A 122,006-nucleotide genomic window follows, 5' to 3' on the forward strand; every position below is an offset into this window, starting at 1 on the left:
TATATCAACCCTAGTAAGAGACAAAACACTCTGTCCCTCGGATAGGACATATTAGATGGAGGTCCCGTGTGTGAGAGAGTCACAACTTAAAAGATCCCGCTTCATTTATTCATCGCAAAGAGCAGGTCCCGCATCTAACATCCAACTGGACTCCACAGGAGACCAGCTATTGTGGCTGTATATGGGCTATTCAGTCATATACTCAGATGGAAAACAAACAAACAAACAAACTCCCAATATACAGATCCAAATATTGTCATCATTGGCTGTATGGAAGAAACTCGAAACGCCTTCCTTTGATCACGTGACATCTGATAGCCCAATGAAGCGACAGTGTGACCCGAGCAGGTCAAACCTACGCTCCTGCGAAATGTTTGTAAACTCTGGTTGCCACGGATACAAGAGGGCCTTGTTTCTCGAGAGGATCAGAGGAGAGGGAGAGAGGGAGCGAGTGGGAGAGAGAGAAAAGGAGATGAGATGCCAAACTGGCGACGCAGAAGGAGTAGTGGACGTGGGAATTCACGACGAACAAAACTGGGTGGGTTCAGAGCTTTGCGGTGATATAGAACAACCCAGTGGATCCAATTTCATCTCCACCTATTTCACCAAATCAATCCCGAGGGCAGGTAATCCCTCCCTCCCCCCCCCCCCCCCAATGCCTCAGATACTTACTGTTATACTTGGGGAAGGGGAGGGGAGAGAGGGTGGGTTATACGAATGTATAGTTGTTACGGGATATGATATTTGTATAGTTATCATTTTACGATGATTACTTCAAAACAACATTCCCGTCAAATGTTACCTCTCCGAGATGAAATGCCAAGTGGGGTCATTCACATTAACAGTGCAATGTGGAGGCACTGTCAAAATATCAAAACTCTTGATAAGGTAGACCAAATGCTTGTGTTTTGTGGTTCGCATGATGCGTTTGTATCATGTGTGCGTGTGTGAGGGGAGATGTAATGTTTTGCAGTAGGATAGTTGTAAAAAGTAGAAATTGTAAAAGAAAGGTTGCGAGGGAAAATTGTTTGGGTCATGGGTGTGGTAGTTGTATATATAAATAGGCCTACTTCCATTTTTATGTTGATTAATTTTGCTGTTCTATTTTCATTTAATTTGTTTCAATCAAAAATTGAAATGTGTGTTTTCAGTCATTACCTTTTTCTTTTTTAATTTCCACGCGCGGAAATACTACATGCTTAAGAAACTTTTGTTTTACGAAGTAACATAATACCAAATCGATTGTTCTTTTTTTTCCCACTCGAATGGAAGTGAATAAATACTACAAAAAAGTGTGTGTGTGTGTGTGGGGGGGGGGGGGTTATGATCCTTATACTAACAATTAAAGATTATATCACGTCCCGTAACTGTCCTCTCCGAATGGAACCCAATTGTCGATCTAGAATTCCGAGGATGCATGGACTTCAGTTAATTGTTGTTGTTGGTTTTTTTTTTTCAGTACGGTACCAAACATTGATATCCCAAATTTTTCTTCGAATACAATTTCCGAACAGAAATCGGAGTCGAATGATAATTATTTTTGTGTGGATCCGTGAATTCCTGTCACGATACCAGAGGCGCGATATTGAAACAAGGTATAAAAATAAATGAGCGATGATTCGTATTAGATCGTTTGATTTGGTCATGTCCACCATTACGCGAGCATGAGCTCAAACAATGTTGTCTAAGAGACAACGAACAAAAGAAGCAAGAGTTAACAGCAAGTCTTGAACCAATTTTCCGTACTACCATCAGGGAGATGCAGGAGATCCATCTCCTATCTCCCTGCTGCTCCAATGTGAAAGATTGGGTAGATTTAATTGCTATCCAAACTTAACGGAATAATGAACTAAGTTTTTTTTTTTTTTTTAATAATAATAGACATTTTTAGGTACATGATATTTTTTACTTCTCGAGCTTCCACTGCTGTTTAATGGTTTGAACCAACACTATTGTTGTCCAGACTATTCCAAATCTGAGTGACTATAGAATAATGACCCGCTTCCTGTGGTCAACGATCGATGCTGGAGTATAAATAATGAGATGATATAAAGAAAGGCAGATTCTACGGTCAAGAAAGCAAACGACCCTCTTTATCGATTTTTTTTTCTTAGTCACGTGGAGTTCATTCTTCATTGTCAAGCAGTGAGAGGGATGGTCCACGTCTTGACGCCCATTGTTCGTAGCGTCCATTTCATAGGTCAACGCCTTTGAACCTTATACACAATGTAGCCAGACAAAATAAGACGACTGAATGAAAAACGGACAGACCGAATCAAACACCCTATAGGGGAGTATACTGAACTTCCGAGAGGGAAACTCTCCCTCCGTCTTGACGTATGGATTTATTTGTTTATCTATCTATTCAAGCTACATGAAAGTTACACAATTATTTATTCAAACAGATGACGAAACACACTGCTTGCACATTCGTAAATTTGAATTCCTTTAGCATTCATCAGGGCAGTGCTGGTGCTATTTGAATGTAGTTTCATATTCATTTTTTATTTGAACGCGCTAATTACACATTTATGTTATAAAATCATGGAATGACTACATATGATAATACTGAATGAATTAGTTATCCTTTTTAATGTGATCTCAGTAATCATTCAAATTCGCCTGAAATCGCATGATCGCATCGTTAAATCGGATGCAATTTTGGCGAATTTGAGCGGGAAATCTTATAACAACAATGATACTTAGCGGGTCCATAAAAAGTTACTTTTTATTCGCTGATCACCTATGTTCAGTTGGATCAGACTGTTGTATGACGGTTTTTCTCCTCCCTCACACAATAATCCTCCAATATTGTATCATATCCCTCGAACTGCACATTGACTTTAACCCCGTAACATTCTCTCACGGTTTCTGGAGTTGATTAACTCCCCCAGTGTCAGCCATACCTATTGGAATCGCATTGGTGATAGAGGGAGATTTAATAATTGGAAAAGAGATGATTAATATGGGATATTACCTCGACTGTTTCGCTAAGCCAGATGTGCCAATCTGCCATGAGTGCATGCCATGACGATTTATGTTTTTTTTTTTTTTTATTGTTTCAGCCGCTTAATGACGTCCCCGAAAGAAGCAATATGCCTTTATTGCTAACAATGTCTGATGCCTCCCATAAACCATCCACCCTCAGCAGAGAAAGGCCGGTATGATGGTTACCACTTGCTATGTTAGAAAGTTAAAGGAGACCTCCGGATGATTTCCAGATTTTTACACCTGAACAACTAGAAATTAGTTATACTGAGGAAAGAGTTTCAGAATTTATGATGATTGGGATGAAGAATAAGAATATTTTCAAAGTTTTGAACAAATTGCAATGAACAAGGATGATGACATGGCAGGATCACCATAAGGATGCATGAGTTGGGGCTCAAGGAAGCAGAACAAATGAAGAAGGCATGCATAGACTATACACAGGTGATCTCGCAAGCAAGCGGTATTGTAATGGATAACACTGCTACATTTCTGAAATATGTGAACCTCCTATGTCATCATCCTTGTTCAGTGTAATTTCTTTAAGGCTTTTCAAACTATTGTTTCTCTGCTCAAGAACCACAATAAATTCCACAATTCTATACATGGAGTTGTCGATTTATGTACTACATTATGTGAAATTATGAAAATCGGCTGGAATGTCCCTTTAAGTCCCAATACTTTCAGACCACTTTTGTTATGTTTTTTTTTTCTGTCGATATAAGAAGCGATATTTGTTAGTTTTGCTTTACATTACACAATGCTTAACAAAATAAACGTTGAAACAGATAAATGTTAATTTAATCCCATGATAATTCTCATCATCCTCGTTATTTTTGGTATTGCCACTGTTATCATCGTAATATACAAATCGATTCTGTGAAGATTCTCATCTGCCTTGTGGTCTAGAAAGTTTTGGTGAAAATCAGGAAAGAGGATTTGGGTTATCAGTCTGGATATGGTTTAGGTATGGGTTTTAAACATGTGTGTGATGGGCCTAATTTTGGAAAGTACTCGTACCCGAAAATGCTGCTTTCCTACTTTTTCATTTGACCCGGTTATAAAAGAAAAATGCTCTCATGCATAAACAAAATAATGTAGCAACAATTACAGATCTGGCGGTAATGTATAGTTATATTTGTATGGATATATTAATCATGTAGAATCTCTCTCATGATTTTCATTTCCATGATTTTCACATGTGAAAGGCTTCTCTCTTCTAGAGAACTGTATAAAGTGTCTGTAGTTTGTATATTGTTCGCATCTCAAATATATCTAGCTGGTTTACCAGGTAGATAAGATAGATATATAGATAAGAAAAGATATATGTAACAATAAATCATTGAATGCAAAGTTCATAATTTCTTGAGGACATAATAATGTCCCCCGTGACATCAAATTTACACTGGGGCTCTTAAGGGGATGGAAATCTGGGAAATGTTAGTTTGTTTAATGTGTGAAGGTATTTGATGAAATACGAAACAAAAAATTAAGGGGATCTGACTGCAGTGGTTGCCCATCAACTGGGATGCGTGCGCAATTGCAATTCACTTGAACTTTGTGCTCAAGCAAAATCAACCATCATATAGATTTCTACTCTGGTCAATGATCAATGACCTTGCATACCATTTCTGACTTGGCAAACAACCTGCTCATATACAGTATACAGTACCACGAATATATTTCATCTACCATTAAATATATAATTATTTTTATTGCCCTGATACATTTGAAGCTGTTCCTGTTAGTTCATGTCACGATAAGATCACACTCCAGGTTTACTTCTTCATGCTGTAAGATGTTTTACAACACAGTCTATGCTCGATACAGATGTATGGCTCCCATTATATCATTTCGTATAAAGATCCCTATAGGGAACAGTGAATGTACAGGGATACCAAGTTAATTCTGATCAGAGGTTGTTTGCTTTCTGTTTTATGGTCTTCTACAGCATGTCCCTAAAAAAAAATACAACAATTTAATGCTCTCGTCTGTGAATAATGGGCAGAATTTGGACGGAAGAGACTCCGGACATCCTCAACAAAATTCTGTATTTCTCTTTGACCACTGAAGCAAATCGAATGGGGTTTTTTGTAAGATGTGGGCAATGAGTTACATTTTCATACCCTGAATTTGTATTTAGATTGATGCAATATTTTTAAAGATATCATTGCGGAGGGCCCCATTGTAATTTTTTTTGGGACATACTGTACAGGGTCAAGTATACTGCAGTAGACAAATATGACATGCCTTTTAATCATAAACAGCCATTTTTAGGTGCTTTTAAAATATTGTTACCGAAAATGCTTTTTAAAGGGATTAAACAACACTCCATGTTTATTTGGACTTTCATGGAAAGAGTAGGCATACAACAACAAAAAAAAAAGAAGGAAATACAACGTACGACGAGATTGTCTAATTGCAAAACGATACAAAAGGAAATGATTGAAGTATGGAGTTTTACCTGTATGTTTGCTTCATTTTTTTTTGTGTGTGTAAGAAGATAGGTCAGTTACAATCATAATCATTTCAGGTTGTTCGTAAATCAGATGAGATGATAATGTCATCTCACCAATATGCTTATTGATTCTACATTTTTTTTTCAACTGTCAGTGATTTGCCCTTAATAACTCCCCATTTGAAAGTCATCATTGCTAAATAATTACAAATTCTAATATCACTTGATAGAAAGAAAACAATTCTTTCCTTTAAAATCAATTTCAAAAAGGAAGTTTAGGGTAGCTCTGTGTAGAGGAAACCATTGGAAGACTGGTGCAGCGATAACATCAACTCATCTGCTTTGAGTCATATGACTGTGACTGTGTTTGCTTAGTTTAAAGGGGAATCCAGTCCAAATATAAGTTAGTCTGATAAGACAGGGTAAAATATTACGAGTTCAACAGTACAAATTTGATTGAAATCGGATGAAAAATAAGGAAGTTTTGACATTTTGAAGTTTCGCTATTTTGAGGGGAAACAGTTCTTGAACAGTCAATATGAATAGGCAAATGGCAAAGTGAGCATGTCATTCCCTCACAACTTATCATATATTTTGTACATATTTTTTTTTTTCATTCAAACGCAATTATGGCCGAGACTCAAATCCTCGTATATCTAACTGATCACTATTCTGAAGTTATTCAACTAGGAATAATGTCATGTTTCAGACTTCAATGACACAAACATTGAATTTTCGTCATTTTCTTGTACATGATCAATGGAAAATTGTGAGATTATGACATGGTTAGCTCACTCATTTGCATATTCATATCCACTGTACAAGAACTGTTTTGCAGAAATTAGCAAAACTTCAAAATGTCATAACTTCCTTATTTTCCATCCAATTTCAGTCAAATTTTGACCGCTGAACTCGTCGACCGAAATGTTAAAGGGAAAGTAAACCCAAAGAGCAATGTGGATTGAGTGAAAGCAGTAATATTAGTAGAACACATCAGTGAAAATTTGAGGAAAATCGGGCAATCGATGCAAAAGTTATGAATTTTTAAAGTTTTGGTGTTGCAACTGCTGGGTAAGGAGACTACTAGAGGTTATGACGTATGAGTGGACCTCAATATAAAGAAAATAAAAAGGGAATTCAACGAAAATTCATTTTTCATGAAAATTACACATTCCATCAACTTGATACTGACATATGTTAGGGGTAGCACTTATTCCCCCCGCTTTCTGAAAGCGGTTAGTCAAGAACTCTTTCATTTTGCTAGAAAAGTGAATTTTTGTGGAATTCCTTTTATATTTTCTTTATATTGTGGTCCTCTCATACGTCATAACCTCTAGTAGTCTCCTCATCCAGCGGTTCCAACACCAAAACTTTAAAAATTCATAACTTTTGCATCGATTGTCCGATTTTCCTCAAACTTTCACTGATGTGTTCTACTAATGTTACTGCTTTTATTCAATCCTCATTGCTCTTTGGGTTTGTGTTCCCTTTAACATTACGTCGTAGAGGAAATGACTGATTTCGTAACGAAATAGGCTATGCGACACTTGGCGCCTCATACAAAACTATGGTCTTTGTCCGTGGTTTAAACCATGGTTTCAATAGTACCACCTTTGTGAATTCGGGCCATACTGTTAATCATGTTGAAATGGTCTCAATATGATTACCGATATGAAGGTCGACTTTTGACATGGCCCGGCATGCAGTGTTCTCCTATGACGATGACTGAACAAGGCGGAGAAGCCAAAAGTGAACAATAGTTTGAAAGTTCACTGAAGACTCTGCACACTAAAAGCTACAAACACAAGTAAGGATAATACGATGGTGTATGTAGTATATTACCTGTTTAGTTATCACAGTACTTATGCAGGGCTCGACAATAACGGAAGCCCGGTGGCCCGGGGCCACCAAAAATGCAGGTCGGGCCACCAAAATTTCAGAAATGAAGAATTTTGTGGCCTGATCGGGGCCACTAAAAAAAGGTCGGATGTTTGCCTTTGGGCCACCAAAAATAAAAGTTAGTGTGGAGCCCTGACTTATGTTTCAATATTTTGTGCAAACTAAAATTCCAGTGCATTCTGAAGTGTCTCCATACTCTCCAATGTGTCTTGCACATGAAAAGGTGTATGAAGAATGTAACATACCTATTGCATGCACACACACATACATGCATACATACATATATATACTAACATATAGGCATATATGAATATTCATATATATAATAATGTATATTCATTTTATATTTATATGTATATCATGTATGCAACTCTCATATATGAATGAGTGATTCATACATGTTAGAGGTATGTTCTGTCACATTAAAGGACAAGTTCACCTTCATATACATGTGGATTGAGATAATGCAGCAATACAAGTGGAACACATCAGTGAAAGTTTGAGGAAAATTGGATAATCCGTTCAAAAGTTATGATTTTTTAAAGTTTCTGTGCAGTCACTGCTGGATGAGAAGACTACTGCAGTTGATGATGTCACATGCGTACAATGATATAAGGAAAATATAAAGAGAATTCCACAAAATTTCATTTTTTGAAAAAAGTACACATTCCCTCAACTGGTAACTGATATATGTTAACAGTAATATTACTCCCCCTGCCTTCATTTCATTCATTTCATTCATTTATTTATGCACGGCACATACTTCAGTCCGAAGACTGTTCTTCCGCATTTCTTCTGATTTGACCTTCTGAAAGAGGCAAGTCATGTGCTCTTCTATTATGCGAGAAGAGTGAAAATATGTTGAATTTTCTTCATAGTTTCTTTATATGGTTGTACTCATATGACATCACAAACTGTAGTAGTCTTCACGTCCCGCGATCATGGAACTGAAACTTTCAAAATTCATAACTTTTTAACGGATTGTCCAATTTTCCTCAAACTTTCACCTATTAGTAGAGCGGTTAAGCCCTCAAAATCATGAGAATTGTGCAAAATTTGACTAAAGTATGAAACTTTCACCAGTGTTAGTACATACCATAAGATTCATTTTAAGATCGGGAGGTAAGTCTGATTTGACCTCTGATGACCTCCAGAGGTCAATGAACTTTAAATATCAGAATATTGATGTTTGGAGGCATTTGTGAATGATAGGCTTAGATCTTGGTTATGCTGCACTAAATATGCATTTGTACTACAAATCTTCTGATTCCACAGGGCATTGACAGATTTCTACCTTTGACCTCTGATGACATTTAGAGGTCAATGACCTCAAAATACCATAATATTGATCTGTGATGTTATTAGTTAATGATAAACATGGTTAAGATGTGCAAAACAAGCATATCTGTTTTCCAATGAAACTGTCTTCATATTCCAAAGAGCAAAGACAGGTTTCTAACTCTGACCTCTGGTGACCTTTTAGAGGTCAATGACCTCAAAATGTCATAATATTGATCTGTAGTGTCATTAGTTAATGATAAACATGGTTAAGATGTACAAAACAAGCATACCTGTTTTACAAGAAATTGTCTTCATTATTCCAAAGAGCACAGATAGGGCTCTACCTTTGACCTCAGGTGACCTCTAGAGGATGTACAAAACAAACACAATTGTAGCCCAGATGGCTACTAGCACATGTTTATGATAAAGAATAGAATAGAATAGAATAGAATAGAATAGAATAGAATAGAATAGAATAGAATAGAATAGAATAGAATAGAATAGAATAGGATAGAGAGTAAAAGAAAACAGAACACTGCAGTCGTTTTCCTAGACACCCTGTGAGGTCAATATGTGACCGTGCACCTCAAAACGAACATAAAGTCGCACACACTGATTTTGCGTGAGGACTGAAAATAAGTGAAATGGGTCATCCTAGCCGAACTTGACTTTTTCATATTTTCTGAAAGAGCGGGTCTTCTTTTACATTATGCTAAAATTTGGTATCATTAAACGGGCAGGAAAGTGTGTGTTTTTTTTTTTTTGCAGTTTATCTCGAACATTTTTGGTAGAACAGTGTGATTACGTGTGTCTTTAGAATCCCTTTTTCATTTCTGAAAAACCTTGTCCACACTCTTCACTTTCAACTCTAATGACTTTTGAAAGGATAGTGCTACTGCTTTGAAAGTTAACATAATTCATGGACAGAATGTGTTTATGAGGAATGCTTAATTTCACTTTAATCTGATAATCCCTTCATTGTTGTTACTCTGGTGGTTTACTTCCTGTTTTTTGTCCCATTCATCGCACAGCCAGCACGGTTTGGTTAAGATTAAGCGCTTGAATAGACACTGTACTTCAGAGCCTCTTTTCTCAATTCACACTTTTCCTGAGTTTGTGCTTTCTTTCCAATATTTAGATAGGTTAGGAGAGTCCATTTGATTTGGGTTATACATCATTTTAAAGCTTAAAATCTGCTCTTTCAGAATGTGGTCTTAACTAAGAATTCATGTTTGGCGACTTTTTGTTTGTTTTGAGGTGCAGGGTCACATATATGCTCAGTCTTTTCCCCTTCTTGGAGTTTATGAAACCGTTTATCTTCCTTCCAGCTATTTCCTTTCTTTTTTTTTTTCTTTTTTTTTTGTGGTCAAAACCACCGCTTCCAAGAAAAGTCTATGGTCATAGGAATTTATAAGTTTGATGTTGGCTACCTTCCCCGCTAGTGGTCAGCACTCTCCATCCCCAAAGCCCCGCGCCAAATTACGGAGAATGACGTGATGACGTGTTTTTGCCCTCTGATCCCCAAACATAAATGACACTCTGAGCTTGAAGGTGGCCCTCCTGTCAGAATTTATCCCTCTATTTTAGCATTTATTGTTTAGTGGAGTGGGTCAAACAGGAACCCCAAAGACAAATTCAGGGATAATGACCCAGAACAACGATGACGCTGGTTGCCATAAGGACACTAATATTCATTTGGTTTATCATTTTGATATCCAAGAAACAATAAAGTCTTTAGCAGTGGTTACTGAGAACAAGTGAATGAAGAAACTAAAAGACAGTGGGCGAGTTAATCAGAAAATGAGATGAATCATAGAAAATTGAGTTTTCACAGAAACGAATAGGAGTAGCAAATTGAACATTTGACCAGTAAGGAATTAATTTCTAGTGAACGCCACACCCCAATATAAGATTGAGCCAATGAAATGCTTTAGGGAAAGGAAGTTTGTTAGTAAATTAGTTATAAAAAAAAAAAAAAAAAACATGTCTCAGCCGAGATATCAGTTAGAGTGGCAAGCACAGTGGGAGCTAAGGCTGCAGAGTTTTGAGGATTTTGAGAGAATTTTGAGGAACTTTGAGAATAGTTGGAAATCACTCTGTCAAGTAAATTATATATGAACCAAATGGCTTCTTTTGAACATGTATTGTGTTGAAAAGTTCTTGGTAATTCTTTTCCAGGAAAAATGTGTACATGAAAATTTCAATGTTAAAAGCATGTGATGGTAAATGTAAACAGTATGTGCGAATGCTTCTATGTTTCCTGCTAAACTTGTTTGTTAGTGGGGAAAAGAAAAGAAAAGAGAAGAGAAGTCTCGCTCTACTACGTCTTCATACCACAACGCCTACGGATATCTTTGTTTCACATTGTTAGTGGAGAAAAGAAAAGAAAAGAGAAGTCTCGCTTCATGAGAGATGTTCAGATCCCGCTCGACACCACAACGCCTACGGATGTCTAGGAAGAAGGTGGGTTTGAATGTCTTATAGGGCCGATAGAGCACCAACAGTAAGTGCAGATTAATTGGCATGCTATCTTTTGAAGAGAAACAATACTTTGTTTCACACAAGATGAAAAAGCAGAAAGACAACTGATAATCATCCGCTCATGTAAAATCAAGCAGAAGTTTTTCAAAACATTTCAAGAGGCATCTTGGTGAGTTACAGTCTGTTAAACATGCCAATATACTGTGAAAAACAAAATGAAGGCCACCTTCAATAGGCCATCTGCAATACATCTGCAATACATGGTTTAAACCATGGACAAAAACCATGGAGCGCCAAGTGTCGCATGAAATATTTCGTTACGAAATCAGTCATTTCGTCGATGAAATGATTATTTTGTAACGAAATGACATTTTGTAACTAAATGAACATTTCGTCCACGAAATGATAATTTCGTTAACGAAACGGTCATTTTGCCGACGAAATGACCAATTTCGTAACGAAATATTCCGTGCGACACTCGGCGCTCCATGGTTTAAACCATGGTTTCATTTGTACCACCTTCGTGAATTCGGGCCAAACTGTTTAGATATTGCCATTGAAAGACTCTGATGATCGCATACAGTGGCTGTGCACCTATAAGAACGCTGGTCTGACCTCAGGATGTCTATCCAGTTTAGTCGTGGAGGAGATCTGTGTGCCGATCGCGTGCTTCACTTAAGATGCAGATGCTGCACATAATTTCACGCAAGCTAGTCTGCATAACTAACCCAAACATAAATATTATATTTGAGGTCACTGCCATCACTGAAGACACGTAAGCTTCCATTTCTGAAGTAATTGACTGCTCACATTCCTGAGACCTGGGCCCCGTTGCAAGAAAGTTGCAATCAATTGCAAATAATTGCTAATTTTGAAACAACCATTCTGATTGGCTCAGGGTCTGCCCTATTAAGAAGACATGCATGAAACAATGATTTTGATTGGCCAGTGACAATCAGTTGCAAGTTGCGTTTAAACGCAAAGTTTCTAGCAACGGGGCCCTGTTACTATGAACCAATGCTTTGTGGAATATGCATACATACTTTGATTATAACGTCAAGGCATGATTTGTACATGATTAAACATTTAGGATTAAACCAATGAAGCCAAACATCAATATTTGCAATCCTTCACAAATTTTTAGTGATATTCTAAAAGTCTGACCTCACATTGTCCTTAGAGGTCAAAGTTGGATATACACAGGGTAATGACCAATGTTCTGTGGAATGAGAAGACACTTCTTGTACAATGTAGTATAAATGCTAATAGCATAATGCATGATTGCACTCCAGGTATACAGTTAACCATTGAATGTACATCAAATATCGATATTTTGATATTTTGAAGTCATTGACTTGTCACAGTCCTCAGAGGTCAAAGGCAGAGACATGTAAATAATTTCCCTTGATCTGAGGAATAGGAAAACGATTCAGTTGTAACACAAATGAATTCTTAGGACATCGTTATGTTTATCATCAACCAATTGCACCAAATATCAAAATTCTGATAATTTGAGGTCAATAATTGACCTCTGGAGGTCATTAGAGGTCAAAGGTAGAAACCTGTCAAGGATCTATGGAACATGAAGACAATTCCACTGTAACAAAAATGAGTTTTTAGTACATCATTACCATGTTTAACATTAATCAATGATGCAAAATATCAATTTTTATCAAATTTTGAGGTCATTGACCTTTGGAGGTCATCAGAGGTCAGAGGTAGAAACCTGTCAGGGTTCTATGGAACATGAAGACAATTCCACTGTAACAAAAATGAGTTTTTAGTACATCATTACCATATTTAACATTAATCAATGACGCAAAATATCAATTTTTATCAAATTTTGAGGTCATTGACCTTTGGAGGTCATCAGAGGTCAATTCAGACTTACCTCCCGATCTTAAAATGAATCTTATAACATGTACTAACACTGGTGAAAGTTTCATGCTTTAGTCAAATTTTGCACAATTTTTCGGCTTATCTGCTCTACTATATGTGTTATACTAATATTGCTGCATTCTCTCAATCGTCATGTTTATGAAGGTGGACTTGTCCTTTAATGAAGCAGAAGAATATGCTTGTTTGCAATCAATTCATCATCACAATAAGTATAAACCATAATAAATTTTGATGGTATGTAAATGTCCAAAAAAGTCCCTCCCTTGAGACCAGCATTAGAGCAACATTAGAAATTTGTTTGCTCACTGCAACATATTCTAAATTCAGTGCTTTGTTCTGCTGTTCTGGCAAGTATTTTGCATTCACTGTGTCCATAGTTTAAAAGTGGCATATCACATTTTCATTTCATAACATCAAGCATGCTGCAACTGAATAAATCACATTCAATCACTCAATGACAGGTTTGGTGTTTGAGTTGATAACTTTTTATTGGCTCATATATATTCATCTTATGTACAGTGATGTTTCTTATCACGACATTATTTCATAATCATCATGTTCTACACTATATATTTGTTTCTCTTACATGAGAAGAATCAGTATTTTCTTGATAAAACAATCATTAACATCTAGCAGAGGTGCATCAATTTCTTATCATTTGCTTGTTGATAAATCCACATACAAAACAATTTCTGCTTCTACTATAAATGTCATTAAAAAAAAGTTAAATGTTTCACACAGAAATGCAAAACATTTACAAGATGTCTACGCTCTCTGTAATTGACATGAAGATTGCTTCCATGTCCTATGTCCTAAGAAGAGAGCTGTGCCACCAAATTGGTGTGAGTATGAGAACAGGCTTGCTTAGGGAGTCCCTTCTTTCTGTCAATGTAATGGGAACATCAATTTGCAAATCCAATAAACAGATATCCAGCAGTGTTCTGATGTGGTCATATACACAGATTTATTCCTCATTTTTGTCACATATCAACAGTGGTATCCCATTTCCTCCCTTGCCCTGTTGCCATGGCCACTGAGAGTTTCCAATTTCTGCTTCACTTACCATAGAATTGGAATCTCATTTGGTCAGTGCAGAGTGTGCATAGAACAACAAAATAGAAGGAGAAACTGGTGGAGAATACTTTCATCACATAATGGGAAGAATGCTGGGTAAAATGTCACATAATATTTTTTCAGACAACACTAGGAGGAGGTCTTTTTTTTTTTGGTAGCAGTATAATTCTACCTTTGTGTGGATGAGAGAACATTGAAGCTTAAAGGGGAAAGGGGTGGAAAAAGGAGCAGTTATTGAGATCAAGGATTGCAACCCCCCCCCAAAAAAAAAAAAAAAAAAAGAAGAATTGGCACAATTTCTGTTACTGCAGTTTAGTAGGATATCTTGAAATCAGTGATTGGAGTAAAACGTGGCCTGAGCTTCCAATCCAGGCAGAATCTTCATCAGCGGCAAAATGACAAACACAGAAAACAGACATACACCTTCATTAAACAGTCAGTAATTGATACTTTTGGTGGAATGCCTCATGCTCTGTTCCACACACACACACATGAAAAGGCAAATATAAAAACTCAAATTCATGAAATTCTTCCGTCGAGATGTTTTCATTGCAACTGATTGACAAATTTCTAATATTGCTTATTTAGGTCGAAGTAGGGGAATTGGTCAATCAGTTGAAATGTAAAAACTATCAACGACAATAACATTTTGAAAAAAAAAATCCAGCCAATATTCAAGACATGTAACATTTCATCACATGAAACCTTCATATAATTCAAGCCGCATATTTAACTAAATGGAACCGAATGTATTGCCAAAATGCCCACAATTTATTCAAGATTCCTTGAAAGAGGTATCTATTAATATTCCAAATCATTACTTCATATCCACATCATGTTTAACTGGTAGTCTTGATATTCTTTGTGCCTACTTCATTACCAATAACCGTCAGTATCAATTCAGTGCATTGTTATTATTGTTTGTTTCAACCTTCATATATTTTCATATCATTACAAAATAGTCTGCATACACAGACCCCATCATCAAATAGCATCATATTCTCAGTCTATCCTTGCAAACTTGGGTTGAGTTTTATTATGTCAACCAGAAATTTGGGACTATCAATTACGGCATGATTTGGATGGAAAGCTACTGTATAAAGTCTAATATTTTGCAGTGTAGAAATGTCCGTAAACTTTGAGCTCTACTGTGCTAGCACAAAGATAACTAAGTACTATGTGAATACCTTTTTTTTTCACTGAGTTACTGTAATGTATTTAGAAATACATGAACTCTCATCAGTGAGTTTAAACAATCCGAGTTCACTGAAATTGGCCTCGTGCAAAAGTTTTCACTTGTATGTAAGAGTGTCATGATGACACACAGAAGTCAAAACATGAGACATCCCCCTATGAAATAATACACCATCATGCTAAGCAGTTGTTGTAGGAACAAAAATAACATAAATCACACTAAATTTCCCTCATCTTCTACACTCTGGAAATCAACTAGCACCAGTTAGTAATTAAGGCAAATGATAAAGAAAATATTTGGATGCAGTGTGTTTAAGTTGAAGCTGGTTATACCATGCTGAATGTAGCTCCATGGTTATACTCTACTGGCTTCATCTACACACTTTTTAATTTCCTGACCACAATATATCAGCTGACAAACTTACATCTCACCAGTACAAGTCTAGAAAAAAAAAAGAGAAACAAACACAGAAAGAAAATTAATGTTATTGTGAGAAGTATATTGGCAAATCAATGTCATGCTACAATTGGGAGCTGGTTTTCTATTCATTCCTATGCATCTTCCTCATCAAATAAGATGTGCCTTGAGAAGGCAGGTGTTGATGCATGGCAACTATCCAGCGGACTCTGACGACAACGACGACGGCAGAACTCCTAAACTCGCAAAGCGGCACAGAACTTGTAAAACGCCAGCCACTCTAATTGCACGATGTAATGAGGGCCCCGGCACAACGCTCAAATTTCAATGAGTATGTGACGTGATTTCTCATGGGACAAAGTTCACATAGCCGCTGGGTTGGACCAGTCGTATTTGAACGCTGATGCTCATCACACCATGGGGGGAGGGGGGGGGGGGGCTGAGGGAAACAGTGATTAATGGGCCTTGCACAGCTCCGAGGAATGTCATAAGATGAGAAACATTGTGCATGGGCATGTTCTCTTCCCCATCAGAAGGGGGGGGGGGGGGAATAAAGGAGATGCTCATTATGTCTAATTGTGAGTGGTTCATACATGAGATTATAAGTCATTGATATAACCCTCAAATAATGCCACATTCTATCAAAACGAAACATGGATTTCTTTCATATGACTCCTACAAAAAATGACAATGTGTCAAATTTTCTGACCTTCTGCCAGCTATTGCACCTCACCTGAAATGCTATCAGTGATTTCATCAAAATATCTTTGGAAGCGCTTGCATTGTGCCGCTGTGTTTCTGTGAAAACTTGTTTTGTTGGTGTAAAAGCAAACAAACAAACAAACAAAGTGTTACCCTTAACATTCCATCATCATATTGAAACTCACAAGTTTTTCAAAATTAACATAGTCTATTCCCAATGCTCTTCCTTTACAGTGATGCACTAATCATTTATTAAACTATGTTTACTGCACAATGCAGCTGGAATGAAGATTGTTTTTTTTTTGAACCCTCCACCCCCAAAAATATAGATAAACAAACAACACATCACCACCGAGAGGACCCATAACAAACAGAGGAAACTTCAGGGGACTTTGATTTGCCAAAAGAGTCCCTGGGTGCCGCTCATTCAATCACGTCCATTTAATCGGTGGCTGGTGAATCGGAGCATGCCGCTAAAGAATGGGGTTGGCAATGTTTATCATGACTGATACTACTTTGTCGTATAAAGAGGTATGTCTCTGTTGCTGCAAAAACCTATCAGTCTTCATATCTTTCCAGAGTGGTGTGTCAAAGATTATGTACATATTACTATACCATACGAAATTGAATAAAGAGACTATTTTCTTGTTATTTATCTGAAATGTCTTCCTTGAACCCCCCCCCCACACTCTTTTCTGACATGCCCACATACTACAGTGTCTACACGGATATAAGACACACTTGTATTTCACATTCATGTAGTGTGAAATATAAACACAACAACAACAGTGCCTTGTTTTAAAACAACTTGAAAATAAGGGCCGAGAATTTGAGACAAGCTTCATTTTCTGTTTAATACATATTGATGAAAATGTACTTTAAAAACAGAAGAAGAAAAAGCAAAAAACCCAACATACCGGTTATCTGTACATGTATTATTAGGCATGCCTGATAACTGTGTGTTTTGGTGCCACTCCCCCTTTTGTGTACATGAATTGTCATTGCATTTAAAGTTTCATTGTAATGACTTGGTATTGAAGAAAAAAAAAATGTTACTTTGAAAATGAATTTGATCATTACTAAGGGAAAAAAAAAATTATTATGGGAGAAAAGATATAGAGAACAGTCTTTGCTTCAGACGTCTCCATCACTACCTTTGTGAGATGAGAAATAACGAATGACATAGTAATGTACTGCTACATATCCCAATATGGCTCCCTATGGGAAAAAATGGGAGTCCTGCATAAAGATGACAAATAATGATGGTGACAACGTAATGGTCTGCAGATGACAAGACATATAGCAAAAATGTGCAGTAATGTAAAACCCAAAAAATGTTCGCATGCATTTCAATTTTGCAAGAGTCAAGATTCGCGAACTTAAAATGCATGCGAAAGTTCTTGTCTACACTTTAAGCATCGAATGCCAGGGGCAATTTGCAAAAATGTCATGCCGTGAAAAAGGCTGTCGGCTCCACTTCGAGAAAATGTAATGCCACAAAAAAATCTTGCTTTACAGTATATAGATACTACAAACTTACTCATCTCTATGTTTAAATTGCTTGCAGGTGTGTGAAGATGTGTCAGTCTCTGTGTTAGTATGTCTGTTTTCACATTTACAGTGACAGTGGGCTTCTTATACATGTACATGACCATATATACAAATCATGTTGATATGAAGGCGATACCATTTAACTAACCAATTGATGCAGTGTTTGGCAAAATTGACTGTGCAAAGTAAAAAAGGGTGGGGTTGGGCATTCTATACTTCCAATGCCCTCTAGAAAACAACTGGCCCCTTTACACACACTGAAAAAGCGTGAGTCGAGTCGTGTTTAAAATCATGATTTTTGGTGCTCTGGTTCACACATAGACAGACAAGAAAAAAAAAATCGCGATCCAACTTGCATCAGTTCCTGAATAATTATCTTGACTCAAATCACAACAGTTCAAGTGAGGGCAAACTGTGAGTATGGGAGTCCCTTGAGTTGACCTGACTTTGCCTTAATACAGATCAGTGCTTTGAACTGACTGTCCCAGCGTGTCCTAGAGCCTTGCATTACGGGATATAAAACATTTGCATGATTTTAATTGCACACCGTTCATACACAATTCACAGTGCAAATAACTGCAAACCCCAGCATGGCTATTTTGGAAACATCACATTGGTGGTGCGCAGATTGCAATTTGAATCTCACTAACAGTCGTGATTATTATGTCCACACATTAATGAAAAAAAAAATTGCAAAGTGCGATGCAAATAATCGCAACTATTGGTGGCTGTGTGAATGGACCTAATGTGACAAAGATCTGAAAATTCACATGGGCATGCAAATCTCCTTTCAGCCCACACATTGCTATATGAGGGAACACTAAGACAATGATAAAGGAGACAATATACACACAGGTAAACTATACAACCCCTGGGATTGTAATCAGGAGAATGATTGTAGTGGCAAGTCTCTTCATTGTGCAACAAGCAAGGTATACTGGAGTGGCTGATATTAACAGAAAGTAGTGTACCATGTCCAACACTTCTTGCTTCACACAGCAGTTGAGTATCATGGAAATATTTGCCTCTGCATACATGAAGTATGAAAACATGTTAAAGAGAGCTACGGACACATTTGGCATGATATGTCATCACTGGATCTCACTTTCACTCCAAGGCAAGAAGTTTAAAAAACAATTTTTTGAGGCTAAAAACAACGACAAAACCTAGTTTGCATACCTACTTGTTATGTGATTCACATGGGCAGAAATATAGCAGTGCATTTTTTCCTTAATCGTCATTGTGATAAGAAGGAAAGTAATACAAAGGTCGAGTTTATAAAAAGAAGTCTGAATGCCAGTGTTGTCATGTAATGTCATGTCGGCTCTACGGGGCAGACGTCAGGATCTTTACAGCAGTAGTAGTGGACGATGACCTCATTGGGATACCGGGCGAAGGCGCTGTTGCCGATACGCCTCTTGCAGACTGCACAGTTCTTCTCGTCGTTGATGACGCAACGTTTGCTCTGGTAGTGGATGTGTTGCTCACGGACCTGGATAAAGATGAGGGCGAGAGGAGCAAAACATGGTTTATTTTCAAACAACACAGTGAATTCTTGTTTTCGTTTTCCATACCGAAAATCATCTTGAAAGTGCTACTGTCACTATGAAATTTGGGAAGGAAATACAATGATGCCAAGTTTACGATGAAAGTAGTTGAATCATTGCAAAGAAAACAACACCTTTTATATGTTTGGAGACATGCACAGCTTCTCTTTTTCCCGTTCTCCTCATCTGAATAAAACAAATGGGAGGGAATTGAACGGATGAACCGAAATGTATGAATCACCTTACAAGTCTGTGTAGTCCCACCTTTGCACAAGAGTGAGTACTTTGTATTTAACAGCTAGCCCAACTGGAGGCAGTATGAACGTTTTACAGGGAAAATCACAACATTGCATAATCATCATAAAAAAAAATCCACACAAAAGCAAACAGCATACTTCTCGAAATCTTTAGAGTTGTGAAACTCTATGTATGTCTAAGTATACTTGGTGACCCAAAGTCCGGTGAGAAAAAAAGAATGGTGGATATACTGTATATGCCATATATTTCGTGAGTCTAAATTTTTGCGAATCGGGAATTCCCGACGATTTCGCGAGTGGTTAAATTAGTGATCATGGAGTCCTTTACTGAACGGAGAAGCGTACGTGAGTATGTCACATTCACATCGGGATCAGAGTCAATATTTTCGCATGTCTTTAATTTCGCGAATAGCACCTGACTCGCAAAATTCGCGAAAATAAAAACCTCGCGAAATATTCAGCGTATACAGTAGCTGTCAGTCACATAACCAAGGCCTGTTTAGACTGCTTTATCTCCACTCAACTACACATACCGGTACTTTCTGCCTGTTTTGGATGGCTGTAAGCATAGCAGTTCAGAAGATGTGCTATTCTCACTCCTCTATTTATCAACTGCCCTTTTTCCCCTGTCTCTCAGTCCTCTCACTCTGCCTTTTCACATCTCTTCCACTCCTTCACACATGAAAGGGTCAGACAAATCGTTGCGACCCCAATGTTTGCGAAGCGTCCGGTCCCCAAGAAGGAGACAACTTCAGTCTGGTGTGCAGGTCATCCAGCTGCCTCCGTAGATCTATTCAGCTGCATGGTCTTACTTAGCAAGAGCCTAAGGGGAATCCACAGACCTAACGAAAGGCTATTTTGTGCTCCCTTGATTAAAGAATTACATTAGCACGCATTTCTTTTCTGTTGTGGGCAGAATATTTCCACCGTCATTCTATGTTCTCATTCATAGGGTGTCATGCATACTTATGTAATAACAGTATAGTTATTGGATAGATGATGCTGTCAAATTTCTTTTGCTGCATTCAGTCTTACACTTACATTCTAAGTACCCCCTACTTTAATTGTTGTATGTTGATTTATTTACTTTTTTTAAAGTAAAATGTCAAGGAAGTGATTAAAATGGGACAACAGGCAATGTCAAAATTTACAGCCTTGAAAAAGGAAAAAAAATACTTACTGTAAAAGTGGAAATTTTCGCGGTGTTGAAATTTTCGCGCATTTCGCGCAACCAGAAACTTGCGCGAAAATAAAAACATGCGAATATTTTTGCTTGCCCTACGTTCCTGTGCGTGATGTCTTGATTCCGCGGAATTAAAAACACGCGAAACTCTTCTAACCCGGCCTAGCGCGAAAAATTAGTCGCGCGAAAATATCCACTTTTACAGTAAGTGTAGCTGTCTGAGTGTTATCAAAAAGTCATGGAGTATGAAAATACAGTATATTAGCAGTTACTTCTGAGGAATATTGTTTTATTTATTTATTTTTTTTTTTACTCCATTGGCTAGCCACTACTGGATAAGCAGTTTTCAGCAGCTTTTTTTTTGTTGCTACATTTATTTTTCTTTTTTTCATATAACTACCTGGAAAATTCTGATCCTTACTATGTAATAGGTTTGGGAATACCGTTTCTGATTCAGGAGGAGTGATAAAACCACATTATTTGCTTTTTAAACCACTGACACAATTACAAAGGCTATTATCTCACCAAGCTTGATGTAGTATTTAGACCTTGTTTGCACTTGTATTTACTTGCCAGCCAAAATGCTGTTAGACACACACCAAGGACATCAATGTGTTTCTTGACCATCTACTAGGAATGTCATATGCTTATTATTATGCCACAAGATGATTTTGAAAGAACACTCATTTGTTCACACAAAGTGAAGATATCCTGAAAATACTGTGCAACTTGTATTCTTACCATCTCATTACCACACCATAATACGACACACACATACAACTTGAATGACTTGAATGAAAATTGAGATGTACATGACCAAAAAACCAAAAACCAAAACAAACACACCAAACACAAAACTCATGATGAGTATTTAGTCATTGTCACTGCTTGAAGGCCATTAACCTTCAGAAAGTCCCAATAACATAGTAGCTTGTTATGTCTGTGGACAGATGTTGCCCGATCATTGTTTCAAACAGTCCTTATTGTCATTAACATGACATAATACCACTCCTTCCCCTACCCTCAGAAAAACGATTGCAAAACCACCAGAAGTGCTTAAAGGGGAAGGCTAGTAACTGATCAGTGGGAATCAGTGGAAATGCTGGGAGATGATTGTTCCAATCCTTATGGGATTCATTCAAGAGTTCATTGTATATCTATTGTTGTGTGAAAATGATTTGCTTCAAAATGGTCTCATATTCAAGTAATGTGCAGTTTAATACTTCCAGGTTAGCGTCCCTGGTCAGTGACGGAGCATTAATCTGCACATTACTTGAATATGAGACCGTTCTGAAGCAAATCATTTTCACACAACAATAGATATACAATGAACTCTTGAATGAATCCAATAAGGATTGGAACAATCATCTCCCAGCATTTCCACTGATTCCCACTGATCAGTTACTAGCCTTCCCCTTTAAAGCAACTTATAACTTTTTTTTTTTAACAAAAAGTCCTATCTGTCATGTGGTAAGAGCTTTTTGTTTGGTCAATACTTCTATTTGCAGGCTCAATGCATTTGATGATGAGAATATATAGACAATACTGTTAACACTGCTTTTGCTGATTTTGACACACTACCGGTAAGCAGGCTTTAACATGGCATCACATTAGAAATGACAGCTGCCTTAGTATCCTACCTTAGTTGGAGTTTGTTTTCTTCCTTACCTAGATACATTTTTATAGCACAGCTGCTATATGCATTATTTTTATAATCTTCCACACTGAAATAGGAGACTCTTGTCTGTTTGATTTCTCTTAAGATTATTTAGAGAGAAATAAGAGAAGGGGAAAAAAGATCTTGCATTTGTAGGTCTACTTTGATAGTTTGACGATGAGAATACTGGTGATTTATCTGACTCTGCACCTATCTTCCAAGCTATCCACTGACGAGTCTCTTTATCCATCAATCTATTCACCTATATGATGTAATTGGCTTTGACCACTGTGTCAATTAGTGTCAGCAGTATCCCTGATGATATGCTTTTGTTCATGTTACAAATGATAGTGGGGCAAAACACTCAAGATGTACTGAGAATAAATTGACTGTAGCAAACCAAAGGTGACTAAACAGCGGAGAATATTCTTCTAATTGTTTCTCACATAACGGTCAACCTTTCTTTCTCTCTCCCTCTCTCTCTCTTTCTTCATGGTCAGCCAAGCTGTAAGTCAGTGGTCAAGTACTCAATGGAATGTTACAAAGAGGATTGACATCAGATTAGCTGGGATGGAATAGGATTAGTTGACAATGAGCTGTCATCCAAAGAGCTCTGAGTTTTCTCCACCCTGGGAGGGAAATCTGCCAGGAGGGACGTCGTCGTCCAACCTGAAAAACCTCCCTCAATGCTGCTCTTTATCGTTGATCTGTCTATTTCTTCCTGAAGTCTTGGACCCGTTGGGCTATAATTGTGCTCAGGCTTAGCGCTGCACGTGTTGGATGGGGCGCACCTTTCTATTGTCATCATTGTTACAGTAGTAAACTTCTGAGACTCTCTCACGAACATCGCTCTATCAATACATAGGCCCTTATATTCAGAAATTATCGTTTGCCTCACTGTATTGAATCATTTTCCACACTTGAAAAGATGCATATGATTGCTCTCCCAGCTGCCGAGCTCTATTTATCTCAAATGAAGATAAATGGGAAAATATCAAGCATCGAGTCAAAGAAAAGCATGAAAGTGTGTACACACTACAGGAATGGACACAAGTAAAGTGAAGACAGTGTAGACAAAGGGATAAGGGTAAAGTTAGATGACACTTAATGTTCACATTCACTGCAGCAAAACACCCACTACATCCAGAGGATGACTGCCCAGAAGTGGCTTCTAGGGCACTTCAACTGCATCCCCCTGTATGGATGCCCCATTTTCTGGCGATGAGAGATTCCGTATAAATCTGAACAACATGTATGTTTATTGAATCCAGGTTATATGAAGTACTATCTCAGACCTTTGGTGAACATAACAAACATAAACGCAAACAGCCACTAGAATAAATGACTACCTGATGGACAGATCTCTCTGTAAATTGTACACTTTAAAATAGTTCTAGGCGTACTCCTTGCTTCTTATGAAGCCATAAGATTCTGCTAACTAAATTAAATTCATCCAAGACAGTACATACACTTTCATGTATCATGTTTTTTTCTTTGCATCTTGCACTACCCCCTCTGCCTTCCTAGGCAAAAAGGAGCCAAATTTGTTAGATATTGGTTTGGACAATCCTCAAATCCAGCTTAAAAACAGGAAATGATCCTTTAAAATGAAATTTCTTCTCTCAGCCTAACTCTATTTGAGGTGTAAACTAGCCACAGAATCAATGCCATCTGTCATCTACAGTATGGTAACTCGGAATACAAGAGCCTGCATCTTGTGCTTCTGTACTGCCCTTCAGAGACTAAAATGTTAGTCGCCGCTGCAAGTTCACATCACCTTTAGATTGCAGTATTTAAGTATCTATTACTTCCTTCCCTGCAGGGTTTAAAACATGTCCAAATTAAGAATTTTTCTTTTTTCCTGCAATGTTAATCTTTAACAAAGAACCCCCCCCCCAAAAAAAAAAAAAAAAAAATCTGAGACTGATATTACAGGACTGAAGTATCATTCATCATAAAGCAGAGTAAATTATGTTCATCTTAGACTGATTTCATAAATCATAATTCCATTTCGAATGTGACCACATGACCATGAATGTGTTATTCTTGGCCTAATTCCAGCTTTAACAACAGCAACAACAAAATGCACATGATGAAAGCATGCTGAGCAAAGTGAATTGTTTAGATAGGGCTTTGCCGGCCTGAAAAGTATACAAGATATTTTACAAAAGTATAATCAATGCAATACTGCCCGACAAATTCTTGACTAAACTGACCCATATAATAATCATTGATGAAAGTGATTGATCTTGTGAAGTACACATGTTGGCACATCAGGAGGTACAAACGACCAAAATGGAACAAATTGCCTTAAAAAATCCAACCACCTGTATTACACTGTTGGTGGGTAAAATCACCAAAAATCCTGCTCAAATTTCATCACAATATGCAGACTAGTGAGTCAGAGACGGTGATGTTACATGCCGCTCATCTGCAAACATCCACTGGCGGAGCTGCTTTCCAAGTCTGTGTCCGCCCTTGACGCAAATTGTCTAGACAATATCTGGGAGATGGGAGCTTTACTTTGGCCTCCCTTGAAATGACGAGGCAACTAATGAAGAGAAGAGCAGAAGTGATAGAGAGAACGAGAGAAAGAGAGAGAGAGGGATAGAAAGAGTAAGGATGGCATGCAGGAAGGGAGAACAAGGAAAGGAGATTATGAATATAAATGATACAATAAATGAGAGTAAATAATAAAAGGATTGACAAACTGATAGAGCCAGTAAGAGAGATAGATAGATAGATAGATAGATAGACAGATAAATGGAGGAAGAGAAATAGAGAGAAATATATCACACACAATAGTGTAGACAGAATAAGGAAGATATAGAAAGGGGGTAGCGTAGGGAAGAAACAGGTGCTGAATAAAAATGAAAGAGTAACTGATGAAAAGAAGGATGAGAATGACAAGAACAATCTAATACACAAAGGCAAGAGAAGGTGAATGAGATAGTGAGAGAGGAAGATTAAGAAAAGGAGAGAGGGGGGAGAGAAGATACGAAGATGGGGTGCCGAAAATGAATGATTCATTGTAGCTCTTCAAGGCATGACTCATGAGTTAATGCAGCCCTGTTTCTGGGCTACTGCCGCTGCTTGGGGTGGCCAATTCTTCAACACTGTGGAGGAGGCAACGGCATTCATTAGCATTTCTATAAGGCCCTGAGTGATCCCTATTAGAACTTCTTTCCTGAAATGAACTGTAGCTCACAAACAGATCAAGTGTGTAAGTGCTGAGGGATTAATACATAAATAACCAACACAGAAATGAAAAAAAAAAATGAAAATGTTATACCATATCTTATTTAATGAGCAGTCTTCTAAAAGTCACTTGCATGTGCTTTTCTTCTGTTTTTCTTGACACATTACAATATTCTCACTCTAAATTGTCTGCATGCATAACATCTTAAATGTATTCATATCTCATCCTTACGGTACAACTATTCCCCCCCCCCCAAAAAAAAAAAAAAAAAAATCTCATCTACTGCCTCATCACAGAGGTGTCAGGTGATATGCATTCTCTTAACCTGATTTATTTTAAATGTTCCATGAAAAAAAAAAAAAGTTGTCTATCACCACAGTGAGCCTTTTAAAGTAAAGGCAGAAAGCCTAAAAAGCCACAAAACTTTACACCTGAGATTTTCATTCACAATAGTCACTTCAATTTGTAACATTGAATACATACAAGCATGCTATATTTGTATGTCAATGCCATGGACGTTATGTCTAAAGTGATGACAAAAAAAATACATATTGGCAAAAGATTACACATGATATTCATAATCAAACAATGTGACATACAGTAATAATTGATTTGTTGGCCCTCCAAAATGAGGTATACTCAGTGACATACTTACAAAATGTAAAATTGTAATGATTAAAACCATGCATGATTTCTTGGTACATTATCATCATGTACACATTGCAAATGCCATAACAAAGGGAGTCGTGATGTGCACAACAACAACTAGTACTTCACAAATTTGATGGAAATATTGCTCATGTTGTTCAGACCAGGGGCTGTGTTGGCAAAGAAAACAACAACACCAAACAAAATAAAAATGAACAAATACATCATCCCAGGTGTTGGGAATTCCAGGGCTGAAATATGTTGAGGCAGAATGATTACATTTTCCAACAATGGCCAAGATTCTCCATGGTATGCAGAGTGTTCTGAGGAGACTTTCAACAACAATGGCTGGGTTCGATCAATCAAAGCAGTAACACATTATTACAACAAAGGAAGAATTCAGAGCAGACCGACAATTTCAATGTCATTCCCTGCAATCAATCTGCAAGAGTCTCTATTTCTATATCTCTCTCCAACAATCAAGTTGTATGTACCAGGATGATGGAGAACATAGAACTGAAATGTGTTCAAACATTACCTGGAAATATTTTTATTTCAAAAGTAACAATGCAAGATCTCCTTTTTTTTTTTGTACACTATAAATAGGAATGGTTTCAGGCTTTGTGACTTCTAAGAAAATAACAGAAGTTAGAAAGACTGCTGAATGAGGATTTTGAAAGGACTGGAAATAGTATACAAATATACTTTGCCTTGAGAGTTTCTGGTTAAAACTATGGGCAGAGGCGACTCCGAATTATTAATATTCACTAAGGGGCGCAGATCCAAAGTGAATAGTTCTTTTGGAGGCACCGAGGCCTATGGTTTTAATCAGAAACTCGAAATTAAGCAGAGTGTACTTGTTTCATATTTTGGATAAAAAATGTAAATGAAAGAAGGGGAAAATGTGAGGCGAGAAGTTGCATAGTGGATGGAATGTTGTGGAGGGATCCTACACTGACCGTATGAAGCAGTGTACAATGTCAGAACTGCTTTGTGATGTCACAATTTTCTTGTTAGAAATTGTTACATTTCACAGAGTGACGGTACAAAGCAGCATGTGATGTCAGAATTGCTTTGTGAGGTCACACCTGCTTTGTGACATCATTTCACAAATAGTATACTATTTGGAAAATAACAATGAAAGTGATGTCATTTTGAAAATAGTATGCCCATGGAGTGTCCAGCATGTCAACATTCTGACATAGCTGAAAATACCTATAATCACACGAAGTTCTTTCAACCAATCACTATAGAAGATACATTTTTGATTCAAGATATAATAACTGCTATTCATTGATGTCACTTTGAAGCTCTATGACGGACACTGCAAGCATGTATGCTGATTTTTTTTTTTTTTTTTTGTCTTTCTTGGTACATTAGAATTCACATCAGAAAAAAATCTTGAAAACAACAAGTTGACTGCTTCAAAAGAAGCTTCTTACTTACAGGGGGAAAAAATCAATGTGGAAAACAGCAATTGGTAGGCCCCTAATGATAGCAATGAAAGCTCAAATGCAGTGTGATTATACCTATTAGTCCTAAACTGCATGTTAGTGAGGAGAATAAATCTGCCAGTTACGAGACAGAAATAATTGCATAATCAAAACCAATACTCTACAGCTGTTATCTGCATTAAAATGTCTGCGTAATATTTCTGCTCAGTGCAGCATTTTTTCTTTTTCTCCTGAAATAACAGCTGCTGTAGTGAACATGGAGGAGAATATAAGCAGTATTCATTTATACAGAAGTATCTGGAAGAATCCCCTCCTCCTTTTTACAGGAGTGTAGAAATGTCCTTGTGAGACAGCCAATCTGGATACCATGCATACATCATCTTGTAACATTCCATATAAATTTATGCAAAATTTCCTCTCATTTCTTTCTCTTTATGCAACTGTTTGTTACTGTAAAACACGATATATTCGCGGCATGAAAATTTCACGAATTGGAGCCGACGGCCTTTCTCGCAGCATGAAATTTTCGCCAACTGCCACTGGCATCCAATGCATATTGTGTAGGCAAGAACTTTTGCATGCATTTTAATTTTGCGAATGTTGGCACTTGCGAAATTAGTGAAATTAAAACGCATGCGAACATTCCTCGTTTTAAAAAAAAAAAAATTAATTGTGCCTGTGACAAAAAGGAAAATGTCAATGCTTGGTCATTCCTTTGTCCCGTGATTATGTTTAACAATAACAGTAGTGCACTGGTGAAACACAGGATGCGACTTTGACCACAGATCCCCTTCCCACCAAATTCCCCGCAGTCTGGACAGATATCTACGACTAATCCTCCCTGGAAATTCCCTGAGCTCAGTAGCGAGACCTCCGAAGTACAAGCCTCTTGTTTGAACGGAAGCGCAAACTGCTGATCATGAGTCGAAAAGAGCTGCTAGGGCACGACTCGTGGAGAGACAAAAAAAGTGTTCCTCCATCATGATAATGGGAAATGTACATCAATGCTAACAAAAAGCAGACAAGGCACGTCTCACTGTCAACACAGAGTTCATCGTTAGATTCTGTGGATAGGAGTCTTATCATAATGGTCTTGCCACCAGGAAATAATGACAATGAACAATTGCAACCTTGCGTCACATGAAAGAATACTGATCTTTTCTACTCAACTGTTATCATGTGTTCATGGGAGACATTATAAAAAGGTCTGGATGCACAGGTTTTGTAGCAAAATCATTTCAGGTACCAAGATATTACTGATCAGATTATTGCAACAACATTTATAACAATTCAGGTTTTGCAAGAAAATGAAATGATTTCATCAGTTCCAAAATGCCTACATTGCACATTTGTGTCTGTGTTAATCAGAAGTGATTTCTAGCAAGTTTGAGTTATTTCGTTCAAATTTGGGAATCTTCTTGATTAGGGTGTATTGCTGCCTCTCCCTAGATAAATGCCTGTTAAACCCCCCCCCCCCCAAAAAAAAAAAAAAAACAACAACAACAACAACCTTCACCTGGGTATTCATGTCAAACAGGCATTTATCAGCTGCAAGGGTTACAGTTGAGAAATGCTTTATAGAGGCTGCAAAACTTTTTGCCTTCCAAAAGCACGCAGAGTATACATGTGCCCGCAACCATGTGTTCGCTCATGTATCGATTCCATAGAAGATTTCACATTTATTTTATTGCAATACCTCAGCTAGCTTTCACATGTTTCATCTGCATTTCAGATGTCGAAGTGTGATTCATAGTATTTCATTTCATTTTCATTTCATTTTCATGTATATTATGCAAAAATTCTTTCAACAAGCAATTTTCCTAGCTCCTGTGTGAAAGGGCATTATCACAGCACATCTGATTGTTTCTCACAAACTGGTGTACGGAAAACAGCATGCCTTGCATTATTTCAAGAAAAAGCATATTACAGCAAGTGGTAATCTTACCATTTGCTACAATGTCGTTCCTGTTGTGAGGACAAGTGGGATTTGTGAAGCCTTGACACAAGAATACACACATGATGTATCAATTAAAAGTAAATGCCAGGTTATTATCATCTCGCGGCTGCGAAGCCGTTTGGTGAGCTCTGCAGAGCTCTGCAAAGCTACGGGATACTGCCATGCGACATGATAGACAAGCATGAATAGCTGGCCAATATATTTGGGTCACAATGAGCGGTAATTCACTCCTTTCCACCTCATAGCACTGCCTGCACTAGGGTCATGCCACAAGCTATGCTTTATTCTGACGGTGTGTACAAGAAGGGAGTGTGAGCTATTTGGAGCATTTCTAAGTAATTGTGGATGAAATGTCAAGGGCACGGCTGCACCGGGCCATTTGGAGTCACATCTGTCAACGTTTAATAATCATACATGTCATAGATTGAGTGGATGGAAATCCTCTGTGATCAAAACCTCGATAAGCCGAGAGCTAATGTATAAATCTGACACCTTTTTGACACCAAACTGCCTCTTGTTGGTGAATGCCTCCATCATTCATGCTAATATGCCCTTTCTGCAAAAATGTGGACAAAGTTAGAAGTCTTTCCATTGAGGAATTATTATATCTCTGACCATGGATAAAATACGTTGCTGTGAATCCTGACTTGATTTACAATAATTGCCTAAATTGAAAGTAATGGAAGACAATCGATTTGATAGTGACTGTAATTATAACTACCTGCAGGTCATTCAAGCACGTCTCTGATTTCGCAATCTATTTTTATTACCTAGTTGGTCCTGGACAATGTCTACAGCTATTTGAGGATGTCTCAGGAAGCTGGATAATATTTCATGTCATCATGCGAGAACTGATTCTGATCACAAGTTGCTGGTAATAAGCATTTTGTTCTTGGCCAGTTTTCAACTTCAGACTGAAAAAAAGAAGAAGTTAGAATTATGTTGTGTGTCAGAAAGTTATTCATTTTGTTTGGTACAGCTGGGCTGCTGACAACGCCACTATGAGTTGTACTGGAGGTTGTTGTGGTGGTGGTGGTAGTAGCAATTCTTTCCCTTGGTATTTCCATTCCATTGTCTCATTATTTCTTTGCCCAAAATCTTTTTTTTTTCTTCCTTCTGTTCTGCAAGCACTATTCTCTTCCTCCTCTCTTTTCTTGAATGGAAAGTTACTATAGGCCCGTTCACAAACAACGAAAATCGAAATTTCAATCGCGATCAAAATTTCATTTTTTTTTCCGACCGTTCATACACAGGGAAAAATCGCACTTCGCAGCAAGGAAAGAACGATCAGTGGCTAAACTGCGCATGCGTGAAACTTGCATGACCGAAGACTGACCCCGCCCGCAGTCCCATGAGTTTCGCACGCGCTACGAACGATGGGATTAAAAATACCGATTTCCGAATCTCGATCGCGCTCACACACGCAACGCTTGGCAAAATAATCGCGATTATTCTGAAAAATCGCACTAATAGTGCGAGTTGGATCGCGATAAGGATCGCGGTAATTAGTGAGATTTTTCTGTCCACACTGGAAAAAATTTCGAAATTTTGATCGCGATAAGAAAATCGATTTTTAAATCGCACTTTTTCCCTTGTGTGTGAACGGGCCTTATGTTATCTTGGCAAACTTGTCTCAGCGTTTCACATGATGTTATCTTGAGATAGAGTAAAAACTTTGTTTACATCTGTTGCACTAACTGCATCTGCCATCTCTTCTCCAAAAGACAAATGGTGTGACAATGAAGCCCAGTTTTTCACTGCTTTATAGTTTCCAAATGTGACTTCTGGTCAGTTTAATGGTCAAGCATCCATATCTTACCAAGATCACAGTAAATGCCTTGTAACACTTCAATCAAGCTAGTTTTTAACAAAGTTAGACACCTCTGCAATGACTAAATTTTCAGACACTCATTGTACATTCTATTCCATTTAAAAGTTAGAAACTTTTGGTCTCAGTAGTCATAATCATTACAAACATGGCACTATCTAGTGAATCATTAAAAGTGTACATTTTGCACAGGAATATTGATTTTGTCATAAAAAATATATACATGTACATGCCAAACAATCTCCTTGAGCAGAATTGTCTGACAGATTTACTGCCAAATTTTTCTCTCCTGCGATAAAGAAGAACATGCGATGAGGTACATACATGCCATTTAACAAAAATGAAACTGGGTTAACCCAATTTTCCAACGATGTCTAGTGCCTCTTCCATGGAAGCGAGACTTCTTCAGCCATGCTGTTTTTCAGGTTGCATCTGATACTATAAGGGGTTGGGTGGGGTGGGGTACCCACAGGAGGGAACATATATCTTCCACAGAAAGACCTATGGGGGCTAGTCAATAAGAAAATGAAAGCAAGAAATTAGATGTCACATGATCAGGGGCATTTTAAATCTTCTGACCTCAAAGTGCAAGCATTCCATCAGAACTCTCTATTCCAAAAGATCACTGCTTTTAAGCCCTATGATACTGCAAAACCAGACATTTTCCCCATGAATGAAACTTTTACTAACATGTGAGGAGCCAAGATTGGCAAAAGTAAAGTGCATTAGCAAAAATTTTTGTCGACAATCATTGAATGCCAGTGGCAAATTCACAAAAGTTTCATGTTGCAAATGTTTCTGGTTTTACAATATACGAAAATGAGAAAAAACCCCCCACAAAAACCACCCCGAAACCAAAACCCCACACTAAATATTATCATGCTGTGCTCTATCTTCCGATACAATGAAAGAGGACTTCCAGTAGCACAACAAAGGTACCGGTAACTTTCGGATGAAGACCTTGTTAATACCCTATTTGTATTTAACTATAACAGACTTAAAAGCTTGCTGTTCAGATTAAAAAAACAAAAACAAAAACAGCAGTGTCCCTGCAATGCCTGTACATGTATCTGTCCCTATTGCTGCCTTGATAGAATGCGTTGTTTTCAGCTACTCTTTTTGTAACTTGCTTGAGGTTTTATTGAATTTCATACATAATCATCAAGTCACCATAACTCTCTATATACCATATGCAGACCCTTTCATCCCAAATATATTTTTACATGGGATATTAGCCTTATAGACCTACTAACATCACTGTTTTGACTGGGGGGTTCTCTTCACTTTTTACCAGACTACTTTCCAAAATCTAATCCTGTTTATTACAGCCATCTTCAATTTTTGTCATGCATGCTTGTGTCAATGTCTGAACATCCGACTCTCTAAAAATGCTAGTATGTTGTAGGTCTCTATTCACCTCCCCTCCCCCCCCCCCCCCCACTTCTCACAGGAAACCAAGTTCTGCTTTTGTTTAGACTCTGTGAATAGCATTTCGCCCCTGTCATAGCACCCTGGGTGCCCATTCTGTCACCGGCTATTACCTCTCAAACAATAAGAAAGGTGGGGAGTGGCAATTTGTAACTGTCATCTCCAGTGTCCGGACCGCATGTATCAGCAGCGGGGGCGCGGAAATTCCCCCCAATTCTGCTCAACATCGCTTAGCCAATGTTTGAGGGGTGGGTGGGTGGAGTGGGGAGCTAAAACGATCACTTATGTCTGAACATCATACGGCTGACATTTGGTTGCTACCACAATGGGATTGAATCTGACTGGAGGGCTTCCATGCCCTTATCACTTTTATCTCTCTTTTCTTGTTTTTTTTTGTACATGTCATATTCAGTTGTTTTTTCTTTCTTTTCTTTTTTTGAGCTTGAGATATGACAATTCTGCATGCTGTCTCCGAAGAGGAAATTTGGGATTTGCCACAAATTATGCTCAGCACACAGCACATGAATCTGCATCTTTCTCTCCTACGTAGTCATACACATCTAACTTTCAAACTCCAAAAATGATGTCTAATTTGAAAGTGAAGTCCGTGTGACATATCAAAACAGTTTCTATCATCATAAATCTCGCTTCTTTACTTATTGCATGGCATGGGAAAGTGATAATCTAATATTGAGCATACCATCCTTCAAATTAACATCCTACCCTGGATTGGATAACTATAGAATCATGACATTTTTGCCAGAGCTAAATGAACTATTGTAGAAATAGGGTGCTTTTGGTAATCAATATTTAGCATGGTATCACATTTAGTTTGCTGCTTCTCGCTTTGGTAGATATAAACTCTCATATGTGCAAATAAATTTGGTAAAACTTGGGGCTCATTTTAACTTGATTCTTGCAAAAAGTATAAAAAATCAGAAGCTTTTTATATATAAATAAACATTACTATATCTTAACCCATTCCATACTAAATTGTGAAATCCCCATTGACTTAAAGGGACTGTACAGTACTGGTTGAGGTAGGGATTCATGTTTTGAACATTCCTAAGTGAGATAATGAAAAGCCTCTTATGAAATATGAAAGAGCATGTAATTCTAAGAAGGATTCAATGTTTATTTGATGAAAATTGGTTTTCAAATGGCTGAGATATCCAAAAAAGTGCTAATAATAAAAGGCGACATGCCACAACTTTATTAGGATCTCTTTGTTTCACCTTGTTTTTGGATATCTCAACCATTTCAACACCGATTTTCATCAAATAAACTTTTGATACCCTTTAGAACTGCATTCCCCCTTACATCTCATAGAGTGCTTTCTGAATATCTCGCAAAATGTTAAAAGCTAAATCTACACCTCGACCAGAACTGTACACACCCTTTAATACACAGGCCACCAGGTTCTCATAGGAAACGGGTTAGGTACATGCCATCATACAAAAAGATACTTCCAACAAAGTAAACCAGTATCTCGTCAAACAAAGGGCTAAGGGTGCGTTTACCAAAAAAATTTCTGAGGCAGAATCACGATCCTAAACGCGTTTGAGGCATTTTCAGGGGTTAGATAAACGCAACCGTGTTTTCGAACGTGTTTAGAAACGCCGTTTTGAAACGCCTTTCAAAGGGCATTTTGAAACGCGTTTGGGACCACGATCGCCATTCTGTCAGTAGATACATGCAATGCCGTTTTGAAACGCGTTTATATCTCAAGGTCAAATCCCAGTTGTTTCCAGTTGTGCTCTCTACCCATTATTTGTGTGTGACTGATGAGGTATGTTTGGTGGTATCCAGTTGACCTTTACTTCCTGGGTCAAACGGCACAAAGCAGCTGCGCAGTGACAACACTCGAATCGATATTGTATGATGGTTAGATAAGCGCGGCACCCCAAGAATCGTGTTTCAAACCACGTTTGCAAACACCGTTCCAAACGCGTTTTGAAATGTGATTCTCTCTCTCAAATTAGATAAACGCAGCCTAAATATGCATCGCATCATTTTGGTGAAGGCATGGCAAGTGCACTATCCATAGGTACTGAAATGACATGACATCTGAAATCTATTAATACATGAGAATCAAAAATGCGTTCTTCCATGAGGATGACAGCAGTTTAGCATACAGTCAGACAATTCGGAATCAAAAAGATGGGAGAATCCACAGTCATCCTGGTTCTCAACTGATGTCTAATAAGCATTGTGACAACCAGACTGGTGAACGCACAAAGGGACATGATCATTTGGGGAAGTCCACAAGATTTTGTGTCCATATACCAAGCAGCTCTCCATGAATAGATTATGGAGTCCTTCGTATCTGTCATGGTCTAGCAATTTTCAAAGAGGAGCAGTGCTGAGCTTTGGTGGAATTGAGATTCCAATAGCATTAAGTGTCAAAGAGTATTTTTTTTTTTTTTTGCTCAAAAGGAAAGTAGGACAGAATATTCACCCATGACAATATAAACATGCTTCAGGTTTATATTTGCTGCTGTTTGATATTAGCGAGGAGTTAAGAATGGAATATCTCCACTGTAGTATAGTTTTCTTTACTTCTGCCTGTCAGTTGCAATTATTGAGTGGAATTGCACCAATTAAACTCTTCACAGCTTTAGAAACACCCCTTTAACTATGCTCTTTCTAAGCCCAATGCAAATGATGTCATGCGAATGTACGCATCAATGTAGCCTCTGCAACGTACTTTCATAATCTGCATTACATTTCTTCTTGCCTAGTGTGCAACTGTTCTGTGAAATGTTAGAGCAAATACTGCACACACGCAATGGTGGACACAGATGCTGGGGTTTTTAGAATCATACCCCTGCTGCACCAGCAGCTGCGGCTGCAAAATAGGCGCCGCATGGATACAATAATACCAAGGTGAATCCGACTCGCGAGGAAGGTCCATGTTGACAAGGCCTCCGAGTCCGATATTGACAATGGGCCCTGTCTGTGTTTGCTTTTAGCACTGCACGACTGGCTGCGTGCCTCTCCATCAAGAGCCCTCATGTAACATACCGCACATGCAATGTCTATGTAGCTATATCTCTCTCCTGCTCTCTGTATCTCATAACACTGCCAGACGGTGGAGAAAACCAGTCTCTCATGCCATTGATGTTATCACCACCTTTGTTTATGCTGTCATGTTTGAAGCAAGTCGCCCTCAAGAGCAAAGTAGCGTGGGTGTGTGGGTGTTGGGGGGGGGGGAAGAGAATTGGCTCGATGCAGCATGCATATGATGACTCATAACCTTTGAATTTAGAGTGGCAATGTAACATTTCAATAAGAATAACATTTACTCTCATGTGTCTCTAGAATGCCTAATATGTTGTACAAATACATGAATAGAAATTACAGTACATTTTGTTTTCTAATGGTTAAAATTGGATATTGGTTAATCTAGAATCTATGATACCTAAATCAGAGAAGTTGGGAAAACTTTGTACCAAATTTAAAAGAGAGAGAATCAACACAAACCAAAAGACGTCTTTCACCAGTGACATGTGGTAAATGGCTGTAATTGATCTGAAATATAAAATGACAGAACTTCATTATGGAAATATTATCTGTTACCCTCTATTACTTCTGTACTTTTCAAACTCATATCTGACAACGTACTTGATTATTTCATTAGCATTTTATTTTTCTTTGGGTCTCTCATGTAAACAATGTCCTAAATCTCTGAGGCATTCAGAACGAGATGTATTTCTTTATGTGTGAGGGAAACAAGTGTTGTCATTTTGTTGTGTTGTATGTTGCTATCTTGTAACCATACGGCCATCATAACATTATGATGTCTCCACAAGTGGTTTCTTAAAAGCGAACTGTTTCGACTGGATGCTGGTATTTATAATGATGATGCAGTCTAATTCTTAAAAGAGAAAAATAAAATGTCCTGCATACATGCATATCTACATGGTAGCACTTATATCACTGAAACATTTAGATATCATAAGCAAAATATCACAAAGTCAAGTCGTAAAGAAAAATAAGAAGGAAAGGCACAACATGTACAATTTTTTTTTTTTTTTTGATAGGTGAGTAATCATTGTCAATTGACCCTATTCTGTTAGAGCAACCCTTCAATTTCTCAACTCTGTTGCAAACTGTATTTTGATGAATGTGATTATGCATCACCATATATTTTCAGACCTCTGCAAGCTGGTTTGCAAGGAACATCAGCTAGAAATGTATGGCAAACTGAGAGTGACGGATCAAGGAGCTTTTGCTTCTGATAGACCAAACCATGGGACCCGCCATATCCGTCATATCATTGTGGATCTCCAGCTAGCTTAGATCTATATTTGGTTGCAGTGTATTGGGAATTGTAATTTGCTTGCTCTCATAATCACATGAGTTCTCTTTATTTATTTCCAGCTTTTCCCCCTGACATTTCAAATTCAATTGACAGTATCTGGAGTGAAAGCAGTCAATTTTTGTATTTCAATGTTTTGACTACTGTGCTCAGCAAGAGGAGAACATGCATTTTCAAGATGCGCTGTAAATAGAGCATAAAGGCAAGGAACAAAATACATTTATTTGTGCAGTAAATCCAAATGAGAACTTGATTAATGAGCAGGATTACTTCATACCCTGCATTCATTGTCTTAATTTGTCGTGATATGATGTCTTTCTTCACTGACAAATGAGTTTAGGTACAGTTGTCGAGTAATGAAATGATCACTGCACGATCTCTGAGTATATTCTACCAAATTGACGATGGGTGGATGATGCCAGGCTGTGAGTGAACTGGCCCAGCTGAAGGAAAGTTCATAGAAATATGGGGGCAGACACACGATATCTCTCCAAACTTCCACAAAACTTATTCCTGATCCTCTACTTTAGCCAAACTACTTTTTGCAGGAAAAAAAGAAAATGAAGTTTATACTGTTATATTCTACCAAAGTTAAGAAAAGGCCATTCAGCTTACTTAAAGGGAAGGTAAACCCGAAGAGCAATGTGGATTGAGTGAAAGCAGCAACATTAGTAGAACACATCAGTGAAAGTTTGAGAAAAATCGGACAATCGATGCAAAAGTTATGAATTTTTAAAGTTTTGGTGTTGGAACCGCTGGATGAGGAGACTACTAGAGGATATGACGTATGAGTGGACAACAATACAAAGAAAATATAAAGGATATTCAACAAAAATTCACTTTTCTAGAATTATGAAAGAGCAGTGGACCAACCGCTTTCAGAAAGCAGGGGGAATAATTGCTACCCTTAACATATGTCAATATCAATTTGATGGAATTTGTAATTTTCATGAAAAATGGATTTTTGTAGTATTTTCTTTATATTTTCTTGATATTGTAGTCCACTCATACGTCATAACCTCTAGTAGTCTCCTCATCCAGCGGTTCCAACACCAAAACTTTAAAAATTCATAACTTTTGCATCGATTGTCCGATTTTCTTCAAACTTTTACTGATGTGTTCTACTAATGTTGCTGCTTTCACTCAATCCACATTGTTCTTGGGGTTTATCTTCCCTTTAAATTCCCCAAAAGAGGAATTTTTATGATGTATATAAACGATGCTTGCTCAGATGTGCGTGGCCACTCAGAGGCTACCAATGCAAAATTTAAACTGCTCTAAATAACTCATTTTGATATGTTTGAAAACTACTTTGATTTGTCCCCCCCCCCAGGTGTTTTTATCAAATACTGTTTCATAAACTGCAAGTATTTTTCATGAAATGCACAAAAATTCAAAGATATGAAAAGAATGACACATTCATATTCATCAACTCTAACGCAGGTACATTTGTAGGTGTGGGTGGAGCCAGCAACTGTCTATAGTTGTGCCTAGCCACATAGCATCATGTCGCTACACAGGGGGCCAAAAGATTGCATTTGAACAGACTTTTATAGTAACCCCCCCCCCCATCCCATCCTCATTACACATCAGTCAAACCCTCCTTTCTCTTGCTGTCTCTATCTCTCTCTCTCTTCACACATACCTACAAACACACATACATATACACACACATACACACATATGTACAAGCATGCCTGATATGAGCTCACTCATGTACAGTATCTTCCTCTATCAGCAAATATGCAGATGTAAGTTGAAACCCATCATGTTGATTTTTTTGGTGAAATTGGATCTGCATCATCCCAAATCATGAATACCCTCTCCTTGGGGTAGAGAAATGCGGGGTAGAGAAACCCCAGCTATGAAGGCATTGGTGTAGGCTAACAACATTTTATATACAAGATGTTTGACAGCAAAGTGTCAATTCAGAGGCCACACTTTACGTAAAATTGTGTGTTTGCAAGAACTGATATCTTATAGCTGTGTTACAATGAAAAAGAAGCAATAGTTGTTCTTCATTACACCTAAGAAACATGAGACAATCTACAAATATTACAAAGTAATGTTTTTCGGCTAATTGAGAGAATACCTATGCATCTTTATTCTCTTTTTTTTTTTGTGGTTGGGTTTCCTGATAAAACAAAGCAACAAAAAACTTCCCTATTCCAAAATGCATTGTTCTATTCTTCATGTCTTGAAGTGAAGAGAATGAACAACATCATCATGGCATCATATGGACAGAAGCCACTGAATGAGAGCAGAATCCACCGTGAAAGAGTTGCATGGTGTCACCTTATTGTAACTACAGTAGATTTTGAAGTGGATTTTGACTTGCCTTCTCCATGTGAGCATGTGATGCCCTTGTTTCCCATTGAGACCCTATCAATGATTTGTAGGAGAGGACTACTTCTTGTAATGTAGAAAGGTTTGAATGTGATTGTGCAATAGATGATGACATAGACAAACCTTCATAACATGCTGAATATCAGTGAGAGTATAGGGCCTAATAACAAAGATGGTTCTATTGCGGGGTGCGGGAGGGATGTCCACAGGCTTTTCAACCTGAGGTTTCATGAAAGTCTGATGAGAGACTTTTCGCTCATAAGACACACTTATGAGGGACTACATGAAATGGATTTGAAAGTCTCATATAGCTACATATGAGCGACTTTGGCCATTCTGAGATTTATGTTAAGACTTCTACGTGATGACTTCATGACACGGACCCCTGGGCTGGCACAAGCACTGCAATATGCATGGACACATATTATCGTTCTGAAGGTTTTACTTTCATTTTTTTACGCCGCCATTGCACCTGGCAACCTTCCAGCAGAAAATGTCAATACCATTTCAATGTAGTGATGATAAGCAGATTAATTGCAAGGCATCTAATAATCTCACGGAGCCCTCCTACGATTTGCAGCATGTCCCATAATGTATGATGTGATGAGAGTGCGGATAACCTGCCTGCCATACCCAATGCAACTGTCAGGTTGTTGAAGTGCTGGAAATAAAAACCTCCTGACCAGTATAACTACCCTCTTTGAGGGGCCCCTTGCTCATTAACTATGCCCGATGATGGAGTATTAATAATTGATCACAGAGATAATTAGCAATGGATTTGTTGCCCAGCCAAAATATAGGGTACAGGGAGATAATGAAAGCCACGCTAAACTGAATATACTTGGTGGGTTGCATCGGTAACAAGTGCAGTTCATATTTACATCACATTTTGTGGGCTATCACAAGCAAACACACACCCACTTTGTCTCATGATGTTTTCCATGCTAATGTTGACTGTCAAGTTAGTTATCCTCACGTTGAAGATGAGACACGTCTAATGAATATGGATGCTTTCTTCTCAGTCATCGGTAGGGCAGGTCATTTCCTGATGTACACAAGTTTTTTTCTTCAGCAGATCAATCCTTTTCTATTCTTTATTGCTGCATAATCTTGACCACTTGGCACCCAACCGGCCAGAAGTCATCTTCTGTAAATTTGACCACACACTGACCTTTGGGGCAGGTATTTGCATTAGGCTGCCGGCTGACACGGACTCCGTGTAACGAAAGCGACGGGCCGCAATCAAAATGGGCAGGACAATTGCTGTACAGCCAGGTGGGCTCTTATTGCAGAGAGCCTAATAGCAAAACCAATTTAACACTTGTCTCAATTTGCAAAATTCACTAGCCTCCCTACACAACGAGGTCCTCTCTATCGACGCTACATGGAAGCTTTCCATTTTGCTGAGATGTAAAGGCACTTTTCTGAAATTTCCATTTCCCCATGATATGCCAATCCTGATGAAAACTGTACGGGAGGGAACAGCAGAAGTTGGTGGAAGTACAAAATTAGATTCCCCCTGCCATGTAGACATGCATTGCAATCAAATGCGCACCCAGAATATCAGAAGGAATATCAAAACGGACATAATGGGCTGATGTGCTTTCATCAAAGCTCAAGGGATACATCTGCACATATCGTCTCTGGGAAGACAAGATTTTGTATCTTAAATTTGGGTGAAAATCACCTTTTTTAGATTAATTGTCAGATAATCTGTGAAGTGATGCCTGTCCAAATCCTCCAGTTTGTAGCTGTCATACCCAAAAAATGAAGCCACTAAGCAGCCTGCACTAAGCCATGTCAAAGGAAAGGTGATCCAATTTGTTATAGTGCATTTGCTGTTGTGTTTGTTTGTTTTTTTTTTTTTGCTCTCCTGAACATTTTACACTTTTGAGATAAGAGGTTTTGTCTCCCAAACAGTGATTAGCTCTCTTTACACAAGACTGCAGATATTGAAGGAGCCAGAACAGTGCCACGGCAAGAAATACTATAAAAGTGGTAATGCTTGTTCATTTTATGCTACATGAAAGTAGCACAAAAATAAACGCATGCATTTGTTTGTTTACTATCATGTCACATTACTTCGTATCTTTGAGTTCACAGAAGGTATATTGTAGGGGTGTGACTAGTATGTTAAAATTTTTTCTATGTTCTCTAGGTCCTGTGGGTGAATTTGTTGTCATAATGCTGACCACATATCTTTATCGTAGTATGCTTGCTGCCAAAGCCACTTAGCTGCTGTGGCAGCGATGAGCTGTTGGCAGTGATGTATATCAACTGTGACTGTCTGTGAAATTCATCTTACCTGGCTTGAGCACAAGAAATTACTCATGCCAAAAATTTCTAATTTTAGAGTAGGTTATAAGTCCCAGAAGCATTATATTGATGGCATCACTCCACATTTCTGCTTTATTTCTTTGATTATACAAAGAAAAGTTCCTGGACAAGAAAATGGATTGAGTTTAATGTTGCTATTCGGAGTAAAAATATCACAAGGAGTATTTCACCGGTGAAGGTAATTCCCCTTTTGCAGAAATATTGAAGTGGTCGTCTGGATTCTATTTGTGATAATACTTAAAGAAAAAAGAAAAAAAGTGTGATCTACTTGTTTGTTGTTTGGATATAGGCCTATATTGTATGAAAGGCCATCATTTTCTATAGCAGTGACACCACAAAGTTAATTAACATATGAATGCACACAATCTCAACTTGCTATCACTGCACTAATCACCCAAGCTCAGCTCTTTTCAGCACATAGGCCTATACCGCAGCTACCAATCTTCCCAACACCCCCTCCTTTCCAGCCAAGAGCAGATCTCTTCATACTCTGGAGAGTCAACCCCTTGGGGCCTCCACCAGAGAGAGAGAAAGAAAGAGAGAGAGGGTGGGGGAGTCAGCGAGAAAGCGAGATGCGAATTCTCCAAGTCCAAATGCAGGGATGCGGCTGTAATCTAGCAAATGTGATTATTCAAACACTGAATGTTCGCCTTTTGCAAAAACATGCGGATCCATCACCAGGTGCTTTGGGGACAAAAAGGTAATCCATTCTCCCTCCTAGCTGTAGTCTCCTCTGCAGGGAGAACCACATTTGTCAGAAATTATTTATCTTCCTCCCACCCCACAAATACACATATTTAATTGTGGAATCAGTACTTACAGAAATTAGAGAAAGGGCACTAAAATTAAAAGGTATCATTAAGACATTCTCTTCTGACTGTTTCTGTCAGTATTGCCATTATCAAAAGAAAAGAAAGACTATTAATAAGTTAATAACTACTGAATTCCGAAACAGCTTTACCATGATCAATCACGCAAAGTAGAAAGTCCTCACAAAAACTGCTGTTATACTTTTGCAGTGAGAAAATATCCACCGGATAAAGAACTTGCAAATACTGCGATGAATTTAATTGGTATATCAAGGTACTAAATCTATTACTCTGATTGGCTGATCATGCTATCTATAAAGCTCCTTGTCAAATCATTACTAATCTATGATCAAGATAAATGGAAAAGTCAGTCAAGGACATGACTAGTTTGTCTGTTTTAGCTGCATCTCAGGTTGCTGCTTGCCACATGCGAGGCTGGTCTTGAAAGAGACTAATTTTGGAGAAATTATGTTCAGTCCAGTAAGATCCAGAATGGCATGAAGTCTGCTCAAATCTAGTGCTTTTTAAACTGGTAATACCTACGTGCAGTATAAGCCACTGCTTGTTAACTCCCCTTTCATGTAAAGTAATTTTGATGCTTATGGGCAATCAAGTTTCATCACCTACTCCATTATGATAAAGAAACTAAAATCAAAATTTTAAACTGAATCCGCAAACTAAATGTCCTCCTTGTAACTAACAATAGATGTGGCATATAGGAGAACTGTTTCGCAATGATCCATCAAACCAAGATAATCATTGAGCAGAGAATGCTTTATGATAAACTATGGCTTTCTTCAATCATTTCACAGAAACCTTTGCTTTAAAAGATGATATTCAACATACTGACATGACTGGACAGAGTTTCCCTAATGGAGACTTATATGGTATATCTAATATGCATGTTTGATATCTTTAAGATTTATTATGCTTTATGTATTATGTACTGAAAAATATCACCGTAATAGCTAAAATTTGTACAAGTTCCTTTGTGGAGATATTTTGTTATGAGCTCCCTATGCAGAGACTTCCAATATGAGCTCCCTCATGGAGACATTAAATCTAACATTCATGTTTGATATCTTTAAGATCTATTATGTTTTGATTTATGTCAGTATTGTCTGGGGCAAATTATTGTTCTATAGGGCCACATTTTTCTCTCTCGTTTTTCTTTAAAACACAATGTTGTTGTTTTAAAGAACGAAAGAAGAGAGAGAGAAAAATATAACACAACAAAACATATGACTGAAACTGAATTGGCATCTATTCATGGATAAGAACACTGTATCAATCAATTTTGCTTAATACTTTTACATTTCTTTTTTCTTTTTCTTTTTTTTGGAGGGGGGGGGGGGGGAGGGTGGTTCTGCGTCAGAATTTGTAGACTACATCTAGATACGTACCAGAGGTGTGATATATATATTGGGTGTTATTTCTGCTCCTGCAATCAATGCCCCTACTTACTGGCTGATACTGCACTATCGGTATGAGAACCCTAGCTAAGATAGATGAAGTATTCCCCCCGTTAGAGCGATGCTTGGGCCCCACTCATTATGCCCATGGAGGGGGGGCCTCTCGTTACAAAACCGGGAGATGTTGATTGTTGTCTCCGGGGTGATGCGGCACTAGGCTTTCAGGAACAGACACTCGTCATCTATGCTTGACATTGCATGGATTCCAACCACTCGCATAACAAATTATAAATATGTCGCCCAAGCCGGCAAGCGACTTTATCGTCTCGCTGTTCGGGGGAAAAAATAAATAAAATGCCAAGCCAGAGTTCAGTTGTGCGAGGGGGAATCCTAGGAAATGAGAATGAACAGTTATCAGTGCTCATGTAACCCAGGAAATCTATAATGAGGTGATATGAAACACAACTCTCTGTGAATTGGCAGCAATGATGTATATTACGTAGCAGCAGCATCCCCCCAATGGCAGAGCATGATGGCCAGAGATGAATAGTGGCTATGAGCAGACAGGGCGCATGTCACAGTGTCTTGGCCAATGCGTCGGTTTACATTGCTGACATTCTTGCTAGCCGGCATCATGTCCTTACTGCAGGAGTACCAGAAGGCATTAACTTGGACTTCATCCATCAGAGTTTGATGCCCTTCTGGCTCCCATCTGACAAAAACGTTTTATGATTGACACACGTACACACAATATCTTGCTCTTTCCCATTTGTACTCCAAGGGTTAGAGGTGAAAAATTTCACAGAGGATTGCACTTTTTCACTTTCAAATTGAAAGTATCTGTAATCAAACACCAAAGTATATCAAAATGCTGCTTAAAAATCTGACAAAGTTTGGGGAGGATGAACAAATGAAAGCTACAATATTCTTTCATTCAGCAACCACCACCAACTGTTTGTAATAACAGTAACAACACACTGTGAAATCAGTGTCAAGAGTAATATGAATACACAGATCACTGGCATCTGATACACTGACACATACACACACACACACACAGTTATCTCTATGGTCAGATTTACATTGTATTTAGCATTTTATCTAATCATCAGATTTTCCTCAGATTTAATTTCCTATGTAAACCAGAAAAGATGGATCTTAATTCCTGCATCTACTCCATACTGACAGTGGTGACGATCAATCTTTCCTAAACATAAGGAAGGTACATGTATTAGGTACAACCTTGCAGATATTCTGCAGGTGGGTATACTAATCACCTACCCAGTAATGATCTTCAAGTCACACATGTGAGACCTCTAAAGCAGTGCAGAAAATGTGTTGCATGATGACACATCATCATGAACTACATTGTATGCACCAAGACAAAAATAAAGAAATATACAGGCCCTCTGTAAATAAATATAAAGTAACATACAAACTATTTGAAGAGCACATCACAGATGTTGTGCGTGTGATTAAAGAAATAAAAAAAAAAATAAGATTGAATATTCTGTCTGAGATAAGATAAAATACTGCTCCAAATGATAGTGTCAAAAAAGGAGGTCTATACGAGGTTGTTGTTGATTCTGCAAATATACTTTCACAAAAGACAAATACTATAATACTGCTGTGTCTTGCTGTACACACAACATGCTTGTCATACAAGTTTCTAACCTTGTTGTTTATTGTTGTTTAAATTGCTTTTGTTGTCTTTTCAAGAGCGTGGGCAGAAGCAAGGTTCACTACCCTTTATTCAAGTTTGGCAAGACAATGTGTACGCAGCATTTTCACACAGTGAACTAAAGCTTCTATGAAGTCAAACAAAGAGTGGGGGTGACAATCAAATGTGTACCTATGCTCATACTTGGATATGCCAAGGAATTCTAAAATTGATTTCTATGGGGCTGGGCATGACTCCAATATGTACTCAACAAAGAGAGGATATCTTGTTTTGTTTTTCTTGTAGCCACTCTACAGTCAGGTTCACATGGCATTTGTAATTTTTCAAAGCTTTAAAGAAATGGTAAAGTTTTTGAGATGGGGGAGGTTTCCAATATTTTTTGATGTTTATTTTTTGAGATGATAAGAAACCTCTTATGAAATATGATTCATTAAGATTAAAATAATTTTTAAAAAGCTACAATGCCTGTCCACATGATACCTAATCTTTCACCCGCTGAAGACTAGTCCTGAGTATACTTGGGCAGGTGTCTATGGGAAATGTGTGTTATAGTAAAATCAGTCTGTCCTCAACGGGTTAAAGTGTAAACTTTTGAAGAGAGTCTCACTGGATGATTACACCATACATATCGCGAGCATAATATTTTATCACTTGGGACAAGTGAGATCATCATGAGAGTGGTTGAATTCGTGTTTGAGAACCACAGTGGTGGAATGAAAAATATGTTTCATCTTTTCCCCGCAGCATCCCCCCAATGGCAGAGCATGATGGCCAGAGATGAATAGTGGCTATGAGCAGACAGGGCGCATGTCACAGTGTCTTGGCCAATGCGTCGGTTTACATTGCTGACATTCTTGCTAGCCGGCATCATGTCCTTACTGCAGGAGTACCAGAAGGCATTAACTTGGACTTCATCCATCAGAGTTTGATGCCCTTCTGGCTCCCATCTGACAAAAACGTTTTATGATTGACACACGTACACACAATATCTTGCTCTTTCCCATTTGTACTCCAAGGGTTAGAGGTGAAAAATTTCACAGAGGATTGCACTTTTTCACTTTCAAATTGAAAGTATCTGTAATCAAACACCAAAGTATATCAAAATGCTGCTTAAAAATCTGACAAAGTTTGGGGAGGATGAACAAATGAAAGCTACAATATTCTTTCATTCAGCAACCACCACCAACTGTTTGTAATAACAGTAACAACACACTGTGAAATCAGTGTCAAGAGTAATATGAATACACAGATCACTGGCATCTGATACACTGACACATACACACACACACACACAGTTATCTCTATGGTCAGATTTACATTGTATTTAGCATTTTATCTAATCATCAGATTTTCCTCAGATTTAATTTCCTATGTAAACCAGAAAAGATGGATCTTAATTCCTGCATCTACTCCATACTGACAGTGGTGACGATCAATCTTTCCTAAACATAAGGAAGGTACATGTATTAGGTACAACCTTGCAGATATTCTGCAGGTGGGTATACTAATCACCTACCCAGTAATGATCTTCAAGTCACACATGTGAGACCTCTAAAGCAGTGCAGAAAATGTGTTGCATGATGACACATCATCATGAACTACATTGTATGCACCAAGACAAAAATAAAGAAATATACAGGCCCTCTGTAAATAAATATAAAGTAACATACAAACTATTTGAAGAGCACATCACAGATGTTGTGCGTGTGATTAAAGAAATAAAAAAAAAAATAAGATTGAATATTCTGTCTGAGATAAGATAAAATACTGCTCCAAATGATAGTGTCAAAAAAGGAGGTCTATACGAGGTTGTTGTTGATTCTGCAAATATACTTTCACAAAAGACAAATACTATAATACTGCTGTGTCTTGCTGTACACACAACATGCTTGTCATACAAGTTTCTAACCTTGTTGTTTATTGTTGTTTAAATTGCTTTTGTTGTCTTTTCAAGAGCGTGGGCAGAAGCAAGGTTCACTACCCTTTATTCAAGTTTGGCAAGACAATGTGTACGCAGCATTTTCACACAGTGAACTAAAGCTTCTATGAAGTCAAACAAAGAGTGGGGGTGACAATCAAATGTGTACCTATGCTCATACTTGGATATGCCAAGGAATTCTAAAATTGATTTCTATGGGGCTGGGCATGACTCCAATATGTACTCAACAAAGAGAGGATATCTTGTTTTGTTTTTCTTGTAGCCACTCTACAGTCAGGTTCACATGGCATTTGTAATTTTTCAAAGCTTTAAAGAAATGGTAAAGTTTTTGAGATGGGGGAGGTTTCCAATATTTTTTGATGTTTATTTTTTGAGATGATAAGAAACCTCTTATGAAATATGATTCATTAAGATTAAAATAATTTTTAAAAAGCTACAATGCCTGTCCACATGATACCTAATCTTTCACCCGCTGAAGACTAGTCCTGAGTATACTTGGGCAGGTGTCTATGGGAAATGTGTGTTATAGTAAAATCAGTCTGTCCTCAACGGGTTAAAGTGTAAACTTTTGAAGAGAGTCTCACTGGATGATTACACCATACATATCGCGAGCATAATATTTTATCACTTGGGACAAGTGAGATCATCATGAGAGTGGTTGAATTCGTGTTTGAGAACCACAGTGGTGGAATGAAAAATATGTTTCATCTTTTCCCCGCAAAAAAAGAAAAAAAAAAGTTAGCAATTTCCCCAACTGGTATTGATATGACAGCTTATCTGTGTTACAAGAAACAATCTTTTCACAAGTTGTTAATTTTGCAAATATAATTTGCACGGATCAAAACACAGCGTATACCTTCATAGCTGTCTGATGATTGATTACAATGACTGATATTTGTGAAAATATGGCAGTCCTATTCTGGTAATTTGTTTGCATTACCAAGGTGTAGATCTTGCATTACAGCAATGAATGTGACAAACTGAAAATCTTTCCTATGTTAAGAATAATAACTTTGATTGATCTGCAATATCTTAATAGTCACTGTGAGTGCAGTTCTTTACAATACCGGTAATTCAAATTCACCACATCCTTCTGAACAAACTCATTCCTATAGGAATACCAGCTGCTTCCAGCTCTGCAAGGAGAAAAACTTTTAACCGGGTCAAGCAGCTGTGATTTTTATAATGAAGCCTGCAACATGTGCAATGACTAATATTCTCCACTGGAGGGGAAGACTCACTCAGTCTTTAGCAGAAGAAACTTCATTCATTAACATTTCTCTGACCCAACCATGAACTCCTACCTGTTGTTCTTATGAGTAACTTGAGGAGGGAGATATAAAAAGGAGAGGGATGAAAGAGAATAAGTAAGAGAGGAAAGGAAGAAAAAAAAGTAGGGGTGATATAGTTCATGCGTACCTGGCAGGAACATATTACTTAGAGGAGTCAGGCATTGCGCAGTCATGTCTTGCCAGAAAATCTGTTACCATGGAATCTTGGGATAATGAAATTACGAGGAGTGACATGTGGCTGAGCAGGTATCATGATATGATTGGGAAGTACAGGGTTTTCATATATACTGGATGGTGGTTACCAGGGACAGAATTTGGGCTGAATTCTTTATAATATGCTCTCCAATACAGGACAGCGGGCTAAAGCAGTTTCTGCTTACCTTATGTAGGTAGCTAGGAGCAGAAGACTGGATAAATGTTGCATAATTAACAATGATCAAAATGAATTCATTTCTATCTATTACATCACAACTTTTTTTTTTTTTTTTTATATTGCACCATATAAGCACTGCTTTGTCTCCTATGGCAGAGTTATTTACCTGCTTGGCTAAAAAAAAAAGACAGAAAGAAAGAGAAAATCATGGGCCTTCAGGCTTGCAAAGCCTAGTTTCTGTCTCACATCAAATTGCATAAGCCTGTATGTTTTGGTCCTATTCTGTCATGTACATGTACTTCTGACTTCAAATTCACATATTGCAAACATAATTCACCTACTCACAAGCCACATTTAAAGTGTTATAAGTGCTAGAAATGGCATTAAGCATGTCAGTCAAACACTGTATACACAGCTTTCTCTTTACAATTCAAGACGTATACCTGAATTCTATAAACGTGTTGTATTTAAAGTATACTGGATTGTGTCTTGAATTACACACACACACACACAAAAAAAAAAGAAGAAAGAGAGACAGACAGACAGAAATCAAACCTTTCCACAAGGTCTGAAGCAAAAAAGACTACCATTTTTCCCCTCGGGTTGAAAATTTCAGTTTGTTTCTCCCTACAGAGAATAAACTGCTTTATTCCACTGCCAGCATCAATTTATGTTCATGTGATGTCTGTAAAAATGCGCTGCTTGGTATCACCCATGAAACATAACACGGCAGGGCCGCACAGAAACCGAACATCTGCTGCAACATAAAGGTAAGGGGAGAATAAAGAAGAAAGGGGAGGGGGAAAAAACACAACAGAATTCGGGAGGCTGATGAGGACAGCGGTAATGTTTAAAGCAGGGAGGAGAAAGAGATAGGGAAAGTAAAGGGCTGAAATGGTCGACAGGTGTCAAATGAACTTTTCCTTTTGGATAAGTGCCTTGGATGAATACTCCCTTCGGAGAATACAAAACCTGTACGAGGAAACTGAAAGAAATATCATGGAATGCAAATGAATTCATCTCTTTTCCATGATATTAAAAATTGTGTCATGATAATATGTTTGATAAACAGTATCCCAACTACCAAAATCATTGGACCCCCCTCCCCCTATTACCCTTGAAAATATAGATGGGCATGGGGGGGGGGGGGGGATATCCTGGCTGGAAGGAATACAAATTTGGGGGCAGAGGTAAGAATTACCACAGGCTCTGATATAGCAGTGTTTTAGTGTGATTGTGAAGTTGGGAACAAAATCATGCAGAACAGCATCATGCCACTAAAAAGAAAAAGAAAAAGAAAAGGGAAATGATAGCAGTCCATGGAATTAGAAGTAGACTGAATATAGAAAACAGAGCTATGGGGAAACCACTGGAAAGAACGTAATCTACGCAGAAATAGGTATGATACTGTCATTCAATCATGCGGATAATTGTACATTCCTACTGAAAGCCATTCTGAAATAACAATACTCCGATCTGACCCCTTCCTTTAAAAGCTAAAGGGCGGAGGGACAAAACGTGTCAGTGAAGTAGGCATGTCAACATTTCAGTTTTCTTTCTCTACGAATTGTCACTGCCTGTACTGATATTATTGTGCCCACCATAGTCGAATAATCCTGGTGTGAAGATAATGCGGTGGTTATGAAGCATTGCCATGCATGACAATTCTGTTTATTTATCTATTCATTCATCTTCGTAGCAGATATTCAACCAGGATATGACAACACAGAGTCATGCCCAGAGGCTATGCAACAAAACAAGTATGCAAATACACAGAATACAACTGCACAGATATATTTAACATGTTTCATTGCACTTCACTTGTCTTTGTTCACATAGGTTTTTAATGGGGGGGGGGATGATTTAAATAGTACAGACATCACCAAACTGCATGATGCTAGAGTACTTCTATCTTCAAAAAGCATTTTTTTTTTTTTTTTTTGGGGGGGGGGGGGGTCTCGGGGGGGGGGGGGAAGGGAGTACTGTAAAAAACTATATTTTTGTGACATGAAATTTTCACGAATTGGAGCTGACGGCCTTTTTCGCGGCATGACATTTTTGCGAGTTGCCTCTAACATTTAATGCATATAGTGTAGACAAGAACTTTCACATGCATTTTAATCGAATCTTGGCTCTCGCAAAATTAAAATGAACATGAACTTTCCTCGTTTCACAGTAATCAGTGATTTAACAGGGTCATTCCCAAAATTAATGTACAGACTGATAATGTGATTTACGGGATCGTCTAGACCTGCTTGATTATCTTTCACAGGGGGCCTTGACTGGCAGAGGTAAAGACTGTCCTGGGCAAGCATGGCAAGCAGTCCAGGAGCACATTTAATCACATTTTATGTGATCATCACTTTGGGGATTTCTCATTTTCCCCAGGGGTATGAGGTGTGCTAATCATGACTGATTTATAGTCTTTGCATACAATATGCAACTTGTCTGCCATTATGATGAGATGGAAGTGTGCATGCATAGTGCCCATCCCCAAGACCATACTGCCATCTACATAGACCATCTCAGACCAGATAGACACTGTCGGGAAGACGCTGAGCCTACTGTTCCTCTGTGATGGGAGTAAGACCCTGGTCCTGCTTGATTCAGTGTCAAATAGGCGTGGTCAACACTGTGTCATACTACCATGTGATTTTTAATGGTGCAATCTGAATAAATGTAGAATACAGGCCTAGAATGAACTCAATATGCAGATAAATGATATGAAAATTCCCTCTTTTACACAGCATATGAAATTAATTTCTGTAAATTTTGGATGACATTTTACAAACAATGACAAACACCTTTGGAGTATAAACATGCTCTCTTATGCTCTAAAGTTGATTTTCAGGTGAATGATGCACTTTAAGAGTCATATTAGATATTCCTTAGTACAATGTTATTTTATCATTTGACTGCTGTACTGAATGAGAAGTTGCTACTTGTCTTAATTATATCAAATATTGAACAGAGCATAACATGATCTACATGAACACAGTGGACAACTTGGTGTAGGTTTTAAAACAATTTTCTTTCATCATGTATCACCCAATTGCACATTAAGCCTACATATCGTCTGAAATTATCATTAGCATGTATCATTTTCTCATTGACTATACACTCTGGATTTCATTTTGATTCCATTCAGATGCAAATAACCATTCATATTACTTTCAGGTTAATGAGCTCTCTACTTCTGTATATATGATGGCATGTCAAAAACAGCCACTCCTATGCAATTCATGCTAACCTTCAGCACAAGCAGCAAACTAGCAAATTATGATAACCTTTTCTTGCCTGTATTAGTGATACATAAAAGTGCGCCGACTAAAAAGCACACCGCATGACGGAACTAATTATGGAGATGATCCCGACAGCACAGAATTGACAATCCCCTGGAACAAACAGGGGCGCGAGGCACCGTACTCTGCAAGGCAGCCAAATATTCACGAATCTCTTGTAGTAGCACTGCAAATACACACCTCTTCCTCTAAAAGGCAGAATATATGATGTGTGATGGGCCAATAGTTTACTTTGGAGGTGAGATGATATTGTGTGTGTGTGCGCGGGTGAGTGTATCCTTGAGATCAAAAAGGTCGAGTACCCCAACTTTCCACTTACTGCAGGAGAAATTTCTACATGATAGAAAATCAATTTTGACAAATTCACAGATCTTCAAAAAAAAAAAAACTACAAGAAAATAATGATAGGAAAATCTGTCAAATGAAATAAAAGTTGTGTCAAACAGAATGTCATATTTCTTTTTTCATTTTGCATGCTCGGCCTGCTCACGTAACAACAAGGACTGCCTAAATCTATGCCTTTTCAAAGACAGATGAAGTTTATTCCTTAACACATTTTGACAACTAAAAACAAAACAGGAATTGTTGGCTTCTTCAGTAGCACATTAATGTAACAGTCATAATGTGGCAAGATTCTCCTTATGGCAGCTTTCTTGGAAGACTCCTCACAAGGCTTTGAAGATCTTTCTAACATCCACATGCCAGATCCCATCAGCTCAGTAAAAATTAATAAAAAGGGTGCAAACTTGACTCTCGACTATGCATTCATCCACCTATGATACAGCCTCGTCGGAGTGGTTATTAAAACATGACCCAATTACTCGTCTCAAAGCCAATACTTGCTCCAAGATCCTTTGGGAATATTTGGCTATCGCTTCATTGCTTGCATTTACGTACTGGATTCTACAGTGGGGAAGAAATCTGCATGGTGGGTACTGGGAGCAGTTGACATGGGGTGTGTTTATGCTCAATTTGCGAAGGCAGAATCAGCGTTTTGAAACGCCGATTCAAAACGCTGATTCAAAACACCGTTCACGGGAGCACTGTTTATGCTCACTTCCTTCGAGCCTTGGAAAGAGCGTTTGCGATTGCTTCGCTGACCTCAGCAGAGGCAGGTCAAATTGGGGCGCGCGCTGCGATCGGTGGCCTAGCCTGGGAGAGCAGCTGGGAAAGACATGCGTTCGCAGTACATGGGAAAACTGCACAGGCCAGGGTAACTGGCTGGCCGGGCGCGCGCTTTTTCACGTGAACCGGAAAGACGTTTAGATGACGTCACTCTAAACACGTTTAGAAACGCTGTTGCATTTATGCTTCCCCGTCAAACATGATTAGTCAGAAACGCCGATCGTAAACGCATCTTTTTGTGCGTTTTGAATCGGAGTTTCTATTGAAGTGAGCATGAACGCAACAGCGTTTTGCACTAATCACGTTTCAAAACGCTGATTCTGGCCCGAAAAGGGGAAGCATAAACACGGCCTAAATGCCTTTGCACTTCCTGGATAGTGTGCTTAGTCACATAGTTCTGTATTGTTCTTTTTTTTTAGATATGAAAAGCAAGCAAAACAAAGGATGGTGTGCAGTGAAGTACATCCTCCACCCCCTCGTACTTATTGTGGCAGAACATAAACATAGTGCTCGAAATAGGTGTCCCATCTCTTTGGAACATCAAGGGAATTTGTACCCCCCCCCCCCTCCACTTTTGAGGTGAGCCCCAACCCCCTTATCATAATTAGTGATACTCTTCTTATGAAATCAATTTATATGCCAGCGCTGTTATACAAGGTAATCATTCTAAAATTCTAATTTGCACAAGTATCATCGAAGTCTAGAAGATTGATTCATAGCAACCAAAAACTCATTATTCATTACGTTTTCAAGTCACTACATTCCAATATACTGTCAAATCCTTGAACTCCATGATCATATGACAGACTTCCCTTCTGGAAGATGTCATGGAATCTCAAGGAATATCAAGGAACATATAATTCCATACAGCAGACTAACGGAGCAAAACTTTCATGTATCTCCCGTACAGGCATCAATGAACTCAAAATGAAGCTGAATGTAATATTTACATCTCAAACCTCCTTGTTACTTTTTACGCTGAAGTGGCAATCAGTTGAGCAACAAAAAGATGTTTTTTTAAAATGCGAAATAATCTAATTCCAACTTATTCAGAATCATTGATATGTGAATGAACCGGAAATTATAGGACACGTTATTCTTTGAAACGCCCCACCCAAAGACATAATATTAAAAATTCTTTTGCATATATGTCGGAGCCAGTTTGTCTAATACACTCCCTTTTAATGTTCCAACATGTACATCCCTTTATAGATTAAAAAGAAAAAAAGATGCAAAGCCATCTACATAAATTTATCATTAATCTACTCTTGATGTATGTACATTTAGTTTACAATGTTTCCTATAGTTGTATTTTGTATTTTCATATAGAATGAGGTTAGTTATTACTGCAGGGCGCCTTTGGAAAGCAGTTTTACAAACGTGAACAGGCCAATCCTGCTGTCTAAAATAAATAAAACAAAATAAATGTATAAGAAATAAATAAGAAATGCAGTCTGGGGAAAGTATCAGCTCAGTTGATGAGATCATAATGGTAAAAGACACAGCTTCATATCTGGGAGTGTAGAACAACATATCCCCGAACCGCTTCTTTGCTTGACCGATTTGAAACGGACGGCAGGGTTTTCAGACATTGTATGGGCGGGGCCCAGCGGGAAGATAACAAGAGAAGAGGCAGTGCCATAACGTGGTCCATGGGATCATGACGCAGAGATAAATGAAAACACGCAATATGTGGCATCAATTACTCCATGTCTGCTCCCTGTGATTATACTCTAATTGATATATACGTACTAATCACATGAAGATGATATTCTGGATGCAGACAACACAGAATCAACTACATGCATGCCATAACATCTTTACATACGTCTCTGGGTGTTTTACACTGCAAATTATCCTGTATATAATTTTTCTGTCTTTCAAATCATTTGTGACAAGACAATCCCTCAAATTATAAAGAGTAGGATTTTTATCAGATTTCTGATCAGCTTTGGAGATCAGCAAATATATGTATGACATTTTATTTTTATTTTTTTATTCTGGAACTGAAATGAAGGCTCACTACCAACATGCATGTGAGGCTCAGTGTGCAACAAAATAGTGTTGATGCAACAGCTAAACAAATCTTAGCACATATAGTTGTACTCTTCTGACTACTGGTAAACATCTTGATTTGTTACATTACGTATAGAGGGCATGTACATTGTATAAGCTTTTATAAGGCAATCAATATCCCCTGAATTAGCAGGATATCAGTCCCATTAAAAAACAGTTCCTCCAATGATCATCCTCTTTTTCCACATAATGACAGACATGGACGTATCATGGGAAACCGATCCTAACATCTTTGTAGGAACACACACCCGACAACTGACGACACAGCTTGTTTGTCATATTTCAGTCTCATCTCGGAAGGTCGTTTATAGTGCAAATATTAAATCCATATCAGACTGCCTGCCTAACAATGGGAATATTAATATAATTATTGGAACATGGAAGGAGAGGGGGGAGGGGAATCAATATCAACACGAGACTGAGAAGAACATCTGGCACTGGAGTGAAGATGGCACATCATATGAAGAGATTATCTATGTGATAAATTGTCTGTCTGGTATGGGCATTACCGTTATGGGAGGGGATTGTTTTCTATTTTGTTTCAAGCTTTTTCTTGGTGCAGGATGAGAACTGGTTTGTGACAGACGAAGCAGGACAGAAGTAGGGTACAGTAAACACAAGGCACAGGTATCATGATGACTGAGAAATATTGTATATATCTGGCGCAAGTGAAATAGATAGGAAGAAGATAGAGCCTACAGAACAGAACAGAGAACATGGTATTACGGGACAAAGCTGTTACACACTGTCAAAGAAAGCTGCAACTCCATTACACTAGAGTCACTCATGTGGCAGTACGGCCGAAATCAACATTTGAACAGAAAACATTTCACGCTTTCGACCTGCCTTTCAGAGCTAAATGGAGATTATTGTCAATGCTGACACAGACACAGCACAGATACTTTTTGAGAATCTTATCAAAGACTGCATTAACCAACCATGAAACTACTTCCTGGATTTTGCAGCCTAACCCCGCGTTCACATTGGTCCCCGCGACGCGGGGACAGCCACGAGAGATCTTCTCTTTTTTACGACTGACCGTTCACATTGCTATCTCATCTGTCCCCGAGCTGTGGGGGCAATTTGGGGCTTGGAGCGAGCTCTGCCACTTGAATCCAGGCATAGCGCATGCGCACATTTGATGACCACAGCTGGACGCTATCAATTGCGCCCCAAGGTCACTCTCCCCTCCAAATCTTGTCCCCGTACCCGACTTGCTTCGCGGGGACGAGGGGACAAGTCCCAGCGAGCGTTCACATTATGGTTTTGGAGGAGAAAGTCCCACAGCTCGGGACTTTCCCCGCGTCGCGGGAACCAATGTGAACGCGGGGTAAAAAAGCCTTTATTTTTTTTTTAGTCAGCATACACGAAGCTGCATATAATGCATTCATGCTGTCACCAATGGTAGGTGGCTTGATTCAGTGATTTTATCCTGACTTTCTATCAAAGTACTTTACATGATGATGATTTACGAACCAAGCTTTATCTTCTGATCACAAAAACATGCTCTTTATTGACCTTGTATGGTATGGAGTCAGTCAGCATGTTCTACCACTTCCATTTGATATTTGCTTCTATTATGAGTGTTTTTAATTCATGTGTGCCAACTGGCAAAAAATTTGGATATCAACAGACACTGAAAACTGTGGTAACATGTCATTGCATATGATCTGATCATAAGGATTAATTCTCACCTCTATGTCTACAGACAGTGCCTATTCACTGCCGAGACTCAATCTTTGCGTCTCAATGGAATTTTATACTATTTTATCCTATTGATAAATCAACTGAAATTCTTTAATTTAAAAAAAAAAAAATGACAAAAATTAAACAGATTCTTTCCCAGTGTGCTGTCCATAGGAACATGCTACTCATTTTTCATAAACACAAAAAGTTATCAGAACTTACTGAGAAAATGGAACCTGCAAAATAATATCTGACATACAGTTCGACCTCGATTATCCGGCCTCCTCTTATCAGGAAATCTCTATTATCCGGACGCTTTCACGCAGTGAAGGACTTTTTTTTCATCCCAAAATTGAGAAAAAACAGTGACTTTCATGGATCTATTTCACTTATTTCATAAGATGTGCATGATAGGTTTCTCAATATCTAATGAGGTAAAACATGTATGATTTTCACGTAAAGATATACTTTATTTTTGTGAAGAAGGGACTACAATTTTGCGCAGGCTAGCATAGATTACACCACCGTTGCGGGGTACGCTACCTGCCTAGCTGCCATTAGTGCACTTGTACGGCAGCTTGGACGGCCGCTATATACATTAGGCAAAAAAAAAATAATTGTTGCATTGGCGTAACCCGCCCGACCCTAAAAATTCCGCCGACCCAATGTTTTTTTATTATTTTTTTTTGCTATCGATATCAAATATCTTGTTGATTGCGATCGCGATCGCACAAACCCGGAAGTGGAAACGGCTCTGGGGATATCGGATGTACGAGGGAGAGATCTAGCGCCGCCTTCCTTGATCAGTACGTCATCTGTTTCCAACACAGACACGTACTCATAACAAGATTTATTCAGTGTATACGTAGCATTCAGACTGCGATGTATTGTGCACAGTTTTGCCATAGGTTTCTTGTGTGGAGAACTTACACAAATCTGTATATGTGGGACTGTAATAGAGATCGCCGTGTGCGATGAAAAGATCGTACATATGGGTCAATTTGCATCTATCTTATCTAAGTCAAAATAGTAAAATATGAAGTGAAAACATTCAGGATAGGGATTTCAACATCTTTAAATTCTGTGAAGGGGTATAATTTTAGTAATATCGGCCTCATAAATGATTTGTAGAATAGATGAACACAGCACATTCGGTGCAGCAGTTGTAACTGTTTACTGAGCTGAGCACGAGTTTTACACGTAAAATGCAGGTAGCAAAAAAAAAAAAAAAAAAAAAAATATCCGCCCGACCGACCCTATTTGAAAATCTCATGTTACGCCAATGCAACAATTTTTTTTTTTGGCCTTAACATTGTGTCTCCCATATCCGGCCAATTCGCTTATCTGGATGAGCGCCGGTCCCGACATGGCCGGATAATCGAGGTCAAGCTGTACTTAAATCAAGTATCGACATCGTCAAAAAATCAACAACCTCCAACTGTAATAATTGCATCTTCTTTCCCTCTTTGCTTGCTGTCTGTATTTGTTCGCTCATGTTTATTTTCCATTCTCATGGACAAATTTCCATTAGACACAAGAAGGATACTCTCAATTTTTTACTACTGCTGTGTTGTGGCATGGAGAAAAAAACTGTAGCGGGAAACTCCATCCCTATAGTATGTTGCTTAGTATGAAAAGAAGAAAATTTCGAATGAATTCACTGCATAATAAAGTGTATGAATTATAAATTATTAGAGAATAAGGCAAACTGGCAACTCTGTGTGAAGTACAGGTATTGAACAGCTCTCCCTTTGTTGTGTACAGAAAAGAAAAACCCACCAATTTTATTTTTTTTTTTCATAAATCTTAAACAGACACAACTTGTTAAATGAGGACATGCAGAACTGTATTATTCTTATCACATGCCCAAAAGAAGTCTGAAGGAAATTTTTCTGTATAGGAAAGTGAAAAAACTCTATAATGTCAAGGAAGGTGATCACCATTCCTTATGCATCAGGGATAGAACCATACAAATTGATATGTGCTCATCCACCGTACAATGACTCTGCCATCATTTCATCCCTATATCCCTGCTAATAGAATGCTGCCAACATTGCGGCTGAACTTATAAAATTCGAAATCAAAGGCCTGCTTGCGGGACATCACGGCAGATGGCGCAAACAATGCGCCAAAGCCACCTAGGCTCACTACCGACCCAGTTTCAGAATCTTGAATTCTATGCATTTCTTGGCATGATCAGCGCATTCTCTGCGGCGGTGCGGCAAAATGTCGTCTGAGGATTTGGCTCCGACAGGAGGAATGGATATTTTTAGACACCACGCTGCTCGACGAAAAATAATTATCTCATACAATCTGTTTTTCAATATCTGCAAACTTTCTTCATTGTGTAATTGTCTGCGAAGCAAAGCAAGAAGCAGAGCAAAGCAAAGCAAGAAGAAAAAGAAAAGAAGAAAATTGAACTTAGCTGTGGAAATGCACTGCTAAAATATATTATATGCTAACGGAGAGCAATTGGACAGGTTTTACAACACATTTATCTCATTCACTCTTTAATCATTTTTGTCACGAGCTCTGCTTCTTCCTAGTGTATAGACTGTGTTCCTTTTATGACAAGGATGAGTAATTGCACTATCTAGCAGTGTATCAGTCACAGGAAAGGCAGGAGGAACTACGTTCTTGCTGAAATATTACCAATTTAGCATCTCAAAATTGAAGAATATCTATCATGGGGCACTGACATGCAGGAAAAACAAAATCCAAAAGAACGCTTTGACGGATGGTGTGTAGACTTTTTTGCATTGATTGTTTTTAATACTATGAATGGGCAGCACTGATATCATCACTTTGCCTTTAGCTCCTACCTTGCCATTAGGAAACTTCTGAAAATAATGAAACTTTGGCATACACTACAGTCTATAATATGTATATACCATATAATCAATAAGAGGCAAACAGTTAAATATTGTTAAATACTGTTTTGAATTATCAATTCTGCTGCAATTATTATTCTTGTGTTGTCAGCACCTTGCTATTTGATCAAACTAACCTGTATGCTAAAATTGGTGTATTTTTTTTCTTTCAAGGAAACATTGCATGTGAAAGTTACAAAGTCTATTCACTTTCTAAATTTATGTTATCATATTCTAATATTTCTACACATTTGTTTGCTTGATTTTACCCTAATTTTTCAGAGTAAAGTGAAGCATGGATTGGTATCTCATTTTCAATTACATCAAACCAGTTATAGTTAGAGACCTTCAATAATATTTCACATGTGACGGCTTTTGTCCTCCTTAAGAAAGAGGAGAAAACAATCTCCTTTTTCTATTCGTCATCACTAAGAGGCCAATATAGAGGCAAGGAACTGGTTATCTCCGGCAAACAGCCTCCCCTCTCCCCAAAACTGTTCACGTCAGCATTGGTAAGCAGGGAGGGTGCTATAAACAGCACATCCATCTCAATCCCAGAGCATCCCACCCCCCCCCCCCCCTTAACCCTCACAACTCATCCTCCTCGCATCTTGGCATCTTCTTTTCCCCTCGGAGGATGCTGCTGCCTGCTGAGAGTTTCAGGCGAGGAGGGCAATCCCAGCATCACCAGCTAGTCTACTCATCTAGACAGGCAATCAGCCTCTCCAATGAGTAAGTTTCCACATATTCTGATATTGTACTGTGAGCTCTATTAAGAGGTCTACACCATACGCCTCTTCTCTAAAGCTCTCTTATCTCATATTCCTAAAAAACAAACAAACAAACAAACAAACTCAACCACCTTGGAGATATGATGAAGAGGGTTGGAGTGTGGTAATAGGAGACTATCTATTTCATACCTGCAAGCAGCTATCACCATACAGACAGACCTTCAAGTTGACCTTTTTGCAGGGACCATCTCAACAAATCTCCTTCACAGTCACATGTATGTGAATCACGTCGACAGCTACTGCACACCCATAACGACATCTATGCCACCTCCACTGAAGACTGTATGCTACATTCTGCACACTACTGACTTAAACACACTGAAAGTGGCATTTTATGCCCATGTTTGAGGGGGCATTGCAGCAGATTTGCCAGCTACATTGGAGCTTATCTTCGATAGCATGCATATAGCTTTGTACTCTCATCATTTTCAAGACATTCCCTGTGAATTCTTTAAAGGAGATCTTACCACTGCCATAACAAACTTGATTTGAATGAAATCAGTGAAGTTAAAGTATCAGATCAATGACAATCTGATGGCGACAGTACTGACATTTTGAATGTCAAGTTAATGATAATCTCACAAGTAGTTGCCCAAAAAAATCCCTGTAGTCATATGATCTTGATATCACATTCACAGAAACCTATTTGTGGTTTTGCTAATGAAATCATTGAAGCAATTTTTAATATCATCCAATCATGTCACTTGCTATGACATTCTGTACACATCTAACATACTTTTTGAGAAAAATTATATCATTGGCCAGAAAAAAAAAAATAGTGACATTTCATACTAAGATCATATAAAAGTTGGATGTGCTGTGAACCATGACGTGTACTGCTAATCCGGATTCCCACTGCACAGCATAAATGACCTGTAGACTTTCAAATGGTCAAAAAACTCAAAATGTCAGTGTCATTTATCTGATTCTTTGTGTGTGTGTGTGTGTGTGTGTGTGTGTGTGTATGTGTAGTAAGTTTTGCCAATTTATTCCTTCTCTTCTCCTGCGTTCAAGTACTACAAATCTCCCACGAGGGTAACTCCGTAAGTTCGAGGTATTTGGGAGTCTATCTGTACGTTTGCAGTCTGTATCTAGAGACTAAGCTCAGAGTGGGCGGTCAGCATAACTCTGTGCAGTGCCTGAATTAATAGTACTGGGAGGTACCTCTTGAGGGAAGCAGCCAGTGTGGCTCCTGCATTGCTAATGCGGCTACAACCTGGATGCACTGAAATTCAAGGTGAGTAGATGTTAATGAATGCTTGTCATGTCTCCCATAGACGGCTCAATTTACAGAATGTGCAGGTTGAGATTTTTAATAATAATGGCAACAGAGGCTTCCAATAGGATACGCTGTCTCTAAGTATTTACACCCTTTTTTTTTCTCATTTCAAAGCAGACTCCTAATAATTGCATACATTATGTTGACAGTTAATCACAAAGGATACAAAAGACATTGCCATTAGATTGGACCATCACATCTAGGAGACTAGTACGCACGGAAAGCACAATGGAAAATGTTAGTGCATTACCTGAATGAATGCAAGCGTAGAAAATGTGGGCGTGGCATGGATACAGCCTAGGATAGGCAATATCGGGTGAAATTAAAGCTGCCTTTTTTCCCCTTTCATATTTGCATTCTCTCTCTCCCTCTCAGCGACAGAAACGCATTAGCCACTTAGCTGTCTAATTGCAATGTTCGATGACCAGTTTATATCTCGAGAGACGGTGCCCCCTTGGGACAAGTTTTTGAGATGAATATGAACGAGATGCCATCGTCCTGTGACACGGCAGGACAGCACCCCTGATTGAAACTGGCAGTGCCCCATCAACAACCCTCCTTGACATCACTAATACTGTATTGCTCCTGACCCCCCCCCCCCCCCTCCACATACACACATTAAAATCTACATATTAAATTCTTGTGGTTAATCAAAGGCCATTTGTATTCTATTTGGTAAGTACATTCTGGTCATAACTTGAAAATGTATAAAAATTACAGAAACAACACACACATACATACACACAGACACACAACAAAATCACAAACAACCCCCCCCCCCCCAAAAAAAAAAAGCATAGTACTGATCTGCATTTTCATGTTTTCTCCCAGACTGACCAAACTCCTATGTTTTCATTGCATTTACCTGTAAAGAAACAAGCTCTGTGTATCTTCCTCTTGCTTGGTGCGGTGCTGACAACTATGAGTTTCAGCACGTACTGCCACGCATTATGTAACAATAGCTAATTTTGCCACCTCTCCTGCAAGATGTGTGGAGATAGGAATTCACACTTAGTTCTTGGAGGACTCCATCACACAAAACACCTGATGTGCTCTATGTGGATCTTACAAAGAATTTAGGTGTTGCCAAATGAATTGTAAAACTAAATCTGCTCTCCACTACAAACTCTCTAGAATATGCACGATCATATTTTCAGTAATACTGACCATAAACTGACTATTGCAAGAGGATGCTTCAACAGTAGCTTGACAACATGATCCTACTCATGAAGAATGGAACAAGTCTGACTATTGACTCTCCCACAATTCCTGGAAGAATTTCCTCATCATTCAAAATACATGAAAATTAGAAATATCAGAATAAAAGCAGGAAATATGTACTTAAATGACTCCTATCCCTAAAGGTGAGGCTCTGTATATTATCCCCAAAAGACAACATGATAATTGATAAAAACACTTAATTTCTTTCATGGAAGTCAGGCTGTTAAAAAAAAAAAAAAAAATGTATGGATACTTTATACCACAAAGACTCATTCTACCAGTCTATGGACAATGTTACTGTAGTGAGACTTTGTATCTCAAACTTGTATGGATTGCAACTAAGGGTTCCAACACTTTAAAGTCTTCAACTGTCTTACATTATTCATCTAGTGTGTTTTGATATGTGTAAATGTTAATTTTCTATAACAGTCATGGGTGAGGGCAGTACAATCCAAACGAGAGGATTCAAATTGTTTATTTTACTTACTTGGTAGAAACTGTGTGACATTACTTTTACATGGCCCATTATCTAAAATGACGCTGTCAATTGCGCTGCTGATCAGCCATGGGCATGGGGGGGGGGTTGTGCGAACACCCCCCCCCCTTAGACCCTTTAAAAAGTTTTACTTATACTGTTCTTGAATACAAGCAAATGTTATGTGCAAGAACTGTTTTTATTTTTGCCTTTTGAATCATCATACAAAGAGTCATTTCATACAGCTATGGAGTTTAGTAATGTCATTCTCTACCTCATATATATACAGTATATACATATATATATATTTCATTTTTTATCTATTCATTTTTTTTTTGGGGGGGGGGAGGGGGGCATGTCTCACAATGATAACTTATACAAAAATCTTCGGATCTTTCATTCATTCTGCCACACTGAGGCAGCTTCAGGCTTTTAACAAAAGTGTGTGGAATGATACATTAGAAAGAATGCGTCACGAATGTAATACGTATACACACACACACATACATTCTGCTGCCCACAAGCCACTCGAAACAACTGCAATGTTTGTATTGCCACACCTTCCCAACCGGAGGGCACTGTTGTGTCTGTACTCCACAGAGGGCGGGCAGGGCCGAGTATCAAGTGCAATGTTTGTACTACAATGGGAGGAATTTGTCGAACACATGCCCAATGTTTGCTCACTATCCCCATAACCCTGACTGCTTTGCATTTCAAAATCGTGAGGAGGAAGACGGACTTGGCTATAAATGATCCATAGCAGCGGCCATCTTGATTGTTTTATTTTGCTACAGTATGCAAGTTCTTGTCAAGAGAGCTAGTGCCTAAAAGTTACACAATATATTATACTAGGCTTGATGCGAACGGATGAAGGTGTGGTAGTATAGTATGTTATTCATAACAAAAGGATCAGGATTCAAATCCAAGGGGTTATCACTGAGATCTTCAGGACACTCTTGAAGGATAAAAATACTCGTAGTATCAGGTGTATTTCATTCTAAGATAACCTTAAAACCATTGACACAGGTTGCCCACCGAAAATTCACTACCCCCTACCCCCCTCAGATGTTCCCATATATCTCATATCATGTACTTCAGATACAGTATGTCTTAAGGTGCAATCACACATCGCCGGTTTAGATGGCGGTTCATGGCGGTTCTCAAACCGCCGTGAACCGTGTCCTAATGATGGCGGAAAGCACTTTGACTACGTTCTCAACACGTTCTGAACACGGACCAAACGCGGATTGACGCGGTAGTAACACGGATCTCCCCGGAAGGTGGAGGAGTCCATACCAAGCCCGTGTATTTGGATGCAATCAGAGCCCTTTCACTTGTCCTTAATGGGTTTCAACAAGGAGCGTTTTGCTTTGTTAGGTAAACGCAATTTTAAAGAAATTATGAATCGTTGGAGTCCCCTATGTTTTACAGATTGATATTAGTGATGCAACAAGCAATTATCTTCAAGTTTCAACGTGCTTTCTCTCTTTCTCTTTTGATTCTTAAAATATCTGTATTAACTGTCATTAAAAAGACATACATATCAAAGCAGAATCCAACATAGTTTCCAAAGTTTCCTGTTCATTTGCAGGTTTGTTAATCAAGTGACGTACTGGTACTTGCTTGTTTCAACATCTCTTTTTTTATCAAGTATTCACATAATTATTTCGCGTATTGAATTTAAGATCTTGTTGTTTGTTTATCCATGTTTTCACAAAATTGCTCCTTCTTACCTTTCAGTGCTCCTTGTGAAATATGAGCCTATGAGAGTTCCTAAATCAGAGGGGAATCTGTATATGTGATACCCTCAACCCATTACAACAAACTACTATGGCAAACGTAGTTTACGCCGCTCCAGAACTGTGGAACAACAGTCCAAGAGATAAAACATGCAAGTTCCATCAATAAGTCAATTTTTTTTTTTTAAACTTATCTGTTAAAATAGTAACATGGTGTTTGTAGATGATGATTAAAGGAGCATGTTGTTGTTTCTGAAATTACCTTTTCCTGTTTATCTTTTGTTCCCCCTCTAAAGCGCATAGAGACCTTGCCAAAGGTATATGCGCTTTATTAGAGCGGCAATGATGATAATGATATAATAATAATAATAATAATAATACCTTTAACAATAGTCAATAAAAAGACATTTATTTACATTGTACATTATCAAACAAGCATATACAGTATGTGTGCATAGTTTCCTCTTTACTTACAGGTTCACGTAACATAATAATGGTGTCTTTTTTTCAATTTTCAACATTGCATTTCCATCTACTCTCTTAAGTCTCAACATAATATTTTTATCTGTATCAACATAACATATTTACATAAGTCTTCTGTGTATAACTTTTCAGGTTCACGTGGCTGGCCATCTTAAAAGCTGTTATGCTTAAGTAAAATTATGAAGTTACCTTTTAATGAAAATGATGGTTTTAATGTAAATAAGGTAATTCAACATACCTAACAACTTTTTGAACATTAAACTTTATTTGTTATTAAAGAAGTAAGGAAACTATAACATTCAATATATTTACCCGATCTTGAATTAAGGGTTCATCTTTGCTTTTTTTTTTTCTCCATTATTATTATTCTCTTTTAAGTTTATTGTTTCTTTTAGCATGAACATTATGGCGGTGTTAACACGGTATTATCACGGATCTTGAGGTGCAAACGCGGAGGATGCCGTTCTTTACACGATGAACGGCGATGTGAACACGGTCCATTTCAAACCGCCACGACCGCCACGAAAAATTAAACATGTTTAATTTTTCTGGCGGTTCCCCGCGGTTCTCGGGGTTCATGGCGGATGAGTGACGGATGACCACGGTTTGTGTACGGTGTAAACACGGTCTTTGGCGGAGCACGGCGATTTGCTGAACCGCCATGAACCGCCGTCTTAACCGGCGATGTGTGATTGCACCTTTACATCTGACCGCTTTGACAGTGATACTATGAGCCATAAACTGTCTTGATGGAAACTTTCCAACTGCACCTCATTTAACATTCAGTCATTATGAGTTGGCTGGCAGTTACTATGACTTGAATACAAGGCTCCTGATACAAGCATGTACAGTCATGGCTACAGTTGTATGTGACAAGAACCTGTACACTTACGTCAAATACACATGTATTATGCATCAAAGAGTATTCAACTGTGCTTTATAGGCTCTTTGATGTGGCTCTGTGAGCTAGAAACCATTTCATTAGAAAGGCTATAATAATCACATGATAAACAGGACCTTGCCCTCATTCATTTTGAGTAAATGGACCAGAGGCAATCAAACCACTAAAAGAGGATCCTCATCATATGACAGAGTGTGGTCAATGCAGCATGGAGAAATGAAAGAGAATGTGTGCACAGACTAGGGAATGGTTTTACAATGTATTCACAGGGAGCAGTGGTGTGACATCCCCCCCCCCCCCCCCCATTGCAGCCCAGCAGTCCGGCCTCATTCCTCATTCTGCAGTTTCCCCTTTAGAGGGCAGCAAAGCAGTTTAAGGTACACTGGACACCCTCGGCCATGACACTGATTCCCCTGCCTGTAACACGGATCATTGCTTCTCTGGTCAAGCAGGCTTTGCGCACAACTTAACAACACTTCATCACTAAAAAGGTGAAGGCCACTTCCGTCTTCACATATCAGCCTACAGATAATCACAGATTTTGTTTTCCTTTACTATAATCATGGGAAAACACTCACTGAAAGCTCAGGGCAAATCCATTCAAGTTTCCATAGGGAAAGAAATATTTGAATTTCTTGTAATACTACAGCATATATTTGTTTTTCTCCTAACATAGAATTCTTACGGGAAGGGCCTGGAGGTTAGGAGAATAATTAGCTAATGTGGATAACAAATTCTTCCTGACAAGCACAACAATAAAGAAATAAATACCACTCAGAGATTTCCTTCCTTTAAACATGTTACTCATAGAAATGAAAGGAAATTCAGAACACCAACAATATGACAGGCATGTATTGAGAAGTAAATTATACCCTCTTGGGGCCTCCATTGTAAGCAAACTGACCCTTAAAGACCTTGTCCTCTCCTGATTTTTTTTCTCCATTTTTTATCATTTTTCTTAAGTCTGGTCATCTAGACAATGTTGCATCCTCTGTGCCTAAATTCTTACAACATACTTCCTCGCTGGTAACACAACCTGTACGCTAAACAACAGCAGTGCTGCCATGTTCACGGCACATGTGGTGTAGGGTAGGGTAAGAGCAGGCATTGAAGGAAACGAATCACTCTCTTTATTTTTTTCTTTCTGAATGAAGTGTGTAATTTGCAACAGATGTCTGTTGGCATGGCAACGGGAACCCTTGATCCCTTACTCACAAGCCTCGTCTCCCACAAGCTCTGGGTGAGCTGGCAGCGAACTGCGGCACTTGTGGTCAGTGATGTCATACCCTCTCCCTTTTCATGTGATAGGAGGTCATGTGAAATTTGGGGGATATCAAGTAAAATGAGAAAAAAAATACGGCAAAAATAGGAAGAATTGATGGATGGATGGATGGATGGTTGGTTGGCTGCCCTGGTATTCTGCTGCACTTCATCACGGAAACCTTGGATACTCGTTAGACTGTGCTCAGCTCTTATTTTATTACTTCCTGTGGCTTATTCAAGTCAGAGGGCATATCTATAGTCATATGATTCTGCATAGTGTTCTGCATATTCTATCTCAAACCCTCCCCACAAAAAACGACTTTAAAAAAAAATACCACACTTTCAATGTTGAATAATTCCCTTCAAAAGTACAATGTAGTTAGATGGCAGCACAAAAAGTAAAAAGAAGTTGTAGCATTATTGCTCATAATCTCTTTCACTGCCTAATTTTAGTTACAATACACTTTCTGATACTTGTAATACCTAAATGCAGGATAGTGCTAGGTCATTAAAAAATACATCAATGCTTTTCCTCTGAACATAAAGGATACCATTCAAACAATAACCAAAAGCTGCCTCAAAAACTACACACACATTTCCCCGATAACACTGTGCCAAAGGCAAAGCAAGCATATCTTAATATACATTTGTACTAGAATACATACTCTAGCGATATGAAAAAAAAACCCCAAATCAAATCAAATTAAACAAAATCATATGCATCTTGATTTCACTGTTTACCTGCTTTTGTGTTATTCTCTTTGATGGCACACAGCATGTTTTTCTCTTGTTATGATGCAGTCGTAATAAAAGTTGAAACAATAATAATAAAAAAGATTAATTAAATAAAAGTATACTGCACAACTGCATTAAAAGTAAACGCAACTCCTTTTCATGGAATGGCAACAACTAGAGTAAGAATCATACAAACAACGAGAGGGTCAATGATTTCTATACAGAAACCCCCCCCCCAAAAAAAAAAAAAAAAAAAAATCAAAAAAATCCAACAAACAAACAAGCATAAGGCCATTGAAAACAAATGAGAATAGAATCCACCTGGTGTGGTTTCATAGGTGGTGGTAAGAGTGCATACACTTGAGGTAAAGGTATTACATACACATTATGTTCATCTATGATTTAACTTACAAAAACCATCCCAAACACAATGAGAAATGTGTATCCACCACAAATTAAAGTGTTTTTGGGGTCATGCTGTATGGTCACAAGCAAATGGCATGAATTGTTTGCAATCGACTGTAGAGTGGAATCATCGGCTAATTGCTTCTACATCACAAGAGCTCACAAAGTAGAGCCATAAGGCCTTGGCATTCATATCCCTAATTAGCTTTCATTATGCGCACAGCTAACAGACCTCCACAACACACACATCAGCACTGAAAGATATGATATAGGCAGCCTCGGGGGGGGGGGGGGGGGGGTGCACAGGGCCGATGGTACTGGTAGAACAGTCTGCCATTACAGCAATATTAATGTGGCTAGTGCTGGCTATGTTAGGAGGGATCCAATTTCACATGAGGGGTGGGGGTGGGGGGAGCATGATCGGCAAACCTGGCGCGCATGTTACTCCATGCGTGAATCATACCCAGCCAGCAGCATTAAGTGCAGAGCTGGGCTGTCTCCCGGCAACTGATGGCTAGATAATGTAACTGGTGCCATCTGTTTTGTGCATGAGTATGTGTCCGAGTGTATTGTGTATGTATGTGTGTGTGTGTGGGGGGGGGGGGGGAGTGGGAGGGGGGAGGGGGAGGGGGAAGATAGAGAGACAGAAGAGATAGGTGGAGCACAAAGTAAGACATAGAGAATAGGAGTGATAGAAAGTGTGAGCAAGAGAGAACATACGAGGGAGAGAGACAGCAGGGATTAAATTTTTACAGTAAAAGGGATCTACATGACTTATAATATCATGAATTAGAAAAAAGAGTAGAGTAAGGGAGATTTTGGACATATAAGGACACAGGAGCATAAGTAGAAAGATAAAGAGGTATAGCTTGCCTAGATATATTTTGATAGATAGGTGGGATAAACAGTTCTATGGATTGATATAAAGATAGACAGATTAATAGACAAATGAATAGAAGGGTAAATCAGAAAGGGTGAGAGGAAGAGAAGGAAGGCTGTATAATATGTGTGTGTGACATAGGCAAAATTAAATTATAATGAATTATTAGTGGTGAGGGTTCAGAAAAAATAACACTGGTAAGTGGATCACATGCTTGATTGCTAAGCTGGAAACTGGAATCTCTTTTACCGTGGCAGCCACAGCTCATGATTTATGCTCATGGCTAGGTGCTGAAAGGGGGCCCCCCAGTCTGCAAAGTGCATACCTGCCAACATTTCAAGACGAAATATCTTACTTGTGGATTGCAAAAATCTTATTTTATATGCAAACTGAAGTTAAAAATCTTACTTTCGGTCAAATCTTCAGAAAATACACATGAAAGGTATATCTAAATATTTTTTAAAAATCTGATTTCTCTGACAGAAAATCTGATTTTGCTATTTTTAATGTAAAAAATCTTACTGAATCTGATAAAATCTTACTAGTTGGCAAGTATGAAAGTGGTTGAGGAAGGTATTTTGAACTCTGAGGGGAGTACACACAGACTGTCCTCTCTCATATCTATTGAATGCTTGCCATCACATCTTCAGTTAACCCACTGAGGACAAGCTGATTTTTGCTATCACACACATTTCCCATAGACAGCTGCACACATATATTCACAGACTAGTATTCCGCGGGTTAATGCAGAGTAATTCTAAGGCAATACAATTTGTATTTGTATTGAGGTGCTAGAATCTCTGTGACACTGAGTAGAAAAAAAAAAAGTGCCTGAAAACTACTTATCCAACAGCAGCAAGCCAGTGGAGTAAAGTGGAGTATTAAAATGGAGTCAAATGGGGCTTGATCTTTCGATCCTCCACATATTATACAACTGTAAATACTGGCATCTACCAGACTCTACTGTGTTGACAGCTCCTAGTTCAGATACTTTCAACCTTTCTCCACAGCACAACAAACCTTTCCAATGGAATAAATGATATGCTTGAAATCTCGTGCTATATAATGTTTTTTGTATATACTGAACTTATAATAATTTATGTGTTACTTTGCATTGTCATGGATGGATATTGTAAACATAAGACTGTCTGATTTGTGTGGAAACTTGATGAATGAAATGAATTGAAATATTGCTAAATTTCTCCAAAAGGACAATTATTACATTTGACCGTGAACTTTGACCTTTGACCATCATATTCAATGTTGTCTCCATAGACTGCTCTGAAGACTTTTTTTCCTGGTTTGAATGTTGATAAAAAGTGTACTTATTTTATTTCAATTTTGACAAGAATTTGCAGAGTTTCAAATTTGACTTGACCTTAAACAATCTAGCTTCTTATCACGTGCGTCCTGCCTCAAAATTGTTTATGAAAGTCAAAGTTCAATTCAGAAGTTCATTGCTTATTGCTCTTGTGGGGAAAATATATAAACTGCACTTTTTCAACTAATGAATTTCAATGTATGCATCATTAGAGTTTCCCTTTGATGTGAAATTTTAGTTCTAAGTCTTACCCAGCGACAAACAACATTATTATACACAATCAAAGAAGTTTGTTAAGGTATTACCAGGTAGTCTTTTGCATACACTGTATATAAAACACACATACAAACACACAAACACACACACATACGTCAAGTTTGGGAAAATACCACATGTCATTCTCTCCTTACTATGGTCACAGGAAATAATTGTGCATGGATGTACAACTTTCAAAACAACAACACACAAAATCATAACAGAGGCATTGAAAAGATGCACTGCATATTCTCATTACCTCTGGATATCAGCAACATTAAAAATGCATGTTTTTGCAGGCCAGATTTTACCTACAAAAAATCCCGAATTCTACAGTTGGACACAAGGCTCAGGATAATGCGCACTGAACATTAACTGGGTGAATTTTATGGTTACCTTCCTTCTCTTTATGCACTATCATTTTATTGCATTTGAGTGCTTAATGGCAATGAACGGCATTGTTATTGGTGGCAGTATTTCTATAAGGATATACGATAATGCAGTATTCACACCATGCACCTTTCACAACATATAACATGTATACAGGGCTTGAAGTTTAATCATTTATTTTTTCAACGTGGGGAGAGGGACATTTTTGTCAATCTTGTGCCACAACAAACAGTTTCAAATCATGGAACCCTCCTTGTCAACTCATGGGCAAAGAGGAGACATCACAGTGTTTGATATTAACACACTTGCAACAAGTGCCATAAAAATATCAGGGTGGTTTGTCATTTCCGTCTTTCATGCTCTATTTCATGTCGTTCCCTCAAACCAAAAATTTATGAAATACAGACAGCATCAGTCAAGCAAAAACAAGCCCCAATTCCTCAAATGACTCCATGTTGGTAGTCCATGGTTCATATGCACATTTTAAAACTTGTGCAGTATTTATACCATAAACCAATAAAGGTCTGCATTTCCATGCACCAATTCATCTCTTTATGAAAAGAGAATGAAACCCAAATATACATGTAGATTGAGTGAATGTAGCAATAGTAGTAGCTCACATCAGTAAAACTTTGAGAATAATTGGATAATCCTTTCAAAAGGTATGAATTTTTCCAAGTTTCTGTGCCGCCATCAGTGGACAAGAAGACTTTAATATTTTGTGATGTCATGTATGACAACGGTATAAGCAAAGTATAAAGAGAAATCCACAAAATTTCCTTTTTTCACAAAAAGTACACATTTTCTCAACTTGTTACTGAATATGTTGGGGGTAACATTATTCCCCACTGCATTCTGAAATAGGTAAGTAAAGTGCTCTTTTATTATGATACAAAAGCTGAATTGAGTTTATCTAAAAACAAACATATGTTGTGTTTACACGAAAACATGAATACATAACATACACATTTGCATGTGCATGCAAGTATGATGATATAAATAATGAGCAAAATATATACAGATAAATTCATACAAGATAATGATAAATAAGATAAGTAATACACATGTACATAAATATTATTTACCTTGATTGTTTTGATTAACATGTGTGCTACTAATTTCGAAAAAAAAAGAGTTGTTACAAGTGAGAACCAAAATTTAGCACATGTGCTAGTCAAGAATGATTTCCCCATAATTTCCTACATTAAAAAAAGTTCGGAACATAGTATAAAACTGCAAATTGAATTCATAATACACTTAACCCTATTCTAACTGGGGGGGAGGGGTCGACATTTTGCGCCACGATTCCGCAACGCGCAAAAATTTCGCCGCATCGTTTCATGACTTTTTTCATTGAAGTCTCCCGCATATTTTGAGACCAAATTTGCGATGTCGGGGTACACCATTCTGAAGTTACATAATGTTTTGCTTATGCATGTCAACCCAAAAACAGCTCAAATTCATGGTATCGTGTGCAAATCCAATGTAAATTGTGTTCTGTTAAATTGAAATAAATTAGATTATTTAAACTTTAAATCATTGAAATTAATCAATCCTAATGTAGATAAGCTTGAAAGAATGCCTGCAACAAATTTTGGAGAAAAAACAACGGAAAACAAAAGGTCAAAAAAACAATGAAATACATAAGAAATTAACAAAACAATAAAAACAAAAGAAATTGATTTTGATTGTGCTATTTTTTACAAGAAAATTGTTTAATGTGTCTTGACGAATTCTGACACAAAAATTTAGCAATCCTTCAGTCTTTTTAATGGAGTTATAGGTGAAAATATGATTTCATGCATAAATATGCATAATTAATTTAATAAAAATATAAAATCAATATATTTGTAATGTATGACTGTGTAATCTTGTAGTTGACATCCAGCTCTATGTTCAGGCAAAGTTTTGCGGCAATCGCGCCATTAGCGGCTGAGATCTTGGGGGGGGGGGGGTTAAATATGTAGGGTTAAACTTTGTCAACCTTTACTTACAAATTAAATTCAGATTTTTCTGAAATGAAAACTTTGTTCTTTCCTCCTGAATACTTTGGGGCAAATGATTCCAAAACTTTGCTCCTGCAAAAGAAATAGAGCATGCACCATGGGCTGTTTTACAATTAGGAAGTCTTAGCATGGAATGTTCTTTGCCTCTTGTTCTATAGTAGCCCGACCAGACGCCGTGCAAAGCATGGCGTCAGACAGACGGGGGCCTTGCCATCAAAACGGGGAACCACAACACAACTACAAAACTTATAACAATTTATATGTTACTTATAGACATTTATACATTACTCACGTAAAGTGCATGCTTATATTACAGAAGGTACATAAGTCCATAGAGAGCCCTCGCGATGAGTCCATGGAACAAAAAAAAAAAGACACTTTTTAGCGCAATCCCTGACTGTTGGGGTTCATTGTTGCAGAATTCAAAATGGTGCGTTGACCACTCTGCAAATTATGCGCATGCATGCGTGGCTGGAAGTGCAGCGATCTATTGCGTGCGTGCGTGCGCTCTTTAGTTGCAGCACGGTCGACAGCGTGACCTTTAAAAGTGCATTCCCGATCACGTAAACTCCCAATTATCAGATGTACCGTTCGCACATGCTGCATATAATCTACATTTTCGGTAAGTTGTGAAATGTGTTTGGCAATATCAATAACATAGCTATATAGTGTCATTTATGAAGATTACATTCAATGAGTTTGAGGTGACAAAAAGTGCTGTCAAGTATCAAAACTCAAAGCGATCGTAAAGTGATCGCTGAGCTCTCTTTGTGTTGTGGGCCGCTCCGGTACAGCCCGGTTGCTATTTATACAGCAACAGGGCTGTGTATAGTTAGTTCTATAGGTATGATTCATCATTCCATCATAATATTGCATTAAAGAATGGGGTAAATGCCCCGAGTACTGTACGAGCTGAAATTTTCACGGTGGTTTTATTTTCGCGAATTTCGCGAATCGCCTTTGAACCGTGAAAATAACAACGCGCGAATAGCTAAGTTCAGTTAGACCCTCGCAACCGCAAAATTAACAACACGCGAAAATGTCCTCAATGTAGCAATTCGCGAAAATATCTGTACGCAAAAATTTCAGCTCGTACAGTATAAATCATATACAAATGCTGATACTGCAAGTTCATGAAGATTATAAACATCCAATACTCCTAGACTGGTGATGAAGAGGCCTAGAACTCGTTTGAAGTGGAGTAAATGTAATTGCTTTCATGGTTATTTTCTGTGCCAAAACAATGAATTTAGGTGGCTTCTGTAATTACTTCTCTAAACTTCAATTCCATAAAGTATGTGTGACTGTTTAAAGTGAAAATCCTATTGGATTTTCTGAACATTATTTTCATGTGTTCTAGTCTTTTCATCCAGCGATGGTGGCACCAACTTAATTCCTAATTGATCCCTGATAAAGTCAAGATATTAGATACCTGAAGACTGCAAAATACAATGTGATATGGTTGAAAATAAGAAATTTAAATCACTACTAAAAAAATCAAGTTTAATATCATAATTACCTCCTATTGTCTATGTGCATTTCCATGCCTAAGAATGCCATAAAATGTGAAACTTACTATTTTTATCAAGCATGTTACAGTTGTGTGTGCAATGGACCAGCCTTATGCTTTGATGCTTACTCTTATGCATGCTGGACTGCATTCAAACATTCAAACATGTCACTACGAACTGAAAATCTAGGGGAAGCAAATATAAACAAGTATCAACAAATCACACAAAAATCAACAAGTGATGCCCACCAATTTTATCTGACTTTCATGGTCACTAGTGACACAGGACACACCAATATTGAAATTACAGGAACTATTTCCTTACTGCCATAGTTCACTGAAAACTTCAGCAGTAGATTACTCATCTCTCAACAATGAAACTCCACACAACTTTCACTCTTGGGGGAAAAGGGGGTGGTGGTGCATCTTCATTTTACACAGCTAGAAATAAACAACAACAACACGATCCAAACACCACATCGAAGAAGACAAAATGTGTGTCCCACGGGAGGAAGACGCTCACTCACCTGGAGATTCTCGGAATAGAAGAGACTCTTGAGGACCTGGCTGTCTCTCTTCTGCACTGCTTTGCCCTCCATTACCTTCTCCAGGAAGCCACATATATCCCTGACCTGGATGCTGTCCGGTAGCATCTCCAACGCCTGGTTAGTGGTGGAAAAAACAGAAACAGCAAACCACAAAATTACGATCAGAGATGCCTGTCACGCCAAGCAGCATTTTGCTTTTCCTTTCTCTGTCCCATGAATGTGAGGGATTCAACCCAGTGTGTAACACCGACCACCGCTGAAGTGTTTGTGGGTAGATGAAGATCTCAGCCAGTCTTGTGTGATTATCAACAGGTGCACTAGCACATATGACTGTGCACGATGAAAACATCACAATCACAAAGAGGGGTGGGGCACGATGTGGAGATATACTTTGCTTGCTTTTGATAAGGAAGTGAAGATCTAACCTGTCGGTTGTGCTTACAGCGATGTTTTTATATTTACCATAGTTTAGAATATCATAAAATTGTATTAGCATAAAAAATAAAAGAAGTTTGATATCATTACAAAAGTGGTGCGTGCTGTATAAAAGGTCAAGGAATAAATGATATGAAGGCAGTGATCACACAGTTGAGAATGACCTTTAACTATCAAGAAACTCAAGTTACTCTTTCACCTTTCACATTTATAGAGTTCAAATTACACAGTGATGTTCAATATCACTTGATGAAAATAGTGCATGCTACAAATTTCCCTATTAATAAGTCAATGCAACAGATGAGAATACATGCTTCCGTCTTACAGAAAATTTACTTCTTCCTATTTGTTATCACTCAGCATGTACACACAACCAAGAGCCCTACTGTGGTCACAGATCATACCTTGCTGGATGGAAAGTGCATCAACTCACCCTAGCAGTATCAATCTTATCGTGGTAGACCTCGAGAACATTGAGGGCAGCCTGCACGTTGGGCTCCGGGGCGGGGGTGTTGTTCATCATCAGCCTCATGGATTCCGGGTCTGGTGGACGGATGTATGTTTGAAACAGGCAGAGGTACACCTGCAGAATCATTTCCAAGAAACAATGAAAGTGAGAAAAAAAACTAGATTACACCAAAATCACTTTTCATTGATCAGATGCTGCTGTTTAATCAATGCTAGGGCTCAAAAGGAACAAGTGCAATTTGGGAAAAAGAATGCATGTGATTATGAGAGATATCAAGCAAAGTCTCAATTTGCACATAACAACTTAGTTGATATCATACATGTCTAAACCCTCATTCAATATAGTGAGCCGCATCATATCGGAAATAATTAATATGAAACAATTACCTGTGGGTTGAAAAGAAAGCCTTTTTATATTCTTGTTGTTGTGGGATCCTGATATCATGATGTTCAAAAATAAAGCAACGCTGCACACTGGCACAGGTCCGACAGTCCCTGACCAGTAAAAATCACTGTCGGACCAGTAAGTTTTTTCCAGGAATGGACTAGTAAAACATGGAAAAACTTGGTACCTACTGGTACGACCTGTCTGTCTGACCAGTAGAAAAAAATGGGTTATTATGGGGTATCATTAAGTAATTCCTGATGTTCTAATGGTGCCCAACATTACAATATTTTCAGTTATGCAAGTTATGCAAACGACTGCATGTAGCCTTATGTTTTAATACGAAGTAGTTTACTGCAGTTTAATATCCTCATCAAAAGACGCTGCATAAACAATCAATCGCTACGGGCTTTTTGAACAGCAACAAATCAATTTGTCAAAATTGTATAGTTCTCTTCAAATTTCATGGGTATGACTCACAACCATAATGTGCATTAGGGCAGTCTTTTTGAGCATGCACTATTACACCTAGTTGATTGTGTCCTGCTACAATGGTAAGTTCCCTTGATACCAGAAGCCTATCAAGAGCACAAAAAACCCTCAGGGGTTGTCATATACACACACAAGTAGATTTAACAGCTGACTTGTCAAGAGCTGTAGTTATCCCATGTCTAACACCTCTATTCAATGTGCTTAGCTTTGATTTTAATCCCTGTCAACTCCAATAAGAGGCCTAACAGCCAGTCTATAGGCAGATTTTATACAAACCTCAACATACCACAGTACTGGAGCCAGCCACTTGCCTGTTCCACTGTTAATGGCAAGTGGCTGTTGTAAGGACCATAATTTGCCTTGTGCATGTATGTATGAATGGAAACAGGGGTTGTCATATACACACACAAGTAGATTTAACAGCTGACTTGTCAAGAGCTGTAGTTATCCCATGTCTAACACCTCTATTCAATGTGCTTAGCTTTCTGTAAGATGTGGGCAATGAGTTATAGTTTCATACCCTGAATTTGTATTTGGATTGATTAACTATTTTTAAAGTTATCATTGTGGAAGGTCCCATTGTAATTTTTTGGGGGGACATACGGTACAGTGTGAATGGGCCAATGAGATATCCAGATGAGTCTTATAGAGCTCAGTGGTTGAGAACTCACATCATTTGTCCCTTCCTTCTCCATCATGGCTGTCCGTCTGCAGTACTCCTCGGCCTGCCTGGTGTCCTTCAGGATGTGTGCGTACACTGCCAGCGCTTGCTCGTGTCTGCCGAGCCTGCCGAGTAATAGCGCCCTCTCTTCAAAGAAACCTGACAGAACAAGGCAAACCAACATGTGACATCAATGAAAGGATAGTACTACTATGGAATTACAGAGCATTTTGGAGATACCTTGCAGCGCTTAGGTTGATTTTGAATCAACATATCCACCCTTTCCAAATGTAGCACCAGTTGTCTGAAATCGGTTTATTGCCACTTGGTCTAATATCAGATGGTCTACTTCCCAGTTCGTCTAACAAAACTATGGCTAAACTCAATTGCTCTACCATCAATGCCCGTTTGGTCTAATCCTCACTTGGTCTGATGTCCAGTTTGGCTAACTATCATTTCGTTTTATGACCAGATGGCCTAATTGCAATTTTACTCCTTTCAGGAACGGATTCTTTTTCCATTTTGTCTAATAAAGTGTGGGTATTAGACGAAATGGGCATAGCCCATCTGGAAGTAGACCAACTGGTAAATGAGGATAAGTGGCAACTGGACTAAATGGTCATTAGATGAACTGATTGTAGACGAAACGGGATTAGACCATGTGGGCTGAGACTAAATGGCTATTAGACAAAGTGGGAGTAGACCAAGTGATAGATCACCTCTGAAATCCACCAGAAAGAGAAACTGCAGAATTATGCAGAAATAAAAATGCTATTAATATTCTTGGCTGTTTAAGAGGTCAGTTATGTCAGTTGAAGGGACATTTCTGATTCATCAAAACTAAATATTTTGTTTTGATACGCAATGTAATTAATAAGTCTTAATATTTTGATTCTCAAAGGGTATGGTTTGATATTCTCCATGCTAAACCACATATATTTTACCACCAATCATTCCTCATCTTTCATGCATTCCAGCTCTGCTCTACAGCAACTCTCCTTTTTGCGTGATGTTGTGGCAAAGCAACGACTTACTGTCAAAGGGAAACCTGGTGAGCAGTCTCTCTGGCCGATAGTGCTGTGACGTCTCCAGGAAGAACAGCAGCTTCCTCCTGATGTCCCCAAGTTCTCCTGGCTCGGATCCCGCTCGCACAAAGGACTGACCTGTGCACAGATGCACACACAAGGAAAAAGTGAGGATTTAAAACCTTGCGGAAAACTTCTCAGAAAGCAGCTGATACAGTCATGTTTTTTTACATATAATACACCTTGTGAGATGCTCTAAAAGTGTAAATTTTCACGCTTGGCCAAGTAAACTGAATTTCATGTCGATGTGTGTTGTATTTCATTGAATGAAACCACTACATAATGTTATATGTAGCAAGCAAAAATACTGTATATATAAATGTACATAAATCAAGCCCATGTATATGTAGTAAGCTTTACACAAGACAACCTTATGGCTGAATCAGTGCTTAACCCACTGATATTCCATTCTTCATGCGAATGCTGCTCTCACTGACCGACGGGATAATCCATAGTAGAAATAACTTGCACAATGACATCATTCTAGATCTTTTCATAACCTGTGAACCGACCCACCATCCCACAGTCCCTTATCTCGCTTCCTTTCACTATCAATTGGATTTGGGCATTTACTTATGAAGTTTACAGCTAACAGAGGAGGTCTACATGTATGTGAGATTCAGCAATGCTGTATGAATACGCACTGTACTGTAGTCCCACCCATATACGTAGGTCTATGATTTAGACCACACTACCAATTAGTTTCCATTCAATATTTCTTTACATTTCTAAGCATTATACCTTATCAGTTATGTTATTGGAAAGCTTACATAACGGATACTATGTAAAAAGTGATGATTGCCTTTCCATATAAAGACTATTCCTATTTTCACAAATGGTTTCTTTTGAGTAAGTGATATGATTATTCATCAATGCGGACTTCATATTTTAATATTCATATCATGTTCATATTATGTATATTACAATAAATGCCATTATTTTCTTTTTCAACTGATACAGAGTTTTCCATACTTCTGCCCATAAGTGTCAGTGACATCAATTAGAAGTTAAGAGAACACAGCTGAGTGAACATGCATTAAATAGCATCCTGCACCGAGCTCATAAAACTGTACTACACAACAGGCGGATATAATGGGTTATAAGTTTTGTGATGCTTCACTACACATAGAAATTGGAGAGTGATCAAACAGATCGTCCAATTGGACGAGAAACTCTGATTACATCTGTGAGAAAAGTGTCTTGTCGGCAATAATACAAGTTGAAAGAAAGATATCATTCAGAGGGGTGAAGGCTCAGGTTTGAGTTTCTTCAGTTTGTCTCCCTCTACAAATGAAAATTTGTTATGATCGCAACTGCTGATCTGTAAATTAACAAACATGTCGGAAAAAAGGAACCAGTGGGACTCGAACCTGTCATCTACTGCTTTCCGGGCAGCGACACTACCACCAGGCTGTCCCTGGTTGCCGGCAGTGACTCGATGAACATGGAACAAATACCCAAGCTCCGAGATTCCGACATTGTTATGTTAAGTAGTCCAAGGCGGACAAAGCATAGGATAAATGAAAGAAAGATATCATTCAGAGGGGTGAAGGCTGAGGTTTGAGTTGTTGGGGGTTTTTTTTCGTTGATCCTACTACACAATTCTCTTGTGATACATGCAGGAAAAGAATCTAATGTGTGTGCATCCTGTTTGAATAGGCAGGGCACATCCTGCTTAAATACTGAAGGTACAAAGACACCAATGATCACACCTGAAGTGTGAATCAAAGAATGATTGTCACGTGCAAAACAGACTGTAGATAGGTGCTTCTCTGTAGTGTGTCTGTCTCCCTGGCTCTCTCTCTCTCTCTCTCTCTTTGCATGTACAGCTTACCATGTGTATAGTGACAACTAAAAGGGGGGGGGGGGTGGGCAGAAGAAGAAACAAATTGCCAATAGTAGTAATACAGTTCACACATTACTTCTCTCTTGGACAGTTTGTATTGACCACAAATGATAGTAGGAGACAGGGACTGCAAAAAACAGATTAGAGTGCATACTGTCGACTCGGAATCAGAAGACTGTCATCGCAATTTCTGGGGGTATTGAATTACTGGTATCATATTGTAGAGCGTAATCTCCTCTACATTTCTGTGCCAATTCTAAATTATTTTCATTTTCGGTAAATTGTTACAAATAATCACTGCAAATATGAATTTGTTTCAAATTTGTATTTGGAACAATACTTATAAATCTACCCACCTTTGATTAAATGACCTTTATATTGCATGAAAATTGATTGTTCCTTTTTACTTACACATGAAAATCTTAGAACCCGACAGCACCCTTCTGGTTCTCAGCTGATGAATTATATTTCCTCCCTCTTAAAGGAAACCAAAACCCAAATATGAATAACATTACCCATCACAAATTTCAGCAACAAGACAATGCAATTTGTCCATTTTATGAAAAATTACATTTACTGGAAATCACCTTATATCTTCTTCATATTGTTGTCCATACATGACATATGTCCTGAACTGTAGTAGTCCTCTTATCCAGTGATGACAGCACTGCAACTTGAAAACTTCATAACTTTAGAATCAACTGCCCAATTTTCCTCAAACTTTCGCTGATGCGTTCTACTACTATTGCTGCTTTCACTCAATCCACATTTATACCTGGGTTTTGGTTTCCTTTTATTCACGATAGACGTAGAATAGCTTACCCTCAGGAAGGGTATGCTTGTAGTCCTCCATGAGGAGCTGTATCCGGTCCTTATAGAGGTTGACCAGCCGGTTGTGGAACTCTGGCGTCTCGTCGGCACAGTTCATGATGACGTGCTCGAGGTACGGCACGGCGAGGTCCTTGGCTGTGCACATTAGGTAGTCCAGGACCCGCTCCCGGGGCAGGCCCTCGACTTCTGGGATGTCCTCTGTGAAAATCTGCCGATGGGAAATAATGCGGGATTCGGGGTCAAGCACTTGGTCGAAAAAGGCTAAAAGGTGAGCAGTGGATAAGGTTTGGTGCTCATTACAGAATGGGCTGAGAAAATTCTGTAATCTCATTGTTCAAGAGCCGTCCATCAATTATTACTGGCAGCACATTGGATATCAAATAATCATAGCGATCACTGGCGATAGACACTGTAAACATGCTATCATGCACTTGTAGCAAATTAGTTCAGCACTTGCTTCGTGCACTCAGCAAGAGATAACTAGCTGTGCATATGTGCAAATGAGTCCACACTTGAATGGTAAACATAAATGGCTGTAAGAATTGAAAGGTTAAAGGGTTGGTATGGTTTCGGTTGAGATGGGGCTTCAGGTCTCCAACCGTTTCTGATTATGATTTTTTTTTTTTTTTTTTTTGGAATGATGAGAAACCTCTTATGAAATAGGAAAGAGCATATAGTGCTAAGAGGAATTAAAAGTTATTTGATGAAAAATTGTGTCAAAGATGGGACCCACCTTTCATTAGGATGGCTCTGTTTATACTTTGTTTTTAGATATCCCAGTCATTTCAAAACCATTTTTCATTAAATAAACATTAAATTGCTCTAGAATCGTATGCTCTTTAACATTTCATAAAGTGATTTTTAAGTATCTCATAAAAAGTTACAAGCTGAATCATCATCTCAACCATTTCTATACTATCTCTTTAACACAAAAGGGTTTACCAAGAATGATACAGTTCCAAAGCTTTGAGAGTGGAAGGATATGAGAATTTAAGGGTTGACCAAAAGGCTGTCAGAATTTGAATTTTACTGAAAACAGCTTTGAAAAAGTGGTAACATTACGACAAAAGCTTCTACAAAGACTGATTAACACACACAACAACAACAGAAACACAAAACATTCGCAAATTTACAAAACATGTGAAATCTATAAACACTGTCACACAGCAAATGTATTCCATATTTACAGCTGATGGCATGGGATAACATGATCAGACCAGCAGCATCCACTACTCACTTTCAGACCGTCCTCTGGGTGAGACTTGAGCACCCACTGGGCGTACTCGCAGATCAGCTCAAAGTGATCGGCTCCTAGCCTCTGGAGGTAGGCCACCGTCCTCTCATGGCCCTTCAGGGGGCTGCTCACCTTTTGGGACTGCCTCAACAGGAGGTCAAGGGCTAAAACAAAAGATAACAAGGAGAAAAGGCTGTATGCAACTTGAAGGAGCTACTGGTAACCTGAAGCAAAATGATTACATCATACACAACACTATAAAATCCAGTTTGGGTATGCGCTAAACATCCAATGTAAAACAAAAATAATGTTGTGAATTGTGGTATTTTCATAACAAGCTCTTTTTATGTTAAAATGTCCTGAAGAACTGTTCACACAATTTCCTGACATAAATGCACTTAAAGGGATGGTACAGTATTGGTGGAGATGAGAACTGGGCTTTTAACTTTTTGCGAGATACCAAGAAAACACTTATGAAATAGTACAGAGCATACCATTTTAAGAGGAATTCCAAGTTTATTTGATGAAAATCGGGTTTGGAATGACTGGAACACCCCAAAACAAAGTAAAACAAAGCGATCGTAATAAAGTGTGGGTCCCACACTTATTAGAATTGCTCTGTTCTGGATATCTCAGCCATTTTAAAACCAATTTTCATCAAATAAACGTTGAATTCCTCATGGAATTACATGCTCTTTCATATGTCATAAGAGGTTTCTCATTATCTCACCAAAAATATTAGCAACCTGAAATTAGGTCTCAACCAAAACTATACAATCCCTTTAAAACAAACCATAACCCATTGAGGACAAGTTGATTTTGCTATAACACAGTCACGTTTCCTATAGACACCGAGTGTACTCAGGACTAGTCTTCAACGGGTTAAAAAAACCAATGAAAATATAAAAAAAAAAACAGCATGACAAAATAACTGTACATCATGAAGCTAAATCTACTCCATTTCAGATTATGCCTAACTGCTAGTGGTGCAATTAACGAACAAATCACAAAGAAACACACTAATGCATACACTTGCTGACAGAAAATAGTTGCAGGATTTTGACTATTTTTCGTTGGTTCACTCTCAGGGGTAACAGTAATCATCTCTGTGGCTAAATATTCATTGGTTTATTCAAAAAGTATGCAAACTGAATACGAGAGGCAAACCTTTTTTATGCATTCCCTTCTTTTCGTACAAGATGATGAGTTCACTGTACTTCTGGTATATCTTCAAGACCCGCTCACTCTCCTCCAGATGGCAGTTGTTGTCTTTCAGCCTCAGTAGTGGGGCAACAAGAGCGTCATTGGTCTACAGAGGATGACAGAGAAGAGGATCAAATTTTATGTTCAATGTGTGACCACGCATCACACAACCAACAAAAAGTTGCATGCCCCAATTTTATGTGAGGACTCCAAATAAGTGAAATGGGTCAACCTAGTCAATTTTTATTTTTCAATATTTTCTGAAAGAGCAATTCTTCTTCTTCATGATTTTGAGTTTGGGATCACAAGACAAATGGAAAAATGTATTTTTTTTTTATTTTTGCAGTTTTTCATGATTACTTTTTTGTAGAATAGTGTGACTCGGTATGTCTGAAGCACCCCCATATATTTCTTATACACCCTTTACACACTCTTCACTTACAACTCCAATAAACTTTTGAAAGGATGATGCCACTGCTTTGAAAGTTAGCATTCATCATAATTAGAATGTGCCAACAAAGTCTGCAAAATTTCAGCTTAAATTGACGATCCCTACATTGCGGGTAAGCATTACACACCCTCTCACCAACAACTGCTCCTGTACAGATTTCCATTCAATATTACTTCTGCATTGAAAACCATCAAGCCTGTCTACAATGACCACCCATAAGAAATATGGTCATTCATTACAGACAGATGAGCATTGAAGACAGGTCTGACGCAGTAGCCATTGTGATAGACATATTCAGTGTCTACTAATGATTCATGCGTACACCCCAATACTAGAAAGTATGCACTTGTACAAAGCCAACTGTGTTAACTGTCTTGCTCTTTCTATGCATTACTAGTTGTCATTTCTTTTCTTTTTTTTTGTTGGTAAACAACTTTCAGCAGCATTTGTTAGGTGCAGCAGCCAGCAAAGCTTTAGTAAGCAGGTTGCTCTGCTGCAATGCATTGCTGGGCAGTTGTTGCAGACACTTTAATCCTCCGGCAGAAACCAAATCTGTGGTTCCTGGTCATTTCATTGTTTTGCAATCTGCCAATAGTATTTATATTACACACACTAATAGCAATACATATTCATACACATCAATGAGTGCATGTGTAATTCAGTTGTGAATCTTGTCTTTGCAATAATAATCAATTCATTCATTCATTCATTCACTCACTTCTGTTTTTTTTTCTCAATGACTACTTACAATGCATATCCTGACAACTTTGACATAGATATCATCTATGTTGCACATCACTGCAGACAGACTATCTATCTGCACATACCTGTAAGTAGCATTTGAGTAGTGTTGTGTCTATGATGAGACTTCTTTGCCTCCTGGAGGTCACGACCTTTGACCCCTCACATATTGTGGATGGTGTGGCAACAGTCTGTAGGAGAGGAAAAACAGCAAACAAAAAAATAACATTGCTGATGATGCATAGATATGGAGGTGTACAAAACAAACATTTTTCTTCTTTGTCAAGATGGTGGATGCTGGTAACACTCAACTGCAACTCAATCATCTATTCCGCTGTGCATTATATAAAGGAGACCTCCGGATGATTTTCAGACTTTCACATTTGAACAACTACAAATTAGTTATAAGGCGCGGTCAGATTGGCAAAAGATCGAGAAGTTTAAGATCGCGATCTTTAAGATCTCGAAGTTTTGCCAGTGTGACCGCAAACTTCCCCCAAAACTTCTCGCAAAACTTCTCAATCTGTTTGCGGGCGGTGTCTTCAAAGCGCGAGACCACTGTCATGTACAGATGTGCATTGTTACGTCACAATCTCTAGCCATCGGACGGCGCACTCTTTCTTGCGCACGTACGAATGGCCCAAACTTCGCGATCTTAAACTTCTCGATCTTTTGCCAGTCTGACCGCGCCTATACTGGGTACAGAGTTTCAGAATTTATAGTGATTGGGATGAGGAATAAGAATGTTTTCAAAATGTATAATTAACTGCAATTGTAGCCCCTGTTAGGTGCAACATTAAAGATATGGTTTGTACCTTTAAGCATATATAAAATCTATGTGTATGAATGTGCCAACTCCAAAGTGAAAGTCAGCTACTGTGCAGTGAATGGACATTCCATTTTGGCCACTCATGCCATGGTCAGTCTACAGTGGACCATGCACACTGGAGTGCTCAGTGCGGTTCCAATGGCAACGCACACATGATATATGCCAGACTGGACCATGGGATGGTGAGTCACTGCACCACTCCCCTTCTCTCTCTCTTTCTCTGTCCCTGTCCCTTTTCTCTCTTTATCTCAAGTAACTTTTTTGTCTGTTTCCTAGAAACAAAGGGTAGAGAACAAAGCTCTGGAGTTGGAATATTCCATTTTTGTTAAAAGTTCGGAAGAACAATTTATTTGAGTATTTTTACTGATGAAGAAATCAGGAAATACATCTTGTTATGATTGATAAGGTGTAAAGAATAATATATGTCAATATGAGATCGATTGAATTCTTGGTTTGCGTTACCTGAACAACCAATAACCCCTCAAGTACAGTATTACCCCTATTCATCTAGCAAGATGGTACAGCCATCCCCATCTTGCATCAGCCAAGCCATCCCTCTTCCTCTTTCTGAATTTGCCTCTTGGAGGAAGAGGATGCGATTTCAACTTCTTTAGTAAAGATTCTCAACTTTCATCTCCTTTCAGGTAAGCAAATCATATTGAATCAGCCTTTTATGATATTTGAATTGAAGAATTAGTATTCGTATGCCGTTTTAGATTATTTTGCATCGGGATATAAAAGATTTTAGATGAATTTTGGTGATGTAAATCATCACAACTTAGTTACCACATGTTTATGCATATGGATAAATTGAGTGAACAATAATTTTAGTAGATTATTTGGAATATACTATCACTAGTATATTATACTAATGCCTCAAGACATGTACATGGTCATTTGTACATTTGTTCAGCTTGGTAATGCTACGCATGATGCAACAATTTTATGCTGGAAATGCTTGACTTTAAAATGAAAGTCACATTACTCTTTGATAAGCCAAATCAAGTGGTATTGTCAGGACGATCAGTTAGACTGGAGCTATCTACCTGTGGCAGCAATACTACATCAAGCTCGCAATGTATTTTTTTGAAAGCTTTGCTGAACAGATTGTGCATTTGCCATATTTACCTCTGCATGCGTTTCATGTTACAAAATTATACTAACTGGATTAATTGATAAGAATTGATGATGTGATAATTGATAATTAGATTTAAGAAATATAATGAGTTATGATTTATTTGCCATAATTGGTAATATTAATTAGCTCTTTCTGAATTTGCCTCTTGGAGGAAGAGGATGCGATTTCAACTTCTTTAGTAAAGATTCTCAACTTTCATCTCCTTTCAGCTAATTCAGCAATGAGGAGGATGGCCCTCTTACAACTAACCTAATTGGCTGAAACACAAATTCAATTACAAAACCCTCAAACAGTGTCAAATAGAATAAGGAATGAATGAAGATTAAGTTTGCCGTGTGTAGATACACACGTATAAGATAATGTGATCAAGAGTTTGGAAATGCCACTGGCATGAAGTTTTTGTAAACATTGTAAATAATGTATATGTGTTCTTTATATAAACATTAAAGGAAGCTATATATTTCCTTTAAAGACAGTTGTCTTGATAGTTATTGATTAGCAGTCATGGTAATAAATTTATTTAGATTACTCCTTACTGGTGAGCATAGTATGCATGATGGTGAGTGTAGATGAAAGTGTTTCACCATGCTGTATGTGTGAATTATGAATTGGTGTGAATGTGTATAGTTGTGACTGAGCGATGTTGATGTGACTTGTTGCACACTGTACATATGTTTGAAACCTTCCCGTAGACCGAAAGGTGGGGATATATTTTGAGTGTTAGTGTATGTTAACATAATAGTACATACACATAACAATAAGCCCAACAAAAATTCTTCCGCTGCGTATTAATATCTGTGTTTTATGAAAGGTCCTCCCCCACCCGAAAAGTTTCGGCGCTACACAATGAACAAGGATGATGACATGGCAGCCTCACCATAAGAATGCAGGAGTTGGGGCTCAAGGAAGCAGCACAAAAGGAGATGGTATGCATAGATTCTACACAAGTGAATTTGTTAAGCAAGTGGTATTGTAATGGAATTACACTGCTACATTTCTGAAATATGTGAGGCTCTTATGTCATCAACATTGTTCAGTGATATTTGTTTCATATTTTTCAGAGTATTGGTTTCTCTGCCCAAGGACCACAATAAATTCGACAAATCTACACATGGACCTGTCGATTTATGTACTATATGATGTAAAATTATGAAAATCGTCTGGAATGCCCCTTCAATATGAATACAGAATCTCATCAACCCTTTATATCCTCATGCACTTAGCTGTATGTGCCAATGCTATTTCAGAGGCATCTGGTTGATTCCTAAGGGTGGGATTTCACGGAGCACGTGAACGATTTGCGAAGGACGCGAATAGCAAAATCCAGCATCCGTATTTTAGTCTGCAAAAGATTGCCAAATGAACGTGAGGGTTTGGAAGTGTCGTCAATTGTTCGCGAATTGTTCACTTCGGCGAGAATTTCACAAAAGTTTGAAATTTTTTGCGAACCTTTTCCGCACACTTGGTCGTGATTTGCTCGTGAATTGTTCTCGAAAGTGTCTTTAAAGCCTCGTCATATGCGCAAGACCTTCGCAAGACACGCGCGATGTTCGCAAAATGTTCGTGAAACCCCAAACAGACTCTGAAACTTTGGAGAATGTCTCGCGTATGTTACGCAAAATCTGCGAAGTTTTTCCGATCATTTTACGACGTAATCGCAAACTGTTCGCGTACCTTTTGAGATATTCTTGCGAACGTTTAGCGCACGTTTGGGGGATGTATGACCTATACGTTTTCTACAAATAAAAATCGTAACATACATCTAAACATCAAACAATTATTAACAACTATAGTAACAAAAGAAATTAAAGACTAGCAATGAGAAATAAATGTTTGATATACAAAAAAAAAAATCGTAGAATACACTTAAAATTAATCTAAAGTATGTAAAATTTCATTTGAACTATAGAGATTATGTGTTGGAGGAACTGCAAAAAAAAAAAAAAAAAAGATCAAAGGCTTTACTAGTGGAGATATGTCCTATAGGAAAAAAAATGTAGGCAAGCACACGATAGAGAAATGAGAGAAAAAGAAAGGAGAAATAGAGGAAAGAAAAAAATTCAACTCAAGACAGCTTCCACCTCTCCTTGGGTACATTTTCTCCCATGATTATTGAAAAATTTTTCGTTGTTCGCATTTCCGTCGCGTGTTCTTCGTGTACGTAACATGCTGTACTTTAGCAATGATACACACGACATTCGCACATACGTCGTGGAAACTTCGCGCAAATTGCGCAAGAATAGTTTTCGGCTTCATTGTCGGAAAACATTCGGAGAAAAACTTTTCCGAATGTTGGATTTTGTCATTCGCGTCCTTCGCAAATCGTTCGCATGCTCCGTGAAATCCCACCCTTACAAGTTAGCCATAATTTGAGTTGCATAAATGTACCTTGGTGTAGCAAAGGTCACTGTGCTGTAATAGCAATTTGGAGATAACCCCTATTCACTGATATATTGTCCAAGGACAAATGTGCTGACTAGCATAGAGGACACGACAACAGCTGTGTTTGTGATGAAGAGAGTGCAGAAATGGTTAATGAAATGTCAGAATCTGAGAATCTCATACTCCATTTATACACAAAGTTGGGCCTAGGAGTGCTCCTAAAGCACTTCGAATTACGCCCCTTTGAGTCTGTTCACACAGAGAATCAGCACTGAACGAGACCACATGCAAAGTGGGTTAGAGGGGCATAATTGTCAATGTGGCTTTTGGGTGCGGAGGAACTTCCAACATATAAACTGTGCGCATATTGTATTAAAGGGTGTGTACAGTTCTGGTCGAGGTGAAGATTTAGCTTTTAACGTTTTGCGAGATATTCAGAAACCACTCTATGAGATGTCAAAGAGCATGCAGTTCTAAGGGGTATCAAAAGTTTATTCGATTAATATCTGTTTTGAAATGGCTGAGATATCCAAAAACAAGGTGAAAAAAAGAGATCCTAATAAAGTTGTGGCATGTTGCCTTTTATTATTAGCACTTTTTTGGATATCTCAGCCATTTGAAAACCAATTTTCATCAAATAAACGTTGAATCCTTATTAAAATTACATGCTTTCATATTTCATAAGAGGCTTTTCATTATCTCACTTAGGAATGTTCAAAAAATGAATCCCTACCTCAACCAGTTCTGTACAGTCCCTTTAAACTGCTGCAAGCCACTTTCACAGCATTTGAATGTTGGTGACCATTCATACAGAGTTTAGAGCGCTCCAAGAGTGCTCTTGACCCTAGCCTCAAGAGGGGGATACCTCTAGAGTGCTCCAGGGCCCAATTGTCTGTTGATTTTGTAACAAAGAGTTTAGAGGGCTTCAGAAACACTCCTGGGGTGCTCTAAATGCCCTGTATAAATGAGGAGTCAGGCATGGCCAACAGAAATGGAGAGGTAAGGCAATGGATGGAAGGGTAGGGATGGGGAAAAGGATGGCAGACAGAGGGGGTAATGAATCTTCACCTGCTGGTTGCACTCCTTGGCCAGATCCTGTCTCTTCTGTGTCAAATACTCTATGAGGGCAGTCAGACCCTTTTCAAGGTTAGCGCCACTGAGCTCTGTCGGGTTGCTGGGATACTGCAGGACTAGTCGGTACTCCTTTGGCAAGAGGTCTGGGAAGAGGCCTATGACCTGGGCTGGGTCTATGGGTGTTTTCAAAAAACATAAGAGACAAATGATCATTTCTTAGACTTATCATTCCAAGTGTACTTCCAATCTTCAGAGGAATTTACTGGATTATGCATCACCTTACTTCTTGCACAATATCAAATTGTATTTAATCACTTGATAGTGATTTAAGGAGTTGTTGGGGCTCAGTGGTTAAGACCATGGACTATCAATCACAAGGTCCCTGGTTCAAATCCCCTGGCTGCAGTGGATGCGCCCCTAGGCTAGGCATCTCATCCTTACTGCCTAGTCCTTTGGAGTGGACTGACAGCAGTTGTCTCATGGTTGCTTGCCCACAAACATTTATGGTTTCCTAAGCAATCATGTGAAACAACACTCAATTTAAATAAATTCATATCAATCTCATTTAATATACTTTGCTTGGCCTCATCAACATTTGAATTAGACAGAGGCCATGAGGCCAATGGTCATGATGCCCCACCAACTCACCGCCATGCCCCTCCAGAATTTGAGGAGATTGATACTAGCCATGACCCCTCTCTGGTAAAAGTAGCTAGAAAATCCATCAGATTTGAAGACAGATACTTATTTTTTCTCTGAATTTTTATAGAATTGTATACTACATAGTAATACAATATCCTCTCCAGGCCATATCTATTTGAGGCGGTCCCACCACTTGTAACTTTTCATTCACACCAAATCTTGCACCACCCATAAATTTGAATGGTTAAACAGTATGTACTTCATACAACACTGTTTGGGAAATCACATTATTAAATTCCTTAAGACATTGAACATAATGAGGAATAATGAATTAAAAATATGGGTGACTATCAACATGATTACAGCTAATTTCCATGAAAGCCATACATCATCATTGTAAATTCATCACCTTCTCTGATTGAAATGCATTATTATTTTCAGTATTGTATCTTGTCTCCTGTGTTCAAGCTATGTCAGCTTGTAGACCTTTGATTTTTTTTTTTTTTCACTGTACTTATGGTAACTGTTGTAATAATGTACATGACATAATTTCAACTAACTCTGTATATGAAACAGGTTTCTCTAGATGAATAAAATACAAGTGGCCGATGACTGGTTCTGTTTCATAGCTAAGCATGGCATTTAAAGCTCTCCGTACCAGTCCCAAGTTTTGCAAACATCTTCATGGACTCCTCGAAGCGGTGCTGCTGGAACAGGTCAAAGGCGTAAAGATTCTGAATGTGCTGTATTCTTCGCTGCCTGTCAGCCTCCACTTCATCTGTCATGTACTGTACAGAAATGAGATGAACTTGAGTAAAGAGATGCTGTTTCATCTTTCATTTTCTGTAACATGTAATTATAAAACTAAAAATGTCACTATGGCGACTAATATGCCTCTGCAATACTGACTGATTCTCCCAATAGGTCCAGTGTATATCTTGACAATGTGAGACGACACTTCCACATTATTGGCAAAAAATTAAAATGACATGTTATGTCACAAATGTCTTGAGTGTTTACTTTCCTCGAACTAGATTTCATGTGGGTGGATGGCCAAATTGTCTAAACCTGAAATCATAATGCCTCTGGCGACACTTCATGGTGGAGACATAAAAATGGGTAATTTGGGCAGTCTCTCATTGATATCACCAGTGTTCACAGTGCCACCTTCTCATAAGCAAGTTATAACTTGAGATTATTTTTTTATTATTACATTACGTTATCTGAACAACATTCCGCTACAGTACTGTACCCAGCATATAAACAAAAACAAGTATAAAGACAAACTAAGAAACCAATACGTTGTGAATGAAATCAGTAAACCTTGGGGGCCCTATCTTTATAGTGAGGACCCTGGATGGTTTGGTCACTATCCATAACCAGACTGCACCAGATGAGCTAACGTGAAAACACATTGGTCTACATAATATATTAATTTAAGACACATTATACACACATGCCCTCCAATTCAGTAAACAGGAATAATGAAGAGAAAATAATGCCAAAAAAGGAACTTTTACCAATCGCCCATGCATCACTTCTAATAGCAGGTGTTGACAAACACAGGAACATGACATTGAATGAAACCTCTTCTTTCCTAAGAAATAGGAGTGTTCCTAGTACATGGGAACAGTTGGCAGGTATGTACACATCTAAATGTTCATGCCTTTCTCAAATCGCATCAACTTTTTCTCATCTTTATTGTCTTGATTCTTATGTAGCTGAATATCATTCATTTCAGCACCTATTTGCTCAAAAGGAACTTGCTACAATTATCATATCCACAAAGGCTAACTGCATTGCATGCTGTGAAGCTGTCAAAACTCACTGCTAGATGAAGAGCCAGCTCAAACTGCTTATCTTCCACGAGCTGCTGGATCTGCCTAGGTAGGGGAACAGGCTCCAACCTCCAGATATAGTTATTTGATGCCACATAGACGTGCCCACTGGAACACAACACAGGCATCACAACACATTGTAGAAGTGATATTACATGTCTGGAAATAATGATTTGTATATTTGAAAAATATATCCCAGTATGTTTAAATAAAAACAAACGGACAGCATTTCATTTTCCCCAGATTGCATTCTTCTCTTTTATGCATGCACATCTATGTCTTGATTTATATTTTATATGACAGAACATCTCAATAATACCCATTGTCAGTCTAGCAAAGCAACTACACTAGTGGTCATAGAAAGCTTGAACAATGTTTATGCTACATACAGTTAAACTCGCCTAAGTCGACATCGCATATGTCGAATAATCGCGCAAGTCGATAATTTTAAAAAGTCCCGATTTTTCCCCATTGACTTACGTGTATTAATTCACTCATAAGTCGAATTTTTTAAGTCGAATACTCGCTTAAGTCGATGAAATTCCAAGAACACTTTCACGGAAAAACCATTGAATTCACTGTGCCTAAGTCGAATAAGATTTTATTGTGTAATAAATCACTGTCAAAATCACGAGACGCCAGTTTTTGTTTACATACAGTATATACCAAAAGAAACTGCGTAAATAAACATTAACGTTTCATTAACGCAAGCGGTTTCACCTGTATCGTTAGTAACGCAAACTAACGATCGGGAAAATTAACGTTTGTAGCAACGATGAGTAACGATCCCTAGCGCAAATTAACGATGTTTTGTTAACATTAACGATAGGTAACGCAAGAACTCACGCGAGATTTTGGTTTTGTAACGAGACCTGGTGAAAGGACGACGTAGCCCCTGCCGAGTGTAGCGATCTATGCCTTATATTTAGCGGAGTCTTTTCGCGAATCGAATCACGATTTCGCGAATGGTTAATTTGCGACCGGAGTCGCCAAAAACGCACGCCGAGCCACCAAAAAAGCCGAATGTTTGCCTTCAGTTTTGGAAATGAAGCGGTAACAATCGGTTCCATAAGATGCTGAATAAAATAATGTCAGATGTTTGCTCTTTTAATTTTGGAAATGAATAACGGTAATATTCGATTCCGTATAATACTAAAATAAATGTCGGATGTTTGTTTATACTTTTGGAATGTCAGAGATTTGATTTTGCGTTCGGAAATGAATAAGGATAAAAAAAAAGTATCCGGAAGATGCTGAAATAAATGTCGAATGTTTGCTTTGACGTTCGGATATGAAAAATAATGATATTCAACTCCATACGATGATAAAATAAATGCCGGATGTTTACTTCTACGTTCGAAAGTAAATAACAATTACATTCAGCTCCGGAAGATGCTAAAGTAAATGTCGAATTATCCCTTTGACGTTCGGAAATGAATAACAATAATAATCAACTTCGTACGATGATGAAATAAATGTCGGATGTTTACTTTTACGTTCGAAAGTGAATAACATTAACATTCAGCTCCGGAAGATGCTAAAGTAAATGTCGAATTATCCCTTTGACGTTCGGAAATGAATAACAATAATAATCAACTTCGTACGACGATGAGATAAATGTCGGGTGTTTGCTTTTACTTTCGAAAGTAATTAGCAATAACATTCGGCTCCAGAAGATGCTAAAATAAATGTCAGATGATTGTTTTTACGTTCGGAAGTGAATAGCAGTAATATTCTTCTCCATACGATGCTATAACTGTCGGATTTTATTTCGAAATGAATAACAGTAACATTTAGCTGCGTTTGATGGTAAAGTTAATGTTTGATATTTGCTTTAACGTTCGGAAATGAATAACAATAGTATTCAACTCCGTCCGATGATAAAATGAATGTCTTATGTTTGCTTTTATGTTCGAAAGTAAATAGCAATACATTCAGCTCCGGAAGATGCTAAAATAAATGTTGAATGTTTGCTTTGGCGTTCGGAAATGAATAACTATGGTATTCAACTCAGTACGATAATGAAATAATTGCCGAAAGTTCGCTTTTACGTTCGAAAGTAAATAGCATGTAACATTCGACTCCTGAAGATGCCAAAATAAATGTCAGATGATTCTTTACACTTTCGGAAGTGGACAGCAGTAACATTCGGCTCCTTACGATCATAAAATAAATGTCGGGTGTTTGCTTTTGAATTTGGAGATCGAATAACGGTAATATTCTGCTCCGTACGATGCTAAAATAAGTAACAGATTGTTTCTTTTACATTTGGAAATGATTAACGGTATCAATCGGCTCATTTAGATGATGAAATAAAAAGCGGATGTTTGCTTTCACGTTCGGAAATGAATAAGGATGATATTCAGCACCGTAAGATCCGAGAATGAATGTCGGTTGCTTGTTTTTACATTTGAAAATGATTAACGGCAACATTCGGCTCCGGAAGGTGTTAAAATACTTGTAAATGGTGGATGATTGCTTTTACAATCAGAAATATATAACGGTAACTTTCGGACCGAACGTAGGACCGATTTAGTTTTGCTTTTTTTTTTTTTTTTGTTTGTTTGTTTTTTTTTGTTCAGGCCACCAAAAAATAAAAGTCAATCATTTTGGGGCCACCAAAATAAAAGTTAGTTTGGAGCCCTGGCCTGCATCAATGTGGATAAAGTGTCTTGCTGAAGGGCAAATATCGGGCACACCGCTCCAGCAGCCTCTCGGCTCCAGAGTAGACAACATACATGTACATTCAAGTAACTTTAAGTCGATTTTTTTCGACTTACGTACAAGTCGAAACTCGCCTAAGTCGATGTGTTTTGCTCAGTCCCGAGAAGATCGACTTATGCGAGTTTAACTGTATGTATATACAGTGTACATGGATTGATATGCTATAACATTTACACTTCATCATCTCATCAATCCTTGTCCTACCAAGCCCATCTTGTTCCAGTCTGCTGAAGTTTTTACCCACTCGCAAATAAGTAGGGAAGTCCTGATAATCGCGAAAAATTAGACCCGTCAAATATACGGTGTATGCAATATACCTTAAGCTCTAACAGTAGCACCACTCACCTTCCTTGTGTGATGTATTTTGGCTTGTCCACTTCTATACTCTGGACCAATAAACGAGGATCCACCGTCCTGACTTCAACATACTTGGGAAGCACGGCAATGATGTATGGTTGATCATGCTCTGCAGATTTTTTTTCCCAAAGATATTATGTAAATTGTTGTTGTTAATAACTCAAAAGGAGAAAACAAAATTAATACACATAAAACTTTACATTCCAAAGGACATTCTAAGGCTGATGCTCAGATACTTATTTCCCACAGGCAGTGTTATGGAATGAATCCCAAACATTAAGTTTCTTCCCCGTTTTTCCTGTGCCCATGTCAGGAAAAATATGAACAAAGAACATACTGGGCTAATACAAATACATAGTGTAAAAGTTGTACCACTCTGGTGTGGTCCATGGCTAATAGTGTCGTATTGCCGCAGAGGAATCTGCAAAGAAAATGGAAGGCCATTTGGATGTTGTGCTGGGAAGAATAAATGGGTACATACACACATACATACATACATTGTACATGTCATTCCTGGGGTGACAAGACCTCATATCCTCAAATCATGAAATTTTAGGGGAGTGAAAGAATTTTAACATTTTGCAACATTTGTGCAAAATAACATCAATATTGACATGAAATAATGTAGGGACTTTGTTTTGAATTGAATCAATAATACATTGCTCTGTTTCAAAACTCCAATCAGTATGTTTAATATTAAAGGTGAGTTCGGAGGTTTTTAACATATACCAATTGAGATACAAGGTCTATCACCCATGAGACAATATACATTTACAATATTTTGGCTTTCTAACAGAGCAGTGACAGCCCGTCACGGCAAAGGCAGTCCGGCAAATGCTCACCTAATACTAGGGGGAAGTCGGACCAAGTGAGGGCGTACTTCTTGGCGGGCTGCCCCTCTGAATCGATGATGATGCTCATGTTGTCCCTGCACAGCGCCAACATGTCCTCCGACAGCTTGGTGACGGTGGGCTCCGCCTGGGAGGCGTTGCCGGTGGTGAACAGGTCCTTGGGCTGACCGTTGTCAATCTGACCATCAACGAGAGACACACACAACATGAACAGATCACTCAGATGTGTGACATGTCAATGAACACTGGCTTGTTTCCTGCAGTTGATAATGATATGACTTCAACCATCTCATTCTTCTTCTGTCTTTTTTATATACTGTAAAACACAATATTTTCACAGCATGAAATTTTCGCGAATTGGAGCTGACGGCCTTCTATGCGGCATGAAATTTTTGCAAGTTGCCTCTGACATTCAATACGTATAGTGCAGACAAGAACTTTCACATGCATTTTAATTTCGCGAATCTTGGCTCTCGAGAAATTCACAAAATTAAAATGCATGCGAACATTCCTCGTTTTACAGTAACTGATTGGGTAGTATGTTTAACAGAGAAATTTACACATATTGGAGAAAGTTTACTCTTCAGTAACATATGCAAGTATAACTGTAGTATCAGAACATTACTTTTGATCTAACAACCATCTCTTCTTATTTTGATGCTTCTCGTTACTCATTCTCTGACTTTAAGCAAAGTGTTAGCTGAGCTTTACAAGCACAGTCCATTTTTGCTTGTTTTCTTTTTCCCCCGCACAGAGGGAGCAATGTGCTCTATGGCAACAAAAACCTTGTTGTCAGAAATTCTTTGGAAAGATTCCAATAAAACTTCATGCTCCATTATTGCAAGAGTTAATCCTGCAGCAGTTGGCTAGAAAATCACTGAGCATTGACAAAAGGGCTCCGTTGACATGTGACTTTAATATGATAAAAACAAAAGCCTAGCAACAAACAGAAACAAAACAGAAAAAAAAACCCTCAACTCAGCCAAACTTTGTTTGTGTGTGTGTGTGTGTGTGTGTGTGTGACAACAATGTATTGCAAAACATTGATCATGCCATGAACAATGGACTGACTCTACAGGCATTTTCTAGCATTACATGAAACAATGCAGTGTGTATTATTTAAGGCAAATACCACTTTGTACAAAAATGCACTCTTTAAAATATATCTCTGGTTTTTAGGTAAATACCACTTCTTACAAAAACAGATGCATTTACACGTACAAAATAGCAGGTTACCGAGTGCGCTCCAAAACTTGATTTTTTGGCAACTGTTCAGACGCTCCAAATTAGCGGGTTAGTGATCGCGCTTGGAAACGCAAGTTTTTTTTGCAACCGTTCACATGTACAGAAATAACCAGCTAATTGTCGATCAATAAATTGATAAAACAATTGTTCTTGTGCCTCACGGTGGTGTGGAGTGCACGCTATTGTGACATTCACTTTGCATGATGGGACATATGATATAAAAACTCGAGTTTCTAAACCCGACCGTTCACACATACCACCAGGGCAAATTAGCGCGCTTATTCAGAAATAAGAGCAAGATTTCTTGGGTTAAGCATCGCACTGCTGATTGTTCTAATTTTTGGGTTTTTTGTGTCCACACGTGCAAAAAACTTCAGTTTGCTAGTGGGTTACAAAAGTTTGAGTTTTGTAACCTGCTAATTTGTGAACATGTGAACCCCCCTAATGTGTACTTTAAACTATATTTTTCTTTTTTCTCAAAAGAAGAACATTGGAAACGTCTTGTATGGTATTGCACTATTGTATTCCTTGGAAAACAAGAGTCCTTGGTGTATGCTTACAACTTGGCAGTATTTCTCACCAGTGTTATGCTGCAGTGTTCTCTCTGAAATGTATGCACACTTATTTCTTGATTTTTGGCTTCATACAAGGATTATGGGGCCTATGGTTTTTTAGCCGTTAATGTGTTTGATCTTGTGTGCTGATTTTTTGTGTGTGTGCTCCACTGCCCCACATCATTCAAATGTTGCTATGGAGGTGCACCATGGGAAAATCAAGCCATCTACTGTATTTTGTGATGGTGCCCCAACTGACTGCACTTTTACACACACACAAAGAAAAATGTGAATTTTGCAAAGGTACAATTGTGTGTGGTCCACAAGCTATATCACAGAACAGATTTCCATCAAAGATTTCATTGAGCATAAAAGTTTACTATGTGTAGAAGACACAGATAGGCTCAGCGCCATATATAAAGAGAGTCTGGACAACTCCTAAATTGGACGCCAAGTTGTTGCTCAGCATATTACGCATTACAGGGTTAGCGTGTACGCTCAGACGTACCAATGAAAACCTACCAAATAAGGGGCAGTGAACAGTGGACACTGCAATCCCAATCACAGGCTTTAAAACTCATAAACCGAAAACCGAGTTGGCCAGACTCTCCTTATATACAGCACTGGATTGGACAGGCTTAGGTGGTGCTGCCCTCATTGATTGGTCTTTTACAAGGCCAAAAGTTACATACACCAGGTAAACATGATTGGAAACCGCTATATGAATATCAAAGATGATTTGGCTGTTACTTTAGAACGCATTCAAATTTAACATGGAGCTGTAAATTCGATCACTGTAGATTTGGCTAATGCTGCCCACTGTGTTGTTTCAGTTTCAATTTCATTTTTATTTCACAATATAACATCAAGAATGATAGCACAAATTCTTGTATCTTTGTCAATAACAAACAAAAGAATATACCACCACACACAGTAATTATAATGATAACTAGTCAAAATCAAAATTGGGTTGTACAAAGAGAAGTATTGACAGAACCTACATAAAAGGAAGCTTGTTTGGCTGTAAGCTCCGAATAAGAAGTGTTTGTAAATGAGAAACAGAGAGCGGATATGAGAAGTTCAGATGAAGTGAATTAATAATACCAAGTAAAGGAATGAGGAATGCCTATATGATAATATTGTGATCTTTAATAGGGTCAAAGGTCAACTTGAACAGAAATTCTTGTGTGTGCTCCTGAGGCCCTCCTGAAGCCCTATACATTTGTAATGCAGTGCAGTGAGTATTTCTAGCTTCAAATTGATAGTACTTAAGTGTGAAAGTTTAACAGGAAATACCACATTAATTGGAGGTCCTTTTTTCTGCATGTACAAAGATAGGGGGTTTAAATCGACACCCCCCTATTAGGTTGCCCCTTACGTTTATGAGGAAATAGTCCCTTTTGAAGCCGACACACAGGGAGTTCCCACACCATGACATAGCCTTGGGGACATCTGGCACACCAAGATCTGGCTGTAGGTACAAAAAGAACAACATTAAAATTTTATACAAAGATCAGAGCAGAGTGTATAAAATCTTACAATTCCCTTTTATTGCCAAGGGGCAAATCAAGTCATACATACAAAATCCAGTATCCTCATTCCACATAAAAATTCACAAGTTAAACTATCAATAAGAAGCTCATAGTAATAACAAATTTTAAGTGTTTCTAAACACATATACATGCAAATTACTTCAACATCTAAGAAACCAAGAGTGTATACATGTAATATGTGAACAGAATTTATTGGTCAGTGGGGTAACAAGAACTTGTATCTCACATTTTAGAGAAAATAACTTTTGGGGATTAACTTCAAATGAGATAATCAATGATGTGATGTCCTGTCCAAATCCTAGCTGTCTTACCCCATAAATAAAGCCACCATGGCATGTCAATGAAAAGGTGAGCCCATTTGTTTAAGTGCTTTGGCTGCCATGTTTTTTTGCTACCCGAACATTTGACATTTTCAAGATATGAGGTTTTGTTGCCCCTAAAGCATTATATATTGATTGGTGTTGCTCCAAAAGCGTTACATATTGATTGGTTCTGGTTAAAATGGTAAAATTATATGATTTAGAGTTCTGGGGAAACTTTTTAGAAACTTGGATTCATTTGCAAAGTAGGGTTTCATTTTACAAGGCTGGGCACATTGTTTGCATTGATTGACCCAGATGTGACAGACAATCACACAATATGTCCTGTCCCCATTTCTCATGTTTGCCAGCAATGTTCACCTCTAACTGCCACGGACAGGAAACATAAAGATCACACTATACATACAGAAGCTGACATCATTTGCATGTCATTTGCATTTCATTGTGCAGTTCATATCTTTAACAGCAGTGTATGAGAGATCATGAGAAAAACAGGGGGAGGTCAGAGGGAGGAGACAGACAGACAGACAGACAAACAAACAGACAGAATAACTCTTACTTTGAGCTCTTCAAAAGTGCGGCTCCTCCAGATGAAAAGCTGCAGTTTCCTCCTCACTGCCACGCACAGCTTGAGGGTAAAGTGCACCCCTCCCCCGCTGTTGCCCTTCTGTTGAAAATCACACACAGGAAATGCAATTCTAGGCAGCTGAGTACACATGTCTGTTACTCCTTTCTTTTAGTTTTGTCGCTATCAGCAACAGTACTATCAATACTCAACGCATCCTTTCATTCTTGCACGGGACATTGGCATATGAGGTGGGAATATTGTCATTTCCCAGCAAATGCATTGAAGAGTTGTGGAGCCAATCAGAGTTTTCCAGTGACAGCACAAAAATAGAACAACCACAAGTGACTGTTTCTTATTTCTGAGTATACATCCTCGTAAGACATTACAGAACATACAATTGTATTTGACAAAAATAATGTTTTGCGTAATCTTTTTGGACAAGTACAAAATACCATTTAGTCATTGTGAGAGGCAACTGTGTATTCTATCTCTAAATATGAAAAGGTGACATATCATCATATCGACTACTTATAAAGGGCCAAACAATTCATAACATTGGCTACCATTTTGCCAAATTCCAGCCTTCACTTCAGAACAATGAAAAGGTATGCTTTTGTAAAACCTGCCATCGCAAACTGGACTCATGTGTTACTGATACATCAAATAGGGGTATACAGTATAAAGTTGCATGCATACACTATAAATTATGGGAGTGACCCTCATTTGCCACTTCTCACAGGTGCCACATGGTTTCAATTATACTTTGAGAGTAGGATTAGAGTGGCACGTGCCAAATGTATGACAAAAACTGCAACCCAGTCTGGCTCATGAAATTACAAAATTCTTGAATTTCTCATTATGCCCTCTATTGGAGGTTAAGTGTCCCATACAAGGTTAACGATGTAAACTTGCATAGAGTCAAATTTAGCTTTCACTTTTATTCACAAAATGGATAGTCCTATTTAGCCACGGGTCCATTTCTATCAGATAACCTCACAAGGAAGCTCTGTATATGAAAGCTAATTCACACCAATTTACATATTCAAATTTGGCAATTGTTCAAATGGGAGCAGATTCCTGTCCAAAGTCTGCTGGTATTGTCAGTGCACAAACCACGCAAGGGAAATGACCAACAAAGTAGAATGCTTCCATGTTTAAACTCTTGGCAAGAAGATGACACAATCTCTGCCAAATCGTACCTGCATGTCCGTCGAGAACAGGGTCGCCCCTTTCGTTTTTGCGATGCTGGTGATGGGCGTGAAGTGGTTCAGCTCATGTACATTGATGACAGCGTCTGTATATCATCATAGAAAGCAGGAAAGACTTTCTTTTTTTTTCTTCTTTTTCTTTTAAAGCTATTTCAACCTCTACGTATGGGGCACAGGGCACCAAGCATAATCCCTACTGTGGTGACGAGATTCTACATTGGGACCAACCCTGCACTTTTGTTTGTTTGTTTGTTTCAGGGCCAATCTTCAATGAAGGGCACTTTAGACTCAGAGCATAACTAAGGCCAAGTAAAAAAAGAAAGCAGTTTCTCGTCCGGGTTTTTTGAGCAAGGCGATGAGGGAGGTCCTTACTATTTGATATCTTACTATTTTTTCGAGGATTGTCAAGATTGAAGTACATGTAATATGTGTTTCTCGTCCGGTAATTCTGAGAAAGGTAATGAGAGAGGGCTTTACTATTTTCTATATCCAATTTATGAAATGAAATATCACTCTGGTAGCTGTGTTATGAGAGACCAGGTCCCAAGTGTATGTCTTGCCTGCACTCTGTGCATTTTCAAACAAATAGATATATGTACCATACTTGAAATGAAACTTCATGCATGCAGAAATACATTTGCTTTTTCTTTCCACTACAGATGTCAAGGGAAAATGACCATCTTAATACTGGTATTTAGTGTTGTAATGGCATTTCTGATACCAGTGTACTTCCAATTCTGATGTATTGTGCTATTAATTGAAACAGGTATAAAACCTGTCTTTCAACAAATGTACGACTGAAATAAATTCCATGATATTCAAAACACTGCTTTATTTATCATTGGTGTTTGTGACTTTTTGTGTCCACACAGCTGGTAATGTATCTGCATCTCTTCACAGTACGTAGCACATTCAACTGGAAACTGGCTTGTACAATTGCAGATGGATGTCAAAATGATACTGATATGGCATTATAGCATTAAACATTTAAAGATGTTTCTTCATGTTCTAAAAAGACATTTGATAATCACTCATCATTTGGATGATGAATGATTGTATACCACACTACAGGTGATACGACTCACGGCCGTGTCCGTGAATTTACATCGTAAAGAAAAGTATCCCGCAGAAATACGAGACAAACCAGAATCCGTGGTAAAGTTATTTATTTTTGTAGATACACCCATTTAATAATTCTACATTTGCTGGAAAAGCGCATTCATTTTCTCTTCAAAATAGAACAATTATACATCGCCGGCAGATGCAACGTTACAGAGCAGAGTGTACGGGCCTCTACACATTCGAATGTGTTCATACGTGCGTGCAGACAGCTGACAGAGCAGGGGATGGGGACCCTGACAGCTAGCTACAGACTAGACACGCATACGCGGCCGGCACGGCCACTGCACTGGCACCGTACCTTCCGACACTGCACACACATGCACATAGTCACAATGACATGAAAATGTACACGTATACAAACTCGATACAATCCTCACAAGCATTTGTACAGTACAATTCATCCGCTTAAAATATGAGAAACGGGGAAAAATACGAACAATGCGCGAAATATGCGTGGAATATCAGCGATTGTTCGCAAAAATGTTGCCGTTATCGCGTTCACGACGTACCGAGCGCGCTGTACATCACAGCCCAGGCCCGCCGCCCGCGCCCAACCAACTACAGTTCGACTGCTTTTATCGGTCATTCCTTCTTGCTGAGCTCGCAGTGTGAAATGCATGCGTTATTACATACGCACTACGGAAGCTACAGCTATACTACAGCTAAGTAGAGGACGCAAGGCGTAATTAGAAATGAGACATCACGATTGGTACGTGAATTGTCATTTTTTTTTTTCGGCTGCCGAAAAAATAGTAAATATCAAAAAAGTCGATGCGGCAACTGAAAATCGATGCGGGCGGGGAGCGGGCTGGGACGAGAATTATCAATTTCTTGGTAATTTCAGCGCCATTTTGAAAATAGTAAATAGTAAAAAAATCGATGCGGCGGCCAAAATCGATGCGCGCGAGGACGAGAAACTGGTTTCTTTTTTTACTTGGCCTAAGTCAACTCTTGTTGAAAGAAAGATACATGATTTAACATCAGGATGATGACATATTGTACATGTATCTCCATTAGAATACAGCACAAACTGCCTGAAATAAATTACATTAATCAATATGGTTTCACTGTAAAACTTTACATTATAATGTGCCAGTTCCACCCCCCTGAAAAAAAAAGATCAAATTGTCACCAGACTACAAATCCTGTCATTGCACTTCCAACCACAGACTGTTTATAATCTCTACATGTCCCATCAATACAAATTTTGTATTCATTTTCCTCATACACATTCATGCATTTAAAGCCAAAATATGGCTCTGAAAATTAGCTACCGGTAATGTTATGGAACAATTTTGTCAAACTTGCTTAAGGCTAGACACTAAGAATGACCTTTGGAATGCTTCCAACACCCCACACAAGATCATCACTGTCAAGGGATTGTCACTCGATCCATGAAGTGAAAGTTGACGATTCACAAATCACATACTGTACAACCGTGTAGCTACTAAAAGGTCAAGTTGGGATCTTATAGACATAGAGAGTGAAATCAATATGACATAAAGCCACTTTCTGTGATCTATTTCCATAGCAGCTGTGGCAAAGGTCTTCCACAAAAGTCACCATCATTTACATTTTATACGCATAGATCCGTAGAATATCGGGTACCACAGCACTTGGCTGAGAAGTCTGTATCTTATTTTGATTTTTTTTTTTTTTTTGTAAGTCGCAGCATGAATGTGGAGGATTGACATATATGGTCTCTAAAGTAGAGCTGCATGTCTCTTCTACGAAAACAAGATAATTCTCTGTCGAACAAGTTCAGCACAGTTTAAGCCCATGAAGAGTGTCAGGTGTACTGATCTGGCTGGCCCAGTTATTTTCACCTTTAAGACGTAGTGCACCTGAATGTGGTGGGCAGATCCCAGGTAACTATGTGACTCATACCACCTTCCAAGGTCTGACTCAATGTCTTGCCCTGCGTCACAGTTTGCGTCAAGTGAGTTTGGTTTGTTGTTATTGCTCATTGCATGATGGAAAAGAAATCCACCTTGATGCTGAGACAGACTAAGAGAATCATACATACCAAGCCGACATCTCTGGGACTTTTTCACGCAGGAAAACAGTCACTTTTCTTTTTCTTCTTGTTTGAGTCATGACAAGCTAAATGCTCTAGTACTCCATATCAGCTTACTCTGTGCAGTTCCTCTTGCCATGCTCAGTGTATGTTTTGGAAGGTCTCCTTCTCTTTGTCAATTTCTACACACCATTTCATGTGCACATTCAGTTACAGCACATTTTGTTTTGGTTTGTCTGTAGAAACAACCCCCCTTTTTTTTTTCCAAACCTTTACCACATTTCATCTGCGCAACACATTTGGCATCAAGAAAAGGACAAATTGTATGTACTAGTAGTACATAGTTGCAGTCTAATATCTGAAGCTGCAAAAAGGAACTATTTTAAATCACTGGAATAAAAAATCTTTCACATGTTCATTTTGTCTAAATGGCAATCTGCCTAAAAGGTGTTTACAATAAAGCAAAGGGATCCTTTCCATAGAATATAATTTGCACAGTTTAACTGGCAACAAAACTTTTACACTTTACACATATATGTTGGACTGATGGTAAACTGTCAAATTCCCTCACCTGAAAGACTAATGACAATCTGCATTTCAGGAATGCATTCCAGTTGTTGGATGGGTTTCTTCGAGAAGGACTTGAAAGACTTGAGCAGATCAACTTTGAATGTTCCAGCTACAAAACAGATCACATGGAGGAATGACAACAATGAAAGAAATTGTGCACAACAATTTGATCTCATCTTGATGATTTCATGAATCCATCACAAAGAATCAAGAAAGTTGGACAACACTTTAATGTGCACATGTCACACAGCCGTGCTACAATTTCAGGAGAAATTCAATGTTTTAGATTTAATACATATGCTACCATATGTTATCTATAGATGACATCAAATGTAACACAAAAAATGCTATTGAAATTGTTCATACCTTGCATACAATGTACAATGTTGCTGGGCTGCTAATTTATTCTCTTCCCATCATAAATCAGGGTGATATGAACCCTTTTCATGATTAACCCGTTTAGGACGAGTACCGAGTATACTCAGGCAGGCGTCTATGGGAAATGCGTGTTGTAGCAAAATCAAACCGTCCTCAACGGGTTGATTGTTAAAAGAATACTGGAATTGCACACTACGTGCAAGTGCAAAATCTCTATTTTAGGTACATGTACATGTGGTATTGCTAAGGCTGCAATGACCAGAATTGCTGAATGCCAGCCTCCTCAATGCGATCTGATGAAGCAAGATAACACACAAGTGGTGACGTGAAAACCACTTCCACTAATTCATGTACCTTCACACCAAAACCAATATACATTGTACATCGTTAGTCTAGTGCACTATGTGTATGAATGATAGCAAACAAAAGATGATTTGTAAAAGATAAATTTGATTTTGATGGGGATATATTAATTTACTCAATGTTGAGAAAGATCACTAGAATCTAATACATTGTACATCACTATCACAAACCCTATGCCTATAGTCAAATAGGGAAAATAAGAAAGTCATAAAAAACAAAACTGCTACAAAGCAAACACAAGAATTTGCCCTTTTGTTTTTATCTCACATTTTGCTTGTGTGCTAATAGGCAAAACAAGATGTGGACTTGCCTTCTCGTAGTGTTTATATTTATATCCTTGAGTCCATTTGGACATCCACACTGGGAAACACTGCAGCACACAGTATCATGTACTTGTCTTATAAAACTTAGGCATGCCGCAGACTAACTAACTGTCTTGATAAATAACTGTTCTCTGAATCAGTCTACATTTGTATTCATATCATTGTCTCACAAAAACTGCTCTCTGATTAAATCTCAATGTATCCAATTTCCTTCTGTCTTCGGGTAATCCCAGTAGGGCAAGGTTTCTAGCTTTGTGGTAATCCCAACCTTCCACCCTTGCATGCAATGAGAAACAATGAACGACAAAGTCCTGTTAAAAATAGAATGGTAATTTGCCTGTGTTTACACTTACAGTGTATGTTACCAAAAAACTAGCAAAAATAATACTCCTCATTTTCACACTGCATACATGTATTTTACCTATACAGTAAGCAAGGGATCTGCATCCTCAGTTTTGTGTCCGAAAGCAAAACATACAAATTTTCTGTTGTCTCAAGTGCACAGGAACAGAAGTATTTGACTTGTCATGACAAAATTGCCCAATAACACAGAAAATGTCACTGACTTTTTGCATAAAATGAGCAGACTCACTACATTGTACATGATTTGAGCAAAGCTAGCAATGCTTCCATAATACACAGTGTGCCCTTTCATACGCTACTTGTCAATATCTACTTGCTTATAAATGACTTCAATCTCTGAATGGTGTAGAATTGGATGAAAATTTGGCATATGGATGAGTCATTTGTAAATAATACACTGGATAGCATCATTTCACTCCTTCAATTCACTCCTTCACCAAAAGTACAATGTCCCCTGCTTTTTTATGTTACTTTTAAATGTTTACATGTCTTTCCTTTTACTCAAACTCTTGTGTATGTACTGTTCATTATGATGAAGATAGAGAAAAATAAATTGGCACTTTTGAACTGGAATGTCACGGAATACAAGAAAGTATTGTCCAAAATAGGGCTATGCACTACATCAGCAAAAGGTCAGTTTTATTTGTGGGCTCAACTCACATAATAATTTCTGGTGTCCTGTTCAATGACACAAAAAGTATCTGACATAAAGTAGATGACAAGACAACATTATTTCATGCATGTAGCAAGCATATCATGAGTACTCAAACTTACATTTTGTACAACTTCTGCTAATGTTTACATACACCGTATTTGTGAATTTCAACTTGATTTGCAATCTTGCGAGCGCATAACATGCCCTAAAAAAAATCATATAAGCTGTTGATTTGACTTGACTTCAATCGAAGTAAACTACTCATATTGTTCTTGTCCATGACAACAGTAATGCTAACAAATGCAGGCAACTTCCTGTGGCTTCATCACATGTCTATAAAGAGGTCGACACAGGTGTGACCAGACGTGACCAAACCCGTGCTATCTAGCGGAGAATCAGAAAGGATGTCACTTATCATGTGATCATGATTGAATTTAGCACAGGTTTGTCTTCTTCCTTGACATCAAGGTCAGATACTAGTAGTTCTTTCCTGCACTGCCCAATGAAAGCAGATTGCAAGAGCTCAAAAACTAATTAGTTAAAGAATAAGAAATAGTAAAACATAATTCTCCTCAGTCTCATTCTCTTTCTGAGTTAAAGTCGATGCTGGCAGAAAAACGAAGCCCTTGTGAACACACAAACACAAACTTGCACATTGTATACAACGTACCTGTATTTTTTTATCAGTTCAATTGTTTCTCATAACCTGAATGACAACTTAATACAGACCCATGCCTGTTCACTTTCAGTAAAAGCAGCACAATATGCAATGGGATACATTTAAGAGATCAATCTTGTCTATGTGCGCCAACTGCAAAAAATAAGTTATTCCCACCAAATCCAAAGGGACCATGTAAATTTTTTTTTCTGACTTTGCCAATTGCTCGACTTGTGTTAGTTTAAATGCAATTATACTTTTTTTGTCCTTCTTGGCACTTGTTTCCACATACTTGAAAGAAAAAAAAAACAACTTTTGTATTGCCTTATGTATGTGTAAGTGAATCTAAAATAGAAATGGACATAAACTGAAAGGGGAAGTCCAGGCCATTTTCATAATTTCACATCAAGTTCGTAGTACATAAATCGATAGCTCCATGTTTAGATTTGTGGAATTAATTGTGGTCCTTGAGCTGAGAAACCAATACTTCAAAAAACCCTTCGAAACAAGTTACACTGAACAAGGTAGCAGTTTCACCATAAGAATGCATGAGTGAGGCTCACCATAAGAATGAATGAGTAGGAGGCTCACATATTTCATAAATGTGGCGCTCCATGCAATTCATTATAATACTGCTTATACACATTGTACACACTAAATTGGTTATCAAATACTGGGTACAGAGTTTCACAATTTATAATGATAGAGATGAGGAATAAGAATGTTTTCAAAATGTTGTAACAAATCACAAAGAACAAGGGTGATGTCATGGCAGCTTCACATATAAATGCATGAGTGGGGGCTCAAGAAAGCAGAACAAAAGAAAGCATGCATACAGTGGATTCTACTCAGGCGAACCTGTTATGCAAGTGGTAGTGCAATGGAATTACATTGCTACATTTCTGAAATACATGTATGTGAGCCCCATATGTCATCATCCTTATTCAGTGTAATCTGTTTGGGGTTTTTCAATGTATCGGTTTCTCTGCTCAGGACCACAATAAATTCCACAAAACATGGAGTTACATTGGGTAAATTATGTACTACATGATGTGAAATTATGAAAATCGTCTGACTTCCCCTTTAAGAGCAGAACAATCGAGTCTGGCAAGTCAAGTCTAAACCATACCAGGAAATTCTCCTTGACACAGCTGATGTGGGATCACATTCGCAAGAACAAAGACAAATCTCACTGAGGTTTTCATTTTAGCAATACTACTTGCACGGTACCTGACTGCTCCTCTTCAGGAACAATGTGGACCAGCTGCACACAATAACATGTTGTACCGTATTCTTCTAATTTCTCCCAATTTCCTCTGCCACACAAATGAACAGTAACTCTTGGTAAAACTTTCACTTCATGTGGCATATTCTGAAGAGAAAATGCAAACATCAAGAAGTTCCAGCCCCCCCCCCCAAACAGCTTTGTTGCACAAAACCATTTACTGATTTTATGAAGTTTTATCAAAACGGAGAGATATCAGCTGTTAAAGTTAACTATTGAAGATGGGCTGATTTTGCTATAACACGCATCTCCCATCGACACCTGCCCTAGTATTTTCGAGGCTTGTCTTCAATGGGTTAAGAATTTACCTGGCACTTCAAGTATCACATTGTTGAGTTACTCACAGGTCAAAAAATCACACCAAAGAATTACAAAACTATAGTTTTGGTCATGTTGCCATGCTAGCTAGCACTATAACATTTGGTCTCACTGTCATGCAAGTCAACACATCATCAAATTATCTTGACAAGGTAAATTCAAAATAGTAAGTGGCTCAGCAACCTGTTACCTCAAAGAGCTCTGTTTTACCTCAGAATGTGAATCTGTTTCACATCACTTCAACAACTACAAACACAAGCTCATACTGTACATGTACATAAGTCTGCCAATGTTTCAATTGGTTTTAAAAATAAACCACAAACAGGCATATTACGTGCATAAACATATATTATAGGTATGTACACATCTTCAGCACTCTTGGTTACCTCATGTCAATATATTATTGCAAATCACTATTGACAACTCCATACAGTAGTACTCACGTTGGCCACCGGTGATGCTGTACACAAGCAGATGACCTGGCTTTGTTCCAACCAACAGCTGATCCCCTGTGGGAGTTAAATATGAAAATAAAAGACAGCCATTCCGTAATTACCAACTTCCACAGGTTCTTTCATAGATGTGTGGTATCACAATTAGCTAAAAATATAACAAATTCCTACTGAATAATCCAAATCCATGTCATCCACTTTAAACACGAGCACATACACGTAATCCATGGGAATGAATTGAACAAATTTAATTAATTTGATGGATGATCAAATCATAACTGTATGTACAGGAAATGCACATACCGCATACAACTTGTACTATGTATACCCTGTTGCAATCTTATTGTACATTGTACTAGCACTTTTCCATCTGTCTCCAGTATTACATACCAGGAATGACTGTATTGTATTCCATCCATTCAGGCCTTATTGCCATGAAAGAAGAGCAATGTTGAAAGGGATCCTGGACTCCCAGAATTCAGTGCATTCATATGGAAGAAACAAATCTTAAATTATCCAATAACATACAAACAGGCAATCATAAAAACACTTTTGCGACATCTCTTTACACATACATGTACATAATCATCAGAAGTCATGACTCCTCTCATAACAGGTCTTGCTGTTTAAAGTCACAAAATATCCACACTGCCTAAATCTAACAGCCATAACTACTGTAAAACGAGGAATATTCGCATGCATTTTAATTTCGCGAATTTCGCGAGCGCAAAGATTCGCGAAATTAAAATGCACGTGAAAGTTCTTGTCTACACTATATGCATTGAATGCCAGTGGCAGTTCGCGAAAATTTCATGCTGCAAAAAAGGGCGTCGGCTCCAATTCGCGAAAAATTCATGCCACGAATATATCATGTTTTACAGTATTCAAATATCAATAAAAACCTAAATATGCTCATATAAGTTTGGTATCATTTCTTAAAATACATACCAGATATTTAACAATGCAAATGTCATATTTCATTAACACTACAACATACAAACGTTGATCCTTGAACAAACTTTCAACAGTATCTGAATTTTTGTCTACACAAATGACCTGCATACTGGTACACTGTAATTATGGACCCACTATTATACTTCATCATTGACTGGTTTATTTAACAATAGGTCATTATGTACAAAATCTCAAGTTGCTAAAGAGTTATACCCATACTATTAGTCTAAAAATGCAGAACCAAACAATGATTAATATAAATCAAAAGCATTTACTTAAGAAGTATTATTTGTATTGTCATTTCCATTGTTTCAAATATCATATGACATGGTAAAAGAAAATACATTGTTCATCTGAAATCTGACATGGTTTGAAATGAAATGGCACATTTGGTGTTCCAATACACACACACACACACACACACACACACACACTTTTTATAGAGGAAAATAATTGTTGGTAAAATTGCAGGATACAATTCTATCTACACCTTTATACACCTTCATATTCACATTTTATTTATCCCTATAACATTTACGCATCCATTTTTTTTTTTTTTTGGGGGGGGGGGGCGCAGACTTTATGGACAAACAGACTATGGTCTCCATGTGCATGCTCACAGTTTACATCATTAGGTACACAAATGCATCTAGGTCTAAATAGTGTAGTTGAATTGACAGGGAAGAGCAAGAAATTTAGGTCAAGAGAGAGAAAAAAAAAAGGTCTAACACGTGTATCATTGTAGTTGTTTACCTGATATGTTGACATCATACTGCTGAATTGTGGCATTACATGTATTATTATTATTATTATTCATTATTTTTATTTTTTTTTTTTTGGCATGCTCGCAGCCTATAATGTCAGCATACACAACCATTTGTAGTGAGAAACCATTAGTAGCACATAATGCCTAGATCTGATATCAATAGTGATCAAGTTTCACCCAAAGACATTTGCTCAGGATGCACAGTGCAGGCAGTTGTCCATTTAGCATAAATTACTCCTGTGACAGAGCCCTAAAGGACAATACTTAACTTTTGATTTATCTCTTGATTTCTCTGTGGATTTTCCTGATTTTCCTATCTTTTCTCTTTCTCTGCAGTAACAGTGTGTGGCATTATTATTATTATCATTTGAGATTTGTTAATTCACTGATTATTTCTATTATCATTATTGCTTTTGCTAAATTGTTATATCATCATTTATTGCAATTATCATTATAATTACTATTATCATCATTGCCACTATTATAATTACCATCATTATTGTAACTACTGCAACTGCTATGTACTACTACTATTATTATCCTTTCTTTTCACTATCAAACATTCTGAAGTCATATTTAAAGTATTGTTTACCATTGGGAGCACTGATTTTCAAAATGTTTGAGTTATCACATTTGATGCATATGTGTAAGTCAGTTGTATCACAAAACATCCTACCATATAACAATTTTACTTTAAAGCCTAAAATATAAGGATATATTATTATTTTTCTCAATAAACCATAACTGTAGAAGGTTTATTCTAGAAACAGAATTGTTCACATTTCATATGTTTGACAATACCTAACATTGATTGCATTGATTAACATTTTTACATTGGTTATTTCCATCCCTAACTCACATTTTTGAAGCTCTAAAGCTGGGTTTTTGTTTCATCTGCAAATGGTAAATAATGCCTTTAGATGTCTTCCATTGCTTATCTGGATATTTCTTTGCCTTGTTGCATTCTGTGGCTTTTGTTAAATGACAAGTTCACCTTCATAGACATGTACATGTAGGTTGAGTGAATGGAGCAATATTAGTAGAACACATCAATGAGAGTTTGAGGAAAATCGGACAATCTGTTCAAAAGTTATGAAATTTTGAAGTTTCTGCTCAGTCATGGCTGGATGAGAAGACTGCTATAGCTTGTGATGTCATATGAGTACAACTATATAGAGAAAGTATAAAGAAAATACAAGATATTCTAGCTTTCCTCATATAATAAAAGAACACTTGACTTCTCTCTTTCAGAAGTCAAGGGGAATTATATTACCCCTAACATAAGTCAGTAACAAGTCGAGAAAATGTGCACTTTATTCAAAAAGTCAAGTTTTGTGAAATTCTCTTTTTATTTTCCTTATATCGTTGTACGCATGTGACATCATACATTGTAGTAGTCTTCTCCTCCAGCAGTGATTGCACAGATATTTTAAAAATTCATAACTTTTGAACGGATTGTCGGATTTTCCCCAAACTTTCACTGATGTGTTCTACTAACATTGTTGCCTTCACTCAATCCACATGTATATGAAGGTGAACTTGTCCTTTAACATCTTCAGTCCAAAAAACAAAACAATAGTGCTTTAGACATTTTCATTAATTTCCTCCTGTTCTTAAAGGAAACACGCAGTGAATAATCTGGGGTGGTCCCCATTTATGAACACTGATTTATATGAATAATTCAGAGAGAATTTCATTTAAATTTAGACACGGTTAAATGTAATCGACTCTTTAATTTTCCTTTGTTTCTTTCAGCATATTGTATGTATTTCCAAGTTGGCTGCACACAATCTGCTTCACTGAGATGCTTTCAGTAACTCACCACAGGGGCCATGGGATGTTTTTCTCTAAGGAATATAGCCTTATGTAAAAGCTTGAATTGACCATGACTATATTTTCCTTTGAGGGTGACCATACAAAATTGTAGCTTTGTTCGAGTACTTGATTGATATTTCATACAAAGTATACATGATCCCACATAGTCATACTATTTGGACTGACAAAAAGTGAGAATAAAATGTAGCAAAGCATAAAATAAACACAAAGGTCCGAATTCTCAAAGCTGGAATAACTATTCCGCGGAATAGTTATTCCGGGGAATAAGTTTTTCCACCTTTGACAATAGATTTCGGGGAAGAAATCGCGTCATTTTACGTCTCGAGGGCCTGATTTGCATAAGAGGCGTAATAAGCGGTGTAATAAAGTTATTCCACCTTTGAGAATTCGGCCAAATAGTGTCCAAGGGCACAGAATGATTAATTCTTTTGGAGGATCCTGAATCAGCAGGCGTGAACTTGTTTGTGGGTTTTGTTTTTTTTTCTTTCTGGATTTTTCTGAAACTATTTGGAAGCTTTAAGTTACTTTACAAAAAGTTATATAATTTGTAAAATTAGTAATATGACTTTCCAACTGGTGATTAGTATGAAAACCAGAAGGCACTCACCATGGCAAGCAATTGATTCTATTGGAAGAGGCAGCTTTTCCAGAATGGGGCGGGCTTCGTAGGCATCATGCATGATGCCCTCTTGAGCGGCTTCTTACAGTGACAACAGAGGTCAGGAGATTTCTTGGGACACGTCCTTCACCAAGGAGGCTTGTAACTCTTGATGGAAGACTACTCAGCTTTAATCTTCCATGCAAGACGCTTTCCTGAAGGAAAATCAGCACAAATGTTGATACATTTTTTGGGTTAGTCAAAGAGATGCATTTCAGATACATATTTGATACCTGGTACATATTGTACATTAGGGACTTTTCGATTTGCACGTCCACATCCTGGACTGGGACACGTGATGATCATGTCAATTTATTAAGGCAATGTGCATGCGCAACAACCATCTACACATTCTCTCCCAAAATCCAGAATATGCTTTCCTCAATTTTCACGTCGTTCTCAATCTGCAACGATGGCCTTGTCATCGCGCACACTTCCTCACTTTTTCTGCCACTATAAATGCTTGCATTGACTTTACTGTAAATGGATTTAGTCACCCTTTACAATATTCTGCATGAATGCAGCGTTGGAAAGGTGAATTTTGAGAGAAGTATGCTGTATCCTAATCTTTGATACATGTACAAATAAAATGGATTGTCCTGTTCCAGAATAATCCATCGAATCACAGCACCTCGGTGATGCATCACAAACAAGCAACATTTGCATAGTCCCATGAACTCAATTTTGTGTTGTATCCTGAGAACTTGGCATCACTATCCAGCGTCACTGCTGCAAAAAATTGAATAGGTAAGAAAACATTCATCATTTAATGCCACATGCATAAATGTTAGCCTTATTTTATTTTGTCTTTCTTCAAAATTCATTCAGTCTGTAAGGGGGAAAAGTATAGTGCCAAATGTCTGTCTGGTCAAGTTTTAATGTTCTTGTGACTGGCAGTTACATGGCAGAATTATGTTCATGTTGTGAACATGCATACAGAAAATAAAAATGAGTTCTAACTGGCTGGAGGTAGTAAAAAGTGAACCGCAACCATCTGGCACCTCTTGAGAACGAAAACAACGTCTTCATCCACACAGTCGAAATGTCCCTATTGTGATTAGCACTAAAAGACACGAGACCACTGTACTGGATCCTCTTGGCACCATACAATACCCAATAAACATACAGCTGTTGTTATTGTTGTTGACCTAGCTACAAGCTTTATAATATTAGCACTTGGGTTAAACTATAAATTATTACGCTGTTTGAGCAATATCATACACTTAGCGAGTGCTCAAGAGTGCAATGTTGGCAATAATGGTATAGCTCTAACTATACAGTAAAGGATATCACAAGTGCCATATAAAAAATGAGGCACTCTATTCCACCAGGCCAGGCAAAAAAGCTAAGCCTCACTGAAAAGAGTACATCATCATCTTAAATACTAGTCTATAAGTCTATATAAATTAAACATAGATATTGTTAGAAATAGACACCACCTCTGGCTAGGCCTCTATTCTACAACATGTCTTATCGATACGTGTAGCAACACAACTAGGACTAACAGTAGATCCCAAGTAGACCCTCTGGCTCTACTGTATTGTACACTAGAGCCTATAATATTAGAACCTCCACTACACTGACCTCTCTAGACTAGTGTAGGGTCTAACAGTTAGACTTCACTAGATGATTTTGTTACGGCTATCTGGACTTGGGGTTTTAGTAGCCCGACCAGACCCTGTGGGCTGTGTATAGACTAGTTAGGGTTTTGGGGTCTCAGTTACCAATGAATATTTTCCTTTTCTTATTACTGCCCTCTCTTAGCTCTGTATATAGACTATAAAGTGTAAAAATGCCGTGCCTGTGGACAACAGTCGGCGGTTTCGTTCTCATGGTTCTTGGCTGAAATCATGGCCCCAAACTCATGCGCAGCAATGGAAATAGCCATATAATGCGATGGCATAGCAAATAGGTCTAACCTTTAAGATCTAATGCTAGACGTCTAATTTAGTAATTATCTAAAAGGGTCTAACCTGTTAGGTTAATGTTAGAATCCGTTGCTGTCTGACTGTACCGACTAGGGTAGATTACTGACTATATACCCGATATACCGAGTAAACTTATCTGGCTCGCATCACACACGTACAGATGTATGGAGCGACGTAAATTACTCGCTCACGTATGCCTATATTTTCTAGTGAAATGTACGACAAAATCCCAAACACTCACAGATGTCTTCCCGTCTTCCAGTATGCTAGCTAGATTACTGAGGTCTTCCAGCAGTATGCTTTACTAGCTGGGCCTGTAGAGGTCTTTGGGGGCGAGATACAAAACTTCGTGAATGAAGTCGTTTATTCGCTTACGAACGAACGTAAGTGTACGTACAGTTACCTACCTATTCCGTATGTTGTACGGGCGGCGGATCGCTCGCGGAGGTGGGAACCACTGCACTGGTGGGAACTACACCACCACCACCGGCGGCGGCGTCAATCATGTGAAGTAATACGAAACGTTGCCGAGTGCGTTCATCCCGTGATTATGGATCATTTATTGCTATACTAGTAAATGCTCAGTATCGTCTGCTAGAGAAATCCAGTCTTGTATATTAATGACGTGTACGCAGTGCACTGTTCTTATCATGCCATGAAATTTAAATGATTTGTCACGATGTTCGACAACTTTTTCATCCCTCATGCATACAAAATTATGGACAGAAAATCATTTACTTGCTTTCCCCCTTTCCCTTCTACATCTACAATAATCTCCATGTCAGTTTTCAACTGTTTGACAAGAGTTGAAATTGTATCAACAACATAGTAGTGTTCATGTGCAAAATTAATACAAATTTATCATATGTATTCAGCTCAATGCATAGCCAAATGCCAGTTTTACACCTAGATGAAAACTGAAAATATGATAAAGACCAATTAACGTTTCATTTTGTGTGCTCTTGATTGTGTCCCAGTTTATGTGTATGTATACAAATATACACGTATATTTAACATATTCGTATACATACAGTATGTTTACATACCATATTATGTGTACCAGGAACATTCAATGTATTCTCATAAAGACTCCCATTAACAAATTTGTCCCTATGATTTTACTCTTGATACTGATGATAAAAATTAAGATTAATTAAACTGAATAGTAAAACATCATGAAAATTTCAGATGAAATATATCTGGCATTAATCAAGTAATACAAAATGATTCAATTTTTAGATCTGCACAATCTGTTGATCATTGCAAAAACTATCTATCCAATATCACAAGAGGGTGTTAATGTCATTATAGACCTAAACAAGTCCACATTCCAAGATCATCGAAGCCCTATAGTGATATGATCTCATATTAGAAGTGATTGCCAACCAAATTAGAAAGGGAATCTAAAAACATTCCAGATCAAAAAGTAGTGAATTCTCCAAATGTATAACCTGGGTACATAGAGTTAGATGCTAAATCATATTTGACAAATTTCTCTAGAGTTGTAATAAGAGTACTGTAAAACCAGAGACATTCCTGGCATGAAACTTCCGCAAATCGGAGCTAACAACCTTTTTAGCTACATAAAGCTTTGGTGAATTGGCAACCAGCATTCACTACATTGTGTAGACAAACTATTAAAGGACAAGTTCACCTTTATTAACATAAGGATTGAGAGAATGTAGCAATATTAGTAGAACACATCATTGAAAGTTTGAGGAAAATTGGACAATCCGTTCAAAAGTTATGAATTTTTGAAGTTTTTGTGCAGTCACCACTGGATGAGAAGACTACTGCAGTGTGTGATGTCACATGCGTACAACAATATGAGGAAAATATAAAGAGAATTTCACAAAATTTCATCTTTTGAAAAAAGTACACATTCCCTTGACTCGTTACTGACATACGTTATGGGTAATATTATTCCCATTGCCTTTAGAAAGAGGCAAGTCAAGTGCTCTTTTATTATGCGAAAAAAGTGAAAAAATGTTGAATTTTCTTTACATTTTCTTTATACTGTTGTACTCATATGACATCACGAGCCTTAGTAGTCTCCTCATCCAGCGGTTCCAACACAAAAATTTTAAAAATTCATAACTTTTGCATCGATTGTCCAATTTTCCTCACACTTTCACTGATGTGTTCTACTAATATTGCTGCATTCTCTCAATCCTTATGTTTATGAAGGTGAACTTGTCAATCTTGGCTCCTTGCAAAATGTGCAAAAGTTTCATGCACAGAATAATTTCTGGTTTTACAGTGTATCACACACTCCTCTCAGCAACACCTCCACATCTAAAACAAAAATATATGAACGCAAAGAACATGTATTTATATCAAAGTCTGTTTATTGACATTTGCTTTAGAAAAAAAAAAATGTCAACTGTGTGACACTGGTTCAATATGCACTTTGATAACCCTTATAACACTTGTTTTTCCACTTAATGCAGAGAAAAATGTGACTGACATTTAAACTACACTTTATGCTAACAGAAAATAAATGTTAGAGTAAATTATGCCAAAAATTGCAATCAAGTTAGTCAAGTTTCTCACACAGACAATATGAACAATGAACACGAACATACATCCCCACACAGTATTTGCAGTTGTAGCAGAAAGAAAAAAGCCAGAATCTTAGAGAGGAACAGAGATTATGCAAAACAGATGAGATTTTCACTCAAACTTGACTATAATACACTACAGAACAGTTCAGAATCAGTGCAGAAGCCTTTGTAATCATGTTAGACAAGAAGGAGCTTCCACTTTAATTACACAATATTTTACACACTATGTTGTTTCCAAGTTCAATATTTAGATGTCAACATACATGTAGTTCTCAATATGTCTGCAGAAAATGTTAATTTTTGCTCTACATAATGGGCACATATCCATCACATATGTGTGAAATAACGCTGTGATGATACAATTTCTATTGCGTAACGACCAAAATATATAATACAGATTTTGTATTTGCCAAACAAATATGCCCACAATATTGCAATCTGAGAATATATCTGAACAGGGTCACTACAAAATGCTTCATAATCAATTACAACTTGGGTCACAGCAGTATCCATCGATATTCCAAATGAGAGTGAATCATAATACTGTGTGTAGCTTGTTCAAAAATACAACTGCTAGGGCATGATTGATCATCACGTAATGTTCTACTTATCCACTACTAAACGGGGAGGGCGCCTTGGGAATAAAAGTTTGGTACAGCGACTTTTATTACAGTGTACTCCCCTTATAACGAACACGGTTATAACGAAATTCTATTTATAACGAAGTAAAAATTCGGGCAAACAACATTATTCGCTCTATGTATTTTCATTGTTTATTTGTTCGGCTATAATGAAATTTCGATATCA

At 38.0% G+C, this 122,006-nt stretch overlaps 1 protein-coding gene across 1 annotated transcript; it reads right to left on the reverse strand.

The window, feature by feature from the left end:
• Nucleotides 1-18,567: 18,567 nt before the first annotated feature.
• LOC140229290 (vam6/Vps39-like protein) lies at nt 18,568-116,856 on the reverse strand. The gene is made up of 20 exons (XM_072309568.1): nt 116,657-116,856; nt 112,485-112,550; nt 107,700-107,807; nt 103,981-104,075; nt 102,773-102,880; nt 101,719-101,811; nt 98,533-98,719; nt 97,679-97,799; nt 94,600-94,717; nt 93,430-93,559; nt 92,124-92,302; nt 86,793-86,897; nt 85,479-85,620; nt 84,315-84,475; nt 83,069-83,285; nt 80,350-80,478; nt 79,326-79,474; nt 77,743-77,892; nt 76,854-76,988; nt 18,568-19,437 (listed from the first exon to the last, which is right to left on the reverse strand). The coding sequence occupies exons 1-20, from the start codon at nt 116,727-116,729 to the stop codon at nt 19,261-19,263; spliced, it is 2,643 nt and encodes an 880-aa protein (XP_072165669.1). The 5' UTR covers nt 116,730-116,856; the 3' UTR covers nt 18,568-19,260.
• Between the last annotated feature and the right edge of the window lie 5,150 nt (nt 116,857-122,006).

Source organism: Diadema setosum, chromosome 1 (genome assembly GCF_964275005.1).
Source record: "Diadema setosum chromosome 1, eeDiaSeto1, whole genome shotgun sequence".
NCBI classification, from domain to species: domain Eukaryota; kingdom Metazoa; phylum Echinodermata; class Echinoidea; order Diadematoida; family Diadematidae; genus Diadema; species Diadema setosum.

Bases quoted from the DNA above. Each gene is read 5' to 3' on its own strand.
- LOC140229290 (XM_072309568.1), bottom strand. From the start codon at position 116,729: ATGCATGATGCCTACGAAGCCCGCCCCATTCTGGAAAAGCTGCCTCTT. The intron at 94,718-97,678 runs GTGAGTGGTGCT...GTTGTGTTCCAG, and splicing joins AAATACATCACACAAGGAAG to TGGGCACGTCTATGTGGCAT. The intron at 84,476-85,478 runs GTTTGCCTCTCG...CTTTTGTTTTAG, and splicing joins GAAGGGAATGCATAAAAAAG to CCCTTGACCTCCTGTTGAGG.